The 104,442-nt window shown below is 42.1% G+C and overlaps 2 protein-coding genes across 5 annotated transcripts; one reads left to right on the forward strand and one right to left on the reverse strand.

Moving 5' to 3' along the window:
- Positions 1 to 6,883: 6,883 nt before the first annotated feature.
- LOC141994903 (multidrug resistance-associated protein 1) lies at positions 6,884 to 104,127 on the reverse strand. 4 transcript variants are annotated; one of them, XM_074965396.1, is made up of 32 exons: positions 104,003 to 104,127; positions 65,391 to 65,567; positions 63,521 to 63,646; positions 61,989 to 62,126; positions 60,242 to 60,367; positions 56,528 to 56,589; positions 55,517 to 55,648; positions 53,241 to 53,468; positions 52,177 to 52,354; positions 51,289 to 51,450; positions 50,069 to 50,161; positions 47,657 to 47,860; positions 44,621 to 44,767; positions 43,849 to 43,936; positions 41,408 to 41,477; positions 40,072 to 40,198; positions 37,030 to 37,206; positions 29,381 to 29,548; positions 28,424 to 28,601; positions 24,370 to 24,396; positions 22,018 to 22,102; positions 20,908 to 21,046; positions 18,711 to 18,918; positions 17,425 to 17,735; positions 16,282 to 16,481; positions 15,709 to 15,835; positions 14,972 to 15,073; positions 13,391 to 13,537; positions 12,240 to 12,398; positions 10,719 to 10,885; positions 9,623 to 9,817; positions 6,884 to 8,722 (listed from the first exon to the last, which is right to left on the reverse strand). In XM_074965396.1, exons 1-32 carry the CDS (start codon positions 104,048 to 104,050, stop codon positions 8,614 to 8,616), a joined length of 4,605 nt encoding a protein of 1,534 aa, XP_074821497.1. In that variant the 5' UTR covers positions 104,051 to 104,127; the 3' UTR covers positions 6,884 to 8,613. The 4 variants fall into 4 exon arrangements, with proteins under 4 accessions (XP_074821497.1, XP_074821499.1, XP_074821500.1 ...); XM_074965398.1 differs by lacking the exon at positions 24,370 to 24,396 and adding an exon at positions 24,497 to 24,514; XM_074965399.1 differs by lacking the exon at positions 24,370 to 24,396.
- LOC141994619 (uncharacterized) lies at positions 31,155 to 36,538 on the forward strand. Its single transcript, XM_074964856.1, has 3 exons — positions 31,155 to 31,612; positions 32,191 to 32,440; positions 36,418 to 36,538. Exons 1-3 carry the CDS (start codon positions 31,207 to 31,209, stop codon positions 36,536 to 36,538), a joined length of 777 nt encoding a protein of 258 aa, XP_074820957.1. The 5' UTR covers positions 31,155 to 31,206.
- Positions 104,128 to 104,442: the final 315 nt, after the last annotated feature.

Genomic DNA, 104,442 nt, shown 5'->3' on the forward strand with positions numbered 1-104,442 from the left:
CACAACCCCCCCACCCTACAATAAACTTGTGATCCCCCACAACTCCTTTTTGGGTCAGGACCCCTACAATTACAACACCCATGAAATTTCAGATTTAAATATCCAAAATAGTGACATGTATCATTTAAAAAATCCTGTGACCATGAAGTTGACCAAAATGGACTGTGAATTTTGTAGGGTCCTAGTTATTATTCTTAATCTTACCAAGGAAGTCTGACTTCTGCCTGACCATTGGCTGGGCTGAAAATCATTTATATGTAGGTGCATAACTTCCATGATTGCTAGTAACTGCTCTTTGCCTGTAACTAATGGAGACATCTCCCCTTAAGTGAGAGCACGGAAGTACCTTCTGAGACACGGAGAATCCAACAAAGACCAAGAGAATGTCCCATCTTCTATAGCACTCTCACCTGTTTAAATGAAAACAGTCCAAGGTGAAAATAAAAGCACAGCATGGAGAACAGGGTTTTTACAGTAACAATAGGCTTTTACATTAATATACAATGTCTTTTACCCCCACAGGATCCCAAAGTACCTTACAAACTATTACTTCAAAGTAAAAATGCCTATTGATTGCCAGGTGGAAACCAGACTGGGCACTAAGTAAGTATACGACCAGATTTGGGGTGAACGAGGGCAGCCCAGCAGAACATCAGCTCAAAACCAAGGCAGGGAAAGTTGGTTTGTTTTTAACGAGGGCGCTAGGCTGAAAGCATATTCTTTCAAAAAATCCTACAGTCATGCAAAAGTAGACATCATCCCTGTTTTAAGGTGTCTTTTGAAAGGTCCCACATCCGTCCATGTCAACTGCATAGATTTCAGACACCCTTTTGTGCCATCCAGTTGTTTCCTCAGATATTTATCCCCAAATCTTTTTGCTGCTGAAATAGGTTTTCAAAGATTTGGATACAAAGCACCAAAGCATGTGCTTAAGTTCAGTAGAACTACTCACATGCTCGAAGTCGTTAGGTTTAAAGTTAAGCAGGAGCGTAAGTGCTTTGCTGGACTGGGGCTACTGAGATCAGTTAAACAGAGCAGCTTCCCTCCTATTTAACTCTGATGACCGCTGTCCACATCAAAGCCTTTATCCACCACATCCAGTAATAATTCATCTTGCAAGAAAAATTCAGCCAGACACTTCAGGGAGACAAATGACTTGAGGAGGGGAAAAAATTGTGGCAGCAGGTTACATTATAGAAACCAAAAAAATAAAAAGAAAACAGGGACTCGTAGCATTGCGAGCACCCACCGTTTATGTACAAAACTTTTGGTGAACAGCAGCGAAGTGCATGAGGGACTCAAACAATAGGGTAACGAAGGTTGTCTCTGTATCTAATATACGTGCTATAGACGTGCACTCCAAACACCGCGAGAGCAATGTGTTCACAAAGAAAGAAATTCAGCGGCAGGAGGTAATAGCTTGGCCTTTGCCCTCTTAGCCCACTGTGCTCTTGGTCTGGTTAATGAAGTGCGTAAAGGGGGTCAGGGAGGAACAATTGGCAGAGGCATAGCTAGCTGACACTTCCTTCCTCCTTCAGGGTAATGAAGGACCCATGGATATCCAATGGATAGCTATGTAGCCTGTGCACAAAAGCATTAGACTGAGGTATGAAGAATGCATTGCTGCTTTGTTTTTTAAACTTTACCTCAAGTTATTTTCCTGCAGTCCTTGGTCATCATAAAAGCAGCAAGACAGACTTCACCTTCTGCGGAGACTATAAATCCGATCTCCTCTGATCGGCAGAAACTGATGAATTCTTGTGGTGCCTTCTTGGTCCAGGCCTCCGATCAGAGCTGTGGCAATATAGATGCTCCAGCAGGTGAGGACAAGCAATGTCCTTTTTCAAGATGCTGACTCTATTGGTGGTGGCCTGATTTGCGTGCAGATATGTTCATCCTGCCTCCAGGGGAATTGAGTTTTTAGGGGCTGCTAGGTAGGGGGTTTAAAATAGAGGTTGATCTTTCAGCTGGCTGTGGGTTTCTACTGGCTATAGGTTACTACTCAGAGAGAATGAGGATTAATTCCAATCTCAGTTATAGGACCATTTAAATCCTGTGCTAAATGGCGGCATTAAGCTTAGCAGAGCTGTCCAAGTATTGATCTGCAACTAGAATTCAACCTGTTCAGCTTATTTCTGAAATATGAGTTTTTCTGACAGGAATGACAGGTGAGACCAAAGTATACCATAATCAACCTGACCAATGAAATTCTTCCAGGGATTAATTGACTCATGTTCTATACCTGGGAGATGACTTTTATGAAGAACGATCCAACCATAAGAAAATACGAGTTGCGCTCATAAATCACTATGCTTAATATAGTCTGGAGAAGATACTGAGTTTTTAAGTACAATTTTTGGGGTGGTATTTATCTGGGGTATACATGCTACAGGTCCTATCAACAATGGTGGATCCACATATATTATATATGAATCCACATTTTGAGAGAGAGAGAGAGAGACTCATACCTCAACTTTTTTCATAATACAATTTCACAATATCAATCAGCTTTCATCAGTTGTACAGATATGGCCCCAATTCCTCACAGGGTGGGGATTGGCTCCTTGTAACCTGACACTCACCCGCACAAAAAAGAAGTGGGATCAGTGTCTCCAAGCTTGAGAACTTGACTCAGTCTCAAAGTAAAACCTTTTTACTTCCTTTTTCTTAAAACAGAATTTCTTTTGTGGCCTACTGACCTGCATGAATTACATCCTCAAATACAGACTGCAAAACAAGAGCACATTGTATAGGGCCATGAAGAGTGAGGTCTTCAGGTACTGAGCACTGAATACTTTACACAGGATCTGCAGGAGTGAAAACAGACCCAACTGAACCCTTCGGCTTTTCTGGGGAATCTCTGCTTCATCAGCTTGCTGCTTCTGCTCCGCAGTAATCCACTTCACCTGGGCTGCTGTTTGGTCATGGGAACTAAACAAAGAAGAGGATCACTTCAAAGCTGAACTAGAGACTACCTCTTTTCTCATCACTCCATCCTGAGAATAGAGATCTGCAGACACCCACTTGCCAACAGTTCCTGGAATGGGGGCTGGGTGTTCTCACCTCAATGGGGGGACGAAGGTATTCATGGGTCTCTGGAATTAGCTTTCACCACTGGCCCATCAGAGCCCAAGTTTGTTTATACTTCTGTGTGGAAAGGGAATGTTCCACCCAAGTTCTATATGGAACATCCCCTCAGAGCAGCCAGGACCACTCTGAAGGCATACACAAAATACTTGCATGTATTTTAGGAAGTACAAAAAACAGGTCTTGATGTCATCTATTAACCCCGATTCTAACCTCTTAGGGCAAGGATCAGACAAAATGATTTCAGTGACTCTTAAAACGGTAGTGGCTGGCATCCTACTAGCACTGAACAACTACATTCTCCCCAACCCAGTTAGGCCAGTGGGTACAAGAGCATGGCCTTTCATTTTTTACATTGTCCCATGTTGACAGGCCACTGAAACATGAAAGTAGTAAAAAGCCAATCTAATGGGCAAATGCCATAGGAAGGTGTCCACCCAAAAGCAGGAAACATCTCACTATGGGACACCTTCGAAGGAGAACATGTATGGCATAGTTGGAAAGTGTGCAAGACCAGTGGGAGCCAGCACCATGGGAGCAGCCACAAGAGCTGCGGACTCCCCTGTGCCTCGCACAGACAAATGCAATTTCCCCCCCTTCTGTCCCCATGCACTTCATCCCATGGCAGAAGCTTAAAATCTAAGGCTATGTCTACACTACCCTGTAGTTCGGACTATGGGGGCGTGAATTGCAGTGCAAACCCAAGTAACTTCCCCATGTGGACGCTGAGGGCACAGACTAAAAGGTTCACATAAATGTAATTCTGTCGGAAGAGGACACTGAACTAGGAACCTTTTAGTTCACACCCACAGTTACAGCATAGCACTTGGGCGCACACTTCTATTCACACCCCTATAGGACAGACCATAGGGCAGTGTAGACTGCTTTGCTTTCTCTACTCAAAAGTACACAAAAGGATTACATACAAAGGAAAACAGGGCAGGTCATTCCACCTTTAAGTAACTTTGAAATATGGATTAGAATGAGCTTTATACAGAATAGATGAAGTAAAAGTCAACCCTCACTATGTGTAAGATTTCTATTAGCAATGCATGTTATTCTGATCAGTAACAAGGATTCAGTACAAAAAAAAACTGTAACAGGACTTTGTCAGACTCTTAACCCATGTTGAAAGCCTGAAGTAACTTGAAAAATTAATTCCATGATTTGGTAACACTAAATACAAACAAAACTAACTTACCCACATTTTTTCTGAATCATTTAAGCCACAAAGCCATCATAAGGAAAAGCAATTGCCATCCACTACATGCAAAATGCTTTCGGATTTGTGTGCAGACAAGATCCGGAAGGATTGTTTTTCAGAGTTAGTCTTATTTCAACCTTTCATCTGTGGTTTACTTGTTAGTAGTTAAGAACTCTAAAAATGGCCAGAGCAAAGGCCTGCATTAACATGACCCTATCTCACATTATTCCTATATATTTACATATCACTGTGCATCTGAAAGGTAGATAGTTTTCTTACTACAAACTTGCATTTAATAGGCCATTGGTACTTAGTTCATAGAACACGAACTGCATTCCTTTCATTTTTCTTTTTTTTAAATCAACTGCATGTGAAACAAATTTCACAGATGCATTGGAGATGGTTTGGTAGGAATCCTAAAGGTGAATGGACAGCTAGCATGGGTAGTTTGTGATATTACAAGAACTCAGAGTAGATGAACTGCTGGTCCTTTGTGGCTTTAAATTCTATGAAATTAGTTAGAAATATGTTCCAAGAGCTTGCACTGAACAGATTGTTCCATTCCAACAAGCGATGTTTAGAACACAACCTGAAAGCCTCCCACCTGACACATTACCCCGTCAATCCCTTCTAGCAAATATCTTAAATGTGCCCCAAAGAACTGATGCAAGCTCCTTGGAGCTGCACAAGAAGCCAGTTCCAGAGGACAAGACTCCTGCTCCCACTTTCAAATCAGGAGCATCCCCATTTGATCTCAGCTGTTAAAGCAGTGAACAGTAGTTTGCACCCAGGGTGCAAGCAATATGATGATAGGACTTTATAGGTTATGGTGTGTAATATTGCTTTGAGGTTGTGGAACACAGATAAGAGCAACTAACATGCTATAATGAGAGTTTGTAAGCTAAGGAGGATACTTGAATGCAGCAGAATTCATGAATGGTACATAGAACAAGATGCCTCAAGGGCTGCCCCACACGTGTCGCAATCCCAGCTCTGCAGAAGATGCCACCATGTTCTGCTGCAGTTGTGTGTGTGAGAAGTCAAGGAGTTAAGCAGCAAGATAAGGGGTTTGACAGGGCAGCATGGAGCTGGACATTTTTTATTAATTATTATTATTACTACACTCCACAGGTGCTGTGAATTTGGGAGACGCAAATTCAAAACAAAAAGTTATACTGTAAACGTTACTTCTGCGTGGGTTGTCTCACTCTTGGAGCAGCCAGTGCAGAAACATCTACCAGTCTTTTTATTGAGTTTTTCTTGTAGGTTTGGATCCCAACTTCTAAGATATTAACTTTTGTTTTATTCAGTTTTTGGTTTGTCTTATCACTGCACAGTACTGACTGACACTCCTGGTTCACGTGGCAACTCATCCTCTAGATCCTGCACTTCTCTTGATATGGTGACTCGTGTGCCTCAAAACATGGTTCCCTCTGCTCCGCAGAGAAAGGGGGGTTATTCAGAGCTCCCAGCCCCATCAAAATGCACACCAATTGGAAAAATCCCCCCTAGAAATGGAGAACCTTCCCCCCTCCAAAGAAGTTAGCATTAATGGCTTTACAACAAGGTTGGGCCTTTTTAGTAGTGCATATAGAATTGTCTCTTCCCCCATGGAGCAAACCGGTCTTGGCACAGGTTCCAAGCAACAAACAGAAGTGGCTGTAGTGAAATTTATATGCTGCCAAGAGAGAACACAGTTGAGATGTGATGAGACTTTTACAAGGCAGCAGCCCCACAGGAGGAGACCAAACACGGTATGTGTTACAGAGGAACAAAAGTTAGCAGTGGGTGTTCGGAATCAAGGGAACAGAACAAACAGTACAAACAGTACTGTTCTAATTCACCCCCTTATGCCAGGACTGTGCCCGCTGACCAACCACCATCAAAAGAAAGAGGCGGTGAAGTGGGAAAATGTATCTTTCACCCAGGCCATGCTTGCATGAGCAACACAAAAAAACATTCAGCAAACCCAAAAAAGGGAAACGAGAAAGTTAGACATGTCATGGGATGTAGTTATTTTTAAGCAGTGCTGCATGATTCAACATTTATGACACTCCTTTCTAGTCATAAGTAACATCAGGCATGTACGAGACACACCAATAGGTAACTAAGTCTTAAAGTGTGTGACATCATTAGATACTGTTGAGATGTAGGCTCTACTCAGGTTTGGCCCGGCCATTCCTCCTCATGACAGATGGGCAAGCCGGGCCAAATTTGAGCGAGTATTGTAGTGACCAGGCATATGGGGTGGCAACACCACTCATGTCTGGCCCAGTGTGTTCAGAACATAATTCACCAACAGACCATGCAGGAGAACAGCTCCCTGGCTGTAGAGCAGGGAGGTCTGGTAAAAATCAAGGAAAGGCCTTGGAAACTACCCCGGTGATCAATGACCACATCCCTTAGTCTAAAAGTCAGCCCTTGGTAACCAAAAGAACCACCTTTATTTGCAAATGTTATTTTAATGGAACAGCTATGCAGTGATAGCGCCACCTGAAAAGAGCAGCAATCATCAATTGGACATCTTGGGCACTGCAAAGCACCCACATTGGGGAGCCAATCTTTTTTACGTGCCACCTCTGAGAAGCTCTCTCTGCTTATTTCACATTGTAGTACTGCCATAGTAACAGAGTTACCATGTAATCGGAGTACTATGATCTGCTCATCTAAAGTGCACACTTCCCCACATTCCTCTCAAAACAGGCCTCAGAACAAGGCTGATTATTCTCATCTATTAACTCTTTAACTGGTGATGATATTTTAGAGGCTTAGTTTTCAAGGCATGAACATCAACCTCCGATGCACCCACAGCTCTCCAGGCCTTAAGCCCTTTGTCAAAAATGGCGCAAACACTTTTGTCATTAAAAAATTACAAAAGGAGTATAAAAATCGGGACAATCATTTTCAACCAAAGAAAATTTACTCCAAGTTCTTTGCAAATATTCCTATTTCCATTATAGTCGTTACAAAAAATACCAAAGAAATTTTCAGCGTACTCAATTTTAAAGAATCATAAATTACAAAAAAATAAATAGCTTTTATTCTAAGGGAAGACACTTGTCTAGTTTTAAGGTCAGCAACATAACTTCCAACAGTCCACATTTCCAGAGTGGTAGATATTTGGATCCATCTGAACTCAAACTACAGTAATTCAGCAATCTTTCTATAAAATAAGACTGTATGGAACTTTTCTTTTTCCTACTAAGTAAAAAACAAACAAAAAAAAACAGAACACACTTAAGTTGGAGCTAGACTCTATTGTGAATTAAGCTCTGTCAAGCTACTCTGGAACCCATGCATTTTGATTAGTAAAAATATGTATATTTTTTGGAACAGTAAGAGCATTTTGCACAACAGTTATTAGCAGCAGCAGCCTCTAGAGAAGGTTTCTCCGTTTCCATAGGGCTAACGGTCCTGGATGTGGCACGGCTTCTGTATTAAATGAGACAGTGAAATGCAATGACCAGTAATACTACAACCAAATTATAATATAACTGACTCTGAAGCCTTCACTCAGGTAAGTCTTACTCACAAGAGTAACCCTTCCCCCATTGGTACTTTTCGCATAAGAAAGAATCATTGAGTGAACAGAGAATTGGGTACTTAATATTGAAATACATTCATTTTTGCATTCAAGCAAGAGTTTGATGTTATAGTGACTTTTGACGATGATTGTGCTTTTTCACATCAATGAGATGGACATATTTCTGCAAACTTGCTGCTATAAAGTATAAACACATATGAAAACTTTAACGTGATGCATAAAAGCACTGACCACATACAATAAGTGCCAAGACAAGACCGGATACATGACAGTATTTCATAAGGAATAAAAACATTGAGCCATATTGCTATTCCATAAAATGTCCTGAGTGCGTCCCACGCCAGATGGTTCTTAAAATGGTAAATCTCAACTGAACAAATAGGCAGTATTTTACAAAGATTTTTCAAACAAAAGGACCTTCAGAACATAAGCAACTCAAAAGAAAGTCTTCTGAAAGCAAGAAAAATCCTAACATACATTTTTTGGACTGCAGTTTAATCTTTTGCCTCAAATCTATCGAACAGGTCTAAGTTGGGTCTTTAGCACAGTACATTCAGAACTTCTACTCCTTGCAAAATAAATCCTTAAGGAAAAAAGGCTTGCATTTATGTTACTTTTATCTTCTTCATGCTAAACTTAGAATTTTCCGGGTCTGAGGTGGAAGCGTTTGGTTTGAGTAGCAGAACAAAGGAAGTCAGAATTCTCAAAATCCTCTCAATGTGTATAGTCAGTCAATTTCCACCCCTTTTCCCCCACGCATACAAGCTAAGTTCTTGTATTATACCAAACCCGCATCTTTGGCCATACTATAGAAAATGCCTTTCTTCTGAAGTAGATTGGCTGGGGAATCACATTCCACAATTTCACCTTTATCAAGGACTATAACTCTAAAACAAGAAAAGAAAAAATGGTCAAAATACTGACTTATTTGGAATTTTAGCCATCTTAGCATAGCATCTCAGCCTGCATTATTTTCCCATGGTTATTTGCAAGAGCTTTCACAAAAGGTAAAATTTGTCCCTGACCTCACTAATCCTACCGCAGATACACCGATTTACTCTGTGCTTAGACTGCCTAAGCAAAGCAACAGTGTTACTGTAACATTAAGGCTGTGAAAGCAAGCTCTAAGAAGTCAGGAAACCCAGCGTTCAGAGTCGAAATGCTACCCCCAACTTGCTGAGAGCTGGGAGAAAAATACTGCTAGTACCCCCAAGAGGGAGCATCGATCAAATGTGGGGGGGCTTCCGCTGCATGAATGGCTGGAATGCCTGAATTAGTACTGAGTGAGTGTTAATAGAGGTGGTGAACACCTGCAAGTTTGGTGGGGATATAATGCCCACTTCTCCTGCTTTGTCCCATCCATAGTGTGGCTTCCCAGTCCAATTACAGGGGTCACAGAAAAAGTGGAAGAGTAGAACACCTGAGTCAGGGGCTTATCAAGTTTTGATTCCTACCCCCCACTCAGAGAAAGAGGGAACATTATAAATCTACGTTTCAATTGTAGGAACAAGTGCTGCCCTCAGCATGCTGCCATGTGCAAGCATGCTGGGGACAATGGGGTTGCACAACCATAACCCAGGACAGAACTTGACCCTCAGCATGCTTACACTAGCAATACAGACACACACAAACTCACGAATTTCAGCTGATAACAGATCTAACAAATGTAAGGAAAAAATATTTTTAAAAGTTGATTGGTGTCCATTTTTGGTTAACATCGATTCCGATTCATGTAAGATACGGACACTAAAGACCATTCTCCCTTTGCAAAAGTTGCATCACTTTACCTTTCATAGTCCATAATAGTGTTTAGACGATGTGCTATAGTTAAAACAGTGCAGTCTTCGAATTGAGTCCTTATTGTTGACTGTATAAGGTCATCAGTTTCAAGATCAACAGCAGCAGTGGCTTCATCTAAAACCAAGATTTTGGACTTTCGAAGTAGAGCCCGAGCGAGGCACACCAGCTGACGCTGTCCGACACTTTGTAAAAAAACAAAAAAGTTAACTGTAAGAAGAAACTTGTATTTTGCTTCACATTCTAACTTTGTTACCTGTACAATCTTCTGTGAATTTTAGGTGCCGAGAGTCTAGCAAGCTTTAGATAGGGAATTAACTTCAAGTTCTGTTATTTCTTCTCTATAAACGGAGGATGTCTTACTACAGCTTCTTAATGCTTTAATTTCTGAAGAACTTTCGTTTTTAAAAAGGTACATGGAAACAATTTGTAATGTGTAAGTACACCAGACTATAGTATTTAAACAGTGCAGACTGTGGCAAAGTTCTCCATAGTTTTGTATTTGAACTGGTTTGGTGGCCAATTTACAATCAGTAGATTAAATGTATTTAAGATTAGTACTGCAGTTATCTTACAGCTGCAGTATGAAACCTGCATTCGTTAGGTACAATTCTCTCTCCAAATTATAAGCACTACAGAAGCCTGAAGTTAACCAAAAATTTCCCAAAATTGCCCAAGCCAATAAATATAAATTAATATATTTAACTTACTATTTCTTAAGTATGTACTTTCACTTACATGGCTTAAAGCTTAAAATATTTTTTAAAAAAACACCTAATTGTCTCTTTGGCAATTTCACATTAAAATTTCTCCGTTTCCCCAACACAAGATAATCCGGTCTTATGCAGTGAATAAAAACTACAATGTTTATTTATATTTTTAGGTCTGTTTTGATGTCCGAGATGTATTTTAAGGTCCATGGGTCAGGGATCTCTCATGTTTGTACTGCACCAATCACGTCACAAGTAGTAAAATTGAACCTGCAGTCTGAAATAAAGTGGGAGGAACATACAAGCATATGTTTCTCATATGCTGTCAAAAGTTTTAGCTTTAACAGTAAATTTTCACTGAAAAATTTTACTGTACCTTATATTCTCTCCACCTTCAGAACACTCATGATTAAGTTTATCAGGAAGAGACGAAACAAAATTTTTCAAGTGAGCCAATTCCAAAGATGTCCAAATTTCTTCATCAGAGTATTGGTCAAAAGGGTCAAGATTCATATGCAGAGAGCCAGAAAATAATACTGGATCCTAGTCAGAAAATAACATGCACTCAACACTTCTACATACAAAGAAATATGGCAAATGTTCAAGAGATTTCATTTAAATGGCAAAGGAAATGGTGTATTTTGTAAGCAACCCAAGGAATATAATTAATTATAACAAAAGACCTTTTGAATTCAATTATTTTTAAATAAAGTGTCTTGTTTCTTGCTTGGAAAATGCATCTGCAGAAAGAACCTCAGACTAGTTGCAATACCAAAGAATATATAGAAACAGCTTCAATTTAAATGCCAAAACATTTTTTTCAAATAAAATGGCATGTGAAAAACAAACTTCAAAATACACTCCCACAAGATTCAAAGTCCAAACTGGCTGCATCAGTAAATGCATGGTGTCTACAATCTACTTATTCCATTTCCTCTTATGGCAATTAGTGATAGCAAAGCTGAAATTTAATATGGAATGATCAAAAAAGGGCAAAAGCAATATAATCCCCGACCTCAAACCTATTACCCAGATCCTAGACAGATGAATTGCAGAAAACCTTTTGCAATTATTTAAATCCAGTTCCTTCTTGCATTACTATAAATAGGCAGAAAAGCGTGTACACTAAAAGCTAGTAACTTATTAACACAATAGTTTTAAAAACTGAATTCAAAGACATTTGACCACCAAGCCTAGGGTGCAGAACTGACTCAGTCATGTGGCAATTTGATAAGCAGACATCAAGCCCAAAACAATAACATGATCCTAAACCCTCAAAACTGGAGTGCCCTGTGGCATAGCTCCATATGATTAATGTTGTTTCTTACTGTTCCTAAACAGAAGTGAACCACGGAGACCAGACTTGATCTGCCAAGTTATTGTCAAAACAGAGTGAAATTTATTGTGTCCTCGTGTAATTCTAGTGAGAAGTCTCCACCCTGTAATATGCAGTCTATATATGCCCTCTATTGGTCCAGAAGAGCTAGAGGGTTCTTAACCTACTAATGCCCACATCATGCCAGCTGCACTACCTGGTCAGACCTCCACACTCATGCTGAGCAATTTGCAGCATCAGGACCTATGTGACTATTGAAAATCTATTACAAGGCGTTAACCAAATGAGTTCATAATTTCAGAAGGCCCTGGATCCTGCCTCCATGCCAGCAAACCAATTCAGATCTAAGTTTGACTTGTTACATAAAGAAAAGGAAACATGCCTAAGCCAGCACAAAAGTCTGATCCAAAGTCAACTGAAGTCAATGGAAATAGTCGCATCGACTCCACTGGGTGTTGAATCAGACACTAATAAGGTATTTATAAAATACACATCCAGTTGATTAAAGCCTCAATAGCCTTAAGAAATCAATTATGGTATTGGCAGGAACTTTGCACCTACCTGGGGAATAATGGTGATCTTGAACCGCAGGTCATGGAGCCCTATTTTTGCCACATTAACTCCATCAATAATAATCTCTCCCTCTGCCGATTCATTGATTCGAAATAAACCCAGAGTAAGGGAGGATTTTCCAGCACCTGTTCTTCCAACTATTCCCACCTATTAGAAGGCACACAGAAAGAAGTTATCATTTAATAATTCTGGGGGAAAGGATAAAGTCAAAGTGCCACCGAGAATCTCCTGAAGTGGACACAATTTCAGATGTAATCCATACATTTACCCAGTACAAAGCAACTATGTTAAGAAAATGGAGAACTCAGTTGGCACAAGCAACTGATGGTGCATATATACAGAAAATGAAAATATCCTTCAAACAGCACATCGAAATTTCAGTGCACCTGGAAAAGCTCTGGGACTTTTCTGGACAGGAAAATGGAATTGTGGTGAAAATGTGAAGTAGAGAAGTGCTGACAAAGTTCAGATCACACCTGTTCCTTTCTTTTGTATGAGTTTTCTAGTTACAGTTGTGGAACTAGAGGTTTTGATCTTGTTTTTCCACCTGAATTTAGGCTACAATTGTGCTCATTAACATAATAGTTGCATGTCTGATTAGGAAGTTACATAAACATGTGCCTTTTTTTGGATTTGTGCTTGCATACTAATATAAACTGCCTTGTATTTATTTTTAAATAAAATACATGCTAACCTACATAAAAAAAGGCTGCACAAGTCAGTAAAATGTGGTACATGACACGTGACTTAGGTTTTTAGCAGTAAGTGCAATTTAAACTTCATCAATTTGCCATTTCATTTTGCTTGTGTTGAATAAAAAGGGCAACTGGTTAAGGTCACATTCTCCAGTACAGTCGTTTGTATTTCTATACCAAAAGAGCACATGCCCAGGAAAACAGTGAGCACGTGCAACCCACAACAGGGGTCTTGTCCCACTTTAGCTGGCAGCTGTAGTGGGCTCTTATTGTCTTATAAAGACCAGCCACTGAAGGACTCATTCTTTTAGCTACAATGGTAGAACCTCATCCTTTTAGTGCTGAAAGTCTCAGGGATCAAATCCCATTGTCAGCCGAAGTGCTATATGCATATATAGCTTATAAAACGCAGTGTGGGTATAAACAGCGAGCCATGTTACTTACCTTCTCTCCTCCGTTTATAGTAACATTTATGTTTTTCAGAACTAAATCCAAGTCCTCCCGGTAACGTAAGCCATAGCCTCTGAACTCCACTTTGCCTTCATGAGGCCAGTTGTTTGGTGGAGCAGTTTGGTCAGTACACCATGGAGCCTGAAAGAACAATTGCCCACCCATTCAGCTAGATCATTAATAGATCTATTACCCTTTTTGACCCATCTGACTGAGCAAGCGAAGAAATAGCTCCACCAGGGGTTGAATAAGTCTCATTTTCAAAAAGGGCTGTTCTGGAAAATCAAAGGGGCAAATTCGGCTGCATCAAAGACAATGAGGTTACAAGGTATAATCAAGGGCAAGATTCGACTCTAAAGTTATGAAAAATGTGTGTCTTGACTAAAACAAGCCTCACCTACCGGGATAAGTCTCTCTACAATTGCTGATGTGAGAACAGCAGAAAGCAAATATTATGACACACTCGTCGTGCAACAGAAAGAATGAGGAGTACTTGGGGCACCTTAGAGACTAAAATTTATTTGAGCATAAACTTTCGGGGGCTAAAGCCAAGTACTCCTCATTCTTTCTGCTGATACAGACTAACACGGCTACCACTCTGAAAACTGGTCATGCAACAGTTACACACTGTTGTGCCAACCCAGAGAGCCAGGTTTAGAACTAGAAGAAGCTTGCCTGAGACAGAGGAAACTGAACACTTTGCATGGTGGTAATGAATGAGTTCTGACTCAGACTTCAGTGGGTGTGTAAACAGAGCAGGGTTTTCACCCTAATCAGCAGTTATATTAAAGCAGAGATCCCAGTGGGTTCATTACTAGAGCCAATTAAAAACAAACATTCTTAAAATCAGGAAATTTTCCAAAAGTTTTTGGTTTGGAGGAACCACAAGTGGAAAGGAGTGAGGAGGAACTCTCTGGTTTGTACCCCACCCCAGACATAACTCAGACTGGGCTGGGTTTTGATTTGAGGGTTTGGGCTTCCTATGAACACATTGCCCAAAATAAATAATGTGGGGGAAGAAGGTTAAGAGGAGAAACACACGTGACCAAAAGAACTTTACATGAGTCATCATCAGACTGAAAATGAATTTTGCATAACTCCATTTGTTAATTTAGTATGGACTAGACAGAAGACGAAGGCTTCCTACAAATGCATACAAGTGCATATAGTGATAGAGGAAACAAATGCTAGAAGTGAAGAAAAATACCTGCAAAGTTAACATTCTGCCACTAGGGGGCACTCTCAGCATTAAGGATGAAGAAAACCACTAGCTCTTAAAAAGCAAATTCCAAGTACAAGTATCTCTGGATTCCCTTGTCAGTAAGGGCTGAGATTCCATGAATGCAGCATATTCAGCCTACTACAAAATGGCAAGAAACATCTTAGAGTAAATTCTTCTGTTCAGAAACCAATACTGTCGTCTAGCCAGTTAGGAGGCAGGTTGACTGATTTGAAAGAAAGTCCCCCTTCTGTCCCATTAGAAAGGCAATGACCGTACAATGCAAGCCTGAAGCATTGGTTAATAGCAGGGAAGATCTTTAGACATAATTATACAACCTACTAGCCACAATATACCTCTTTCTCCATTTCAGAGTATTCTTTGACTCTTTCCACAGCGACAATGTTAGTTTCCATCTCAGATGACATGCGAACCAGCCAGTTTAAGTATGTTGTAACCTGCAGAAAATTCCTAAATGGAGCGTTTACAATATAAATGGACATCAGCATAGAAAAGAACATTTAGCATGCAATACTGAGATGAAAACCCGAAGTGCCATCTGCTCATTAAACGCACAACACAGCACTTGGCTTTACCTGGGATGGGATGAGAACAACTCGCCACCTTCTACAATTATGAAATACAACTGGGACCAAGTTCTACCCTCAGATACACATGTGCAATGGGAGCTGTATAAGTATAGAGCAGAACTTGGCCACTAGTGTGACCCCAATACCAGCTCTCCATTTGTCCTGCTGGAGTCAGTGTCTCACATCACAATTTTGTTTCATTATTTCAAAAGGTTTCTCCTTTCAGCCCCTCCCACATAAGAAAGCTCCATCCCACCTGGACTCTAAATCTCTTTTCAAATCTCATCTGTAAACATTTTCTCCATCACATGCTCCACAAATCAGTTCTCTCTCCAGGACTTGTTTAGTTTCATGAAGTATTTGGGGATTCAGTTCGTACTGACAAAGCCTATTTATGACTATAGACGACAGATCAATTCTCAACTCTAATTCCATTACAGATTTATATCCTGATACCGGGTAGATGGTCTTAAAGTGCAGAAAGATTTCCTGAAGTATATTACCTGCAATGAATAGGACACTGACAGTCCAACTAATCCAGGGCTGAGGCTGTTGCGAGCAATCACTGCAAACAGTGCCGCAAAGAGGACTATACAGTTCCCCACACATTCCAGCCGGACAGCCAGCCACCTGCAAGACACAGACAAGTGATTCCATTTTCCAGAAATATCTGATTAAAACAAAAATTCAGGGTGAACATGCTTAAATTCGTATTTTTTTTTAAAAATATATGGTTACACTGAGGCATTTACATCTACTCATCCCCTTCTTTGCCAGTGACATGGGAACTGACACATTTAGAGTTATCTGATCATTTCCAGAAACATGGGGCGCGGAAGCACATGAAACTAACTCTTCGGGGCAGAAATTCCTGTTTTAACATTGAACATGTTTGGTCTCAGGTACCCAACACAGCCGCAGTTCAACTAAATGAACAATGTGCAGAGAAAGTGAAGGGAGGAGCAAAACTTTCTCTGAAATCAATGGGCTGTACCTGAGTAATGGAGGACTGCACAACTGCACCCTCGCTATGCCGCTGCTGTCTATGTGCTGACCCAACACTCACGCCCATCTACCTGTTTGCAACAATGCTGGGAAAGTACGCTTTCTGATTTTCATCCACTTTTAAGTCACTCTGCTGTTTGAAACGCGTCTGCTCCTCAAAGGCTCGAATGACACTGACACCCAGGAGAGTCTCGTTAAAGTGAGAATACACTGGAGAGCGGCTGACAGATTCAAGACGTTTCAGCTGGCGAGAGGTGGCCACATAAAATCTCTGGAAATCAAGTTGAGTAGAACACTGAGTTCAAAGGTGCAGCACAGCCTGGACACGACTTCAACTACAGGGAATCAAGGGAGCCAACTCTCACCCTTTTTACTCTGGATAAGAGTACTACACATCACTTAGAGAAATCCAATTTGCTTCTATGAAAATGCACTGATTCATGGATTTTAAAACCAGAAGAGACCATATGATTATCTAGTTGACTGCGTTTTTAAGAAGCATGGTAAAAATAGCATTGTGGGGGCCAGTGTTTGTGATCTCCAAATGGCCCAAGATCACATTTTCTCACACAAGGAAGATTTATTTTCCCCTCAAATGCCAGTCCTGCAAGCTCAGTCTGGGATCTGAGAGTCAAGCTGAGTTCTGTTTGTCTCAGGCACCACCACCAGGAAAAAAAAAATTCCACAACTGGAACTTGGCGAACAAACCCACTGATACAGGAGCCAAAAGAGAAGCCAATTCCCTTTCCCATGGCTGTATTGGCTCTGCAGGGATCACCAGAGTAAAGCAGTGAAGTGATTTTTTTGGGGGGGCGGGGGAGGAGTGTTTGCCACTAAAGTAAGCAGGAATGACAAACACAGGGAGCAAGACTGGAGAGTAAAAAGGCTGCTGTCAATCCTATCTTCCTGTTTTAGGCTCACTTTTCTGACTATACCTGCACTTTCTACAGCTGTGCCTCTCCGAAGCACACACTCATTGTTTGAATTATAGGAGTTTCTTTCCAGTGTCCTATTCAGACAGGCAAAGTAGAGAATGCTCAGCTACTGGAAATCCAGCAAGCTGACGGGCCTGCCATGCACAGTGCACTTTAGATAGTATCCGAAAATGGTCAGTCAAACATGGACTCAAGACACATTAAAATCTAAAACCTAAGTAACAAAAGGAGAGGAGAGAGACATGCTGGCGAGAGAGCTCAATGGCCGACGTTCCCTACCTGCACAAAGAAGTAGACAAGTCCCAGCGGCGGAATGATGATGGCAGCTATTGGTGTGGCCAAGAGAATGATGATGCAGGCCCCGATGACGTTAAACAGTGAGCCCATGAACATTTTGATTATCTGAGGAATCACAGAGTCTATAGTGTCCATCTCTTTAGAGAACCGGTTCACTAAGTTCCCACTAGGTGTTCGTTCAAAAAAACTCATTGGAGACCTAAGGACACTGTGAAGCAGGCCAATGTGTAGGTGTCGTGAGGCAAATATCCCCCCTATTGACACAGCCATTGAGTAGCCAAACACAGCAATACCTGAAAAAGAAAACCAAGTTGACAACTTTTTTTCCCTCCCTGAGCAGAAACGTTTTTCCTAATTATGTTTATTCTTTGTTTGTAATCAATGAAATCTAAACCATAGTAAATTTAGTCAACACACATTCAAAATCAATCAATCCTCACTGAAGAAGGCAGATGGTGATCTGAACTAGTTGGACTGAGCAATAAAAGACTCTTCAGTGAAAAAGATAAGCTCATCTGAAGGAAGTGTTTGCCTTTCAACATGTGATTTCAGAGTATTTGCACATGTGGCCTGCTTACACTCTGCTCCACTTTAAAAAGCTGTTTATTTCTTGTTGCAAGACTGGATGCGGCAATTCTGAAGATAAGTGGGATATCGTGTGCTTAATTTCAGGTCAGACAAAGCCTATTTATGCACAGAACAGACCTAACAGGCAGCAATTGTGCAAGCTTCTCTTGGATACTCTGTCAGCGTGTCTGAATCCTGAGGTGGCAGGACCCGTGTAGCAGTGAGGATAGTTTAGTAGTCCACATGGCTCTGGCAATCCTTAGCTGCTGCTCTAGAACTACCAGTAAGGCTGCCAAACAAGATCAAAAGGTGTGGCAGCTCCTGACCACTGGGAACTGGGACAGACTCAATTCATTTCATACAGGTCAAAGAGCCATCGGATGGCAGTAACTTTCAGTCATCACAGACCTGGGATGGATTTGAACCAGCCACCCAGAGGCTAAAGGTTCCAGATCCCATAACCATATGCATTCTAGCTTTGTTTCTTACATTAAAAGAAAACCAAATTCACTAACTGAATAGTTTATTGCCATTAGTTAAATCTTCCCATAAAAAGCAAAATAAAATTCATGGCAGCAAAAGACTCCTGAGGAAGCCTTTGTGCAGTGCTGGACACACCAAGTCACTGATCTTTTTAACATTTGGCTTAATATTTTGAACCGTCAGTTTTAAAATAGCTTAACAGATAATTCCAGGCAAACCTTGAGACATTCCCAGTGCTCCATACACTCCTAGCCGGACGTGCGTGTGCTGCTGAGTCCCATTAATAATGGGATCGTCTGTCCATAAACTTAGCCAGTAGTTGGAAGCCAGGGCGGCTATATGGTTACACATAAAAAGGAAGATGCTCAGAAAAGAGACAAAGAGTCCAATGGCTTTCATATATTCCCAGTACACTGTCGCCTTTACCTAAAGATGCAAGAGGAAAAAAATAAAGGTCACTTCACACAGGAAGTGTAAGGCCTAAAACACCCATATATGTAAACACCACCTACAGGATGGTGAAGTCAACATACTGGTTACACAGTTTACATCTTTATGGCGGGCCACAAAATACCTACGAGTCCTGTCCCAGAAAGATAATGCCTGGCAGCACCAGTGCCACATTCTAACAGAATGCCTTGCAAAGGTTAGCTCAGTGACCCACAACTGCCCTGGGATGTTGGTAGGCACTGCTGCCTTAACACACATGGAGAAAGCAACACAGAGATTAAGCGACTTCCACAAGCTCACACAGGAGATCTATGGCAGAGCCAGGAATAGAATTTCTGTTTCTGGGCTTTAGCCATAAAATCCTCCCACCTTTTAACCAGAGGATCCAACCATAGGCAGATGGGGGTACTACAACCAAAGGAAAAACTGAGCCCAAGGTTACTTCCCAATATGTATGGATTGGACTTTTTATAAGCTACATTTAGAGAAAGATTCAAGTGAAATAGTTGTCATCTATGCTGCAGCAAAGAAGTATTTTCCCCTCAAAGCACTAGCTTACAGATCTCTTACAAAAACCCTCTGTGTGCTGGGATTCAGCACTTGGATCTGACAGTGGAAACTTGGTTTTCATCCAGTTGTCAATTCCAATCCCTCTAGAGTGTGGCTCGGGTCACAGAGCTGGTCACAACCTTGTAGCCTCTTTCCAAGAAGTGACCGCAATAGAGTTATAATTAGCAGCTGAAATTTTCACCTCATTTTTTCCAGCTTGCCAGGTAATGGTGCCAGCCACACCAGTTTAAGTGAAGCTCTCATTTCCTCCCTCTCTGCCCTTTCTGGGCCTACAAACAAACCTGGGACACGGGTTTAATAGCATAGAGCATAGAAACAATCAATGAAGTTACAATGAAGTCAATTAAAAAAATGTGTTCACCTCCTTCCCAAAACTAGTTACTTGCTCTTTGCAGAGATGCTGCAACAATCTGTATAGTGGGAGTGCTGTGAGGCACTGAACCAAATTGTAAACCCTGTATATCAGGGGTCTCAAATTCCAGTCACCAGGAGGGCCACATGAGGACTCGTACGTTGGCCCAAGGGCCGCATCACCCCCACTCCATCCCCGCCCCTGCCTGCCGGGTGCAGCAGGGGGCTCAGGGCAGGGGCTTGGGGTGCAGGAGGGAGTGCAGAGTGTGGCAGGGGGTTGGAGTGTGGCAAAGGGCTCAGGGCAGGGGGTTGGGATGCAGGGTGCAGGAGGGGTTCGGGTTCTGGCCCAGCACTGCTTACACCTTGAGCAGCTCTGGGGTGGCAAGGGTGCGCACCGGGGCCAGGGTAGGCTCCCTGCCTGCCCTGGCCCCAGCCCTGTGCCGCTCCGCTCCAGGAAGCGGCAGGCACCCTGTCCCTGCAGCCCCAGGGGGAGGGGGAAAGCAGAGAACTCCGTGAGTTGTTCTTGCCTGTGGATACCTCCCCTGAAGTTCCCATTGGCCACAGTTCCCCGTTCCTGGCCAATGGGAGCTTCAGGGGAGGTAACCACGGGCAAGAACAGCTCACGGAGTTCTCTGCTCCCTCTCCCCCCCGTGGTCACAGGGAATCAGTGCCTGCCGCTTCCCAGAGCGGCGCGGGGCCCTCAGCATCACAGGGTTGGCAAATCCAAAGCCCTGTGGGGCCAGATCTGGCCCGGGGCCGTAGTTTGCCCACCCCTGGCCTGGAGGGAAGCGGCATGCTGGGGAGGGGACTGGGGGAAGGGGGGGGGGGGCTGCGGGGAGCTTGGCGGGCCGCAGGGAAGAATCCCATGGGCAGCATGTTTGAGACCCCTGCTGTATATAATGGAAACCACTTCAAGCCAGGGGGTGCTGCCGCACCCCAAGCACCGCTAGTTCCAGCACGTACATTTGAATGCTATTGTCTCCTAAATCATAGGGATTTTTGATCAACTAAATTTGGAAATGAAAAGAAATAATTAAATCTCACCCTCCCAGTCTTTGCTGTGTCAGCCTCCGTAAGTCTCCAAGCATTCTTTTCTGCTGGTGCCTTCTGAAGCTCTGTTGTACTAGTCTGGTTCAAAGACTTCCCTGTTTCTCCACTGTAAGTTGATGAGTTACTGAGTTGTCTGAAAAAACATTTTTAAACAAGCCATCATAACAGGGACCAGTTGTTTACTTGGCAAATGGATTTCAATGACCTAGATCTACAAGTCTGGATACAAACTTACTCTGTGCTTCGCTGAGCCAGACAGAAACCTCCCTAGAAGGAGAATGCATGAGAGTGTGTTCAGCAATAACCCACTCTTCTCTACCTGATTGCACTTCCTTACCACCTGAAGACAAATGCTTCAGAATAAGTACAAAATGATGGACTAACAAGCCAGAGAGGGGTTCTTGCTTGAGCAATCAAACTCAAGGAAGAAAGATTCCTTGGTTTAAAATAAATAAATAATCAGCCTTTCTGTATCCTGCCATTGTATTGTGCAGATGCACGGATTCAAGAGTATTCCCATCATCAGCAGGATTGGAAAATTAAATACATTGAATACATTACTCATCAGCCTTCAAAATTTGCAGTCAAATTACTTCCAGAAATGGGCATATTCATCTCTATGATGTTTAAAGGAGAAATGGAATGACTTGTGGGTATCCTGAACTGAAGCTTCCCTACAAAATGCAAACCCATGCGTGGAACAGGCTCAGATTTTCATGGGATATTCAATTTTTGCTGGCACGTGAACTTCCTTAGCACAAGGCTTACACTACGGAACGACAAAACAACCTTAGATGTTCTCTTTGGGAAGCATGAAGGAGAGAGACTTTATTTTCCAAGTCTTTGCTCAGGTCAAAAGACATTTAAGACTTTTAATCATTTAAGGAAACTCATTCTCATGAAGAGCAGAAATACTGTACTTTGCACAGTAAGAGTAGGCTGCAAACTGTCCAGCATAAAGCAGAAGGAAAAGACTAAGGGCTTGTCTAGGTGAAGAGAAAGTGCACAGAACACTGGGCTGTAAATGTACAACATACTAGTGTGCCGCGCACTAACAGTTCCCTAGTGCACTTTGACCTACTCTACTTTGAAACAACTACACACCTACGTATCGGTTTTCCTGTTGCTTCATTTGCGAGAACACCATTTTCCATATGCTTTCCTTCTTTCACAGTTGGGCTGTTTGCATCTGTAGGAAAAGCAAAAATGAACAAAGGTGGCCACAGCTAGAGAAGTCATAGTCAAAACCCAGTCAAATATTTCATACCAAAATTGCACCCAAAGGGGAGAACACAATTAAGCAATTAATACTCCATATGATAATTACGTCTAATAGGTTTTAACAATCACACTTTTTAGCACTAGTTTGAATCTTAATCTTATGAGCAAATGCAAAGACAACAGAACATTATGCTCCTTTCCCTACTCAATGCACACTAATTTTAATAGTTTGAAATAGAGTTAAGAGAAGTGTTTGACACTAAAGCACACATCAACTTCATAGTACAGTACATGCTAGGGCTAATTCAGAGGATGCTCTAAGCTTTTTCTACTCTTCAAGAATTCGTGCCTTGACTATTCATAAAAAGGCAAAAAGTTATTTTTATTTTAGAGCAAACCAGAAATAACAAAAGCTTTTTCTGGATTTTTAGTGCAGAGGTAGAAGATACGTTCAGAATAACTTGAAGAATGCTGGCTTTCCTTCAGCACCCTAAAACACCACACACACTACACAGCAGGCAACAAATTTTCCAACAGGATTAATCAAGTACATGCTACTGAGGCTGAGTAACTAGAAAGGCCTTTCTATAAATCTAACATTAAGCAAAAAATAGGTGTTAAGTTCCCCCTTAATACATCTATATATATCCATTCTATTAAGAAGAGGCAGTATTGCATTTAGGCAAGTTAACCCGAAACTCTTAGAAAAACAACTCAAAATTTGAAGTTTATGTAGCTTGTGAAACAGTAAAGATAAACAAGAATTAATTTCAAAGCTTTCTTTGGGATTCTTTAATGAAACTCTATGAAACAGTGTCTAGTGTGGCTATCAGCTCCTGACATTTATATTTCACCGTTTTCCACACACAAATCAAACAACTTTTTTCCCTTAAAGAAGTACCTTCTCTTAGTCTGGACAATAATGTTTCCATGTATGCAGGGCTGTTCAGTGTTTAACCCAGAAGGAATTCTGCACACAAAAACATTCTTAAAGAGGCTGAATATAGCCAAAAATAGTCAGTTTGTATCTATTAGGGAAAAAAAGCGTTTAACAGGGAGACAATTATTTAGACCTTTACAAAGTTTGTTTAGTTAAAAATGAAAATGTTAACTGTTTCCATGAACTATTTTTCTGAACAAACAGCCAACTCCACTGAATCGCAGCTGTTTGACTTATGGCATTCTCTACTGCATTTGCAAATGAAACACTGACGCATCGTGCTAATGCCAGAGAGTCAGAAAGCTAAACTGATCGGTGCTGTTTCATTGTCCATGATGAGAAGTGCAAACAGTGAATAAAACAGCATAAATGAAAACTTCACAATATTAAAACTAAGAAATTTACAAATGAAGTTATTAAAAGTGAGAAAATATATTTAGGTTTTTGGGTTTTACCCAGACAGTATTTCTTTAGGAGAACTTCAAGCATTCAAAATTCCTTTCAATTGCAAACACTGAATTTAATGGCAACCCTTATTCCACTTTAAAAAAGCCCACAGCTCTTCAAAGTCAGATTTAATTTTGTACACGATAAATATTTCTGCGCATGTTGAATACAGTATTTGAGAAACAAGGAAAGCTCTCAGAAGTATAATTAATCTGGCACCATACCAGTGAGGATGCAAACTCACTAACAACTATCCTTATTTCATGTCTTAGTCACCACTGAAGAATTCTTTTTCAAATCATAAGGTCGTATAGTTAGAACACTAAACAGGCATTAGAGAAAGGAAATGAAGGAATCATTAACGCACCAATCCTGCAAACTCTCATGCATGTTAGTGGTCTCGTTTAATTCCATGTGATTACTCACATGCATAAGCATTTGCAAGATTGGGCCCTCACTTTCTGTCTTCCTGACAGGTTTGATGTTTAAGAGACAAGACCCATCTCACCCTGTCAATGGGATATTCAATAAGGATTTCCATCTTTCATATTTATTTTCCCACCCTGCCAAAAGATTAGGCTGCACTGAAATAAACTTAAAAAACCTAACAGTAAAAGTTTAAGACTTTTTACAGTGTTTACTCTCACCAGATCTAGAAACATACCAATCTTCCTTATTGTGAAATGGACTAAGAGGGGCCATTAACATCTGGAAGGGGGTATTGTAATGAATATTTCGAGTTTAAACGTATACACTGACTTTTCCAAAACCATGCACATCTTTTATAGCACAGTCAACTATTTCCACTATCTACATGCAGAAAAGCACCTGAGCAAACCAACACAAACCTTCTTTGTCTTCTCCAGTCTTTGGATCTGTGTTCAGGATTGGGGGGGAGGGGGAGGGAGGGAGAGGGAGAAAGAGGGAAGAAGGTGATGAAACAGTTAAAGGCTATAAAATAAGACTCAGACAAACCTTCTCCTTTCTTTGCAGCTGTATATTAATGGAAGCAAGAAGAGAATGGTAAAAAGAGTGGGATTTAAAAAAAATAAAATGATTACTTGCTATGAAAGTTTACTAAAAAGCTGCCTCGCCTTGTCCCCAACCTTCGAAAATTAGTTGCAGGCTTAGAAAGAAAAATTCAGAGTTAATGCTGGAGCCCCTCATAAATATGTTGAGATGAAAGCATGAGACATTTATGCTATTCTAAGTCAAGTTGGGTGGAAGGAACAGGTGAAGAGGTTAGACTAATGGGTAGCCTCAATTACTGCACCAACAGAGAAGCAGGAAATGGGTAAATTGGAAAGCAACTATGGGAGGGTGGACCGAAAGCTGTGTAAGGCTGAGACAGCATTAAGACAACATGGGAGGACAGGCAGCCAAACTGAGCTTTGGAGGTGGCAGACAAGTACTAAGGCCTGGGGAGTTTAGGACACTTATTTATATAGCGGTGACTCCTTTTTGTTAGTTTCCATAGACCTATACAGTCTGCCTATGTGACTATAGATAGAGATACACAGTAATTTGACTTTAGAAATGAAGACTTCTCATTTATATGGCCCTGTTAATTTACATTAGTCCATGTGAACTAGGTAGAGAGAGCAATACCTCCATTTTACGGACAGGGAAAAATTAAAGCAGAGATAAAGAGATTTGCCCAAAACTGAAGGACAAATAGTGATCAAACACTATGATAATACATTGCACTAGCAAACACCACAAAGGTGCCCCGTGTGCATCCGGGTCATAGTAATTAAGAAGAATTACATGCAGTGATGGCAAATCAGTGCAGCATACTAAAAATACTGGATTTCTTTCCAAAACAAGATACCCAACACACCAGTGGGAAAAGAAAGACTTTCCAATAAAAGCAAGGGCATACTTGTCAAGCACGTTTACATGTACAAAGCCTTCAAAAAAGAAAAAAAAACTGCCTAGGTGAGCTGACAAAGGCTAGAACCGGCAACTTACAGGAAATACCTGTTCAAATTGCAAAGTATTAAATTTTATTGAGACTACAAAAGAAAAAGACAGATTAATCCTTCTGTTTGAAGTCTTCTCATACATTGAAGTCTGTATCAGCTATCCTTTAAATAAGAGTACGCCTAGCTGCTTACAAACCTAAAGTATTATTTCTTTAATTCTATACAGTGTGCAAGTTAATCATATTTCTTCTATTGTAAAGGCTTCTCTGTGGCACTTGTCCCAGTGGTAGGTGAGAACCTCACAATCTTTACTTTGCCCCACAGCTCTCCCAGCATGAGAGAATCGGAATTGAGACAGAGATTAAGTGACGTGCCCAAAATCATACTGTGACAGGGACAGAAGACAGATCTTCACAGTCTCGGCTCAGCGCGTTAGCCAGAGGATCATACCTCCCCAGAACGCCAGTGCCTACAAAAGGTCCAGTGGAGCTAGGGTTGCCAACTTTCTAATCGCACAAAAGTGAACACACTTGCCACGCCCCTGCCCCACCCCTTCAAGGTCCTGCCCCTTCTCTGAGGCCCCACACCCTGCTCACTCCATCCCCACTCCTTCTGTCACTCGCTCTCCCCCACCCTCACTCACTCATTCATTTTCAGTGGGCTGGGGCAGAGGAGGGGGGTGAGGGCTCCGGCTACGGGTGCGGGCTCTGTGGTGGAGCCAGAAATGAGGGGTTCAAGATGCAGGAGGGGGCTCTGAGCTGGTGCAGGGGGTTGGGGTGCGGGCTCTGGGATGGGGCTGGGGATGAGGGACTTGGGGTGCAGGAAGGGGCTCTAGGCTGGGGCATGGAGCTGAGGGGTTCAGGGTGTGGGAGGGGGCTCATGGCTGGGGCAAGGAGTGGGAATGTGGAAGGAGGGTGTGGGATGCAAGCTCTGGGAGGGAGTTTTGGTGCAGGAGGGGGCTCAGGGCTGGGGCAAGGAGTTAGAATGTGGAAGGAGGGTGTGGGATGCAAGCTCTGGGAGGGAGTTTTGATGCAGGAGGGGGCTCAGGGCTGGGGCAAGGAGTTAGGGTATGGGACAGTTGTGGGGTGTGGACTCCGGGCAGCACTTGACTCGGGGGGGGGTGGGGGGGCCCTCCCTGGAAGCGACGACATGTCCCTCTGCTCCTAGGCCTAGGGATGGCCAGGTGGCTCTGCGCAGTGTGTGCTGCCTCTGCCCACAGGCACCACCCCCACAGCTCCCATTGGCTGCGGTTCCCAGTCAAGGGGAGCTGCAGAGCTGGCACACAGGGCAGGGGCAGCGTGCAGAACTCCACAGGCCATTCCTCTGCCTGAGAACCAGAAGGACACGTCACCACTTCTGGGAGGCGCGCGAAGCCAGGTAAGGAGGCTGCCAGCCCTGCCAACCAGACTTAACAGCTCGGTCAGTGGCACTGACTCTGAGTGGTACTGACCGGACGTTCCAGTCAAAAACCGGACACCTGGCAAACCTAAATGGAGCAGATTCAACAAGCACATTCAGAAGACAAGCTGAGCTCTTCTACAACACTCATTAATACATGCTCTCACCAAGGAGGCACATTCTGCTCTGCTTTCTCCAATAATCAGAAGAGTACTTGTGGCACCTTAGAGGCTAACCAATTTATCTGAGCATAAGCTTTCGTGAGCTACAGCTCACTTCATCAGATGCATCCGATGAAGTGAGCTGTAGCTCACGAAAGCTTATGCTCAAATAAATTGGTTAGTCTCTAAGGTGCCACAAGTACTCCTTTTCTTTTTGCGAATACAGACTAACACGGCTGTTACTCTGAAACCAAAAATAATCAGAGGGGCACTGTCATAGCTTTCTATGGGCTGGGAAGGACAGGGCCTAAATAGGGCAACTCTGCTTCCTACCTTACAGACCCTCTCACCTGATCTCACTCTCCACCCTGTTCCCTAGTCACTCTCTTTGTCAGCCTCTCCTCACCTGTCATTCCCTTCCCACTCACCTCTCCCATTGCCAGAAAGGGGATGCAAGCACTGCACTTCCCTCTCCTGGCCCATGGTAGAGGGCAGAAAACTACTCTCACTTCTCTCCTGGCTGAGAGAACAGGCAGCAAGTCAGTACAGCTCTACTGCTTCTCTGACAGCTTCATTCACGTTCTGTGGTTCAGTGTACTGCTCATGTTCTACTGGTAATGTTCAGGCAGGATGAGGATTAGAGCACCAAGCACCCATGCAGGACTCCAGGTGACAGTGTGAATTACGCAAAAAATCAGCAGGAGCAATCCACTTCCTGCAAAACCTGCCATTTGTGACCATCAGCAGAAGGTGCATGCCAAAGAACACGTCCTATGTGCACACAGAGGGAATATCAGTAGAACACCAGCCGAGCACACTAAATACACTGCTTGTATTTGAGCATTAACGCAGGGAACAGAGCCAGAAAACAATCTGAGCAGGTCTTGTAAGAAATCAGACTGGGAGGCCTAGATCCTTCTTCCAAGAGTTGCAGACAAGGTGCAATAGTAGAAAGATTCCCCACGTTCTCTAAGTGTGGAAGCAGCTGTGTTGTAACAAGCAGCGCTGGGAAAAGAAACAGCTGCTCTTTCCTGCTCTCAGATTAAGTAAGGTCCTATTTATGTGAGGGACTCACCAGCCGTGTGGATAAGAAGTCAGAGATTCCACGACTTTTAGAAATAAACAGGTGCCCAGCCTTAGACTGACTTCAGAGCTGCATTGGACAATCTGAAAGGATTAACGATTGGGCTTCCACAGGAGATTATTCTACAGCCCAACAGACCTCACCTGTTATGCTGAATATTGAATACCCGGTTTTCAATTCTACCAGCCAATCATGGATACCTTCATGAAACAAGGATCCCTGCCTATTTTGATCTACCATGGGGAAAGAAAGGCACTTGAGGAAGTATGCTACCACAAACCCACTAGCAAGCAGCACATCATTTTAGCTCAGTGGAGTTTCTTTGTAAACTTACCTCCATTCTCCACATCCTGGTCAGCGTTAGCATATGTACGAAGAAACTCGGCAAAGGCCCCGTCTTGCTTTAGCAGCTCTTGGTAAGATCCCATCTCAGATATTTTACCATCAGTCATCACTATAATTGTATCCATGAAAGGGAGATAACTGACCCCATGGGTTACCAAAACCCGAGTCTAGATTTAAAAATATATTATATTATATATATTTTGAGTACAAGGCTCTCTCTAAACAGTAATTAAGTGTTAAATTCTTGCAGTAAGTGACGCACATCAGATTTTAATTATGTGCATAACGACACACGCAACAGGTACATGGTAATTTTTAGAAAAAATAGTTCTTGTTTTTTAATTGTTGTTTTCTCCAGCTGACCTACACATCTTAGGCCTTTGGAGTCACTGAACTCTCTCATAATACTTTGCATGGATGCTATTGTATCTTTCATCAGAGAGGCTCAAAGCACTTAATAAACACTAAGCCCAGATTTTTAAAGCTATTGCTCTGCTCAGTATTGCAACATCTGACATAGGAGCATGTTTCTCATTTTCAAAAGTGACTTAGGCACCTAAATTTCACTGAAAGTCACTGGGACTTAGGCACATAAGCACCTAAGTCACTTTTGAAAGTAAGGCTTAGGCATTGCAATGCTGAACTGAGTAGCACCTAAATACTTTTAAATATCTGGGCCTTCATCTTCACATCTCTTCATTTTACAAATGAGTAAAACAAGGTCCAGAGGTTTCATGTGACTTTCACAAGATCATGTAACAAGTCAGATCCAATTGGAAATAGAACTGAGGAATAAAAATGATAACTGGGAAGTAAAATGGATGAAGTTGTTTGAAAGGAGCTTTCTAGTTCTTGGAACCTTTTGAACCAAGCTTAAAAAAATCACAGAAAGGATCATTCCACAGAAAAGTCACCCCGATCCAAAGTATCGTTTAAAAATACCTACTTTGTTTTTCAGGATTCCCTTTGGTCCAATAACTTTGTCAAAAATATGCTTCCCAACATGGGCATCAACAGCAGATAAAGGATCATCAAATAAATAGACATCGGTGTTACAGTAAACTGCCCGAGCAAGGCTGACTCTCTGCTTCTGTCCTCCAGAGAGATTCACACCCTGGAGAGGAAGGTAATAAAGTGCTGTTAGGTTTTATAGTAAAATACATTGTTTCAGTTTGTGAAGGAAGGTAAAAGTCATAGAAGGCTTCTGTGAAGGCATTAGAGGAGCTTCAGCTTCATGATAAACATACCAAATATTAGACATTATTTCAGCAGCTTAATAGTGTTTAAAATCGTGGGCTAATACCTCCTTTTCTGATATGTCTGGAAAATCTAGACATTAATTAACGTCTGTCCAGGCCTCTAAACACGTGAAACACCATAAAGTGGCAGGGACCATATCTATCTATATGTTTCTAGAATACCTCCCACAAGAGGAAGGAAGTTCTAGACAGGGACTTTTGACACCACTGTAATACAATCATCTCTACTGCATGTCCTGTAACTCGTTACATTCACAGGAGTTCCATGAATTAAAGTGGGAGTTTTGTGAATGGAATGCACCTCCTACATTTTGCCCAGAGCTTGGAAAGCATTTTAAACATGATTGTAGTTAGTTTTCTTACTAAGATGGGAAGCCACTTCAGTGCTGTACTGATAAACAAGCATTTAGTTTCCATGATGAAGAGAGGAGTTCTTGACTGTATAGGAACTATTTCATATTACAAGTGAAAAATGGAATGCTTAATAAATATACTCTGAAAAATAACCCATTTGCAAACTCAGTTCTGTAGTTATCATGAGAGCAAGCCAAAGCACGACTAGCCCTAGGTTTTGCAAGGGCCTTATTCAGAGACAGAAGTGCAGAATTCCTGTTTAAAAATCCTCTCCTCTGTGGTCTGGCACTCTGGCTCTGCTATCTTGCAAAATTAGCGAGAGACCACGTACACTCCATAATCTGGAACTATTTGGTCAGCCCACACCAGAACTGTGAGCCCTATGCACTCTCCTTAGACACTGCATACTCCCAGGATGCACCAGTGTGGGAGCGCCTTCTGTACACCTTACAAAGCATGCAGGCGCCTTCCCTCCACTGATGTATGCTTTGTGTGGTGTGCAGGGGCTTAGGTAAGGGCTTTTCAAGGGCTCTCCTCCTGTTTCCCCATTGACAAACAGCCCAATTCACCTAGCTGCCTGCTCCTTTCAGGTGAGGGGTGGCTGTACTTGGATGAGCGCTTAGCTTAGCCCTGGTCTACACTAGGACTTTAGGTCGAATTTAGCAGCATTAAATCGATGTAAACCTGCACCCGTCCACATGATGAAGCCCTTTATTTCGACTTAAAGGGCTCTTAAAATCGATTTCCTTACTCCACCCCGACAAGTGGATTAGCGCTTAAATCGGCCTTGCCGGGTCGAATTTGGGGTACTGTGGACACAATTCAACGGTATTGGCCTCCGGGAGCTATCCCAGAGTGCTCCATTTTGACCGCTCTGGACAGCACTCTCAACTCAGATGCACTGGCCAGGTAGACAGGAAAAGAACCGCGAACTTTTGAATCTCATTTCCTGTTTGGCCAGCGTGGCAAGCTGCAGGTGACCATGCAGAGCTCATCAGCAGAGGTGACCGTGATGGAGTCTCAGAATCGCAAAAGAGCTCCAGCATGGACCGAACGGGAGGTACGGGATCTGATCGCTGTATGGGGAGAGGAATCCGTGCTATCAGAACTCCATTCCAGTTTTCGAAATGCCAAAACCTTTGTCAAGATCTCCCAGGGCATGAAGGACAGAGGCCATAACAGGGACCCGAAGCAGTGCCGCGTGAAACTGAAGGAGCTGAGGCAAGCCTACCAGAAAACCAGAGAGGCGAACGGCCGCTCCGGGTCAGAGCCCCAAACATGCCGCTTCTATGATGAGCTGCATGTCATTTTAGGGGGTTCAGCCACCACTACCCCAGCCGTGTTGTTTGACTCCTTCAATGGAGATGGAGGCAATACGGAAGCAGGTTTTGGGGACGAAGAAGATGATGATGATGACGAGGTTGTAGATAGCTCACAGCAAGCAAGCGGAGAAACCGGTTTTCCCGACAGCCAGGAACTGTTTCTCACCCTGGACCTGGAGCCAGTACCCCCTGAACCCACCCAACGCTGCCTCCTGGACCCAGCAGGCAGAGAAGGGACCTCCGGTGAGTGTACCTTTTAAAATACTATACATGGTTTAAAAGCAAGCATGTGAAAGGATTACTTTGCCCTGGCATTCGCGGCTCTCCTGGATATACTCCCAAAGCCTTTGCAAAAGGTTTCTGGGGAGGGCAGACTTATTGCATCCTTCATGGTAGGACACTTTACCACTCCAGGCCAGTAACACGTACTCGGGAATCATTGTACAACAAAGCATTGCAGTGTATGTTTGCTGGCGTTCAAGCAACATCCGTTGTGTGTTATCCTCAGGAGAGTGAGATATAATCCATGGTCACCTGGTTGAAATAGGGTGCTTTTCTTCAGGGGACACTCAGAGGAGCCCATTCCTGCTGGGCTGTTTGCCTGCGGCTGAACAGAAATGTTCCCCGCTGTTAGCCACAGGGAGGGGGGAGGGTTGAGGGGGTAGCCACGCGGTGGGGGGAGGCAAAATGCGACCTTGTAACGAAAGCACATGTGCTGTGTATGTAATGTTAACAGCAAGGTTTACCCTGAAAGAGTGTAGCCAGTGTTTTATAAAATGTGTCTTTTTAAATACCGCTGTCCCTTTTCTTTTCTCCACCAGCTGCATGTGTTTCAATGATCACAGGATCTTCTCCTTCCCAGAGGCTAGTGAAGATTAGAAAGAAAAAAAAACGCACTCGAGATGAAATGTTCTCCGAGCTCATGCTGTCCTCCCACACTGACAGAGCACAGATGAATGCGTGGAGGCAAATAATGTCAGACTGCAGGAAAGCACAAAATGACCAGGAGGAGAGGTGGCGGGCTGAAGAGAGGGGTGAAGCTCGAATGTGGCGGCAGCGTGATGAGAGGAGGCAGGATTCAATGCTGAGGCTGCTGGAGGACCAAACCAGTATGCTCCAGTGTATGGTTGAGCTGCAGCAAAGGCAGCTGGAGCACAGACTGCCATTACAGCCCCTGTGTAACCAACCGCCCTCCTCCCCAAGTTCCATAGCCTCCACACCCAGATGCCCAAGAACGCGGTGGGGTGGCCACCGGCCAACCAGCCACTCCACCACAGAGGATTGCCCAAAAAAAAAGAAGGCTGTCATTCAATAAATTTTAAAGTTGTAAACTTTTAAAGTGCTGTGTGGCATTTTCCTTCCCTCCTCCACCACCCCTCCTGGGCTACCTTGGTAGTCATCCCCCTATTTGTGTGATGAATGAATAAAGAATGCATGAATGTGAAGCAACAATGACTTTATTGCCTCTGCAAGAGGTGATCAAAGGGAGGAGGGAAGGGTGGTTAGCTTACAAGGAAGTAGAGTGAACCAAGGGGCGGGGGGTTTCATCAAGGAGAAACAAACAGAACTTTCACACCGTAGCCTGGCCAGTCATGAAACTGGTTTTCAAAGCCTCTCTGATGCGTACCGCACCCTCCTGTGCTCTTCTAACCGCCCTGGTGTCTGGCTGCGCGTAACCAGCAGCCAGGCGATTTGCCTCAACCTCCCACCCCGCCATAAACGTCTCCCCCTTACTCTCACAGATATTGTGGAGCACACAGCAAGCAGTAATAACAGTGGGAATATTGGTTTCGCTGAGGTCTAAGCGAGTCAGTAAACTGCGCCAGCGCGCCTTTAAACGTCCAAATGCACATTCTACCACCATTCTGCACTTGCTCAGCCTGTAGTTGAACAGCTCCTGACTGCTGTCCAGGTGCCTGTGTACGGCTTCATGAGCCATGGCATTAAGGGGTAGGCTGGGTCCCCAAGGATACATATAGGCATTTCAACATCACCAACAGTTATTTTCTGGTCTGGGAATAAAGTCCCTTCCTGAAGCTTTTGAAACAGACCAGAGTTCCTGAAGATGCGAGCGTCATGTACCTTTCCCGGCCATCCCACGCTGATGCTGGTGAAACGTCCCTTGTGATCCACCAGAGCTTGCAGCACTATTGAAAAGTACCCCTTGCGGTTTATATACTCGCCGGCTTGGTGCTCCGGTGCCAAGATAGGGATATGGGTTCCGTCTATGGCCCCACCACAGTTAGGGAATCCCATTGCAGCAAAGCCATCCACTATGACCTGCACATTTCCCAGGGTCACTACCCTTGATATCAGCAGATCTTTGATTGCGTGGGCTACTCGCATCACAGCAGCCCCCCCAGTAGATTTGCCCACTCCAAATTGATTCCCAACTGACCGGTAGCTGTCTGGCGTTGCAAGCTTCCACAGGGCTATCGCCACTCGCTTCTCAACTGTGAGGGCTGCTCTCATCTTGGTATTCATGCGCTTCAGGGCAGGGGAAAGCAAGTCACAAAGTTCCATGAAAGTGCCCTTACGCATGCGAAAGTTTTGCAGCCACTGGGAATCGTCCCAGACCTGCAACACTATGCGGTCCCACCAGTCTGTACTTGTTTCCCGAGCCCAGAATCGGCGTTCCACAGCATGAACCTGCCCCATTAGCACCATTATGCATGCATTGGCAGGGCCCATGCTTTCAGAGAAATCTGTGTCCATGTCCTGATCACTCATGTGACCGCGCTGACGTCGCCTCCTCGCCCGGTAGCGCTTTGCCAGGTTCTGGTGCTGCATATACTGCTGGATAATGCGTGTGGTGTTTAATGTGCTCCTAATTGCCAAAGTGAGCTGAGCGGACTCCATGCTTGCCTTGGTATGGCGTCCGCACAGAAAAAAGGCGCGGAATGATTGTCTGCCGTTGCTCTGACGGAGGGAGGGGCGACTGACGACACGGCTTACAGGGTTGGCTTCAGGAGGCTAAAATCCACAAAGGGGGTGGCTTTACATCAAGGAGTAGTTCAGGCAGGACTTCACGGAGGGTTCCAATAAGAAATGGTGCACCTAAGTTATTGTTCTTATTGGAACAAAGAGGTTAGCCTGGCTTCTGATTGATACATGGCTAGATCTACCTCGCTGCACCTTCTCTGTGCGTGACTGCAGTGTGACCTAGAGGAATGAGTCCCCTAGACAGGGGAGAAGGCAAATGAGTACAAAACAAATCTGGTCTATTTCTTGTTTTGATCCACTCCATCTATCTTTTACATCTTTGGCTAGCAGCAGACGGTGCAGAAGGACTGCAAGCCATCCACATCTCATGGCTGCTCGGCAGAAGATGGCACAGTACGACTGCTAGCCATCCTCATCTCTTGCCTGCCTGGCAGAAGATGGCACAGTACGATTGCTAGCCATCGTCATCTCTTGCCTGCCCGGCAGAAGATGGCACAGTACGATTGCTAGCCATCGTCATCTCTTGCCTGCCCGGCAGAAGATGGTACAATACGACTGCTAGCAATTCGTATTGCCTGCCTGCTCACCATTAGACGGTTCAATACGACTGACTGCAGGACTAAAGAGAATGACCTGGTCAAGTCACCAAAAATTTAGTCCCTGCGCCCATGTCTGCCCAGGCGCTCCCAGCCGACGTGGCCAGGAGCACCTCGGACATGACGAGGACGGCTACCAGTCATACTGCACCGTCTTCTGCCAGAAGGCAATGGGTTGCTGCTACTGTGTAGCAATGCCGTACCGCGTCTGCCAGCACCCAGGAGACATACGGTGACGGTTACCTGAGCGGGCTCCATGCTTGCGGTGGTATGGCGTCCGCACAGGTAACTCAGGAAAGAAGGCGCGAAACGATTGTCTGCCCTTGCCTTCACAGAGGGAGGGAGGGAACGGGGGCCGGACAATATGTACCCAGAACCACCCGCGACAATGTTTTAGCCCAATCAGAGTGCTCCATTGGGCTGCTCTGGACAGCACTCTCAACTCAGATGCACGATTGTTTGCCGTTGCTCTGACGCAGGGAGGGGCGACTGAGGACACGGTTTACAGGGTTGACTTCACGGAGGGTTCCAATAAGAAATGGTGCACCTAAGTTATTGTTCTTATTGGAACAAGGAGGTTAGCCTGGCCTCTGATTGATACATGGCTAGATCTACCTCGCTGCACCTTCTCTGTGCGTGACTGCAGTGTGACCTAGAGGAATGAGTCCCCTAGACAGGGGAGAAGGCAAATGAGTACAAAACAAATCTGGTCTATTTCTTGTTTTGATCCACTCCATCTATCTTTTACATCTTTGGCTAGCAGCAGACGGTGCAGAAGGACTGCATGCCATCCACATCTCATGGCTGCTCGGCAGAAGACTGTGCAATAGGACTGCTAGCAATCCATATTGCCTGCCTGCTCACCATAAGACGGTTCAATAGGACTGACTGCCGGACTAAAAAAAATGACCTGGTCAAGTCACTAAAAATTTAGTCCCTGCGCCCATGTCTGCCCAGGCGCTCCTGATCGACCTCACACAGGCGACCAGGAACACCTCGGACATGACGAGGATGGCTACCAGTCGTACTGTACCGTCTGCTGCCAGAAGGCAATGGGTTGCTGCTACTGTGTAGCAATGCCGTGCCGCGTCTGCCAGCACCCAGGAGACATACGTTGACGGTTACCTGAGCGGGCTCCATGCTTGCGGTGGTATGGCGTCCGCACAGGTAACTCAGGAAAGAAGGCGCGAAACAATTGTCTGCCCTTGCTTTCACGGAGGGAGGGAAGGGGGGACTGACGATATGTACCCAGAACCACCCGCGACAATGTTTCAGCCTCATCAGGCATTGGGATCTCAACCCAGAATTCCAATGGGCAGCGGAGACTGCGGGAACTGTGGGATAGCTACCCACAGTGCAACGCTCCGGAAGTCGACTCTAGCCTCGGTACTGTGGAAGCACTCCGCCGAGTTAATGCACTTAATGCACTTCTGTGGGGACACACACACTCGAATATATAAAACCGATTTCTAAAAAACCGACTTCTATAAATTCGACCTTATTCCGTAGTGTAGACATACCCTTAGTTTGGTTGGAAAGTGGATTTGTACGGGCACCAGGGGCCTTTGGGGGCAATGAGACAGCTGCTGGAAAGAGTCTGCCCAGTGAAACATCAAGCTGTCTTTCTTAGCAAGTCTACAACTATGGTCACTCCAGGCCAATTGCACAGGTGGCCTCAGTCCCTGTTAACATATGTTTACACATTTTTCAACACTTAATTTAATTTGTGCTAAGGGTCAGTACTCTGAAAATCAGAACCAGTTTTCATAGGAACATGCAGCAACGAGGGTGATTTCCATACTGTTCGTCAAGGTTCAGCTCTTGGACTGCTTAATAATAATGAAAATCCTTGTAACTACATCAATCTATTAACGGGGACAGGCTCTCTTCCCCAGCTCTCCTAGCATTCTAAAAGCACCACTTTTGCTCAACCTTGAGAGAGAGAGAAAAAAACAAACCAAAAACCCGAAACCCACCTTCAGGTGGAGACCCAGTCTGGAAGATTTCTGCCCAAAAGGTTTTCAAGTTCTGTACAATTCTAAACAGGGAGTTAGAATGGAAAGTATGTGTCTTTAACTCCAATGACTGCATCCATTAGGATGCAGGGGTGTATCTCAATACCTTTTCCCCTATTTCTGTTCTGTCTCCTGAAGGAAGAATCTCTATGTCAGGTAGAAGTGCACAAGCCTCAATTACACGTTTATAGTGGCTCTCTTTCATCTCCCTCCCAAAGATAATATTGTCCTTCAGAGCTGCATTCTGTATCCAGGCTTGTTGAGGAACATAGGCAACTGAGCCCTATAAGAAACAAGAGTCAGTTATTCAGATTTCACTCTATTTAAACCTCTTAGACATACTCAAAGCACCATGCAAACAATCTACACTCAACACCCTTGTAAGATATGTATGAGGCCCATCGTACAATTGGGCGAACAGCGATAGTGTATGTTTTATAGTGCAGCTGGGAGTGTGCTTCCCAGTGCGGGCAAACAGATAGGCTAGCTAAGGAGAGCTAGCCTGCTAAAACAGCACACGGCTGTGGCAGCTTTGGTTATCCATGCCCTCTCTTCCATGTAATCATGTTACAAGTATGTTTTGGGGTATGGTCTTCAAATGGAACACGCTCCCCCCCCCCCCCCCCAACATCCACCTTGCTGAATTCTCCATCCAGACACGTGCTCTATAGAAGTAGAGTGCGCTAAAAAGTAGGGCTGTGGCGTGATTTAAAAAAATTAAAAAAAAAATTTTTTTTTTAAAAAAAAATCACGGTTAAACAATAGAATACCATTGATTTAAATATTTTTGGGTGTTTTGTAATTTTCACTTATAACAGACTACAGAGTGTACAGCACTCACTTTATATTTATTTTTGGATTACAAGTATTTGCATTGTAAAAAAAACAAAATAGTATTTCAGTTCACCTCATACAAGTACTACGGTGCAATCTCGAACCTGAGAGTTGAACATAGACATGTAGAATTATGCAAAAAACTGCATTCAAAAATAAAACAATGTAAAATTTTCGACCTTGCAAGTCCACTCAGTCCTACTTCTTGTTCAGCCAGTCACTCAGAACAAACAAGTTTGTTTACATTTGCAGGAGATAATGCTGCCCGCTTCATATTTACAATGTCACCTGAAAGTGAGAACCGGTGTTCTAATGGCACTTTTGTACCTGGTGTCGCAAGATATTTACGTGCCAGATGCTCTGAAGATTCGTATGTCCCTTCACGCTTCAACCACCATTCCAGAGGACATGCGTCCATGCTGATGACAGGTTCTGCTTGATGACTATCCAAAGCAGTGCAGACCGATGCATGTTCATTTTCATTATCTGAGTCAGATGCCACCAGCAGAAGGTTGATTTTCTTTTTTGGTGGTTCGGGTTCTGTAGTTTCCGCATTCCTCTTTTAAGGCTTCTGAAAGCATGCTCCACACCTCATCCCTCTCAGATTTTGACAGCCCTTCAACTTCTTAAACCTTGGGTCAAGTGCTGTAGCTGTCTTTAGAAATCTCACACTGGTACCTTCTTTGCATTTTGTCAAATCTGCAGTGAAAGTGTTCTTAACGTAAACAATATATGCTGGGTCATCATCCGAGTCTGCGATAACATGAAATATATGGCAGAATGCAGGTAAAGCAGAGGACATACAATTCTCCCCAAGGAGTTCAGTGTCAAATTTAAATTAATTCATTTTTTTTTAAAATGAACATCAGCAGCATGGAAGTATTTCTTCTGGAATGGTGGCCAAAGCATGAAGGGGAATACAAACGTTTAGCATATCTGGCATGTAAATACCTTGCAACGCTGGCTACAAAAGTGCCTTGCAAATGCCTGTTCTCACTTTCTGGTGACACTGTAAATAAGGAGAGGGCAGCATTATGTCCTGTAAATGTAAACAAACTTGTTTGTCTTAGCAATTGGCTGAACAAGGACGACGACTGAGTGGACTTACAGGCTCTGAAGTTTTACATTATTTTAGTTTTTAGTTTACATTGTTGCAGTTATGTAACGAACAAAACCTACATTTGTAAATTGCACTTCCATGACAGAGATTGCACTTCAGTACTTGTACGAGATGAATTTTCATTTAGTTGGGGTTAGTCCTGCTTTGAGCAGGGGTTGGACTAGACCTCCAGAGGTCTCTTCCAACCCTAATCATTTGTGATTCTATGAATTGAAAAATACTATTTCTTTTGTTTATCATTTTACAGTGCAAATATTTGTAATCAAAAATATACACTTTGATTTCAATTACAACATAGAATACAATATATATGAAAATGTAGAAGAACATCCAAAATATTTAATAAATTTCAATTGGTATTCTATTGTTTAACTATGTGATTAAAACTGCGATTAATCGTGCTTAATTTTTTTTTTTGAGTTAATCGTGTGAGTTAACTGCGATTAATCGACAGCCCTACTAAAAAGACAGTCAGGCTCATATATCTTGACTAAGAATGCTTCAGAAATGCATGTGTCACTGCTGAATTATTAAATGAAATATTGGAGTATTTCTCCCCATCACAAACAACAGGCTGTAAGGAAAAAGATGGCTTGTATTGAATATATTTTGTTAAAAAAAAGGGGAGAAGGGGAGAGAGGGGAATGGGGGTTGCAACATGAGAATTCATGTCTTGTCCACTTTGTTTTTCCAGGAAGATTCAAAGGATGACAGAATTAATAAGACTACATCATAGGCACAAAGGAAATGAAAGTCAAAAAAATTAAGAGGGGAAGTGATTTTTTTCAGATAGATAATTTAAGAACTTTGGATTTTTCAACTGAAATCTGTATTAAGAGCAAATTTACAGCTGAAAAAGAGGTCTTTGTAAGAGATTCAACCCTGCCCTCTCCCTTTCAGTTTAGGGCTGAGAGTGCTTCCAAATCATTTCTCTAGGTCCTCCACAAAGACCCCCTGCAAAAACAGGAACAAGGTTTTATATTCCTGATATTTCTGTGATAAAAACAAAATGTTAAATACCATGCACGCTTTCAGGCCTCTATGTACATCATAATGCAGCATAAGCACAATTCCTCCCCCCACACCCATAAAAAAAACTTGTTAATTTGAGAGGCTCCCCGCCCCGCCCAAGCTATGGAAGTATCATCACTTCAGAAGTGCCCACAAACAGAACTGTTATCCAGACATTCCTACCTTGACAGCCACATATCCTTCCCTCTTGTCCATCTCTCCTAGAAGGGCAGACAACAATGAAGACTTTCCACAGCCAACCTGTCCAACAATGGCAATCAGGGAGCCTTCAGGGACAGTGAAACTAATGCTGAAATAAATCACACACAGTTCAGCCTCCCTTGGTACAATACCACACACAAATAATGGTGAGCATTTTATTGTAGTATCAAATACAGAGAAACACCAGATACAATCAGAACACCCGCTCTATAGATGCTGACAATTGCAACACTTCATTGATTCTTTAACAAGAACGTGAGTCTGAGAATTCAACCTTCTATATGCAGAATGTGCCCAGCTCTGCTTATACATAATCATATAGTCTCAGTATGTGATCAGCCCTCCAAAAAAGCAGCTGCCAAGACCATCCTTCTTGCCGACCAGTCTGATACTCTCACCCTTTCTTGAAACTCTCTGCACCAGCTTTGCCTCATATTGTCTATGCAGCACTATAAATATGCATGGTGTTTTATAAACACCAGACAATGTCTGTGTCCTAGAAAATATATGATAAAGAACAAGGGTAATTAAGGGAGAGGATAGGGAGAAGGGAAGGCTTCCAGCAGTAACATCCTGCAGGTGCATTGGTTAGCACAGTGTGCATCCTGAGGATTTTGTAAAGTTCCTCTCCTACCCATCCCCAGCACTCGAAAGAAGAGGGCTATAGATAAAATGTTTAAGGGGGAGACTTGGAGGATAGGGTGGAAGCATGGCAGGGAAGCGGATATAGGTGTAAGGAGCCCCATGGTTGAAGTCATAAAACAAGAAGGGCTGGTTAGTTGTGCAGCTTGTACTAATTACAAACCATTCTCATCACTTTGAGCCTCCGGAGAATTCTGCTCCTACCTCCATCTTCTCTTATTCTCTTCCTCTACCCTAGCCCTGCACATGCTCTACACCAGATTTTCTCCTGGCTATTCCTTTTGACTCCTTACCCCACTAATAACTTGGTCTTCTTTCATACCAACCTGTATGCTTGAAAGAGACTCCTAATTAATTAGAGGATGCAAAAGCTCCATTCCCATTCAACAGCCTCTCTCTCCTCGCGCCCCCCACAACCCCCACTCCAAACCCACACACCTTATAAAGCATGAAACATCCTATCTATGTCTAAGTGAAATGGGTTTGTATTGCTGTTCCTTCAAGGTTGTGAACTCTTTGGAGCACAGAGTTACCATTTTAGCAGAGCTTATTTATTGTGCAGTGATGCACACACTTCAAGCTCTACAGAAACAATTAAAGTAATAAAGATTTAGTGCAATTATAAGCCAGAACTAATTAGGATACCAATTCTTACTCGTTCAGTGAGGGAGGATCATTTCTTGACCAACTAAATGTTGCATTCTTCACAATAATGCTTCCTTCAGCTAGCAAATAATGAAAAAAAATTATGTTTAGATGCAGGCCAATAAGGAAACAGTTGTACGATGTACACTGCACTGTGCCATGGGAAGTAAATCCAGACACACACACACACACACAGAGAGAGGCAGGTCCAATGCTATTTTAGGAACAGAACTCCAGCACTCTGTTTTCGTTAATAGCTCACGCTCCATTTTTGACTGATTCTACAAACAGGGCTGGGGTTTTCAAGTTACAATCATTTGCTCGCCATAGTACAGGTATGGCAAGAAAAGCAAGAATATCAAAATACTACCTTGATACTCAACTGACAGGACTTTGAATACACACAGGGTGTCAAGCTGCTTCCTTTTCCAAGAAATCAGATTTTACTATTTACTCCTTTTAGCACTGTAAAGCCAACAAAGAATCCAGTTGAGGAAGCTGGATTCTATTCGGACATGCAATTCAAAGGAAGCACTGAAGGCTGAGTTAACAAAACTGACATTAGAAAAAGCAGCCCTAACTTTTAAACCGAGCAATTTTTCTGTTCCTACAATGCCACATTGCACATTCACTTTTCAGACTTTAGAGCAGTGGTCACCGACTGGTCGATCCTGGGGACTCTCCCAGTTGATCGCAATCGACGGCAGTGCAACTAAGGCAGGCTCCCTGTCTGCCCTGGCCCGACGTCGCTCCCGGAAGCGGCCACCGCGGCCTCGTGGCATCTTAGCATGCTGCTTCTGCCTGCAAGCACCGCCCTCTGCAGCTCCCATTGGCAGGGAACTGTGGTCAATGGGAGTTAAGGGGCCTGAGGTAAGTGCTGCTCAGTGAGAGGCTGCATCCCAACCCCCAGCCCCCTCCCAGAGCCAGCACCTCAAACCCCCTCCTGCACCCCAACCCCCTGCCCTGAGCCCTCTCCCAGAGCCAGCACCCCATACCACCTCCTCCACCCCAACCCCTTGCCCCAGCCATGAACCCCCCCCCCCGCCCGAGCCAACACCCCGCACCCTCACCCTATCCCAACACTCTGCCCCAGCTCGGAGCCCCCTCCTGTACCGAAACTCCCTCACAGAGCTTGCACCCAACCCCCTACCCCAGGCTCAGCCTGGAGCCCCCTCTCACAAAGCGTACCCCTTGGCCCCAACCTGGTGAAAGTGAGTGAAGGTGGGGGAGAGCAAGCGATGGAGAGGGTGTGTGTGGAGTGAGTCGGGCGGGGGCTCAGGGAAGGGTGGGGTAGATCCTGGGTTGCCCTTAAATTCAAAAAGTGATCTTGGGTGTAAAAAGGTTGGACACCACTGCTTTAGAGGGACACACTTTCATATCCACCAATCCTAGCAGAGCAGAAAAAAATTGAGATGTTACTATTTATTCCTTTTAGCACTGTAAAGCCAACAAAGAATCCAGTTGAGGAAGCTGGATTCTATTCGGACATGTGATTCAACTGAAAAAAGGAAGAAGGCAGACAATAAGGGTCATGGTTTTCCTGTCAGCAGAGTTTCATGCTAAGTGGATTTAGTAATGGAGAACCCACCTGAATACATCCATAGAGAGAGAGAAAATATGAATGAGAGAATATTGTATTACCTTTATAGAAAGGATGGCTAGGGAATCACTTATCAGGGTTTAAACCAGCTATAAGAACAGCGCATTTTACAACATGGGGTATTAAGATTCTACAAAACCCTACAGTTCTGTGACAAATCCACAGAGACAAATTTATATTGCAGCAGCACCTAAAGATCACCACCAGGTAGGGCCCTGCCGTGCTAGATACTGTACAAACATAATGAATAACTGTCCCTGCATAGAATGGGAGACTGGAGGAGTGCAGTAGTATTAAGCAGTGTATTTAAGCAGAGTTGGATGACTACATGCAATTCCATAAATGAAGAGAGGTATGTGTCACTATGCTGGGGGAGACACTTACTCTTTCTGAGTGGAGTTTAGATGCTCTCCACAAAAGTGACTAGGGGTTTTCTATATAGGAATGCTTTTGCCATCTTCTGACCTACACTGACTGCTAAATGAAAATTACTTTTCTGCAAGGTGTCCACTGTGTCCATTTAAAGCTGGTTAATTTAGTAAGTTATTTTACAATAACCCTCCTTGTTTCTTACTGACACTGGACATGAGCATTTTATACTACGGACAAGAAGGAAGAAAAGAAAACAAAACTTGTAGAAATTGCACAAAAATTGAATTGAAAAACCCACAGATCTCTCTTGCCAGATACATAACTCCCACAAATTGCAAAAAATCATTTTAAAAGGCCCACAAAGACACTTTAGAACCCTCCCAAAACATGCTCTATTGGGCTCCAGTACTTGTAGTTCATAGCACTGGAAATTAGCACAAACTACGAGCAAATAAAAACTATACAAAATAAGGACTTACCATCTTTGATAGAACCTCTGATTATGCTATCTGGCTCTAACTCTTCATGCGAGAGAAATAACCTGAGACGCTTTAAGGAAACACTTGCCTAGACATGAAACAATTGAAAAACTATTTTACACACAGCTTATAAAAAATACGGTTTCATTTTGCTTTTTTAACTAGATGTTAAATCCAATATATTCCTCCTACTGTAGCCACCACAAGCCACTTCACCCACCCCCTCCTCAGACTGGAAAAAACAAACATGCGTTTATTTGTACTGCAGTAACACCCAGAGGACACAACTAGGATTGGGTTCTGATTGTGCTAGGCACTGTACAAAGGGTACACCTATGCTACAGAGGTTATACCAACATGCCTATGTTAACATAGCTACGCTGGCATAGCCTCCAGTGCAGATGCAGCCTACACCTGGGAAGGAGTTTTTCTGTCAGTGTAGTAACATCCCCTCTTTGAGCAACATTGGCTACCTTGATGGAAGCACTTCCATCAACGTAGCTATGCCTCTACTGTGGGTTATGTTGGTCAGGAGAGCTATGCCAACATAGCTATGTCAATGTAACTTTCAAGTGTAGATCAAGCCAAAACGCACAGGAAAATAAGAGACCCAAAAACTTTACCTTTTAAGGTGACTGCATTTCAGTGGTGGGTAGAGACTTCTATATGCACATAGGACTGTAAGGCTTTAAAGCATTCACAGACCTCAAAAAAGCCACTATATATAGATATATCACTTCAAGTTAATCAGTCACTAATATTAAAATCTTACTTGTACCATGCTGCTGATGACCATAGGAAGAATATTCAGTGGGAACCTGAGGATGTTGAATAAGGCTAAGGAAACAAAAGCTTTCTGAGCATCCAAGACATTGTTCTTATCTACCAGTACATAAACAGCAAAGGTGGATAAAGCAACCTAAAAACAAAAAGACAGAATAATCACGGTTTGTATTCTTTTCTCTCACATTTTTAAATTCAAATACAATGTCTTCTCTTATAACTAGAGCCATATTTACACACTGAAAGGCAAACAAACAAAAACTCATTCTAAAGAACAAGAAAATAATCAGAATAAGCCTTTGCAAAACAAGTATTGGGTCTTAACTGTTGTTATTCAACAGCTGCTGGCTTCTCTTGGAAAACTGAGAAAGTGTGTCTCTCTTTACAGAACAAAGATGAGACAAGGCAAAGGAGAAAAAAGTATGCTGATTAACTCAGGTGTACCAGGTTGCGTGTTTATTTTTTGCTTTCTCTGCCTTCTAATCTCCCCTTTTCCCTCTGCTAGTTACAATCACTGCACTGTACCACACTTCTGAACAGTTCTGAAGGTGGGCGCATAGCTAATGTAACTAACAAGGTTTAGATCTTGCCCACACTACATTTTGTAGATGGCTACCAACAAGCCTGGTTTTCACAAGCATAGCTTCCATAACTGGGGGTAGAAGAATCATTTAAAAAAATGCGTTCTTAAGCATACTAGAAAATAAAACTCTACGGTATCCCACCCAGTTCAGGAAGAGAATCACTGTGCACACACAGGTGCTGGAACTAGGGGTGCTAAGGGTGCTGCCACACCCTCTGGCTTGAAGTAGTTTCCATCATATACAGAGTTTGCCATTTGATTCAATGGCTCTCAGCACCCCCACTATACCAATTGTTCCAGCATCCGTGTGCGTACTTAAAGAAACTATATGCTTGACTGTCATCAACCACATTTAAACATATAGTGTGGCTAAGGCATTATGTACTGACAAAGAAAACAGTAAGATAACAAAGACTGGCACAAAGCCAAGCATGGCTATTCCGAAAATTCCTCCCTTAAGAATGCTCAGCTCACCTTTTAGCTCCTCTTCTCCCTGACAGCCACTCCCACATGCCTTATACCAAGGCAGTATAATAAATCATGTACCTCAGTACATCAGCAGGACTCAATAACGCTTTCCCAGCAAAATCATCACCTGCTATCCAGTTTGAGACATCAAAGTGCCAACAATGTTACATTTAGTTAGAAAGACTAAACCCCACTTTATTTACCTAATGCACAGTGAATAGACTGGTTTTAATTCTGCATGAGGTCTATTTAAAAACGTATGTAAAAGCCTATTTAACTGCTATGAAGGCCTGTACTGTTTTTCTTATGCCTGCTGACTCAACTGTGCATGGTAAGGTAGCTTGTTTATATGTTCATTTATTCAGACAGATTACTACAGAGAAAAAAGCCCTCCTGTAGAGAGAACTAAAAACAAAGAAGGGTCCAAACAATAACTTTAAAGGCAGAATGTTTGCCCACTCCTATGTTACTGGAATCTATGCTAAAATACACTGTTATAAGCACACACTGCCATAAAAAGATACAACGAAGTGACCAGTTTCATGAAACAGATACTGAACAATTTTATAAAGATCCCTGGATAGAAGAGCAACAAAGCAGGGCAAAAAAAGAAAAGGGTGTGTGGGAAAGAAATGAATCAATTTGAAAATCCTATAGTTCTTCATAATTTGGTATCCTGACTGATAAAAACTGGGGAAAGAGAAAGTTATAAAATATCCCCTCCTTCAGAGTCCAATCCTGCTCTTGTAGAAGCCTAGTGACACCACTCCCTTTAACTTCTATGCAAACAGGCCCATTGACAAACATTCATAACACACTGACGTTTACGTAGTTGGGTACGGAAATTAATCTTCTTGGCTTCAACAGAGATAAACTGAAATAAGGAAAGTCCCTCTACGGAGCTGTATTTAGGAACCTAGTAAATCAACTTTTAAAAATAGCCATCTCAGCCTTCTTTTAGAAAAAGATTCACTAAAGAATGCTTCTGACTTCTCCCATGCAGGATGCTGCTTCTTCTGCCTTTTATCATACCTATAATGTCATGTAAACACGAACAGCACTTAGAGGGAAGGAATCCATGAGTGGAAAGAATACTTAAACACCTTCAAATGGAACATACATATTTTACCCTAATGTAGGCATGGTTTGTTTGCTTCTGCCAGATGAGAGCAACTGCCCTTTGTTCTATCAGGGCCACAAGAAATTTTAATACAATTTGTCTCCTCTCTTCCATTTCTGTGCAAATTCAAAACTAGTCACAAATAGTCAGAGACAATATTTAAATGCGGAACAAAACCTTTTTAAAAGTTAGAATGATCCCAGGCTACAGAACAGCTCTCTCCGGCCAAATCAGCTTTACCAAGGTGGGTGGGAAAAAAGAGGCATCCACACACATCTATGTAGGACTAATATGTGGTGTGGTTGGAGATGCAGAATATTCATTTTGATCAAGGCTCTCACCTGGGAATCTGTGTAGCATGCACTTCTATAATATAAATTTTTTTCCAGAAAAATTACAAAGTATAAATGTTAATGTAAAGGGAGGTCCTAAGAGGCACTACCTAGATAATCTATATATAATAATCTCCTCCTGGAGGGCATTTTGTTCTGGTTTGTGACCAAATTACTATTATTACTATTTACTCCTTTTAAGTTTCAACAACATTTGTAGTACTGGTGAATATGAAAGCCCAAGAATGAACCAAGTCACTGCCTATCAGGAAACGTTTAACTTGGAGGAGGTTGTTAATATTAAAAAAAGACAAAAGTGTAGAGAAATACCTTTTCTGAAAGTGCTGAAAAGCTGACTGTTGAACTGCATGTTGCTGTGGATAGAGTTCTGTTTACAAGACTGAGTTCTCTGAATAGTGAAAGACCAGTACAGTAACTAATAGGAAAGCAGGACTTCGCTCTCACTGTTTCTTTGGGCTTCTACCACCCAGAAAAGCACAACTTCAAACCTGATTTACTTACCAGAAAAGGAGCGCACACCCAAGTGAACGTAGCCGCTGCTGCAAGGTAAGCAGACTTTTTAAGCACTTTCAGCTCTTCCTGTCTGATCCCCAATACTTTCTCTTTGAAGGCTAATTCCCAAGCATAAAGTTTCAGCACTTTAATTCCATTGAGAATTTCATTCATCAGCTTAATTCTGTTGTCTTTACTCTTCATATGGGCTACCTAAAATCCCATTACAAAGAAACAAGTCATTAGCATAGCACAATACTTGGCATGTCTACAAAGCCATTTGAATAAACCAATTTAGCCCATACAAATTTCTTAACTGTATATTTTATGTTAGTGAAGTATACCTAATTATTATGGGGAAAGACCACTGACAAATGCAAGCGAACAACAAATGTGCCACCTTACCACCAAACACAGAATTGCAGAATTAAATAAACATTTTAACTAATTAGGGGTGGTTTTCGGGAAAGGCAAAAAACAATTTCACAAAAATAAAGTTGTAGATATCTTTGTAGAATTCAGGAACTCAGTGGTCTCTACTGGCCTTAAAAAGTCTGACTTTATGTACAAAATGCAGTTTTAAAAAGTAACTCCATTATACCCTTGAGCTTCACTGATGTACGATTTGTATCTAACCCTCGGCCACCCCACACACTTTTCATTCTGTTCAGACTCCTGTTGGCTATGAGCCAACAGGTGATATGTCTTCCAATCAGCAGCGGAAACAAAACTACCTTCCCTTCTTGTTACTTAACTTTGAGCATTTTTCCCCCCCCACTACACCATTTATATGTTCACTTCAGAAGTCTCCTTCCTCCTAGAGGCCTTTCCAAATTAAGGAAAAGAACCTTTGAAAAGATGTACAGTTCTAGGCATGGATGGAATGTGATTCAGCATAAAACAGTCAGGAATACTGAGTTCTAATCTCAGCTCCGCCACCTACTCACACTATGTCACCTTGGGCCAGTCACATATCACACCTGTGTCTTATTTATAAGTACATTATGCAGGTACTACACCTTCATCATAAAGGACACCTTACAACAGGGAAAATACCTACCTACTATTCCTCAAAGGAACGTTGGGAAGCTTCATCAGTGAAATGCGGCACTTGAAGAGGCTTGGATGAATGCACTATGCAAGTGCAAAATTCAAAGGAGTTTCACTTTATTTGGGTGGCAGCAAGGTCATATGATTCAATGCAATGATCCCCATTAAGGGTCAACATTTACCCACAGTAACCAGACTGATACCTGGGAAATCTCAGCTATTTCGTATTCTGGGCTTAAATTTTCAAACTATAGTTCACAGAAAAAAAAATGACCATATTTAAATGGATTTGTATTCTTTGTCCTGATTAGTTTGAAAACCAAAACTGAGTGTCAAGAAGTATTCTAAGGTTTGTTAATGGATTGACATTAACATAAGAAGAGTAGTCTACTGGAATGCTGTTAAACTTAACTTTGGGATGCTTGTAGGTGACCCAAATTCAGTAATACACTTGATCCAAACACCCTGGTATACCAAAATAATTATATCAAATTAATCTCACCACAGGGGGCAGTATCTTAAAAATCCTCTTCTAACAACAAATTTAATTGCCTATCACAGAAATCTGTGTCAGAGTCCATACAACAAAGCTGTCAAGCAGAGGTGCTGGCACTAGGGGTGCTATTGCACCCCCTGGCTTGAAGTGGTTTCCGTTATATACAGGGTTTACAGTTTGGTTCAATGGCTCTCAGCAACACACTATACAAACTGTTCCAGCACCCCTGTTGTCAAGCAATCGGTTTTGTAACAAAATGTGTTCATCAGTAGGGGAAGTGACTTCTGGGTATGAGTGTGGTTTTAGAAGTAAAGGGACTGCTAACACTGAAAATGAAAGCCATCTATGGACAGAAAAAAACAGAACAGACCCACACAGTGACAAAGAGAAAACTACGTTTACAAGCATCATCCTGGAAATGTAAATATTTCACACATAAAATGGACTACCGTTTACTACATATTGAACCAAGTTCTCACTTCATTTCTTAGAACAGTCAGCTAAAGGCCAGTTAAAATGTGTGCTGTTAAGTGTTTAATCCATCATCTCAGGCATTCTGTTGAGTTGGATAACGGTATCTTACCACTGTATCGGAAGTTACTGCATTTTATATGTGACTTCAAAAAAAACCCCACTGCAAAACAACATTGCAGGACATCGGTGCATTTTTACTTCGGAAGTGTTTTATGCATTAGCTTTGCTAGTCACTGATGGGAAGGCTACTGTCAGGCAGCGCATGCCCATTATAAAAGACACCCTGGCAAGCAGAACAAGAATTTGAATAGTAAGCTTTCAAGAATCGAATGGATCACATAGAATAGTAAAATAGTAACATGTCTTAAAGCATATACACATACCAACATAAAGTGTCATACCTGATATGTTTTTGTCTTCATTGCCATCACAGCATTTACTGGAACCAAAAGAATCATGACTGCCACACCTGCTAGGACAGAAGGACCTAAATTCTAAGAGGAAAAAACAATATACACACACTAGTTATTTAGAAAATGTTAGAATACACCTTTAAAGATCTTATATCAAAGCATTCTACACAGCATAAACCCCATGTGTACATATAATTTTTCTGTATTTTTCTATCCCTTTCCTCCCTCCTTTTTTGACTAAGGATATATGCAGATAATTATGATCTTTGCTTCTTCAAAGCTAAAATGCAAGGTCCTTCCCCATATGCCTTTCAATTTTTTGTTGGGGCTATTCTTTCAAGGTAGAATATAGGGGGATGAGTTTCTAAGATCCTGCCTTAACTTCCTGGCTGTAAGCAGAACTGGGGCTGCCCTTCTGATAAGTGCCTGGACTAGAAACAGCAGGCATTATCCCAGCATGATGGGTGTCGGGATGATGAATCAAATGAAGAGATCCTTCATCTGCCCACTTCTCCACCAAGTGACACAGGGTAAGCAGAGTCCCAACAGTTAACTGGGTGCTCTGGAAGCACAGGATGCCTAAATTCACATGGCACATGAAAGGGTTGCCAAGCTGGCCAGCTACTGGGGCTCAAGATGGCTGAGTGAAGGAAGGGCTGTTGACAGGACACTCACTTTCTACACAGGGAATGGGTAAGAGAAGCCTTTGTCCCAGCATGGTACTTGAGGAGGCTTGGGCTAGATTTGCAGTTGAGATTCAAGTTGCAATGGGGGAGGTTTAGATTGGATATTAGGAAAAACTTTTTCACTAAGAGGGTGGTGAAACACTGGAATGCGTTACCTAGGGAGGTGGTAGAATCTCCTTCCTTAGAGGTTTTTAAGGTCAGGCTTGACAAAGCCCTGGCTGGGATGATTTAACTGGGAATTGGTCCTGCTTCGAGCAGGGGGTTGGACTAGATGACCTTCTGGGGTCCCTTCCAACCCTGATATTCTATGATTCTATGATTCCTCTCTTCCTTCACAGCGGCAGCGTATAGCACTAAGTGGTTCTCCATGCAGTAGCACATTCTCACTCTCTCCTGCTCTACACCCTCCAATGGTCTGACATTACCTATCCATAGTCTTGAACTTCAGAGGAAAACACCTGGCCACTAGTTGCTTTCACCTACCATAATTAAACAGGAAAACAAGAAGCATGACATAATTACCTGCCATAATAAATACAATGCTAATATAACTTGCAGAGGTGCAGACCAAATCATGTTTATATAGGTAGTCAAGTCCATGAATCTCTGAGCATCCACAGACATTAGATTTACAATCTCCCCAACAGTAGAGGTCTTTCTTGCAGAATTTGTGATAACCAATGCCTGCGTGTAGATAAAAAGGAAGACATTGAATATAGTTGGCAAAACAGCTTCTATTTGCCTTTATTAAATACTGCAACATGAACAGTTTTTCCTGGAGTTTAATTTGTGGTCACAGGCAACGCTTCTCTCGCGTACAGTACTCATTTTTTCCCCTGCATGTCTAAAAAGCACTGTATACTGAATATGCAGTTTTAATCAGGGTTAAACACATGAGCAAAGTGTTTCTGTTTGGGGTTTGTTTGGTTTTAGTGCCAGGGGTTGAGTGCTGGCTTCTTGTCATATGCTTTCCTGCCTCACCTCCTGCAGAGCAGCTAGTCTAAAGCTTTTTTAAATAGCTCCAGGTTGTTTCAGGCTGAGACTGTGCATACTGGTGCCTGCTTGGTTGCTAATAATCCTCTCATTATACTGACCTCTGTCCCATTTCTGTGCAGATGGAAGCTTAGTTCCCATTCTAAGGTAAGATGTGAAACAGGCTGGGGTTTTGTTTTACATGATCAATAAAAGCAGCTTCTTAACTGAAAGTATCTTTAATTTACAGCTGTGGGCTGAAGGAGGTCTCTTACATTCTGTTTACCATTAGATACTAGCCTGTGCAAAGCGTTCCAACTCGTTAAAATTATGTAATTTACTCAAATTCATCATTAAGATTTTATTGCAGCTCCCCCGCCCCAATTTTCAGAGGTGCCGTTACTCTGGTGATGATGTAACGTTTAAAAACATGTATACCTTGCGATAGACTGCACCAATGACAGCTGTTTTAAGCCTCATTCCCGTAACAAAGCAAATATGGAAGTACTGGTGGAGGATCAGAGTCTGCAGACAGGCACATGCAAACAGAAGCCCTGTGTACAGATAGCCTTGCCAATTTGGGGCATCTTTATTGTTCACAAAATTAATTAACAACCTGCGAAGAGAGGATTTGGCGAGGTTAATACACAGTGTCAGAGCTTATCAAATTTCCAGACAATGACTAGATTATTCCAGACGTGATATCCCAACAAACGCACCAAACTGGCAATAGCGAACACTAGGGTGTGGCCTCAGTCAAGTCACAAGATTTTTACCCAGACTTTGTAACTGAGACGTCCCCCAAATTCCCCCATCACACACCACCTTCCTATCCCACCACCCATTCCCAAGTGTCCCAAGCTATAATCTGGGAGATTGAATTACCAAACCTTCTTGGAAACTTCTAATATAGGTCTTCTTGGATGCACTGACAGAAGTGATCACTAGTAAGGTGCATGGCTATCTCAAAAAGAGAATGAGCACAATATATTGCATAGGCTCCGCACTGACTCAGAGCTACTGCCACAGGATTGTTTCATTACCATCCAAACTAAAGATACATCATTTCCACTTAGTGTTCCACTTCTTCCCTTTTATTATACCAGCACACCTTTCCCCCTCACCCTTCCATGGCTTCAGCTATAGATTTTAAGGGTTACTTTTTGCTTCAGGAGCCTTTAGACTTTCTCTGTGATCCCATGAACTGTCATAGATTAACATTAGCTTAGATGAAGCTGCATTCTTCCTGCATCTGAACTTCCATTGTCAGAAAGGTCACTCTCAGAGTATCAGAAGGGAATTGGAATGCTAGATCCCAAATTGGAAACCAGTGAAGCAAAGTCATTTGCATGGAAACTCTAGCGCAAAAGGAAGCAACTTGTCAGCTGTCGCAGCTACAGGTAGAGTAGCCTGATGAAGAAGGAACCAAGAAGGAATCAAAGAGATCTACCTAGGTACTTGGTAAACAGAGAAACTGAAGAAAGCATTAAAGGAAGTCTTACTTTAAGATTTCCGGGCCAGAAAACATCATAAGATCATGACAGGCTTTAAACAGGAAGCTCATGAGGAAGTATGGTCCAAAGGTTTTATACAACACTTTCAACAAAGAAGGTGCAGAGTTCCTTTGAGATGGTTTTACAATCAAAGCTTCAACTTCTTCTGTCACATCGCCATCTGAGTTGCTTGATTTCATTTGCTTTTTGGGTGAATACACCATTTTTATGGGTTGCCTACAATAATAATAATAAATAATAATAATAAAGAAACATTTATTTAAATCATTAGGACATTCTATTGAATCGCACTGACAACTATTTAAAATGAATGAAGGTGACTTCTGTAAAATTGAACAAAAGAATGCAGAGTCTTAAAATGAGAAGTCTACTCCAGTGGCCAAGAAAAACTAGCTTAGGATATGTCTACACTTACTGTGACGTCCAGAGTACAAACACTGCAAGCCCAGCTAGTGCAAGTTTAAATAGCAATGTAGTCGGTGAGGTGCACTTAGATGGGTATGGTACAGTAGAGTGCCCTACACGGCTGAATCCCAGGGTATATACCCTACCCAGACTCTCTACTTGCCCAAGCCATGCCTCCCACGTCTCACATTTTATTTTTAGCAGTGCAGTGTCCTCTTGCTGGAGCCTCTCTCGCTGCAGTGAACAACTCCAGCAGTAGGGAAAGGCTCTGGCAGGGGAGACAGCAGGGAAAGGCTCCAGCAGCAGGGAGGTAAGCAGGGAAACACTCTGGCAGCTCACCGCAGCTGGAGCCTTTCCACTGCAGCGTGTAACTATGCATGTAGTGCATGTACTCTACACGTCACCATGAGTGTAGACATAGCCTTAGATACTCGCCACCACAGGGATTTGCAGTCATCATGATATTTGTCATCATTCCTGTCTGTAGCTCCAAGTGTCCCTGCATCAGAGATGGTAGTTTACCAGCCACTTTTGGGACTGGTAACCCAGTGTTTCACAACATTATGGAGGGATCTGTTTATCAGAAGCTACTAGCCTTCGGTTAACTGAGCAGCACTTCAGAAGCGGATTTTTCTTCCTTGGAACAAATGTTCCTAAAAAACCACACCCTATAGCTATGGAATACTCAGTTAGGTGTACAATTATATGCGAGTTGCAAACTCATACATGAGTTTATTGTTTATATTACTGTAGAAGCCATAGATCCTAGTCAAGATTAAGGTCCCACTGTGCTAGACACTGTACGAATGGAATTAGTAGACACAGTCCCTGTTCTTAAGAGTTTACAACCTAAGAAAGAATGATGCTAAATCATCCCTAATGAGTAGAATGAAACCATAGTTAAGTTAATGCATCTGATGTATGCCAAACCATATTTCCCAGTATTTGAGAACAGGCTGCAGGTAAAACTATGTTTCTGTGTATACTATCTACCAGAGGTGCTGGAACCAGGGGTGCTCTTGCACCCCCTGGCTTGAAGTGGTTTCCATTGTTTATAGTTTGGTTTAATTGCTCTCAGCACCCCCACTATACAAACTGTTCCAGCACCCCTACTATACACCTAACTAAATTGAGAATAATGTATGAACTTAAAGAGTTTTTCCTTCACTGAACAGTGACTTCAGTATGCCGTGATGACTAAGCATGAGAAAAATTTGTAGACAAAATGAACATTGGTTGACAATGATACAAAATAGAATACTGCAAAGGCTGTAGTCCATCTGCAAGGTGAGAAAATCTAAATTTAAAAGAAACAAAAAACGTTCTTCTCTCACACATATACTCACAAGGTTGCTCCTCAGTGTCTAAGCACTTAAGGGCAAATCCTGAGATCCTTATTCAAGGAAATGTCTAATAAGCTTATGGAAATTTGTCTGGGTAAGAACCAAATAATCTCAGATTTTAGCCACTATTATCCTTGAGGCATTAATGGGCAAGTGGATTCATTAGGTGCTTTATGATACTTTGATTGTCAAGGACTTCTGGAACATGTTCATAAAAATATTTCCATAGCAAATGGAATTAACTGACTGGATAAAAGCACACACTAGCATAATGTGTGATCAGTTGCATTTCACTAGTATTTCTCAGTGTTAGCAGCTTATTTTACTTTCACTCATGTATTTTACATATAAAATAAAATAAAAAATAGTTTCCCCTTCATATTCAGTTTTCTTGACATAAATGGAATTCAAGAAAAAGTTCCTTTATAAAATGGATCTTGACCAACACCATCCAAGTTTACTATATTCTATTAGCTACCACTTTGTATTAATAACTGTTAGCATAACTGAACTTACTTCTTTGTATTTGCACACTCCTTCGCCCAGTACCTAGCCAAACCTTGCACTACCTCCTCAGATGTGTCCTCTTTGTTTAATGACCACAAGTCTTTAGCTTCCAATGGTCGCCGATATCCCTGAATCATCAGCCTATATTGGAAAGGATCATCATCAGCAGTAGCATTCTTTAGAGAGCGCCAAAGCAAGCTGTACCCTGTATATCTAATTTTGTAACACAGAGAAATGTTTACCCACCCCCAAAATGCAGCCAGCCTCAAAGCGAGATGCAGTAATTTATTTAACAATGCACAGAAAAATTAGGATGCGTAGTAATATAGTGCTTAAATGAAACTGCAGGGAGAATTTAGGAAGCAGAATGAAATCATCCCACTTGGAATTTAGCAATGCAATTAAAACTCATTTTATAAACTGAATGATAGAATTTTTATTAGCCTTCATTTTACCTTTACCTAAGACCACGCTGAGACACTGGCCAAATTCTGATTAAGAAAGAAGTTACCACCTGCTTAATCACCTATAATGCTTTAAGGTGTTTACATATTTCTTAGTGCTCTCCCATCCAAATAATGGCATCAGACAGCTTGAGATAGCGGATTTGATCACAATAAAGGAAGCACAGTTGAAGATAAATAAAACGAAACTACAGATAACCAAGATAATTTTTTAAAAAATAGATCAGTGTATTGGCTTTGAAAAAAGGAATCTTCCAACAGTCAAAATGATGCAAGTTTGTTTCCACTCCACCACTCCTATTCATCAAACATTAAAATGCATCATTTAATGATATATGTTTATGAGGCTACATATGCAACATCAGCAGAATTCAACAGATTGGAGAGACCTGTCATTAGAAAATAAAAGTAATTATCCACCTATCAGTTTCTTGTAGTTAAGTGTCTATTGAACAATTGTAAAAATCTCTACAGGTCAGGAGAGCCTTGAGTATCTTCTGAAAGCAAAATAAGTTGACATTTGATTGCTGCATTATACAATGACTTATTCTCTTACCCAGTAATCCACCAGAATGTAATTTTGGAAAGGAAGGATGCACTAGACTCTGGGCAGGGATTCTAAAGGAAAGAGAGAGAAAGATGTCAGCCATGTAAATAAAACCTATTGAAACAATTAACAAATACTACTTTTATCCTTATGAAATTTACAACTTTATTATAACAATTCCTCAGCAGGACTAAGTCTCCCTTTCTTAACCTAAACATCCTTCCTCAAGCAGGTTATTCTTCACAGGATACAGCACAGCATCAAGGATGCCAATGGTTTACTAGAATGGAGCACAATAGCTTTACTCTATTTCAGTGATGCAGACCAATGCAAAATAAACTCAGACAATATCAAGAAGTTACATGAACTTCACAACACATATACCTCTAGACCAGTGGTTCTCAACCAGGGGTCTGGGGCCCCCTGGTGGGGCCACATGCATGTTTCAGGGGGGGCCAAGAAGCAGGGCTGACATTAGACTTGCTGGGGCCCAGGACAGAAAACCAAAGCCTCACCGCATGAGGCTGAATCGCAAGGCCCGATGCCCTGCCACCCGGTGCTGAAGCCTGAGCAACTTAGCTTCGCAGGGCCCCTGTAGCATGGGGTCCCAATGCTTGCTACTCCTTAATGCTAGGCCTGGCTTTTATAAGAAAAATAGTAGCTGTAGGACATGTGGGCTGAGGAATTTTTATAGCATATTGGGGGGGGGGGGGGCCTCAGAAAGAAAAAGGTTGAGAACCCCTGCTCTCGACAACCAAGCAAAACCTTCTATGTTATTTCTCAGTAACTAGCAGAAGATAGTCTGGTGATGGAGTGGAGCTATGGGGAAAACCTACAATGGAATGATTGAGGCATCTAAGCACCACAATTCCATTTTTAAAAACCTACTTTAAAAATTTGGCAAATTTAATTGAAACAAGGAGAAAATGTATGTTTAAGCAGTTGCAGTGCTTGCAAAAGGTGCCAAAACTGATTGTTCTAAAGACTGTAGGACTTTTAAAACAAGGTATACAGCACTGGCCAGCAGCATATAATCCTGAAGTCTCTCAGCCCTCTCAGGGCAAGTGGCTAGTTTAGTCTCTGTGCCTATTGAACTTCTGGCTTCTCTGCTGAGACTATCTGCAAGGATATTGCTCAGTGTGCCACTTGTGATGGTGATTTTGGTGATGTGGTCTGAAACGGCTTTCAAACTAAGGCAGTCATTGGTGCATGGCCATATTTAAGTCAACTATTCTGATCTTTCATACATTTCCCCCCCTCCCCAAGTAGCTAGTAGACTTTCATTAAGTCTGTGAAAACTGGCTTCTTAGAATGAGAACCACATTAGAACATGGTTTTCACCCCAAAAAAGCCCAAGCCTGAGGAATGAAAGAGGGCAATTGGTCAAAGAAAATTAAGTTACCAATGAAGAAAGTTTTCTTGTACATCACATATGCAAATTCCAAATAGAAATATCACAGTTGAAGTTATGCTGGTCTCCACCCTCCTGACTCATCACAAAGTCAGCACTGGATTCCTAGTTTGGGTTTTCTATCCATTTATATCAAGTGTAACATTAGCCTTAGCTAGTTTAAAAAAATATCAGTAGTTGCATTAAGTTAAAAAGAAATCTTGAAAGAATTTCAAAGGCAATACTGTGGATTCAGTGCAAAATTCCAGAGGAAATTATACACTCCCCTCCCTCTATTGTTCCCCCTCAAAAGCATCAGCATATCAAGAACGCAGTTGGCCACTCCTTTGGCACATGTAACCAATAACCATAACACAGTGTATTATAAAATTAGAGCAGCTCATGCACTTTCACCTACAAAGTCATCTGTCACCATTACAGAGATGACGTGAAAAATACAAGAGTTGAATTTTTTTAGGATTAATATTTGTCTCATGTTTGTTTCACTCAACTTCTCCATTAAACTGCATTCTAAAAATGTTACAACAAAGCAGCATGAAACAGATCTGCATTTCTTCCCCCTTACAAATGACTGAGCATCTGACCTATGGGGGGAAGGGGGAAAAATGAACTATTGAAGTTGAGAAAAAATTAATACTGTTAAGAAGCACACAGAGAGAAACATAAAAATAGCATATTTATGTATGACACAGACAGCATTTGGGGGAGGGATAAGGAACTCAACACTTCTAGCACTTTGCCAGATCAAAAACAATGCTACTTGCAAGCAATTGAAGCACTCTGCCTTCCTGAAAAAAAGCAGTTTTAAACTGACTCAAGAAGGAATATGGAAAGTATTAGATTTTCTCTGTGTATCTCTACAGTCTACGTATAAAAGTTTTTTATACGGTTTTGTCACGGAAGTCACAGAAGTCACGGAATATGAGACTTCCAAAGACCTCCGTGACTTCAGCTCTGGTGGCTGGGAGCTGCAGGGTCCTGCCACTTCCCGCAGTGACAGGGAGCTGTAAGGTTCCCCCACTGCCTGAGGCAGTTGGCTGCGGGTGGGGGGGAGTGCGCGCTCAGGGGGACCTCTGCCACCCCCAGCCACCACGGGGGGGGAAGACCCTGGCAGCCCCCAGTATTGTCAATTATTCAATAGACATACAAACCTTTACCTTTCAATAAATGCTGGGCATTTAGGAACAAATATTATAAAAAGATAAATGATTTACTTATATGCACAATGTGTTACAGTATTTCAAAAAGAGAATAGTCTTTAAAAATAGGCTTATGTTTTGTTTAATACCTATTGCGCACTAATTACCATGTACATTCTTAAAGCGCTTGGATTATGACAAAAGCTTTTATGCACGACAACTGTGACCAAAGCAGAGAAGAAAACATTTCCAAGGCACAGTCTGTCAGATATTCAAGTTGACAAGAGAACAAAATGACGACATTTAGTCCTTCTGTTGGACACAATTTGTGCTCACCTCTAGAGCTACAATTTCAGCCTTTTACAAAACCTAATGGCAACAGACATTTAATCCACCTGTATTACTTTACCCCGATCTCTTTTTCTGGAGTGGTCACATTGACCAAAGACCTGGACTGCTGATCTGCTTAGGAGACCTCAAAGGATCAGCAGCATTATGTCGCCCAACAAGTTATGCATATGAAGTCAGCACTTGCCAAGGGTGATACCTGAGATACCAGTTACACCCTGCATTTAAAATAAAAAAAAATTGTGGTAACTTGGTAAATGGCAACTTTTAAAGATAGCAACTGCTGTAATTTGCAGCTAAATCAGTAAGCTGTGATATCAATTCCTTCTTTCGCCAATTTCAGATGTACTACATCAGCCATTACTAGCTCAAGGACTGTAGCACTTCCATACACAGAAGAGGTCCGTAATATTTCCACTTTATAATCCATAGCAGTCTCCAGAAGCTGGAGCCATGCTGTTAGCCTACCTCCTCCCTCTGCCAAGTAGGCCTAGATCTTTAGCGTCACCGCATAAAGTGTTGCCAAAACCAGGGCAGCAAAAGGAAGAAAATGCACTTTTATCATTGAAAATCCATTTTGAGTAGCTGACATGTAGAGTTAGACTCAGAGTTAAACATATGTGAAACTGTTCAAGTAACAAAAAGCAAGCACTGGGTAGAATTAAACAAAGTACAGCAAGTGCCTTCTACTGCAGTTTAATTCAATGGGAATTGAATTATTCAACATTGTCCAGAATCAGGCCCAATGACTCACTGTAAACAGTATTACAGGTAGGGCACTATATTCCAGTCTACTCCTGTGCAAAAACATTACTGAACACTTACAGGATCATTAACTGTTTCAGAAAACAGCGGCGGTCTTTCTGGGAAGCAGGACAGTATAAGCTGTATTAGCACCAGGACGAAGTAGCTGTAGAAGGTAACGTAACGAAATACATCAACTTCAGCACCCTAAAAAAAGATTTGATATTCTGGTTAGAAGATGTAAAGCAACTGCTTAATGTACAACAAGTGACCATGTAGCAAATACTTTTATTTGGAAATAAGCATCTAAGCATCAGAGGAAGTACATATTCTTGTCAACCAAGCAAAAGGTGGGTTCTGTGCTGCTGGTCAAACGGAGCCACAAAGCAGCAAGCATTCCTTAGGAGAGTATTGGGCATTCTAGGCTAAATGCATCGCTGACAACATTCTAGGACTCGCCTGGATAAAATAGAATGTCTGGCCATCTCTACGCAATGCACTGTTGTTACGGCCATGTCGGTCCCAGAATATTAGAGGGACACGGTGGGTGAGGTAATATCTTTTACAGGCCCAACTTCTGTTGGGGGGGCGGGGGGGTGAAAGGGAAAGAGAAGGAGAGACAAGCTTTTGAGCTTATACAGAGCTCTTCTTCAGATGACCTGTGTAAAGCTCAAAAGCTTGCCTCCCTCTCACCAACAGAAGGTGGGCCAAGAAAAGCTATTACCTCATCCACCTTGTCTCTCCACTTCTATGCAAAACATTACAGGAGAACAGCTTTATCTTTGTGGAACTTTTTTGCACCAGGTTCATCTGAGGACACCACAAACAGAATTCCTGAGTTTCTCATTCTCTTTTTCTTTTAAGGCCTTGTCTACACTAGAGTTTTCAGCCACTGGAATAGCAACACGTACAATCACCTAGTACAGATGTGGTGTTTAAGCCATGACTGGCACCAGTGCAATTCACTCCAGTTTAAAGCCAGGATCAAATCACAAGGCGTTTCATAGCATAGCAGTACATGGATTTGACCAAGCCCACAGAGGAAGTACGTGTCAGAGCTGGGATTAAAAATTAGTCCACTACACCATGTTGTGTTCAGTCACCACAGCTTCCTCTTCCTATGCTTATGCACAGCACAGCTCAATCCAGTGCTCCCAAAGAAAGTAAAGACAACTCAGGCTGAAGAAAGCACAGGGCCACTACTAAACCCAATACCAATTTAATAGGAGCTGGTCAAATTTTTCCAAAAACCTCACAAAGTTGAGGAACTTTTTCAAGAAAATTACATTCCATTTTCAGCCAGCACAATAATTTAATGAATTAGCCAAGGGTAACTTCTTTATTACCCAACCACAGCAAGATCTAAAATATTCTAACTATACAAGAGAACACTTTGACCAAATGGGCACATGAAACAGAGCTACCATCAAAGCAAGTGCTCCAGGAAATCCTCTGTATAAACAGGAAAAAGAACTAAACTTTAGCCTGCATTGTTTCAGATGTAACCGTACACTCCTTCATTCCATTCAAATAGGTTTTGAATGTTTCTAGAAGTTCCAGTAAAAATGTTTTGCTTTTAAACTGCCTTGCCAACATTTATAAGCCCATCCAACCTCTGATTAGTTTCAAACATGGAAAACTAAAAAAAAAGTAAAACAAGCATAACTTAATGGTGCTTAAAAGCTCAGGAATGAAAGTACACTTAATGGATCATAAACTTGCTCAGTGTCTTAAGAAGCAATGATGGGCACTACAGATTAAATCATTAAACAAGTAGCCACTGCTATTGCAGCACTTAACTCACATTAATTGAAAAGTAATCACTTACCAGGTTTAAGGCGTGCAGTATTTTGGACCTGAAAATTATTGTGGCGCACAGCAGTGCAGTGAACCAGAAAATCAACATTACGCCTGAAGACTGGACTCCTTTCATTCGCTCATATTGTATTAAAAATGTGGCAAGCAACTACAGACAGATAAAAAGATAGCATAAGCAGGTTATGTTCATAAAGGTTAAGAAATAAAATGATACACAAAGCAAGCACAATATATGAAGCAGATGCATGTCTATCCAAGACCATGATTTAGTGTTTCTATTCGAGTATCACTCAGAAGTTCTAACTATGTCTCAGTGTCTTCGGCCCTTTACAAACATAACAAAGCTAGTTCCTACTCCAAAGGGTGTCAGTTTAAAAAAAACAATACAGAGAGAGGAAAAGTGATTGATAGTACCTACAAGCAGAGCACCAGACAAAAATATGTTCAAAGCGTCCCAAGGGGGGGGGGAAAAGTCACAAATCAACATACACAACCATGTCTAATTATGAAGATATTTTACCCTTTCCAAGGGATTTCCCAGGGCTAAGCGCTTGAAAGCTATCTTAGCAAGAGTTCATCTTTAAATAATCATCTCTTTCATACTTGTTAAAATAAAGTTACACTAACCAATGTGATGTATGTTGTTTTTTTCCATTTCCACACTGTTTAGAGGAATTTTTGTACACGTCAGGAAACTCATGTATCCCTCGTGTGGCATAAAGCACGTTTACAATGGGTCCAAGGCTTCCCATTTTAGTCACATCATTAACCTGGCATTATATTATGGCCAGGTATGGGCCCGGATTATTCTTTTCAAGTGTGTTGTTTTAACTGAGTTTTAAATTTGTATTATTCCTAACCTGGGCTGAAGAAAAAGAAAAAAACCTCTCTTTAGTAAGGAGCAAGTTGATTTTTTTCCTGAAGAAGCAAAATGCAATCAGCTTTTAAGAAAAGCTAACAGGATAGTACCTGCACTTCCCAGCTTCCTAGTCCTGAACATCTATCACCCAGTGCACAGAAAACTTACTTTTAACACTTTCTATCACAGCATCAAGAGTTTGAGCATGAACACCACATGTAGTTCAGTCAGACCCACAGAACTCAATGGTCTATTACAAATATTCATAACAATTTGAAGTTTTGTTTTTAAAGTTAAGTAACGTTGGCAACTCTCTTGACTGTATTTTATGGTTTTAAGAACTTCTATTTAGAGTTACTTGCCCCCGGATTAAATCAAGTTCTCAAGCATGTGCATGAGTAAATGGCACCTCTAACCTCAGAAAAAGTGTAAATGTCTAGAGCCAGTCTGTATGCTTCTCAACATGCTGATACACAGTTTTCAGCGCAAAGTCTGCTTTACATAAATCAAAAATCAGCATTTCAGTTCAGTATCAAGTGAAATCTGCAAATGGTGATTGTACCTAATGGAATGAAAATGCTAAGCAGCTGCAGAAAAAGGCAACATGTACAGTTGAGAAAGACCAATTAGTGGTCATGATTTCGCATCACAGAAGGAATCGGAGTAGAATGATTTATACTTACCATTGTTATGCCCAAAACTGTAGGGTTAATGATAAAAACTGGCGGTCGGAAAATATTTTGACTTCTTTCCCAGAAAGAGTAGAAAAGGTCTGCCCAGCAGATTATCCACAATAGTAAGCCCAAGGCCTGGAACATAAAAGTATGAATAAATATTGAAAGTGAACTCTTATCAAGTGTAACAAAATGTCTTTTGGTACAACAAATTAATACATACACAGTCAAATGCAATTGCCCTATGTGTGTGGCCCTATCATGCAATTAAAATTAGTCCAACTATACACAACTTACGCAGTACATGAGGTAAAAAGATAATCTTCTCTGTAGGTTCCCGATTAAAAAAAAAGAATTTTAGATTACTGTGTTATATAGTTTAGATTTATTCTAAATGTCATATCACACGCTAACGTTTTACGAAGCAAAGATTGGAGTATATCTCAACTTAGGCTGGGAAGAAACTCTTTAAAAACTGTAGGTTTACAAGTGGGGCAGAAATCCCCCAAAATACCTATTAAAAGGTACCACAGCTCCTCTCAAAGGCTCTTGTTTGTTTTACAGAGAAACAAACTCTGTTAAAAGATTGTTAAATGCCAGTTGGGTGAGAGAAATGGAACAGGATGAATAGAACTACTCTAAAAAGATAGGCTTCAGAGTAGCAGCCGTGTTAGTCTGTATTCGCAAAAAGAAAAGGAGTACTTGTGGCACCTTAGAGACGAACAAATTTATTTGAGCATAAGCTTTCGTGAGCTACAGTTCACTTCATTGGATGCATTCAGTGGAAAATACAGTGGGGAGATTTATATACATAGAGAACATCTACCAATCTGATATATGCCATCATGTGCCAGCAATGCCCCTCTACCATGTACATTGGTCAAACTGGACAGTCTCTACGTAAAAGAATAAATGGACACAAATCAGACGTCAAGAATTATAACATTCAAAAACCAGTTGGAGAACACTTCAATCTCTTTGGTCACTTGATTACAGACCTAAAATTTGCAATTCTTCAACAAAAAAACTTCAAAAACAGACTCCAACAAGAGACTGCTGAATTGGAATTAATTTGCAAACTGGATACAATTAACTTAGGCTTGAATAGAGACTGGGAGTGGATGGGTCATTACACAAAGTAAAACTATTTCCCCATGTTTATTCCCTCACCGTTTCTCAACTGCTGGAAATGGCCCACCTTGATTATCACTACAAAAGGTCCCCCCTAGCCCCCCGCTCTCCTGCTGGTAATAGCTCACCTTAAGTGATCACTCTCCTTACAGTGTGTATGGTAACACCCATTGTTTCACATATATAAATCTCCCCACTGTATTTTCCACTGAATGCATCCGATGAAGTGAGCTGTAGCTCACGAAAGCTTATGCTCAGATAAATTTGTTAGTCTCTAAGGTGCCACAAGTCCTCCTTTTCTTTTTTCTAAAAAGGATACACTATTATGCTTTATGGTCAAAAAACTGATTAGTTTAATAAAATCCTTATATTTCAAGGGTTGAAACTTCAGGATCAAGGTGGCCAACGAAATGCGGTACTTCCCAACTTCAGGGCATGGAACACACTGTGGAGGCTGTATCCAAGGGCCAGTAACACGTATCCGCGCACACTCAAGGACCTTGAAGGATAGGCGCTTTTTTTTTTTTTTTTTTTTTTTAAACCACACACCTGACATACTTATTCTCAGGCAGCCCATTGACATGACAGCATAAAACTTGGAAACCAAATTCAGGTGAATTGTATTCATGGACCCCATCCCAGTACAAACATTTCATGGAGTTAATTTAAAAACAAAAAGTCAATTTGGTACAAACCTGAAAATAAAACCAAAATACATGGCACAGACTCTGAAGTAAAAGACACTTACTGTTTTGGCCTTGTTGAGATGAGACATTTGGATATAGCCCCTGTCATGACGACGGAGGTACAGGAAGTATATTGGGAAGCAAAACCACAGGTAAATGCAAGGCACCCAGACAAGGACAGTATTCTGAAAGCACTTAGTGAAATCTGGATTTTCTGTGTGCCAGGTCAGGTTCCAATCCTGAGGAAGCAAAATACATAAGTAGTGAATGAAAAAGCAAAATTCACCACTTTAAAAACAAAAAAAACCCCACACACCTCACCACCCACTTGTGCTTGAGGAGTCTTATTCTTACTGGACTGTGAAACTAAATCTGGATTAAAGATTAAGATCAAATGGCTCAGGACGAGAGATTATTTAAAGTTTTGCTTCACCTCACATTGCTCAAGAAACCGCTATCAAAAAAACAAACAGGTAATTGTTCTCTGTGCTGGTTTCACAACAGCTACCACAGCAATCTTCTTACTCAACTGGCATACTGAGACCTTTAGCTTCACTAACTAGTTATTTTAGAAATATCTCCATAGAAAAATGCAGCAGTTTCCTGTCCCCATTACACCTGTTTCAGAAATGTTACTTAATATTTGTGTGAAAAACATATGTAAAGATTAAAAATCCAAGATTAAATAAGAAATCTTGAAAGTGCTGCTGTAAAGCCAGCTTCACGGGGCATCACTAAATAGCATGAAAATTCTCTCGATCCTTGAGAATTCTCCAAGATAATCTGTACAACTAAGAGGGAAGATACTTTCCCTTTTAGCCAGATTCCTGCTCCCTGTATGAAGCTGACAACTTCTAAACAGGAGAAGGATCAGACTTTATGTATCTAAGAGTTTGTCCACATGAGACACAAGCCAAGGTGTTAAATCAACAGTGCGCTAACTTGCCACATAGTAACGTCCCAGGTGGACACTACGTGACTGCTACAGTGTGCTAGAAGTTCTGTTCTGCACTTTGATGTTACTTTTCTTATGCTCTGAACATGGTGCATAAACAGAGTCTAATCTAAAGATATCCTGTACAGAAGCCAAAAGAATACTGACCATCACAGTAATTGAAGTCTGATCACCATTTTCATTACTGGCCACAAAGCTATATACAAAGTGACACATACTCCTTATCAAAGGAAATCCTATTCCAGGAGAACTCATTCGTTTGAATTAAGGAAAAGGAGACTACAATGCAGGAAATCATACATGATTATCACTACCAAGATGAAAATATAATTATGAACAAAATCAAGTATTGGGATAGTAAATAGCTACAGTAGCATTATAAAACTGAAAATAGCATGTAATTCAGCAGCAGATAGTTTCTCTTCAAATATTTCAAGAGACCAGTTACTTCCTGTTTTGAAAATTAAATTTTTTCACATACAGAATGATACAGCAGGACAAAAATGCTGTGCCAAAAGTAAAACAGAGTATGCTACAGTTAAAGACACTTGCCAGCTAGAGTTTTAAGGTCAATATTTCACATATCCGTTTTTGTTTTTTTTAATTAATATAACACTTAAGATTATTGTAATTAACAGTTTAGAGAAAAATACTTTGTTTTCCGTTGACTTCACATTTTACAGCATTGTATAGAAAGTCAGTAACTATAGTCTCATTCAACAACTCATATAGCATTTTATCTGTAGATTTCAAAGCACTTTACCTCCTTTGTAGAGTATGGGGAAACTGAGGCACAGGGAGGTGGAGTGACCTGCCCAAAGCCACCAAGCAATCTACTGGCAAAGCTGTGAACAGAATTCAGCCCTCCTGAATCCCAGGCCTCTAGTCAACAGCCCTCACCACCACCTTGAAATTCTTCCCTATCCAATGGCAGAAGGAAATCAGAGGCTGATGTAACCTCGGAAATATTTTTAGTTCATCTTTTTTAGACTAGCTAGGTATCAGGTTTACAGGGTTCTAATCTCTATCATTTTAAGTGCCGTGTCATACAATATATTGCTGTTTTATGAACTTTCAGTTCCTCCAGGAAGTGTTCTACAGGGGGAAAAAAAACCTATAAAGTATAGAGGCATTCCAGTTTAAACCAAAAACAATTATCCTAATTCTTCAGGAACTAGTGTTTAACAAAACCAACAACCTAAGCATGGAGCTGAAGAGAGAGAGAGCAGAAGGAAGCAAGGCTCATTTGAGAGTCATTCAACATTTGTACCCTTTTCAGTTATCTGCTACAAGTCACAGCCTGCAAGATTTTGTTTTATTCAGAGTTCAGTTTTTGGTTACACATAAAAAGTGATATGTTTGGCTGTCACACAGCAGGACTACAGAACACAAGTAACAAAATGAGGCTTTTTAAAGAAAAAATTATATCTTGTTAGCAGTGAAATAACAGGTTTCTGATCAAATACACATTCAATGCAAATACATAAACACACACAGATTTTCCTAGGAAGTAGTGAAAAGAACAGGCACTGACAATAAGTATCAGAATGGTAGCCATGTTAGTCTGTATGAGCAAAAACAACGAGGAGTTAGAGCCTAAGGTGCCACAGGAACTCCCCGTTGTTTTGACAATAAGTAAAATCTCAAAACTGGAAAACCCGAATCCCTAATTATGTTTCCAGTGTGTGTATTTGTGTTAAGAGATCTCCCTGCACCACCGGGTCAAACAACTCCTTTGATGATTCTGCAGAAGCTATAATGAGAATGCAGTTGTTACACGTGAAAGTCATTGAGCTAGCATGCTTATATATTTCCTTATCCCTGAATGACCCCATCTTTTATTGGACCAATCTGTGTTGGTGAGAGAGACAAGCTTTCAAGCCACACACAGCTCTTCAGGTCTCTGTGGCTCAAAAGTTTCTCTCACAAACAGAAGTTGGTCCAATAAAAGATATTACCTCACCCACCTTGTCTTTCTAATATCCTGGGACCAACATGGCTACAACAACACTGCATACCATTGGGATTTTCAGCTTAGTCATGCTTTGCCACCACACAAATGTTTCCTGCTTTAAAGATTTCAGTTTTGCTGCTCCCCATACAATAGTCAAGAGAATACAGTACCTCTCATTAAACTGGATAGCAATTTACAGACCTTACAACAGTTGAGACAGTTACAGCAGTACCTGATTTTATGAACAACCACCTCAGACATGATCAGTTATACAAACCATTTTCCCAGTGGGGGAAAAATAAAACCTACCACTTTCATTATGTAAAAAGAAAAGGAGTACTTGTGGCACCTTAGAGACTAACCAATTTATTTGAGCATAAGCTTTCGTGAGCTACAGCTCACTTCATTGGATGCATACTGTGGAAAGTACAGAAGATCTTTTTATACACATAAAGCATGAAAAAATTCCTCCTCCCACCCCACTCTCCTGCTGGTAATAGCTTATCTAAAGTGATCACTCTCCTTACAATGTGTATGATAATCAAGGTGGGCCATTTCCAGCACAAATCCAGGGTTTAACAAGAACATCTGGGGGGGGGGGGGAGGGAGGGGAGGGGTTGAAAAAACAAGGGGAAATAGGTTACCTTGCATAATTACTTAGCCACTCCCAGTCTCTATTCAAGCCTAAGTTAATTGTATCCAATTTGCAAATGAATTAAAATTCAACAGTTTCTCGCTGGAGTCTGGATTTGAAGTTTTTTTGTTGTAATATAGCAACTTTCATGTCTAATCGCATGATCAGAGAGATTGAAGTGTTCTCCGACTGGTTTATGAATGTTATAAATCTTGACATCTGATTTGTGTCCATTTATTCTTTTACGTACAGACTGTCCAGTTTCACCAATGTACATGGCAGAGGGGCATTGCTGGCACATATCACATTGGTAGATGTGCAGGTGAACGAGCCTCTGATAGTGTGGCTGATGTTATTAGGCGATACAACCGCATTTGCTCCAACCCCTCAGACAGAGACAAACACCTACAAGATCTCTATCAAGCATTCTTACAACTACAATACCCACCTGCGGAAGTGAAGAAACAGATTGATAGAGCCAGAAGAGTTCCCAGAAGTCACCTACTACAGGACAGGCCTAACAAAGAAAACAACAGAACGCCACTAGCCGTCACCTTCAGCCCCCAACTAAAAACCCTCCAACGCATTATCAAGGATCTACAACCTAAACCTGAAGGATGACCCAACACTCTCACAAATCTTGGGAGACAGGCCAGTCCTTGCCTACAGACAGTCCCTCAACCTGAAGCGAATACTCACCAGCAACCACATACCACACAACAGAACCACTAACCCAGGAACCTATCCTTGCAACAAAGCCCATTGCCAACTGTGCCCACATATCTATTCAGGGGACACCATCACAGGGCCTAATAACAACAGCCACACTATCAGAGGCTCGTTCACCTGCACAGCTACCAATGTGATATATGCCATCATGTGCCAGCAATGCCCCTCTGCCATGTACATTGGTGAAACTGGACAGTGTCTACGTAAAAGAATAAATGGACACAAATCAGACGTCAAGAATTATAACATTCATAAACCAGTCGGAGAACACTTCAATCTCTCTGGTCACACGATTACAGATATGAAAGTTGCGATATTACAACAGAAAAACTTCAAATCCAGACTCCAGCAAGAGACTGCTGAATTGGAATTCATTTGCAAATTGGATACAATTGACTTAGGCTTGAATAGAGACTGGGAGTCGCTAAGTCATTATGCAAGGTAAACTATTTCCCCTTGTTTTCCTAACCCCCCCAACCCCCCACCTTCCTCAGACGTTCTTGTTAAACCCTGGATTTGTGCTGAAAATGGCCCATCTTCATCATCATACACATTATAAGGAGAGTGATCACTTTAGATAAGCTATTACCAGCAGGAGAGTGGGGTGGAGGAGAGCACTTTTTTGTAGTGATAAACAGCCATTTTTTCATGGTTTGTGTGTATAAAAACAAACATTTTCTGTATTTTCCACAGTATGCATCCAATGAAGTGAGCTGTAGCTCACGAAAGCGTATGCTCAAATAAATTGGTTAGTCTCTAAGGTGCCACAAGTACTCCTTTTCTTTTTGCGAATACAGACTAACACAGCTGTTACTCTGAAACCTATAATTAAGGATTAAGTATCTAAAACTGGCATTGACATCTATTTCATCTCCTCAATAACACAATTTCTGAAACATATGACGTGAAGGGGCGAAAAAGGAGGAAGGTATAATCTGTACAAATCTGACCTTTCTCCTGCCACAAAACATACCAGGAAAGTGGTTTCTTAGCAGCCAATCATTGTACTGTTGCCAAGTCACTGACCAGACAGAAAGAAGTGCTCCATGCATTATTGCTGTACACACTGGCAGGAGGTTATTCTGAAAACATGCATGTAATTTTTAGTTCAACTGACCTTTATATTTTCATTTGTCTTTCATACAGCTGTACCTCAAAATAGCTTGCAAAAGGATTCAAGGTATGACAATCAGAGCCCAGAGACTCCAAGGAGAGAACAGAGGGGCGCACCTGCCAAAAAATAAGCAGCTAAACCAAAACTTCTCAAACTTTTGTACTGGTGACCCCTTTCACATAGCAAGCCTCTGAGTGCGACCCCCCTTAAATATATAAAAAAGTGTTTTTAATTTATAAACACCATTATAAATGCTGGAGGCAAAGCAGGGTTTGGGGTGGAGGCTGACAGCTCGCAGCCCCCACGTAATAATCTCGCGACCTCCTGAGATGTGTACATAGTGATTATTAATGCATGTGTTTGTGTATATAGAAAACTGCGCTCAGAACTTGTGGTGCAGTCAAGCAGGACAGGCTGCCTCCCCAACCAGATGAGACTAGTTCCAAGCACCTAGCATCATACAAACCAGGAGTAGACAAACGATGGATCATTAGAGTTGGCGGAAAAAGACATGACAGCTAAAATTTCCCACTCTGAATAAGCATGAGTCACCATCAGAGAGAGAGAGAGAGAGAAAGAAAAAAAAAAGCCCTTTTAAAAAAAAAAGCTTGAATCTGAGGTCTTCATCCAGAAATTGAGGAACAGTCACTTGGTGGGGGCTGCCTCTGAAGTGCTCCATCTCCTCTGGAATAAGGGGTCATGCTGGAAAACTGTTCCAAGGCAATCGGTAACTTGTATTAGAAAAGGGATTTTCTTCACTATAGAGATGTAAAGCCTAAGGTTGCATCTTGAGGTTTATTTTCCTTACTATTCTACCTTTGAATCAGATTTTGCTATTAAATAAACCTTTTATTTATATCCCAAGCAGTCTCTGGTGTGCAAACTGCACGGAGTGCAGACACCAAAGTAAGCTGGTGTCTGTGGGGCTGATTTCATGCTTTTGGGAGTGATGATCCAGAAGGGAAATGCTCAAATTGTCTGGTAATTAACAGCCTGGGGACGGATGGATTTGGGGAGACTCTGAAGGAGGGACTGTCAGTGTCACCCTGCAAGGAGTCACTGGGCTGGTGGAAGCCAGGGTGCGACCTAGTGCTTGTGGACAGGCTAGTGGTGTCAGGGCTCTGGACTAAAGCTGTATAGTAAAAGGCACCCAAGGTTACATGGCAGGCAGAGACAGAACCCCTTACTGGTTGGGTGATCCCCAAAACATCACGCAAGGAAACACCGCTTTAGAGATAAATACAGTTAGTGAGAGTCAAGCAAAGGAGTAAACAAGAAAAGCGTAGGCAAGGCAAGACGATTCAGGAAAGAGCTAGACTGCTACTAGAAGTTACCAGCTGTAATAGCGATGCATTTTCCAAGGCTGAATTCAAAGCCCATATACTCCCATTGACATCAGGCCTACAGTGAGGGAGAAAATGAAAGTATTTCCACAAAGAATTATCCAACGCTGAAATGGCTATAAAAAGACCCCTGTAATCAGTTTGGTTGAGAAAGAAAATACAAGACAGGCAAAATAAAAGATTTATAAAATGACAGGGCAAAAGGCACAGAGGAAAACGAGGAACTAGGCAGACAAGTGTAACTAAGCAAAGAAATACCAAAATACTGGATTATGGGGAAGTCTTAACACTTTAGACATTTGTGAAACAAGGAAATCCCAATTTGTTTTTTCTTCACTCCTGAAGGCTTTTCCCAGCTGCAAAAGTCAGGAAAGTCCTTAATCCAGAGGCCAGTTTTAACAAGCTGAGCAAAAGAAAGGCTCCATAATGTCAGTGAGGACATTCAGTCCTTGGGAAGTTCAACCAGGGTAGTAAATCTAGTCCAGAAGTGGGCAAACTACAGCCCACAAGTGGGCAAACTACAGCCCACGGGCCACATCCAGCCCGTGGGACTGTTCTGCCCGGCCCCTGAGCTCCGGGCCCAGGAGGCTAGCCCCCAACCCCTCCCCCGCAACCTCAGGTCACTGTGCCACTGGTGCAATGCTCTGGGCAGCGGGCCTGCGAGCTCCTGGAGCAGCGAAGCTACAGAGCCTGGCCTGACCCGGTGCTCTGTGCGGCGCAGTGTGTGGCTGTCTCCAGCCGGGCGGCACAGCTGCCTGTCCTGGTGCAGCCGCGCTGCCAGCCACTGGTGCTCCAGGCTGCACGGTAAGGGGGCGGGGTTGGATAGAGGGCGGGGAACAGGGGGGTTGAATGGGTCAGGGGTCCGGGGGGGGGGGGAGGGAGGCAGTAAGGGGACTGAGCAGGGTAGGGTGGATAGGGCAGGGGTCCTAGGGGGGAAGAGATGTCAGGGAACAGCGGGGGTGAGAAGCGGGGGGGAGGGGGCCGGGCCACACCTGGCTGTTTGGAGAGCAACAGCCTCCCCTAACCAGCTCTCCATACAATTTCTGAAACCCGATGCGGCCTTCAGGCCAAAAAGTTTGCTTCCCCCCCGGTCTAGTCTGTTTCCTCACTAATACTAGATCATCACTGTGATTTGCGGGTGACTGAGTGCTGCAATAGTTTTCCTTCCAGCTAAAGGCTTGGGTGCGAGGACAGGAGCAATACAGCATGAGAATTTAATAATGTGGGGAAGAGGATAAAAAAAGCAAGCAGCTGATTTAAATTCAACCCATTTAGGTTAGTCAGGCAATCATAAAATATCTATACCTCCTGCAGTCCATGTCAGTTTCATAGTTTCACATCCTTAGTGCAAATCAAGACTCTAAAAGAGTCAGGAAAAGTATAGCAGAAAAAGAAAACTTAGTGGAATCAACTGAAGTTAAAGACAAATAAAGTTAGTAATAACAGTGACATATGAAAATGGCATTTCTACTGCTGGATTCAGAAAAGCAATGAGGCAGTAGCTACTCAAAAACAAGTCACATGCGGGTACCACCAAGGATTAACAGCTCTTATTTTTCCCACCCCATTTAATGACACTTAATGCTTCTATTTGTCAAGTGAAAAAAATGTACTTGTTAGCACAACAAATAAAGAGCTCCACATGCGTGCTGAATTACTCATTCATAAAAACAGCAATTTTGTAGCTTGCAGGGCTCTGACTGAAGCTGTTGGAAGTGGTTTGCAAATTGAAATTATTGTCCCATGGAAAAAAATAGGGCAGAAGGGACCCACTGTTCACAAGAGAAGGAAGTCTAGTGTGGAACCTCATTTCTTAGGTTGCATTGGGCATTGAATTTTGCAGCAGTTTTTCTGGAGATGGCTGCTGGTTTCGTTTTTATTGTATTATTTTAAAGAATGTCAAAGTCCCTGCAAAATAGTAGATAAGTACTTCTTATATATTGATTTTTAATAAATCTACCACCAATTTCTTTAACCTGTTTTAAAAGAAGTTACATTTTTAGCTCTATGGTTGCAAAAAATACTGTCCAAGTCGGTACTAATACCGAGCACAATATGCAGGCGGAGATTAAAACAGGTCTTGGGGCCAAGTAATAGCTCCTTCCACAAGCATAAAAAGGCCTCAAACAAAAACAAAAACACACAATTTAAGTAAAAAGTACCCTTGCAAGAAATGAAATTGGCACGAGGTACCCAGCATTCACATGGACCCACTGAAAAAACTAACTACTACTAATCAAACCTGGAACTGCGTAAGGTTTGGAAAAGTAAGGGTTCAGCATTTCCTCAGAAGTGAGTGTTGAACTCTTCCTTCTGATAGTTGATTCCCCCATAAAGCCTATGCTTATACCACCAACTCACTTAAAAGCAATTCCTGTTTGAACTTTCTTAGACTGATAAGATGGTGGTGCTGGCAGCAAGACTAAGGTTATGTCTACTCTAGCAAGTTTCTGTGCCACAAGTTATACTACATTTATTAAACCGCTGGAATTAAACCGCTGTTGCATGTCCACTGTGCTCCTTGTGCAACGGCAAAGACGGCAGTGCATTGTGGTAGCTATCCCACTGTGCAGCTGGCCGCAGGGTGCTTTGGGAAGGGTTTGCAATGCCTCATGGGGCAGGCACAGCGTCACATGATGCAGGTTTCCCAATCCCATTGTTCCATGGGCTTGCTGCTTTTCAACTGAAGGGGGGGAGGGGGAAGGAGAGAGTGTGTGTGTGTGTGTGTGTGTGGAGGGGGACAGAGTGTGTCAACATGCTGTCTTGTAAGTTCAGACAGCAACAGGAAGCAACCAATCCTGAGGCAGGGGGAGGGGGAAACCCCAACATCAGCTCCCGCCTCCTTCCCTGGGCTCTCTGCACAGCCTTTTTTTCTTCTTCTCCTCTCTCTCTCTCTCACACACACACACACACACACAACCACACAGAGTTTTCAACAGCAAGAGAATTCCACATTAATGGTTTGTGTCCAGTATGTGTGTCCCGGAGCAGATCAGCACAGCACTCAATGGCTGTCAGAAATGGTGCTTTGAAAGGGAAGGAGCGCATGTCTCCAGGGCAGTCAAGTTCCAAACAATGAGCAGAGTGGTCACTTGAGGCATTATGGGACAGCTCCGGAGACCAATTACAGTGCAGAAAGCAATCAAGTGTCTACACTGGCAATAGAGCGCTGGAGCCTCTGCGCAAATAGCCTTACAACTCTCGTCAAGATGGTTTTTTTGCAGCGCTGCAACGGAGGAGTTTCCGCTCACAAAGGGGCTTGGCAGTGTGTACACATCTGCACTTTAAGCGCAAAAAGCTGCTTTACTGCACAGAAACTTGCCAGTGGAGACAAGCCCTATGAAATGTTCTCTCCATCGACGGGAGAAAAAACTAAGGAAAGTTGTGTCCTAAATATGTCTAAATTTGGGAATAAACATTCAAAACTATGTCTGACTTTGTAGCTGGCTGACTTCATCCCTGGCATGCAATAGTTGCTGTTAAAGGAGCAGCCACATGCCTACTGTTCTCATGTCAATAATCCTTCTTAAAATATGCTGTGGTTCAAAATTTCCATTGTCAGAGAGTAAAAAATTAAACTTGCACACAGCAGGCTTGAAAGTGAGCTAGTGCTCTGGAGGTGCAGGCTGCCAGGTATGCTATAAGTGCCATGTTTCATGAGCTACCTTAAATGGAGAAACATTTTAAAACTGAAATTCCACATTAGATAAATCTTTGTGATGAACACAGATTGAGATTTAAATATCTCAAGCCACCACTGTTTAAAGTCAGTTTAAACTTGAAATGCAGTGTTTTATAAACAAACATCTATTTACACACACACTTGCTAAATCTGAGTTACAATACCTCAAGTTTAATTCCGAACAATATAAACAAAGGGCATTTTAAATTAAGGCAACATTCCTATGCAACACCATGCCAATTTAAGCATTAGACCTCTACCATCAGACTCCACTCTACCAGCATACTTATATCCTTCCCAACAAACGCACAGAAGAGGATAGTATTGTTGAACTGAAAGTAAGTGTGTCAAAGATCTGAAACAGTTACACAGCAGCCTGAAAGCTTTGAGAGCAAGGCATATAAGCTTGAACATTGGATAAAGCTCTCTTTGCCAGAAGAATATTGATCCTGTTGGTGGGTTAGTTCAACAGCTTCCTTTAGTCCTGCTTCCTGGACAACTCCACTCCAGACACCTGTTGAGTGAAGAGCAGAGTCTGCACGAACTACTAACTTAACTAGTTAACTTAACGAGTTTAAAGCTTTAACATATTGTCCTAAAATTTTCTTATCACCTTAATTAAGCATAAAGCATAAACAAACAAAGAGCAGGATCAATTATTCTGTCTTGGGGCACAGGTAGGCTGTTTCTATCATCAAATCCTTGCTGATCTGGTGGGGGTTCCTGCATTGCTTCACCCTCCCTTTGTTAAACACATATCCTTTATATCTTGTCTCCATAGGCACAGGATTATTAAAACTATTAAAACATTCTACTCTAAATATCCTCACACCCCCCCTAATCCAAAATCCCTTTAACGGACAGAGTTTTAGAAGGCAAGTCAAAATGTAATTGGTACCTCCTTATCTATCTTTTTTTAACCCTCGCTATCCTCCTCCTCATTCAATCCAGCTGTCCTTTCATTTCTTACAACAGTTGTCTTATTTTAACTTATCTGCTTTTGTGGCCTTGGAGTTATGGGTTGGCTAGCTCTGTTCAGTCAGTATCCATCCTCCCTAGTCTGTCGTTCTAGGGAGATCTAAAGCTGGCTAGTAAATCACACTGTCTGGTTTGTTTTGCCCTGTTATCTCCACAGACCAAGAATCCACAGTAGATAAGACTCAAACCAATTTTCAGGGTTAGTATTTTTTGTTTTTTTTTTAAAACAACCTTTGAAATCTGTGTCAACAAGAAAAGTTCCCTTTTACATTTTCTTATAACATTATTAAATACAGAATATCTACTTCAAGATTTAATATACATTTATCTAAGTTCATTATACATTTCTTTACACACCCCTGGTTAGTCTTCACCCCCATTAAGTCTCAGGGTATGGCTACAGCGGTTCAACTACGCTGCTGCAGCTGTACCACTGCAGTTCAGACACTTCCTATGTCGACGGAAGTGGTTTTTCCATCGATGTAGGTAATCTACCTCTCTGAGACACACTAGCTAGGTTGATACTGGAAGAATTCTTCCAGCGGTCTAGTTGTGTCTACAGTGGGGGTTAGGTAGACCTAACGACATCAGGCACAGGACACAATTTCTCCCCATCTCTGAGTGATATAGCTAGGTCAATGTAATTGTTGTATAGACCAGGCCTCAGGCAGGCGTTTTCAGCACCCTCACTATTCAATTCCCTATTGAGTTTCCTTCTTGTTAGCTTGAAGCCTAAGTGTTTTGTTGTTGTGTGTGTATGATTTACACTTTCAAAAATTATACACAAGTGTCTAAAACAGAGGTGGGCAAGCTACGGCCCGTGGGCCACATCCGGCCTGTAGGACCATCCTACCCAGCTCTTGAGCTCCCGGCTGGGAAGGCTGGCCCCTAGCCCCTCCACCACTGGCCCCCGTCCCCAACAGCCTCAGCTCGCTGTGCCGTCAGCACTCTGGGCAGCGGGGCTGTGAGCTCCTGCCAGGCAGTGCGGCGGCGTGGTTGGCTCTGCCCAGGTGGCACAGCTCAGGGGCAGATTTACCAGTAAACACAGGGTGCCCTGGCACAGGCCCCCCAAACAACAGAGGGGCCCATGGCTGGCCACTTGGGCAGCTCAGCACCAGCACACCCTCCACCGAGGGGGGGGGGGCTGCACTGCAGGAGCAGGGAGGGAGGCAGCCTCAGGAAAGCAGGCGGGAGCTGCGTACAGGAACACGGGCGGAGACCTCAGGAGGAGCAGCAGGTGGCTGCGCAGCCGGCCGGAGAGAAGCGGCACTTTGAAGGGGAAACCACCGCTTCTCTCCGGCTGTGCGGCTGCCCCTGCTCCTCCTGAGTCTTCCACCCACGTTCACAGGGCTGCATTCTGAAAGAGGCTTGGGGGAGGGATCAGATGAAGGGGTTCCAGGGGGGGCAGTTGGCACAGGCGGTCCTAGGAGGAGGCAGTCAGGGGACAAGGAGCACGGGGGGTTGGATAGGTCGGAGGTTCTGAGGGGGCAGTCAGGGAGCAGATAGGGGGCAGACTGTTTGGGGAGGCACGGCCTTCCCTACCCGGCCCTCCATACAGTTTTGGAACCCCAGTGGGGCCCTCAGGCCAAAAAGTTTGCCCACCCCAGTCTAAAATGAGAGCTTACAGGCCATAAGTAAACTGGACAAGGAGGCAAGAGTGTGCAAGGGGCAGCAGCAGCAGCAATGGTGAGAAGAAGTGGGCAGGGAGACTGAATGGCCAAGAGATGAGCTTCTATCCCACATGCTGGAACATTCACAAGGTTTGATATTGGCTTTGTATTACAGTATCACCTAGTGGTCCCACTTAGGGATCAGGATCCCATCACGCAAGATGCTAGAAACTTAAAGTCCTTGCCCTAAAGTGCTTATTTAAGTTAATTATAAGAGGCTACAGGTGGATAGATATTAGAATTTAATCATGTTTTGATAGAAAAGGCTCCAGACACAGAAGAGAAAACTCCATATAATTTGCTAACCTGTATCTGCTGCCTAAAAAGGCTCTGTTTCATTACTAGTACTCACATGTAAGAAGCAGACATTCATCCCATAAGCAGCATTAGTGGAGAAAGCATTACACAAATCTCTGTATGTCACACTATAGACTACCATAGCTCTTCCCTCCCCACCCCATCCCACCCTCCCCTTCACAATTTCTTGTACAGTTGTCATTAGACACTTAAAAATGCTCACATTCAACAAATATTGCATTGAAAGTTAAAGTGCTTTATTATCTTTCAGGTGTATTAAGCAATTATATCAGCTCCCTTCAGCAGCACCAGAATCAGTTCTAGGCATGGTACTAACACACAAAGTTCCTCATTCCAAGTAAGTTGGGCACCTAATGGTACTAGGATCTTTCAAAAATTCTGGTTACCTTATAGTGCAGTGACCTCAATGCCGTAACATAAACATGATCTTGATGTTTGTAGTCTTGCAACCAGAAAGCCCTTGGCAACAGAAGCCTGACTGGCTGTGAGTTGCCCAACTGGATCTGATTCCATCAAGCCCCCAAACACACATGTAAAACAAAATTGCTTCTTCCACACAGCGTGTGCAAGGTCAGACTGCACGGAGAATGCCATTTTTTAGATCATACCTTGCACGCAAAACCTTGGTGCATGCCTTACTTAAAAGGCCAGACAGAAGTTCAAATTTCTAAAGACAATAGTTTGAATTAAGGCAACCTGGTGTCTTATTTCATCTTACCTGAACACATGATTTTTCATTAAAAAAGGCTTTTACAGAGCAAGAAAAAAAAATCCATCATCATCAGAACTAAGGGACTGCCTGAAAATGCTGAAGGAGGAAATCCGATCTGGTATGTAAAAACTAACTGTGGAGTTGTTACATCTGAGTTCTCAGGAAGAGGTAAAAGCAGAGAAAACACACAGAGTGGTGCTCTCCCTGCCTTGGCCTTGTAATAGACCCAAAGATGTAATTGTTAAATGTCATGATTAGCAGAAGAAATAATTATGAAAAAAGCCAGAGAACATTCAGAGCTCATACTCAAAAGGCCACAAGCCAGTACGCAAGTCCTTAAAAAAAAAAAAAAAAAAAAAAATGGCCAGAATGCATGATTTCAGACTGACAGGTCAAGTCACTGACCAGAGCGCCCACAGACATGCCCAGCGAGGCACACTACAAGGTAAAGACAAATTACCAGAAGTACATAAACACCTTTCTGGCTCCCCAAAGAAGTGCCAGAATGGCACTCTGGAGCATTCTAGCATGACGAGTGCTACCACAAGCTGCAACTTCCCCATGAATTCTGTCCTTACTTTAAAAGAAAAAAGAGCACAGGGAAACTACAGCAGCACTCAAGGTGGCAAATATCCTCTATTGATGGGGATTTAAACTCTCATTCAGCTTCCAAAATCATTATTATAAAGAAAGACTTTAAATAAGCAAAAAATACACTCCAGTCACTTAGAATACAAATTCAAATCTCAGACGTGCATTTGGATATTCCAGAGTAGTAACTAAAGACAAGCTGCTGAAAAACTCTAGGCAGACTATGAAACCTAGGAAAAAGGAAGAGAAAAAGAAAAAAACAAAAGACTAGAGACTGTACTGGCAATGGCAGAAGTGAAGCTGAACAAGAGAACTCAGACACCTGCGGAGTAACCTAAAGATTAACTAGAAGGGACTTCCTGGAAGTCACCAAGAATCAACAGGCAAACAGACTAACATGGCTGCTACTCTGAAACAGACAAAGTGTAACTATGTTAATGTTATAAAGAAACTAGTATGAAGTGTGTTTAACTGGGGTGATCACAACTCTGATAGCTGGTTTCTGTATTTTAAAAAGTAGAGGGGGGAAAAAGGACAATAAGGGGGAGTCTGAGCAATGGAGGAGATTGGAGAAAATAAAGAGGAGATGAGGAAGATCCCTTAGTGGTTCTGTGGAAATCCTCCCCATGGAACTCAAATGATCAGATGCTAATCTACCCCTAGGAACGGGGGTTAGGGTCCCAAAGATGGAGAATGTACCTTTTGGGTTGTGAGAGATGTCCAAGTGGTTCACGGGAGAGTACAGGGGTTTGGGGTTCAGAAAAGCACAGCAGCATGTAAATCCGACCCCAAACTATGTCAGTATTTTATTTTTGGATTTAAGAGAAAGAGAAAACCTGGATTTGTGCTGGAAATGGCCCAACTTGATTATCATACATATTGTAAGGAGAGTTATCACTTTAGATAAGCTATTACCAGCAGGAGAGTGGGGTGGGGGGGAGGTATTTTTTCATGCTTTGTGTGTATAAAAAGATCTTCTACACTTTCCACAGTATGCATCCGATGAAGTGAGCTGTAGCTCACAAAAGCTTATGCTCAAATAAATTGGTTAGTCTCTAAGGTGCCACAAGTACTCCTTTTCTTTTTATGTTCTATTAGATAGCAGTAAATTCAAATCTTAATCTAGAAGAGCTCTTTGATTTAAATGTCAAACCACTACTTCAGCAGATGAAAAAAAGATATGGCGTGCTGAGAGACAGATGCAATTTCTTGCTTGAGAAGAATTAATGTTTTGCCAAGGATCACTTTTCCTGTTTCAAAGTCTTTCTTGTGATCATCCCAGATGAAACCCTAGCAGGAATACAGAAGATATTAGAATTTATATGGAATAAGAGAAGACCAAAGGTGAGTGCAGATACTTTGTACAGACCCATTAAACTGGGTGCACTAGCTGTTCCAAATATGTATGGTACTATTAAGACAGACCGCTCAAATCGGTAGTGGATTAGGGGTGCTCTAAACCAGCCAAACTCTGGGTCTTTATTGAACAAGAAAATTGTGACAGTGTAAACACTGCTAGGTTACCATGGATTAACAAAAAAATCACGCCCTCCAGAAACGTATACACATCCTTTAGCAAAGGAGACACTGGATTTGGAATAGAACTAGAGAAATTTTCTCTCACCAGTGATACCCATTGCAAATAATCCAGATCTTAACCAAATCAAACCAAAGAATTTTCAAGATTAAAGTTAGAAAAGTTTCTTTCCCATTTAGAGATCAAAACTAACTTTCCCTCGCCTACTCTCCCATGGTATCAGTACTTTCAAATTAGACATTCTGTTTCTCAATTTTCTTGAAAAAATTCTTTCATACAGAAAGCTAACTTTAATAGAAGCAATGGTGTCCGGTCAGGTCTGAAACAAAAAATAATTTACATCAATCTTTGCAGTCAATTTTTTTTTTTTTTTTTTTAAAGAAAGATGTGCATATGACACACAGGGAAGAGGACCTGCATATGCAAATTTCCCCAGAGGAATGGAGTTTGATCTGGAAAAAGAGGACCAGCAACCTTATTCTGTGGCACAAAAAAAAAAAAACCCAAAAAAACCCCAACCAAAACATTGTTTATTTAAAGATACTGTTTCAATGGTACCTCACACCAGTCAGGTTAAAAAATAGACACTGAATAGGGACAAATATTGGAGAAATTGTGATGAAGGGATTTTATGCATATATGGTGGGCATGTCTAGTTATTAAATCTGTAATCAGATATTACAAATTATGGATTTATTACCAAGTGATCCTTTGGTAATTCTCCTGGGACTTGTTGGGGGAGGAGGGGTCACCCAAAAGGAAATGCGGAATTCATCGTGTAGCTTCTCAGCTATTGATATAGTCTCATTGGAACCATAGAGGAATGGTTAAATAAAAACAAACAAACAAACAAACAAACCCCACAACCACACACACAGAGTTGTGATTATATACCCTGCCAAATAAACAGAGGGCAAATAGATACTTACATGTTTGGTTACCTTTTATTCAAAACACACACAACATACGTTCACTGGCCAAAAAAAAAAAATTCTTTTAAATATTAACATTTGACAGACATACCTGGTCTGTTAAAAGTGTAATCAGAGATTTCACTCAATTAAAAAATATATATATATCACTAGGAATGATGTTATAGGTGATGTAATGACTCTCTATCTGGTCTCTGTTTAACAGGGAGACCATATTACTATTTTCCTGTGTGTCTCTTTAAACATTACATTGTTGTAATGATTGTTTGTTTCTGATATTAACTTGGCAAGGATTTGTAAATCAGTTAATCCTTCTTAAAAAGTTTTTAAAAAGGCTTTTAAATGTTTACATTTGCTGACATAAAAGCCAGTCATCTGTTATGTTACTTAGACTGCACACTCTTCAGGGCACCAGATTCTGTATCTGAAAAACACAAGTTCATTTTCATTGCTGCAATATTCTAAGGAATAATAGAATAATGAAAACTCTTTAAAGGCAACATTATCTTTTGACTAACCTTTTTACACAGAAGAATGGTGCTCTGTTTATACCAACCATATGCAATAAGAAAGACTGACTGCAGCTTACTAAGAGTCAGAAGGTTATTTATAACAGATATTCAAGTCTCTACCTAGACAAGTAGAGGAAGTGTTTAAGATACTTATACACAGTTTAAAAATGCATTTTTATAGCTACATATTATGTATAAGAAGGGTATGGAAGCAAGCATTAGGAGTAATTTGCAACATTCTTGTTTTTAAAAGCATACAGAAAAGAATTCTATTCACCCAAACACTAGAGTTTTCTCCCAGATCTCCAAAAGATTCTGTATTGTTTACTCATGATCAATTATGCAATTATGTAGAACTATAGTACTGATCACATACAGTAAACATATGGACCAACACTCCATCTGATTAGCTGCTGATCTGATGGTCAGACTTTTTGTAGGGTCCCCCTTTTCTCTATGAAATATGCAGATGGCTTCTTCCACATATGCTCACACACGCAGAGTGTTTTGAATAGATAGCCTTCAAAGTCACACCACCACCAAATTATCAAACAGCCCATCACCCTGGTAACAGCCTGCTTAGATAAACCTACTTCTCCCTGTTTACTCCCCAGCTTCCACAAGCGAGACTGCCATGAGTGTTTCTCATTTTAAGTGATTAAAAACAGGGTGATTCTCTAATGGCACATGGGGTTTCAAGTTTAAGCCACCATGAGAGTTTCAGACCATGTCCTCACTGACCAAAAAAATAAAAATAGATGTGTTTTTACCACATGGTAACTAATGCACTTCGGCTATCTCACACCGGAAACATGGAGACAAGGCACTGTAGTTTTACCCAGAGGGAAAACTAGGTGAGGTCAGCCACGGTTGGGGGCACAGTGCTGGCTTCACCTAGCTACCTTGCAGTAAACCAGACAAGTACCTAAAGTCTCCATTTAGGATTTTATGGTGATACGGTAACTAACCTGTGATAGTTATCTCACTGTAAAACCAACTTTGTGTCAGCGAAGACAAGGCCTATGTTACTCATGAGCAAGCCCTCCAGCTGATTTTCCTTAACATTACTGATAGGCGTGTGGGGTGCGATTGTTCAGGAGCCTCAGGGTAGGACTATACTACCCGCCGGATAGGCAGGCGGCGATCAATCCAGCGGGGGTTGATTTATCGCATTTAGTCTAGACATGATAAATTGACCCCAGAGCGCTCTCCCGTCAACTCCTGTACTCCACTAGCGTGAGAGGCGCAGACAGAGTCAACAGGGGAGCGGCAGCAGTCGACTCACCACAGTGAAGACCCCATGGTGAGTAGATCAAAGTATGTAGCTGAAGTTGCGTAACTTAGATTGATCCCCCCCACCCCCATAGACCAGGCCTTAGACAGAGAGAAGGTGTTGAGGGATGAGCTTCATCCCATCCACCTCCACATTCCTGAGTCACTCTGAACTCAAAGTCTAGAGACTTCTATTGTTTATTTTCACTGTTTTTTAATATTGTCAGATGGACTACAGAGTGTCTCTAAACACAGAAACAAGGCTCATCATTAATGTCTTTCAAACCAAAACTAAAATGCTTAAGGAAAACATAAATATCAGCCGTGCTCCAACAGAAATATAAAATGGCGTATGGCAAGAGATAGGAAAAAATAATCCCTCTGGTCTAAAAAGAAAAGGAGTACTTGTGGCACCTTAGAGACTAACCAATTTATTTGAGCATAAGCTTTCATGAGCTACAGCTCACTTCATCGGATGCAAGTGAGCTGTAGCTCACGAAAGCTTATGCTCAAATAAATTGGTTAGTCTCTAAGGTGCCACAAGTCCTCCTGTTCTTTTTGCGAATACAGACTAACATGACTGTTACTCTGAAACCTCCATCTGGTTACAGTTTACTTTCACTACAAGTGCTCCAAGGAACAGGAGATTTATAACAGACTCTACCATTACGGGTTCCCTTATTGCATTTTGAAGATTATAAATGAAGAAGTAAGTTTACACTTCTAGAACTCCTTCCAGAAAAAGGATCTCCAAAGTACGGACTTGCATAATGCTAACATAGCAAGTTTGCAGCACAGCCAAAAACAGAACATGCATCTCATTACTCCCAGTCTTGTGCTTTAACCACTAGAGCATACTTCCTTTCACGGAGAGCCCAAACATCAAGCACTCCTCATACTCTGCTTTGGTCCTGATGTAGGGCCAAAGAAATAAGGATTAAAAGTTCCTGTAACAGAAAATATTGCATCTGCTGAAATAGTAACTAATAATTAAATGTAAACAGAGAAACAAAACAATAAAAAAGCAGCATTTTTTGCTTAGCCAAGCTGAAAAAATGGGAAGTAGATGCCTAAAAAGTTTCAGAAAGAGCAATTTCCATGATTTTACATGCCACTAAAATTAGCCATTGTAATCCAGGAATCAAAAAGCCTCTGGTCCATTGTGTGTTCTTAATTGCAGGGAAATTGTGACAAAAGAGACTTACAAACTTTCAAAATATAAATACTTATCCTCCAGCTATGGACAGTTTAACAGCCCCACATCCTGCTGCCTGATGGTACAGCTAGAGGAGACACTTGGCCATGTGTCATTTGTGTGCCATTTAAGGCCCGTATTTTTAGAACCAAATGGACTTTCTTTTAATTATTCTGGGAAACTCTTTGGTTTTAAACCACGATCAATTAAAGACATACGAAATAAGTTGTGCCTTCATTACTTTGCATCTAAGACAGTCTTTTGGGTTAGCCTCTCTCATGTCGTAACTAAAGTGACAGTGAAGATACCAAGTCTTGAGGTCAGACTATACAGTGGGCTTCAAGTTTTTGTAACTTCTTGTGACAGAAGGAAGGGAGAGGTAGTTTATAGGACCTACAGGTATAAGCGATCTATTACCAGACCAGTATTATTTTCCCTCTCTCTTTCCAACAGATGATAATATGAGCCCATCAAAAGTAAGGAAAAGGTCAGCCCTTGTGGCAAGCTTTTTTGAGACACGGCCCAGAACAACCTCACTGCAGCCTAGATAACCTTCACCCAAGCCAGAATTAGCAAGGCTTTTTAAATACACACACACACACACACACACACACACACACACACAGCACCAGCAGCTAGAGAGAGAGATGCCAGGACATGTTTTTTCCTTATGCATTTTTGGAGTGATCTCAAAAGTGCTCATTTGAACTGAAGGCCATAAAGACTAATCTCCTCAACTTACAACAGTACAGATGGAAGAAGGGCATCAAGCTACACTTTCCCCACTCCTGTCCTGGAGTAATCTACCTCTAGATTGACAGAGACATAGTAACAATTTCTTTGCACACTCAAATCTTTGGTTTCTCAGCTGAGGCAGTTCAGACAGGTGTGGTAGTGATATAGCTCTCAACCTTCCCCACATTTAAACTTAATTTGCTTCCATCCCACACTAATCTTGTATCCTGCCACTGGCTTTCATGACTGTAAAAACCAACAACTGAGTCATGAGAATGAGGTTATAAAAAATTATTTTATGCTAAAGGTAGCCCCACACTGTTTAAAGCTTCCAGTCTCCTCCCTCTCTCTCTCTCTTTTTTTTAAAATAAAGACTGTCCTGTATTTGGTCTTGGTCCCAAGTTATGGGCACATCTGAGCCTCTACCGTCAGCTGAAGTAAATGGTGTAACAGCAGTAACCAACCTTTTTCTTTATGAGCTCTCCACTCTGCTATAAAAATTCCACAACCCAGCAACGCCACAGCAACTTCTTCTCTGCACATCCAGTAGATTAAAACCCAGGGCCCGTGTTAGGGCATGGCAAGAAGTGCAACTGCCCGCAGCCCCTCGAAGCTAAGTTGCTCGGGTTTCGGCTTCAGCCTCAGGCAGTGGGGCTCGAGCTTCACCTTTCTATCCCAGGCCACAGAAAGTCTAACACCGGCCCTGCTCTTTGGTTTATTTTGGCAGATTCCCTGCAATCTGCTTGCAGCCCCCTGGGGGGGGCGGGGGGGCCCGGGACCCTGCTTGAGAGCTGTCTAAAAGCAGTACAAATTATCAGCTGCACAGTGCAAGACATTACAAAGGCAAACCCTGCCACCACTAAAGCGGGCAAAGTTACTCAGTCTGCACTAGTAACTTCACCACACACATCAACACACCAAACGCTAGCGTAGATATTTAGCAGAAACTCCCCACCCCACCCAGACCTGCAAACAAGTTTGAACCCAAATGATACAAAAATCACTGAGACAAGTGAAAAACAACGAGAGACATCAACTCAATCTCAAAGTGCTCTCTCATTACTTTATCTCCTCTTACATCAAACATTACTAAAGAAACCAGCATAAATTAGCATACACAGAAATCACCATCGTACAAAGTAAGTAGTATCTTACTACTACTAAAATTAAACAAAACTTTGAGGCATCTTTTTGCAGGAATTGCCCTCATTAAGTGGAATTACTGGTCCCCACATCTCAAAAAAGATATACTGGCATTAGAAAAGGTTCAGAAAAGGACAACTAAAATGATTAGGGGTTTGGAAAGGGTCCCATATGAGGGGAGATTAAAGAGGCTAGGACTTTTCAGCTTGGAAAAAGAGGAGACTAAGGGGGGGATATGAAAGAGGTATATAAAATCATGAGTGATGTAGAGAAAGTGAATAAGGAAAAGTTATTTACTTGTTGCCATAATATAAGAACTAGGGGCCACCAAATGAAATTAATGGGCAGCAGGTTTAAAATAAATAAAAGGAAGTTGTTCTTCACTCAGTGCAGTCAGTCAACCTGTGGAACTCCTTGCCTGCGGAGGTTGTGAAGGTGAGGACTATAACAAGGTTTAGAAGAGAACTAGATAAACTCATGGAGGTTAAGTCCATTAATGGCTATTAGCCAGGATGGGTAAGGAATGGTGTCCCTAGCCTCTGTTTGTCAGAGGGTGGAGACAGATGGCAGGGGAGAGATCACTTGATCATTACCTGTTAGGTTCACTCCCTCTGGGGCATCTGGCATTGGCATCAGTAGACAGGATACTGGGCTGGATGGACCATTGGTCTGACCCAGTATGGCCATGCTTACGTTCAGACCAATTTTATGTAGTCAAGAAGGAAAAAAGCAAAAAAAACCAAACAAGTGAATAGGAGCAGGAAGTTTCTCCATGAGTTGACATAATTATTCCATCATGAAAACATCTGTGTGAATTCTTTTTCCACCTTGAGTTCTCTACATCTATCACATATTAGTCTATAAAAAGGTACACATACCTCTCCATTCAGATATCTATATGCATCTCTTTTACTCTCTAATTCTTCCTCTGCCTTGATACTGGTCTACCTTCATAACCCACATTACCACAACACACAAGTGAACCAGCACTCTGGATACCTAGGTTTTATTCCCAGTTCTGCCAATGGCCTCTTGGGTTACCTTTGGCAAGTCAATTTCATCTACCTGTGCCTCCTTTTCTCCATTTATAAAATGGGGATAGTGTTTCTGACCTACTGCATAAAGCACATTGAGATGATTCTGATGGAGAGCTAGGTATCATTACTATTTACAGCTATTTTTGCTTAGGACTCCTTTTATCCTTCCAGCATGTCGAACAAGTTTATTGCAGAGTTGTTGTAGCTGTGTTGGTCCTAGTATATGAGACCAGCTTTCAAACTCCACCAAGCGCCCAATGAGTAGGAAAGATAGCAAGTACAGTTAGAGACCATTCTGGCTTAAACAGGAAATCTTTAACCACCTGAAACTCAAGAGTCATACCAGAAAAGTAGAAACTGGGTCAAGTTATATGAAGGTTATATTTAAAAAAAAAAACGAACACAAGCATTCAGGGACAAAATTAGGAAGGCCAAGGCATAAAACAAGATTAACCTAGCTAGGGACACAAAAGGTAACAGAAAAAACATTTTACAAATACATTACAAGAAGAGGAAGACCAAGGACAGGGTAGGCCCATTATTCATTGAGAATGGAAAGACAACAGACAACACAGCAATGGCCAAAAAGTTAAATGCCTTTTTTGTTTCAGTTTTCAACCAAAAAGTTTAGCAGTGGTCAGATGACTAACATAGGGAACATCAAGGTAAATGGGGTAGGATCTGAGGCTAAAATAGGGAAAGAACAAGTACCATAATTTTTAACAAGTTAGATGTCTTCAAGTCAGCAGGGCCTGACAAAAATACATCCTAGAATACTTAAGGAACCAGCTGAAGAGATCTCTGAGCCATTAGCAATTATCTTTGAGAACTCATGGAAGACAAGGGGAGATCCCAGAGGACTGGAAGAGGACATAGGTACTATATATATCATATCTATAAAAAGGGGAATGAAGACAACCCAGGGAATTCTAGACCCATCAGCTTAACCTTGGTACCTGGAAAGATAACGGAGCAAATAAATAATCAATTTGTAAGCACCTAGAAGAAAATAAGGTGATAAGTAACTGTCAACATGGAAGTCAACAGTCAAGAACAAATCATGTCAATAGACCCTGCTTGGACACAATTTTTATCCACATCCAATCCGCGAACATGGTCTGCAGATATAAAGCGGCTGTTTGCAGATTTGCGGGACTCTAGATATAAAATTTGGATCCACATCTATCCACAATCAGCAAACATGGTCCATGGATATCTGCAGATTTGCACGACTCTACACATCAAACCCACTTACTCTTCTTTGACAGGGTAACAAGCCTTGTGGATGAGGCGGGGGGAAGTAGTAGATGTGGTATAGCTCAACTTTAGTTAACCTTATGATACCATCTCACATGACCTTCTCAAATCAACTAAGGAAATATATTCACCCTAGATGAACCTAGTATAAGGTGGGTGCGCAACTGGTTGGAAAACTGTACTCAGTAATTATCAATGGTTCAAAGTAAAGCTGGAAGGGCATATTGAGTGGGGTTTCACAGGCATCTGTCCTGGGCCCAATTCTCTTTGATATATTCATAACTGATCTGGATAATCACATAGAGCAGTGGTTCCCAAACTTGTTCCGCCGCTTGTGCAGGGAAAGCCCCTGGCGGGCCGGCCCAGTTTGTTTACCTGCCACATCCACAGGTTCGGCCTACTGCGGCTCCCAGTGGCCACGGTTTGCTGCTCCAGGCCAATGGGAGCTGCTGGAAGCAGCGGCCAGTATGTCCATGACACCTGTCATGGGTGGTATAGACTCTAGACAATACTTAATCCTGCCTCAGGGGACTGGACTAGATGACCTATCAGGGTCCCTTCCAGTCCTACGTTTCTATGATTTCTTCAGGTCTGGGAAAGATAATCAGAGTATCAGAGCTAAACACAAAGTGGAACAGATTTTTTACACCTAAGGAGCTGAAACATGATGCATTCAAAATGAAGTGGGCAATTAACACCTCTGCAGTCATAAAACAAAGAATTTACAGATTGTTGGGTGGGTTACAGATTGTTGAAATGAGACACAAAACCAGTATCTATACTGAGCCCATAATTGTTGGTATCTAGCAGAATTATGAAGTTAAGCTCCCAGGCTCATCTTTTGAAAGTGTTGTGCAGGTTTCCTTTGAAAGCAAGGACTGAGAGGTAAGATATGGAATGATCGTTTTGTGAAAAACATTCACCCACAGGTAATAGGGAGTTTTTGTCATTTTTCTGGGTGAGTTCATTTGAGAGCGTAGTGATTGTCTAGTTTCACCCACATAGTTGTTGGAGCATTTGATGCACTGGCTGAGGTACACCACGTGTTTTGATAGGCATGTGTAGCACCCATGGATCTTGGAAGGGGTGTTGTGGATGGTATTGATCGTCATAGTAGAGGAGATACGGCTGCAGGTTTTGCATCTGTTATGGCGGCAGTGTCTGGCGCCACTTTGTATTGGTGTGTAATGGTCTCTGGCGAGTTTGCTTCTGATTACGAGCTTGGTGAAGTTGGGGAGTTGTCTGAAGGCCAAAAGAGGAAGTCTGGGAAAGATTTCTTTCAGGATGTGCTCCCCATTGAGTAATTCTCCGATGATATCCCATAAAGATTCCAGGGAGGGGTGGGGAGGTGACAGCTAGGGGTGTGCAGTCAGTCCCCCGCCCCCCATATTGAATCAGGTTCTCTCACGGAACTAGGGTGCCCCATTCCACAACAAACATTGATTTTATCTCGAAGACTAAAGCCAAATGTACTTCATGTACTGTGAACACATTTGCTTTGGACATTTAGTTGTTTATTTTAAATTCAGCATTTGCTATGGCCGTTTTAAACCACAGCTGTTTTAAACCACAGCTGTTTTTGTGCCTGAAAGTTTGACATTGGCAGCCTACTATTGTGAATGTGTCCCCACGCTTCACTGTGCAATAGCTGCTTATACAAACATTATTATCTGATATGGCAGACATGTTATCTATTTCTATAAGTAATAGAAGGTTATTGCTATGCACCAAGAGCAGCTCACTTATCTTGGAACTCTAGGGTTGAACATAATTAAACAAAATTACTACTACAAATTACGATACAAATATTTTCAATTTAAATCCACCATGAAATCTGATTAAATAAGACAAAAACTGAAGACATTTGTCCTTTATGACAATATTTATCAGGAAAATTCTTCTCTCTCTCTTATCCAGTGTCCCTACATGAAGAATGGGACCAATACCCACCTACCTCACAGAGTTATTATGAAGCTTTGCAAACTTCAGCTAATCACTCTTAGAGCCCCACTCATAAGAGTAGCCATACTTGGTCAGACCAGTGCTCTATCTAGATCAGTACCCTGTTTTCTGACAGTGGCCAATGCCAGGTGCTTCAGCGGGAAGGAAAAGAACAGGACAATGATAGCCCTGTCATCCACTCCCAGCTTTTGGCAGTCAGAGGCTCAGGGACACCCAGAGCGTGGGGCTACAAGCCTGATCATCTTATCTAATAACCACTGATGGATCTATCCTTCACAATATATCTAATTATTTTTTGAACCCAGTTATATTTTTGGCCTTTACAACATCCCCTGGCAATGAGTTCCACAGGTTGACTCTATTGTGTTAAGAAATACTTCCTTTTGCTTGTTTTAAACCTGCTGCCTATTAATTTCATTGGGTGACCCCTGGTTCTTATGTTGTGTGAGGTGTAAATAACTTCCTTATTCACTTTCTTCACACCAATCAAGTTTATAGACTTTATCATATCTCCCTTTAGTTATCTCTCTTCCAAGCTGAACAGTCCTGGCCTTTTTAAGTCTCTCCTCATGTGGAAGCTGTTCCATACTCTTAATTATTTTTGTGGTCCTCCTCTGTAACTTTTCCAGTTCTAATATATGTTTTTGAGATGGGGCAACCAGAACTTTACACAGTATTTAAGATGTGCACTTACTGTGGCAAAACTGAGTGATTGGGCACAAAATGGCAGATGAAATTCAATGTTGATAAATGCAAAGAAATGCACATTGGAAAACATAATCCCAACTATACATATAAAATGATGGGGTCTAAACTGACTGTTACCACTCAAGAAAGATCTTGGAGTCATTGTGGATAGTTCTCTGAAAACAGCCACTCAATGTGCAGCGGCAGCCAAAAAAAGTAAACAGACTGTTGGGAATCATTAAGAAAGGGATAGATAATAAGACAGAAAATATCATATTCCCCTCTATATAAATCCATGGTGCACCCACATCTTGAATACTACGTGCAGATGTGGTTGCCCCACCTCAAAAAAGATGTATTGGTATTGGAAAAGGTTCAGAAAAGAGCAAGAAAAAAGGTTGGCGTATGGAATGGCTGCCATATATGGAGAGATTAATAAAACTGGGACTTTTCAGCTTGGAAAATAGATGACGGAGGGGGGGATATAACAGAGGTCTATAAAATCATAACTGGTGTGGAAAAATTAAATAAGGAAGTGTTATTTACTCCTCATAACACAAGAGCTAGGGGTCACCAAAATTAAATTAATAGGCAGGTTTAAAAACAAACAAAAGGAAGTATTTCTTCACACAATGCACAGTCCACCTGTGGGACTCCTTGCCAGAGGATGTTGTGAAGGCCAAGACTACCAGAGGATGTTGTGAAGGCCAAGACTACCAGGGTTTAAAAAAAAAAATCTAGATAAGTTCATGGAGGATAGGTCCATCAATGGCTATTAGCCAGGATGGACAGGGATGGTGTCCCTGGCACCTCCATTTGCCAGAAGCTGGGAATGGGCAATAGGGGATGGATCACTCAGTGATTACCTGTTCTGTTCATTCCCTCTGGGGCACTTGGCATTGGCCACTGTCAAAAGATGGAATACTGGGCTAGATGGACCTTTGGTCTGACCTAGTATGGCCGTTCTTATGGCATTATGATATTTTCTTCCTTATTATCTACCCCTTCCTAATGGTTCTTAACACTGTTAACTTTTTTGACTGCTACTACATATTCTTGAAAAACATCCAGTCAACTATCCACAATGACTCCAAGATCCCTTTCTTGAGTGCTAATAGCCATTTAGATCCCATCATTTTGTATATACAATTTAGATTATGTTTTACAATAAGAATTACTTGCCATTTATCAACTTTGAATTTTATTGACCATTTTGTTGCCCAGTGACGAACTTTGAGTTCCTTTGTATCTCTTCACAGTCTGCTATGAAGTTAACTATCTTAACTAACTTTGTACGATCTGCAGACTTCGCCACATCACTATTTACCCCTTTTTTCCAGATCATTTAGGAATATGTTGAATAGCACTATGGTCCCAGCACAGATACCTGGGGGACACCATTATTCACCTCTCTCCATCCTGAAAACTGACCATTGATTCCAATCCTTTGTTTCTTGTCTTTTAACCAGTTACTGATCCATGAGAGGACCTTCCCTTTTATCCCAGGACTGCTTAGTTTGTTTACGAGCCTTTGGTATGGGGCCTTGTCAAAGGCTTTCTGGAAGTCCAAGTATTTTATATCGACTGGATCACTTCGCCCACATGTTTGCTGACCCCCTAGTAGATTGGTGAGGCATGATTTCCCTTTACAAAAGCCATGTTTTGACTCTTCCCCAACATATCGCGTTCATCTAGGTGTCTAATCATTCTGTTCTTTGCTATAGTTTCAACCAATTTGCCTGGTACTGAAGTTAAGTTTACTGGCCTGTAATGGCCAGAATCACCTCTGGAATCTTTTTTAAAAATTGGTTTCTCATTAGCTATCCTCCAGTCATCTGGTACAGAAGTTGATTTAAGCAATAGGTTACATACCAGTTAGTAGTTCTGCAATTTCATATGTGATTTTCTTCAGAATGCTTGGGTGAATACTGTCTGATCCTGGTGACTTATTACTGTCCAATTTATCAGTTTGTTCCAAAACCACCTCTACTGACACCTCAATCTGGGACAGTTCCTCAGATTTGTCTCCTAATAAGAACGGCTTGAGTGTGGGAATCTCCCTCAGATCCTCTGGCATGAAGATGGATGCAAAGAATTCACTTAGCTTCTTCACAATGGTGTTGTCTCTTCCTTTAGTGCTTCTTTAGCACTTCGATCGTCCAGTGGCCCCAGTGATTATTTGGCAGGCTTCATGCTTCTGATGTACTCAGCACAAAGCTCTCCTAGAAGGAGAGCTTCCTCAGGATTAAGTTCTCAAAATACAAACTGTGGCAGAAGACCCACCATATTCAGAGACATTGTATTTCCAGGAAGTTCCCACCAAAGTGAAGAAGAATTAGAAATAACTTCTGTCTTGTCTCTTTTTTGATTAAATACTTTTGGCTGTGAATAACCTAAGTAGTCCTTACGTAAAATAAGCAATGTTTCCTTTTTCCTCCCCTAAATTCAACCTAGGAAATCAGGCAAATTATCAGATTCTGCTTCTTAGGATGGATAGGTTGAGACTCCAGTATTGTTACTGGCAAAAGCAGAAGGGGAGATATTGGGAAAAGGCTCAGGTTAGTAGTTGCCCTATCCACCATTTAATTTTTCAAACAATATGAAAGTGAGTCAGGCATGAGAAGGCCAGAGGTAATTTTTTTTTACCTTTCCCTTCCAATACACACACACCAAATGCAAGACGATTTAAAATGTAAATAATTTGACTCAAATGTTATTTGACAGATCACAACAAAAATGTATAGAAAAATTAAACTGTGTTAAACTAAAACTGGAGACAATAATGTTGGAGGCAATTAAACATAGTAGCTATTTAAAAATGTAACTGTACTGAGACCGTCTCAACTGTGAGCTCTCACTCACCATACACACAGAGCTAGGTCAGCAGCTACACAGTGCACAGTAACTTCTAGATCTGCTTTGATAATACTGCTGGTATTGAACATCTAAAGGCAAAGGGGAGCTGCTGCTTGCATAATGAAGTAAAAGTTAAACTGCATTCATAAATTAATGATACTATAATAAAAGCCATCTCAAATTACAAACAAGATTTTCAGTTTAACAGGACCCTTAAAAAATGACAGAGCTGAAACTTGATTAAATTCACACTCCAAGCATGTTTTAAGTTCTTAATGTACTGTAATCCTTTTACTCGAGTGTAGAATTATATAAAATGAGAAGCAAAATTACCTGTTGCAAACATAGTTTTACCTTTTTATATTATTCATTGCAAGCTTTGAAATGCTGACTGAAGCAAGAGAGTGAGGAAGAAACAGTACCCCTATGAAAAGGGAATTTGGTCTGAGGGGAAGTGAGGGAGAAACACTGAGTTCTGCAAGCTAAGTTAGATACAAGTAAAAATTAAGAAGCTGAGTGGTTGAACAAAGATGAGTTAAACAATGAAAATGGCAAAGAGTAAACAGGAAGATAAAGAACAGGTATGATCTGGAGAGGTTTCAAAGATGGAACATTAACTGAAAACTGATCCTGTTTAAAACACTACTTGAATGTACAGAAAAATAGCAGCTGGCAATGTTTAGAAGGATTAACAACATGCAAATTAAGGAGGACATTTGCTTATCTAAAAGTGCAGAAATTCCAAGATATTTAGATCAGAATTCTATTATTAAAGCAGCAAACATTGCCAAAATAAAGGCTGCATCAGCATCTTGACAGTACAGTACTCTTCTCAGGCTCCTAATTTTCCACAGAATGAAGCAGTTTGCAGCTACTCTCATCTTTACTATTGAGGCATGCCCTACAGAGAATGCTTCCCAGCACACAATGCTCCATCTTAACCTGAAAGGCCTTCAGAGGCTGCTCAGATCAAGCTGAAAACAAATGTATGATGGGACCTACACAAAATTAAAAAAGCCTGAGGCAGACATCTGCCATGCAAAATTTCAACACACACAGTTGAAGTTTGGCAAAGCAAACACACACACAGCTTCATAATGGAAAATGTTGTGTAACCTTATTATCCAGTACTACATACACATTGTCTACTCTCCAGAAAAATAGTATTTCTTAACTAGGAAATTACTTTCCATATTTAAATAGGATTAAAGTTGTGACAAACCAACATGACAAAAAATTCCTTAAGGTTAGTTAACATGGTCCTTAAGTAGTGGCTTTCAGAGGGAAAGAACATAACTTTTACCAACAAAAAGACATCAAACTATCTAAACTGTTTAACATTAAGATGATTATCCAAATGTATTCAAAGCAATTTTCAAGGGAGTTTTCAGAGTTACAAATGTGGAGATACAAGCACATATAAAAGCATATTTCTAGATTCTTCTTCTAACTAGCACTGATTTCTTTAAGTCCCTCTAGTAATCCTGTATACGCACCTTTACTCTTGCAACTCTGGCTATCTTTTCTTCCTTTCCAATACACCATCATCTGTCTTTCCATGTTCATTTTTTTAATTTTAGCTTTGCAACTATTATTTCATTTTCAAGGAAGATGTAGGCTGCCTGGATAAGATTAAAAACCTGACAGAATCAATTCAGGCTTTCAGCCTTTCACGGAAAATAATGCAGTTACAATTTATTAATCTGTAGTATTTTCTGTACTATCATCCCTCAAGTTCTTGTAATTTACTGACAACTGAACCACAAACTTCACTTGAGACAGTCAGATTTCAGATTCCCAGAAGCCAGAAATATCCTTTTATCTTAGTCAAGTTTATATGTTAATACCATTTAAGCTGCAGTTAATGGTTAGGGAGGGCTTTAGTTACGCCATTTAGGGAGGCCATGTCTAAACTTACAAGCTTACAGTGGCACAGCTATATTGATATGTAGCAGCATTATGACAGTGGGAGAGAGCTCTCCTGTCAACATAATAAAACCAGCTCAACGAGTAGCAGTAGTTATCCCGCCGACATTGCGCTGAGCACAAGAGCACTTATGCCGGCAAAACCTGTGTCGCTCAGGGGGTGTTTTTTCACACCCCCGAGCTACAAACATTTTGTCGACACAAGTGCTAGTGTAGACATGGCCCCAGTTTACCAACAGAAATGCGAGAAAGCCAATTTTCAAACAAAGAACAGGCTGAAAGTATGTATATAGTCAAGCAATGATAAAATCTAGAATTTAGAAGTATGAGTTTAAAGTGGCAGTATTTGAATATTTACAAAATGTTATATGCATGTTTCTAGTATGGTTGCTGTGAATTACTATGTATTAATATATGAATATCGATATGTAATATTTTTAAATGACTTTGGTCAGTGAGGTAAAGTTACTGTCTAACTATGGTGGGTTATTAGAATTTCCTGTATGACTACGTATCTGACTTAACAGGGGGCTCTGGGAAGAAGAAAAAGAAAAGCAACACAATAGATCTAGATAAGGATTCCCCAGCAATACACTTGAAAGACAACAGGACAAGCTGTTAGCTTCCAGGATCTTGTCTGAAGGAACAGAACTACTGGGTGTTAGCCTAAATCTGACCTGCTGATGTAATCACAGTTAGTACCACAGGACTGCAACCCAGGGCCCAGTCAGTGTGGAAGAATCTGTAATTTCATCTGGAGACAGGTGACAGTTAAGATACGTCTAAACAGCAAGCAGGGACCCTGACAGCAAGTCTTGGAGCCTGGGTCTATAGATTCAGGATTGCAGGGCTCATGAGCTGTGTAGATGTTCAAGGCTTGGGATCTGAAGCTCAGTCCCCCTTTGTAGGCTTCAGAATCTGAATGTCTACACAGCTCTTTTTAGTACTGAACCACAAGCCTGTAGACCCACACTATGAGACTCACCGACACAGGCTGCTGCATGCTGCGTACATGTAACCATAAAGGATAGACACCTACGAGGGATGCATTCAATGAGAGCAAGAGAGATCAGAGGTGCAGTTTGCTCAATAAGTGTGACAGTTACTTACAAAGCCTCTACACTAGTAATTTAGGGATGTTTCCCAGTGTTGCACTACTGTACCACCATTTCAGCTTCATGGGTGGCAACAATGGTGGGAGCACTAGTGTATTCAGAGCCCAGACATTTTTACTATGAGGCAAAACAGAGCAGTGAAAATACCTGTCAAGTGACTACCCTGGTCTTACACTATTGTCAGTGGGTAGCAATGGTAGAAATGAGGAGAGATTTTATGAAAATAGATACCGAAGACAAGTGCAAAAGGGAGATGAAATGGAATTCTATGTGCTTTATTGCAAAGGGTACTGAATATCCCTCTATCACATGTTATAGCGCCTCCTCATGGCCATTCTGGGGAATAGCTCACCAGGTCAAAGCCATCCCTCCACCTCTGTCTTTTTGTCTGCAGTCCCCTCTCACTCCAGGAGCTGCTTCGGCCTCTTCATTATGCAGCCCACAGGCTAGGTCACTATCATGGTTTCCTCTTCAGTTGTGGTGAGGCGGGGGGGGAAGAGGAGGAGGAGGCGGAGGAGAGTCTCTTCCCCCAAACAGGCTCAGCAGTCTTCCTATGCACTGCCCCGCTGCTGCCACTTCCCAGTCACTGGTTGGGGAACCCAGGCCCGCCCTCTACTGCAGGTTCCAATGGTTCTCAACATTTTTCTTTCTGAGGGTCCCCTCCCCCACGCCCCCAACATGCTATAAAAAGCTGTGCCACAACCAGTGCAATTGCCCAGGGCAGCACACCACAGGGGGCACCGCGAAGCTAAGTTGCTCAGGCTTCAGCCTCAGCCTCGGTTGCTGGGCCTCGAGGCCCTGGGCTGCAGTCCCACGCAGTGGGGCTTTGGCTTTCTTCCCCGGGCCCTAGCGAGTCTAATGTCACCCACGCTTGGAGGACGCCCTGAAACATGTTCATGGACCCCCAGGGGGCCCCAGACCTCTGGCTGAGAACCACTGCAAGTCTGTTCCACCCCATACCTTTCTGCATTTCCCTGAGCCCTTTCTTAACCTTCTGGCTCTCCCTTCCTTCTCTGGGTCTGCCAGCTTCAGCACTCCCTCCTCCCAGGGAGCAACTGCAAGCTACATATCTGTGCAGCATCCAAACACTCCTCCCTCTTCCCAGAGACCAACTGCAGCCTGTCCCAGCAGCCCCATTTGTTGTCTGCTTCCTGGCCGCACTGTTCCTGCAGATGTGAGCTTCTGCTAATGAAGGCTTCTGTCTGAGTCTTAATTCCCCCAAGCTTGCTGCCTAATAGGCCAATCGGCCCCACTGGCCTGCATTAATTCTTTCACTGCAAGTGTGGAGAGGACACCCCGTTACAGCAGCCACCGAAGTCAACCGAAACTAAGGGCACACAGTCCTTCTATATAAGAAGGCTCTTCTATACAAGAAGAATCCAAAAAGCAGGTGGCCACACCACAGAAATGGATGGTGCAAAGATATGTTAAGAAGACTGCAACGGATTTCTAATTCTCAGGAAGAAAGAAGATGGTAATGATCTACCTATCAGCTTGGACAAAAATTCCAGTACATTGTGGCATCCACTAGTGACTTACAGCCTCTTCCCAAGAAGTGGCTACATTTCAGAAAAGTATGATTTTCCGTATACAGTTCGAAATACTTTAGAATTAGAATCGCTATTACTAATTGTTTGTATGAAAGACGGGACATTTTAAACTACTACTTTTTTTATAGGTTTCAGAGTAGCAGCTGTGTTAGTCTGTATCCGCAAAAAGAAAAGGAGTACTTGTGGCACCTTAGAGACTAACAAATTTATTTGAGCATAAGCTTTCATGAGCTACAGCTCACTTCATCAGATGCATTCTTTTTTATATTTTATGGAACAAAGATGTTATTTAAAAATATATTACAGATCTTTTGTTTCTTTGTGAAGCAATGTATTTGTAAAGGGGGCATGACTCACTTGGTCTCCTAACCTGATTTCAGTTTTCACCCCCTGACGTAATTGAAGAAAAGATGCGACAAATTGTTTCACAACAAACAAGTGCACAAACAGGGCTCATGTTTTACCAGAGCTTTCAAACAGAAAGGATGTGACCTATAAATTTTTTTTGGGGGGGGGAGAGGGGTGGATTCCTAAAATTATCTGATCTACAAATTCTATTCCAGTAGGCTTCTTTCTAACGGTCAGCCCCTAAGAATCAACCTTTCCCTACAGGCAATTGTATTTTCTGAAAAATATCGAAAAGACTGCACATATTTTTCAAGTCAGGGATTTCACAATAAGGACAGAATTCTCACCAAATAAACATACTAACGGCAGAGTTTAGCAATAAAGAAATCTGCCTTTATTCACAAAAAAATTGACTATTCATAATTTATTATTCATTAATCAATCCATATTAATTTTAGAAGGACTGTAAATTAACTCTAAAAAGAATATGATCGCAACCTTTACCTTTTTAATTAAGGCCACCAGATCACAGCTTAGATCAAGCAGAAAGAATTTGTCCTAGTACTCATGCTTTGGAACAAACCCAAGAACAATGGGAGTCTGAAATCCTCAAAGCGATTGCGCGTTACCCAACTAATTAGTAAAAAGTGATACAAAGGCATATCAATCTTGAAAATAAGCTCTATAACTGAATTATTCATTTTGCATTTGTGATATTTTAAGTTACGAGAAAAGTCAACAGGTAGTTAGAAACCTGAAAAAGAAAAAAGAAGGAGTTCACACACTGTATGCACGTGCCTATTTCAAACTGAATCAGGCAACAAACTCTAAAAATGTACCCAACATATATTTGCTCAAATATAATAGGTGGAGGGAAATATATACACCGCCAAACCTACTCCCTTGCTTTGCCACCATACCACATCTCCTGCTACTTAATTAAAACAGTTGCGTGCTGTTTATTCCGTATATGCTTAACTGTAATATTGTCAATAAACTTTTTCTAATGCAACAATGTTTGGATAGCTGAGAAACAAAACAAGATATTTGTTGAATGTCACCAATACTCATAGATAACATTTGCTGAATAGTTTTTGAACACCTATTGAGCAAGATAACCACCACTAGAGAACAAACAAATAAATTTCATAAGTATTGTTGAATTACTTATCTTACAAATTCTCTCTTGAAGTAGCCAATCAGCTTATTATATGTCTAAATATTATTTGGCAGATATGTGAAATTAATGGATTTTTTTTCAGTTCTATTCAACCATCCCTACTTACTAATATATCTTGCTTTTGTTATATTTCTCTTCTTCTCTTTGCTTTAATCGTCAATATATTTTTCCTTCACTGTTTTCTTCTTTCATATTCACTCCCTGCATTCCCACTTCTCTCTTCCTTTATTTTCCTACATTGTCCATTCTACCGCCTCCTTTGCACGTTCTCTATATATTGTACTTCACTTCTCCAATTTATACCCGTCAGTCTCTTTCCCACCCTTTCTGACCAAATTCATGCATTGGGCTTGGAAATTTTACCAGACGCCCAATAGCCGGAGCAATAGCAATAACAAAGCACGGCAACAGCCAAAGGCCAATATGAAAAGTAGCCTCCTAGCTGCTACAAGGGCATGGGGTGTTGAGTCTCTGCTACTCAACCCCTCTCATAGCTCCCTCTCTGCGGCAATGGAAATCTATAAAGCTGCAGAAAAGGCACTGAAGTGGTATGTCTTCATATTTATCAAGATATACCCCATACCTACATACTGCATTGTACACAAGTGGCTCACATTTGGGAAGTGACCTTCACAACCATAAGGACTGGAGACTTTTTTTAAAAATGAAAACTTATGTTTTGCAGAAAGGAAAAGCCAGGGAAAGCCTCCTATCTGCCACGGGAGAATGGATTTTTCAAGCCCCCCTCACAATTTTAATACCTCTCAAAAATTTCAGGAAAAGTAGAAATAAAGCAAGTGCTCAATAGCTACTACAAGTCAACCCAGAGAAAGTCCTCTGAACTCATCTACAAACAATCCAATGCACTTAATGCAAACCGGTAACATTTTCAGCAATCATTAATCTTACCCTTATAACCTGATGAGTAACACAGATTACTACTTCAGAAAGATGTATCTTCCCAGGAACTCTACCTCACTTCAAGCAGGTTGGTTTAACAACTGCTCCAGCTTGCACAAGAACTGTTTTTCAGTAAGCAAGGCAAGTTCCCAACTTGCAAACGCACAATGAATTACAAGCTCCAGCACGAGTAAACCCTTAACTATTTACAAACCTTCAACAAAAAGCATGTCAGTTATATCTACTTATATGACTGAAGTAACTGAAAACGTGAGAATTCAAAGCTGTGGTCTATCTGACCAAAGCAGGAAACAGTTATTACAATGACCACATGTATCCACCACTCTGTTTTGTGGCTAGTACCTTGAATACTTATCGAGTCTACAAGATACCACGTAAGTTGGAATCATAGAAAGGACAGGTTCAAGTGTCACTAGAAACTAGGATTCTATATTTGCAGTAGCAAGTGAAAGCCCCATTCAGGATTAGGGCTCCACTTGACCCACAAAGCAAATGTTTTTTTTCATCTCAGGTATAAAGGGGAACATTCCCATAAACCTCTATTCACACCCAAGGTTGCTTTGTTTACATTACATTCAAGGTGACAAGGCAAGTGAGCTTACCTGTCTTATTAAAGAGACCAAATGAAAGCAAAACCAGAGAAAAATTCATTAACAACAGCTTTAAGAGCAGCGACCATGTACATATAAGTGTTTGTACGGCATTTAGCACAATGGAGTCCCGATTCTGACTTGCTACCAGAATATTAATATTTAAAAAACAATACAAAGCAGAGAACCATGCAACCAACCATAGTGTAAGAAAACCACATTCCACTACATGATTTGGACAACCAGAATGTAGCCCATGTCCTAACTACTCAAATATCCAGATACAAAGTGCAGTTCAACATAAGATTGTAGCTTACAGAGAAGTGGAAGGAGAATCAGAGTTTGGGGCACAAAAACCACAACAATAAAGATAGAAGAACCTTTGCTAATTAACTTTTGAGAGACCACAACAAAGAGCCACCCATACTAATTTATTTACTGAACATACACAATCTAACCTTGATGAGACAGAAAACAATTAAAAGCACTTTTTCTCTTAACAGGTGTCACAACTGCCATAGCACAGAACAGGCAGCTCTGTTTGTTACTCAATAAACATCTGCTGTGGGCTTCACGATCTCTTTAGTTGTGGGCTTGTTAGTCTATAAGCCTTATGTAGGTGATGCATTCTCACCCTCTGCCTGTAAAGCAGCCTGTACCATACAATTGCACGACTCGCCACCCCCTCATGGGGCCAGAGCTGCCCGTTTTCACCTCGGAGCTACCTAAACTGAAACCAAGCTTAGCCTGGGTGCAATTATCAAGATCTTGCAGTGAGTAAATACGTTTAGGAGACAGTCCTACACCACCAAGAAAGGCACAGCCTCCACACTAATCAGTCACAAACCCATTTCCCAGCCCATCATCCCCACCACCACCACCACCACCACCCTTTACATAACTACTGACAGGGCGAGAGAACTAACAGGCGTCAGCCAAGCTCTTGGTACCCTGGCGCTTCCCCTGGATGGACGGGAGAGACTCTACCCCTTCCTCAGACCAAGGGCCCTGCACCTGTTCCCTCTGGGGCCCTGCTACCCCGCTCCCGGCACTCCCTTCCTGCAGGGGAAGAGGGGGCTGCACCCTCCCAGAGAGGGCCTGACCCGGGGAAAGGCTGCATCCCTTCCAGGAAGACCCTAGCCCTGCTTCCCCGTGGGGACCCCAGCCAGGCGGCGTGCGAGAGCCGCGGAGCACGCGGCGGCAGGGGAAACGCAGCCGCCAACCCCGCGCCGCTCTTACCCAGAAGGGCTCCGAGCCGCCCGCGCTGCACAAGCCCTGGATCGCCATGGCGCGCGGCGACGGCGAAGGCTGCCCCCACTCCACGCTCTCCCTCCCCAGCCGGCAGCGGCGGCGGCGCCTGCAGGGAAGTGGGGAAAGGCGGCCGGGAGAGCCGCTGCCGGGCTCCCTGATTGGCTCCTAGGTCACGGGGATGCGGGGGCTGTCTGCCGGAGCCCGCTGTCCATGCCCGGTGGGTGCAGTGCGCACGCGTTCCACAGGGTGCGGTTTCTCGCGGGCCGGCCCTGCCTAGGCACCGCCCAGGCACCGCCCAGCCACAGCGTCAAGCGATTTAATGCCTCCGGGAAGTGCAATGATCCACGCAGCCTTGACTCGATAGGCATTAGGGGGCGTCACGTCATTACTACCCCCCCCATGGGGCACAGCTCCTAGTGCAGGGGTGG

This window comes from Natator depressus, chromosome 10 (assembly GCF_965152275.1).
Source record: "Natator depressus isolate rNatDep1 chromosome 10, rNatDep2.hap1, whole genome shotgun sequence".
In the NCBI taxonomy this organism is placed as follows: domain Eukaryota; kingdom Metazoa; phylum Chordata; order Testudines; family Cheloniidae; genus Natator; species Natator depressus.

Coding starts and splice junctions, on each gene's coding strand:
- LOC141994619 (XM_074964856.1), top strand. CDS start 31,207: ATGAAGGACAGAGGCCATAACAGGGACCCGAAGCAGTGCCGCGTGAAA. Junction 31,613..32,190: donor AGGCAGAGAAGGGACCTCCG/GTGAGTGTACCT, acceptor TTTCTCCACCAG/CTGCATGTGTTTCAATGATC. Junction 32,441..36,417: donor CGGCAGCGTGATGAGAGGAG/GCAGGATTCAAT, acceptor CTTATTCCGTAG/TGTAGACATACCCTTAGTTT.
- LOC141994903 (XM_074965396.1), bottom strand. CDS start 104,050: ATGGCGATCCAGGGCTTGTGCAGCGCGGGCGGCTCGGAGCCCTTCTGG. Junction 63,647..65,390: donor ATCTCAACAAGGCCAAAACA/GTAAGTGTCTTT, acceptor TTTATGTTCCAG/GCCTTGGGCTTACTATTGTG. Junction 52,355..53,240: donor TCTGGCCCGGAAATCTTAAA/GTAAGACTTCCT, acceptor CTCTCTTCGCAG/GTTGTTAATTAATTTTGTGA.